Source organism: Ceratotherium simum, chromosome 10 (assembly GCF_057802395.1).
Source record: "Ceratotherium simum simum isolate JZ-2026a chromosome 10, ASM5780239v1, whole genome shotgun sequence".
NCBI lineage: Eukaryota > Metazoa > Chordata > Mammalia > Perissodactyla > Rhinocerotidae > Ceratotherium > Ceratotherium simum.
In genome coordinates, this window is record NC_141909.1 from 9,650,201 (window position 1) to 9,779,847 (window position 129,647).

The 129,647-nt window shown below is 39.0% G+C and overlaps 5 protein-coding genes across 17 annotated transcripts; 2 read left to right on the plus strand and 3 right to left on the minus strand.

The window, feature by feature from the left end:
* Nucleotides 1-2,655: 2,655 nt before the first annotated feature.
* On the minus strand, nucleotides 2,656-22,397 carry LOC101400504 (methyltransferase-like protein 21E). The gene is made up of 5 exons (XM_087435758.1): nucleotides 22,322-22,397; nucleotides 21,466-21,489; nucleotides 6,836-7,002; nucleotides 5,677-5,794; nucleotides 2,656-3,116 (listed from the first exon to the last, which is right to left on the minus strand). Exons 1-5 carry the CDS (start codon nucleotides 22,389-22,391, stop codon nucleotides 2,656-2,658), a joined length of 840 nt encoding a protein of 279 aa, XP_087291884.1. The 5' UTR covers nucleotides 22,392-22,397.
* A 5,468-nt stretch (nucleotides 22,398-27,865) lies between these two features.
* ERCC5 (ERCC excision repair 5, endonuclease) lies at nucleotides 27,866-57,633 on the minus strand. 2 transcript variants are annotated; one of them, XM_087435866.1, is made up of 15 exons: nucleotides 57,490-57,633; nucleotides 52,011-52,186; nucleotides 50,151-50,266; nucleotides 49,576-49,662; nucleotides 48,184-48,244; nucleotides 45,855-45,998; nucleotides 43,598-43,805; nucleotides 42,229-43,347; nucleotides 39,208-39,455; nucleotides 38,728-38,847; nucleotides 38,345-38,558; nucleotides 36,458-36,602; nucleotides 31,436-31,636; nucleotides 30,245-30,329; nucleotides 27,866-28,540 (listed from the first exon to the last, which is right to left on the minus strand). In XM_087435866.1, exons 1-15 carry the CDS (start codon nucleotides 57,575-57,577, stop codon nucleotides 27,950-27,952), a joined length of 3,603 nt encoding a protein of 1,200 aa, XP_087291992.1. In that variant the 5' UTR covers nucleotides 57,578-57,633; the 3' UTR covers nucleotides 27,866-27,949. The 2 variants fall into 2 exon arrangements, 1 of the variants encoding a protein (XP_087291992.1); XR_015553374.1 differs by lacking the exon at nucleotides 27,866-28,540 and having other exon boundaries at nucleotides 30,245-30,319; nucleotides 30,538-31,636.
* Nucleotides 57,634-61,008: 3,375 nt separating this feature from the next.
* On the minus strand, nucleotides 61,009-94,068 carry BIVM (basic, immunoglobulin-like variable motif containing). Of its 10 annotated transcripts, XR_015553375.1 has the most exons (12): nucleotides 93,730-94,063; nucleotides 88,465-88,549; nucleotides 86,194-86,789; nucleotides 81,920-82,046; nucleotides 78,489-78,584; nucleotides 77,856-77,960; nucleotides 77,543-77,637; nucleotides 66,222-66,354; nucleotides 64,507-64,593; nucleotides 63,615-63,711; nucleotides 62,336-62,741; nucleotides 61,009-61,342 (listed from the first exon to the last, which is right to left on the minus strand). XR_015553375.1 is itself a non-coding variant. In XM_014781863.2 (11 exons), exons 3-11 carry the CDS (start codon nucleotides 86,669-86,671, stop codon nucleotides 62,448-62,450), a joined length of 1,509 nt encoding a protein of 502 aa, XP_014637349.1. In that variant the 5' UTR covers nucleotides 86,672-86,789; nucleotides 88,465-88,549; nucleotides 93,730-94,068; the 3' UTR covers nucleotides 61,009-62,447. The 10 variants fall into 10 exon arrangements, 9 of the variants coding, with proteins under 9 accessions (XP_014637349.1, XP_087291994.1, XP_004423215.1 ...); XM_014781863.2 differs by having other exon boundaries at nucleotides 61,009-62,741; nucleotides 64,507-64,590; nucleotides 93,730-94,068; XM_087435868.1 differs by having other exon boundaries at nucleotides 61,009-62,741; nucleotides 93,954-94,065.
* Nucleotides 94,069-94,262: 194 nt separating this feature from the next.
* On the plus strand, nucleotides 94,263-108,049 carry POGLUT2 (protein O-glucosyltransferase 2). 2 transcript variants are annotated; one of them, XM_087435867.1, is made up of 10 exons: nucleotides 94,263-94,766; nucleotides 96,032-96,237; nucleotides 97,789-97,994; nucleotides 98,387-98,464; nucleotides 100,620-100,792; nucleotides 100,914-101,151; nucleotides 102,519-102,728; nucleotides 104,776-104,865; nucleotides 106,054-106,194; nucleotides 107,814-108,049. In XM_087435867.1, the coding sequence occupies exons 1-10, from the start codon at nucleotides 94,585-94,587 to the stop codon at nucleotides 107,829-107,831; spliced, it is 1,542 nt and encodes a 513-aa protein (XP_087291993.1). In that variant the 5' UTR covers nucleotides 94,263-94,584; the 3' UTR covers nucleotides 107,832-108,049. The 2 variants fall into 2 exon arrangements, with proteins under 2 accessions (XP_087291993.1, XP_004423214.1); XM_004423157.2 differs by having other exon boundaries at nucleotides 106,054-106,161.
* Nucleotides 108,050-118,976: 10,927 nt separating this feature from the next.
* Nucleotides 118,977-128,064, plus strand: TEX30 (testis expressed 30). 2 transcript variants are annotated; one of them, XM_004423156.3, is made up of 6 exons: nucleotides 118,977-119,063; nucleotides 122,306-122,379; nucleotides 122,868-123,098; nucleotides 123,893-123,944; nucleotides 124,514-124,719; nucleotides 125,402-128,064. In XM_004423156.3, exons 2-6 carry the CDS (start codon nucleotides 122,365-122,367, stop codon nucleotides 125,573-125,575), a joined length of 678 nt encoding a protein of 225 aa, XP_004423213.1. In that variant the 5' UTR covers nucleotides 118,977-119,063; nucleotides 122,306-122,364; the 3' UTR covers nucleotides 125,576-128,064. The 2 variants fall into 2 exon arrangements, with proteins under 2 accessions (XP_004423213.1, XP_087292000.1); XM_087435874.1 differs by lacking the exon at nucleotides 118,977-119,063 and adding an exon at nucleotides 119,447-120,715.
* Nucleotides 128,065-129,647: the final 1,583 nt, after the last annotated feature.

The following is a 129,647-nucleotide window of genomic DNA, read 5'->3' on the forward strand; positions in this document are numbered from 1 at the left end:
TCTACTTCAAATCATCCAGTGATTCTCCATTTCACCCAAGGAAAAGCCAAAGTTCTTTCAATGGCCCTAAAGGTTGTGGTGGACACTGTGATGTGCTGCCCAGATCCCCTTCAGAATGACTTACCACCTCGCTGCTAGGAGTGCTGCTGGCATACAGCCCTCAGCTGTCAACATCTTCGGGGATTGCCTCAGCCGAAGAGAGTCACCTCACCCAAGGTCACAGAGCCTTCTCAGGGCAGCCCACATCCAGTGACTGAGTGACATGGGGTTATCAAGGCCCAGACTTCTCGCCCCAACCACTCTGAAAGGCCACTCTGAAAGATGACTCTGAAAGGCGACTCCAGGTCCAGCGCTACATGGGGAGGTCAGCTGAGGCCGTGGTTGGGCCTGCGTTGCAGCTTGACCTCTACTTCTGTCCTACTTCCTTCCACTCTTTTCCACAGGTCTTGATCCCAACGCACTCCCTAATAAACGACCTGCACGCCAAATTCCACCTCAGAGTCTGCTTCCAGAGAACCCTGCCTGCAACATGGTCCCACATGATCTAGTCCCCCTACAGCCTCTCTGATGCTGTGTCTGAGCAGTCTCCCCTGTCCACCCTGCTCCAAGCACACTGGCTTTGGTGTTTCTTCCAGAGGACTGGCACGCCTCTGCCTTAAGGTCCTTGCAGGTCTGTTCCTTCTGCCTGGAACACAGTTCCCCAGATGTCTACACTGCTACTTCTCTCACCTCTTTCAAAATTTGCTTAAATGTCACCTTCTAAAGGAGCCTGCCCTGGGCTGGCCCTGTGGCTTAGCTGTTAAGTGCGCGCGCTCCGCTGCTGGCGGCCGGGTTCAGCTCGGGCATGCGCCTACGCGCCGCTTCTCCGGCCATGCTGGGGCCGCCTCCCACATGCAGCGACTGAAAGGATGTGCAACTATGACATACAACTGTCTACTGGGGCTTTGGGGGAAAAAAAAGGAGGAGGATTGGCAATAGATGTTAGCTCAAAGCCGGTCTTCCTCAGCAAAAAGAGAAGGATTAACATGGATGTTAGCTCAGGGCTGATCTTCCTCACAATAAAATAAAATAAAACAAAATAAAGGAGCCTGCCCTGACCACCTGGTTAAGGCAGGAAACAAGAGGAAAAGATTTAAAGGAGGAACATTTCTCATCTTTTCCTAATGTGTTTGCTTACTTTTCTGGGTATAGATTCCATTTTGAAGAAATGACTTCACTCGTTTAAAAACGAGTTTGGAAATTACTGTTTTAAATAAATGAAGGCAGTGCAATGGTAAAGAACAGGCTCTGGACTCAAATGGACCTGGACTGACTGCCCCAGGGCTGCCACTCTGCAGCTACAGGGCCTGAGGCAAGCAACTCCGCCCCTCTCCACCTCAGCCTATCTGTGAAGTAGGGATAATGATATTCGGTATACTTCTTAGAATGGTTGTGAGGATTAAATGACTTTAAATATCTAACGGGTTGTGAAAAGTATAAGGGGCCATGTAAATACTGGGAATTATTGAGAGATGGTCCTATGAACCACACATAGCAAAAAATCCACTGGAAGCATATTTGCATCCTGGCTTACAGGTCAAGGTGATAGGAAATAATCTTTTCAGCTCTGCTCACCCCTCAGTAGACTGAAAAATTCCAGCAAAGCAGAAAGAACTGGGCTTAAGAGAGCAAGCATCACCCTGAGGGCAGAGGGACAGCCTCCCTGGGGACACTGAAGTACAGTTACCACCCAAAACAGTCCCGTTACATGGTATAAAATCCTAATTTTTTGCTCTCCTCACACTCACTTTAATTACTTCAGACTTTATTCTAATCTCTAAGGCCCATGTGAAAAAATCACATAGGATTTCAAATATCTGGGTCTATATATGTTCATCAGAAGAGCTTTAAACTTTAAAACCAGCCGTGTCTGGTTATTTGAGATTAGAAGCCTAAGTCTTTTCATGTATATTTTCAACCCAAAGTTTTTATATTTATTTCTGTTTCTGTGATACAAAATAACTGTACTTGGCTTAAAAATAAAACAATAACTCCTCCAAAATCTCAACTGTTTTTACGTTTACTTCCATTCATTTTTCATTTACTAGAGTGAAATGTCCTTGCCCATAACCTCAAATCCACAAGCTTGATTGCTTTCAGAGGCTGTGCTGGAGACCCACCCTGCCAAGCAGAGATGATAGACCACCTATAAGCTGGCGCTAACAGAAACTGTAACCATCTAACATTTATCATCACATTATGTATCTGCCCTTTCAGATTTATTTGTAAATTCCACTATAGTCCATTTCTTTATTTCTAGGAAGAGAATCTTATAAGCTTATGTTAAAAACAATAAGCATGTTCATTTTAGAGATATCATTATTTAAAACCACCATTCTACAGTTATACATTAAAAATAACAATAATTGTACCATTTATTAAAATGATCATAATAATAAATGGTGCTATAGAGGGATAAGGAGAGCAGACATTGTCCTAATCAAAGACCACATAGTATGACTTTGCCATCCTCCAGACTCATGTGCTATATCTGGGAAAATCCCTGTCTGGGGTGTGGCAAGTGTGTGTGTGTGTGTGTGTGTGTGTGTGTGTGTGTGTGTGTGTGTGTTTCCCCTGTGGAAAGTCAGTGCTATGTCAGATTATCCAGAGTCTTCCTTAAAGGGATAATCTACTAGAAACTGCCTTAGTTTTCCAAGCCTCCCTTTGAGGATATCCTGCACTCCTCTGATTTTTCTTCATAGCTTTATACAACTTAATATTCAGACTAGGGAAACTAGAAATCTCCTCCAGGTCAAACAACTCCTTAAATCTATCTACAAATTTATTTTCTTTCTCCAACCTGAATTTCATGACCCAGAAGATGACGGTAGTTTCTTTGCACAGATGGTCAAAGGTAATGAGGAGTTCCTCCAGGAAAGGATGAGCATAGACAACATCGGCTGCCAGGATATAGTCGAAATTGTTGGAAGACCTGGGGAAGTTCTTGTCTAAAGCTACACCCCAGGAGAGTTCTTTAACTTGAGGCAAATGCCTACATTTCATTTTGGTGTTTCGGGAAATATTATATTGCAGGTTTCCAAGTAATTCAGGTAAATCTGTGGCAGTCACATGTGCACCTGTGAAACAAAGGACAGTAGGAAAAATAACCCTCATGGAATTAGGTAAAGCAATTAGGTTTTAAGCCAACATGCATTTGCAATTCTGCACAATTGCTAGCCCTAAGGAAAAGACCGGTCAGTACACACAGGACAGAAATCCCCTTCAAACTGGACGCTAAGGCAGCTTTATACCACCCCTTAAAAATAATTAGATTCCCATGTACTTTTGTACTCTGTTGCATTTTTCTTTTCTCTTGGTTTTTTGTTTTGTTATTGTTGCTGTTGTTATTTTCTATTTACCCAGTTATGCTAGGAGAAAAATAATCAAGAGAAAAGGAAATTCAAAATATTTGGTACCCTTGTTGTAACAACCAGAAGTCATGGTTGAAAGATGAACAAGTTCTTCCCTAAAAGAATTCTGAGCCCCAGTCATGTAAGGCTGAATGAGTATATATAACATTGGGCATCTTATCATTGAACAGGAAGTGCTTAAGTGTGAGAAGTGGAGGGAGGAAAAAAAAACCTTTTCAATGGCATTATGTTGGAAGTATCGTGACATCCATGTTTATGCCCAAGTTTTCAGCTTGACCCCATAATAAGTATAAATCTTCTCATCAAAAGCTGTTTAAAACCTATTCACAACATGTATACAGTACTCATCCAGCCAAAGATCTTAGATGCAGGACAGAATGCCCAGATAAAAAAGATATAAATAATTTCTGAATTAAAAATGAATAGTGATGGTCATTTTCAGGAAGAAATTGGAAGGGGCAAAATTGTAGAAACCAATAACCAGTGAAATTTGCCCCTTAAAGTGAATTTTGAGCAGTAGCAGAGCCTGAAGATAATGTGTAAATAAATTTAGGACTGGCCAATTCCACATCATCAGACAGGAACAGACTCGGGTAAGGAATGGGAAAACAGAACTGGAAGAGAAGTCTAGTTCAGCCCACATCACTTTAGAACCCATTCCTTAGCCATGATGGCAAGTTTCTCTGGCCATTGATTGTATTTTGTGGGAAATATTAAAATAGGAGGAAAATATGCATGTCATTGGTAGAATCACAGAAATATGACTCTTTACATGCTAGTGTGGGTGGGTCTATCATTTTCAACAAATCTTTTTAAAATCCCAAGATAAAGAATACCCCACGCCCATAGTGAATATAAACTATCTGACTATTAAGATTTTTGCATCTAGAGAAGCACACACCACCACTTTTAGAATACCGACCAAACAAAGCTTCCATGTCTTGACATTTGTGTCAAGTTATGCAAGCAGACTGAAAAGATCAATTTTTTTTTTTTGTGAGGAAGATCAGCCCTGAGCTAACATCCATGCCAATCATCCTCTTTTTGCTGAGGAAGACTGGCCCTGAGCTAACATCTATTGCCAATCCTCCTCCTTTTTTTCCCCTTTTTCTCCCCAAAGCCCCAGTAGATAGTTGTATGTCATGGCTGCACATCCTTCTAGTTGCTGTACATGTGATGCCCACTCAGCATGGCCAGACAAGCGGTGTGTCGGTGCGCGCCCGGGATCCGAACTCAGGCTGTCAGTAGCGGAGTGCTCGCACTTAACCGCTAAGCCACGGGGCTCGCCCCAAGATGAATTCTTTTTAATGAAACAAATGATTTCCCAAAGCACAAACTCTGCTCCTAGATCAAGAAGCCTTCAGGTATAAATCCAATAGTGCCTGACTCTCTCCACACTAAATGGAATGGTGACTTTGGAAAGTAATATCAGGACAACCAATTTCTTTAAAAACTATTTAGGGAGGACGTCAGGGGTCCTACATTTCTCCAGCATTTAGAAAGTTGTAAATTGCTAAACCTTGCATTCCTTTCAAGATTTTACAGTGGCAGGTGTGCACTTCTGAAGATCAAGGAAATCAAGACAGATTTGGGTAGCACACATCAGAGAAGGCAGCTAAATTAAGGCAATGAAAGAGATAACAACAACAAAAGATTGAACTGGAGCAGGCTTAGGCATACATAGAGATCATCACACATTTAGTTGGAAAAGAAGATGCTAGTGAGAGAACAAGGGTTTGCAAAAGAAGAAAGGAAATGAACTAAAAAAAATAAATTCAAAGGCAAACACCTAAAATTAGAAGCAGACGTGGTTTCTATGTGATTTCTAATACTCCTTCTGTATTCTAAGAATGCTTTTTCATAAAAGCATAGGACTTCAAAACCCAAAAGGAATATACCGCTACACGGGAACATTGCAGTAGGGCTAAAATTTAAATAAAGAACATCAGAGTCAGCAGCAGTAGATTATGCCTATGCCTAGGTTTTCACACATCTGCTCTAGCAGCCAGGATGCTTAAGTGCACTTCCCAGTTAGAATACATGGTGACTTAGCACTCTCTGAGAAGAATTCATACACCTTCACAGAAAATTCTGAAAGAAATCAGTAAGGTGACTTTAAAATTGGTAGAGTTTCTTGATGAAGCCCATTCAAACAATTAAGGAGTTAAAAATAGGCCCAGGTCATAGTAAACTGGATAGTAAAAGCAATTAATGATATTGGATCATTAAATTCTCTGACCCCATTCAATCAAAAATACCTACTTACCAAGTAAACTTGCCACGATAGAGACCAGTCCTGTTCCAGCTCCAATTTCAATCACATTTTTGTCAACCATATTATACTGCTTTACATTTGTTTCCAGAAAATAGCATAGAACAAGGGCCTATGAAAGTTTAAAAAAAGAAAAACGTGGTGCTTGGCAAATACTAACAGAAGGCAAAATTAAGCTCTATTAGATAAACATTTCACTAATGCTGTGACATGCATGGGTGCCCCAAGAGTATATGTGTGTATACATACAAATCACTACAGAAAATTATCAACACAAGTACATCCTCTGATAGGTTCGACATTTAGGCTAGAAAAAGTCGTTGGGGGGCCAGCCCAGTAGCTTAGTGGTTAACTGCACGTGGTCCGCTACTGGCAGCCCAGGTTCGGATCCCAGGTGCACACTGACGCACGGCTTGTCCGGCTATGCTGAGGCCGTGTTCCATGTATAGCAACTAGAAGGATGTGCAATTATGACATACAACTATCTACCGGGGCTTTGGGGGGGAAAAAAAGGAGAAGGATTGGCAACAGATGTTAGCTCAGAGCCGGTCTTCCTCAGCAAAAAGAGGAGGATTAGCATGCATGTTAGCTCAGGGCTGATCTTCCTCACAAAAAAAAAAAAAAAAAGTCCTTGGGGCTCGTTGGAAAGAAAACATAACTAAAAATATGGAGTTCAGTTGCTTAGGTTTGATTATCTTTAAAGAAAGCAAGTCTTAACAGTAATAGTCATTTCAAAGAAGTGTGTGGAATTGGGGCTGACTGTGGTGAGGGATCTGCACCCTTCATGGGACAATCGTAAAGGAGTGGTGGCCTTTCAGAATATTCTGCATGTTGAGACTGATACAGATTTTATTATAATTGTTTAACTCAAATGGAGTCAGCTAAATGGGAAATAAAAATGTTCCCTATTCTAAACTCTTACAGTCACAAAAAACTGAAGGTGTAAACAACACTCTTTATTAACCCTACGAGTCAGAAATAGAATTAATAGGTGGAAGCATTTTCCCAATTTCATGATTTCTAAATTTTAGTGTTGTTTGAGGTCGCAAAATAGAACTATGGAACCTATTTTCTTCCTCCAAATAGTACATAATAATAAGCAAAACCAGCTGAAAAATCATTGAGATGTAGCAAATTTTGTATGAAATTATACCGATGGCCAAACAACGGCACCATAACAATCCGTGGCTTCAGTAATCCGAATCTCTTGACCCACAAAATGAAATCCCTCCCAGGAGGCGGTTGTTATTAAAGTTGGAACAAAACATCTTGCCATGATCTGTGCAACCACTTCCTTGTCATCATCATCTTCTCTGTTCTCTGGAAGGAAAAGAAAAAGGCAATGGTTGTGGTTGTGTTAGTAAAACCATGACAAAGGAGAAGAACCTGATGCAAATGTAGCATTCCTACCTAGCATAGGTTACTTTTCAATGTTCATTGACTTTAGGGGAAATGCAATAGCGAGGTAAACTATTTGAAAATAACTCACAATATAAGCTAACATTTCATATATCGGGGTGGCAACATCCCTCCGATTTTCACTGAAGTTGACATCACCACTATTCATTTCTGCAAGGCTACGCGAAACAAATACTAATTGATATACTTTTTTAAAAGCAGTATATTTGAAGGGCTACCAATCTATTCATCTAGAACAAGAGCAAGGATTGGTGATGGAATATAAGATGTCAACTATTCATATTGCCTACACAGTGCAATTCCAGTTATTTCAATAACATATAGTAGTACATCCTTTATGACCTGCCTTTATTCAGATAAAAGGTATTTAATACCACCCAACAATATGCCCTTGTATTATTTTATTATCACTTATTTTTATATTATTATTTTGGGGCAAATCATGCATCTTAACATCTGCAACATTGCATAAGGTTAATAAGCAACATTAACTATCTATTACTGAGCATATATTTAACATGCCAGACCATGTTAAATACATTGTATATGATATTTCATGTAATTACTGCAACAAATCTTGTGAGTGAGGCATTATTATTTGCACTTTTACAGATAACAAAACTAAGATTCAGAGGGCTTTATTAACTTGACCAAGCTCATGCAACCTGTAAGTAATGGAACCAAAATTTGAGCTCCTTTTTCAGTTGCTCCAAAGCCCCATCTCTAAACTCTTAAAAAGCTATGAGTAATTTTTAAAAAACTAATTGTCTCTAAGAATTTACAAACTAGTTATGGAGGAAGATATACATCTCTTTCTAAGGCTCCATTTCCTTATTTGTAAAATATGAAACATAAAAGAACATACATCAAATAGTGGTGGGAGATTTAAAAAAGATAATGTATGTAAAGTGTTTAGCACCTTGTCTACAATTACATACAGCTCAATAAATGATAATAATAATTACAATCATTATTACAATAATTACAATTATTATTATTATTATTATAGCTGGTATTATATTTTGGTCATGAAACTGAATGATAAAACAAGCTGACAATGTAATTGAAATGTTGGATTGTGTGGTACAGACTTGAAAGTTCTTGAATTAAATAAAAAAGGGGAAATCACTGTGGCAGAGGTTACCAGAGACAGCTTCATAAAGTAAGTGTCTTAAGGTTTAACCTTTAATCTAAAATACAATTTGCACTGCTAGAGAAATTTTATTTCTTACACCCATCCTTCAAACCCATGGATCCATCAATTCTTGTCTCTGCTCTTTGCCACTTCCCCAACCCCAGCACTAATGAATGCAGCTTAGTTCTCTTCAGAAGAGAAGACAGAGAACAAAGATTGAACTTCAAGTATAAGGAAGGAATAGGGTTACAAAAGCCAAGAAAAGGAAAAACAGTTTGTAATTCATTAAAGAGGAAGAGATGAGACAGCAAAGATTCATTTTTAAAAGTTAAGCCAGAAGAACCTTTGTTCCTTGGTTATTCCATTTACCTACTCGACAAAACTGTACTGAGGTCCTGCTCTGTGCCAGGCTCAGTGCCAGATGATGGGAAGACTGCAGTTGGCCAGACATGGTTCTGCCCCCATGGTTCCTGCCCTCAGGAAAACCAGAAATGCATAGACACAATTTATCTGAACTTCAGTAATACAGGTGGTATCTCATGACATCCCCATGAGGAAACTCTGGATTGGATGCAAGTTAGTTTCCATAGTGCCCCCAAAGCACTTGGCTTTGATGCCCACCTGTATAGACCTTCTAATAAATGGTATATTCTCAGCTTTGCCCTGATCAACACTTTGTTACTGGTTTTTTCGATTATATTAAGAGTGTGATCAAATTCTCATATGATATGAATGTGATGGGGAATTATGCTAGATAACTGTGATACAAAATATCTTGATGGGCTATACCAGTGGATTGGACTTAACGATATGACAGTTAATAAAGACAAATGTAAAGACCACATTGAGGCTGCACTATTTTTGGAGAGGGAAAGATACATAGATGTAATTGGCCAAAAGCTGAATATGAGTCAAAAGTATAAATAACTATCAAAAAAGCTATTACACCCAGGTCATATTAACAATATAATTTCCAAAAGGAAGAAGGTAAAGGCTCTCTTCTATTTGATACTAGTCAGGCCACAATTGTAGCCCTGTGCTCAGTGTGGAAAGCCCCACTGTAGAAGGTGATTGAGAAACTGGAGCAACAGGGAGGTGAGAAATCTTGAAACTCAGCCATACAAGGACAGTTTGGGGAGATCAGCATTTTCATCATAACAAAGAAACGACCTGAGGGAACACAAGAATTTTCACAAATTTGAAGGACTGGCCAATAGAAGAGATAAAAATATGAGTGTGTGTGTGTGTGTGTGTGTTCCCAGAAAGCAGAATCTGAAACCATGGGGAAAAGTTACAATAAGGCAGATTTTTTATATTTTTCTAAAAGTCACACCTTTTCAAAAATGGAATGGCTTGCCTCAGAAAGCAGTAAGCAATTAATCCCCAGAAGTTATCAAACAGAAACCAAATGACTACTCTTTCAGGATATTAAGGATACATCAGATTGATGTTTGGTCTAACTGGACTAGGACCACTGTACAACTGAATTTCTATGAATCAATGAAATAACTATATGCCATCATATGAAGAAGAGCTGTCAGAGAGATACAGTGTGCAAAGGAAATGTAGGAGAGAAAGTACGTGTAGCAGACGAAAGGAAGCCAGTGGCAAGAGAGAGATATCAGACTTTGGAAGGGAAGTGAATGAATGGGGGTAAGATTTCTCAGTAAGCAGAAAAGACATGCTCCAAATGACAGGCTAGGGGATTCATTCATTTATTCAACAAAGAGTCACTGAGTACTTACTATAGTCTACACACTGTCTAATGACTGGGAATAAAAAAATTCAAATATACAGTCCTTGTGCTGGTGAAGCTTACAGATATGCAGAGAGAGACAGGCCAACGGAAAATTACAGTGTTATACAACAATTGCTAAAATGGAGGTGAAAGGAATGCTCAATGAAACACAGAAAAAGGAACCCCAGGTCAGCCTGTGGAAATCATAGAAAAGTTCACAGAGAGGGTATCTTTAAGCAGAGATTTGAAAGATAACAAGGGTATAACGGAGGAAAACAAAGTCCAGGAGAAGGAGGAGCACTTGCATAGGTGTAGGTCCATGAAAGAATGTGACATCAGGGATATTCTGTATTATTATTTATTATATTGTGTGTGCTTTTGTTATATATAATGGTATATAATATATACTAGTATAATATACAATACATAATATAGATAATGCTAAATAGTTCAATTGTGGGAAGTGAGTGACAGATGAGACGAAGCAGGCAAATATGAACTAAGCATCACTTACACATAATGCCGTGGAGTTTTGGTTTCCTGTTGTAGGTAATGGAGGTGTCAGTGAAGAACTCTAAGCAGGAAAGTGATATGAGTGGATTTGGTAATGATGTGGAGAACTGACTGAAGGAAATATCGTGTAGTAATTAAGGGTAAGTCATTCATTTATTCAATAAATACTGACTAAGGGCTACTATGCCATCATTGGCCTGGGTGCTTGAGGTACAGCAATGAACAAGACAGACAGTATCTTCACTGTTATGTAGCTTATATTCTAGCAAACAAAAATGATTTCAGAGAGTGGTCAAGGCCATGAAGGAATTAAATAGTGATGTAATGGAGAGTGACTGATGAGGGCTTGGTCTGGTAAGATCTCTCTGAAAAGGTGGTGCTGAACTGAGATATACATGATAAGGAAGAGAAAATTATGCAAAAAGACTCCAAAAGGAGGAACAATGACAACAAAGGCTTTCTCTCTAACAAGTCTGGATTCAAATCCCAACTCTGCCCCTTAAGGGGCAAGATGCTTAACCTCTCTGAGCTTCAGTTTCCTTAACTTTAAATCAATGATAATAATATTACCCAGACCTCATAGAGTTATTATAAGGATTAAATGACATAATCATAAAAAGCAGTGACTCAATGTTTACTACAAAGTAAGGGCTCAATGACAATTAGTAGCGATAGTCATGATCATTATTGCTGTTGTTGCCATCATTGTCATCATCATCGTCATCATCACCATTGTCATCATCATCATTCAGACCAGAAACTAGAATTCCATTTATAAAATTTACCAGTCATAATCCAGGTGAGTACAAAGGTACCTGACTCAATACAGTAGAGATGGAGAAAAGGAGACAAAACCAAAGATATTAGGAGGCAAAACCAATAGGACTTGATGAGTAATAGAACAAAAGAGAGAATTTAGATAATTATGGAGTCCATGTGTCTATACACTGAGGTGACAGCTAAATTGTAGATTAGAGATATGTACTACAGAAAGGTGACATCATTGTGAACTAAGCAAGTAAGATTGTCACTCCAAAAAAAGGACTGGGAGCTGAGGATGAAGAAGGCATCTTTGAATAGCCCCAGTTGGGGAGTGATCAGAGAATAGATGAAATCATTTATTACAACATTCTGGCCCCTTTTCCCATGTTCTCCTCCTTTTCTAGTCCCCTTACTAGCTCCTCCTTATAAGAGAGGAGAAGCTGCTCTTCTGATTAGCAGCCTAATGCATTGATCGGGCCACATTGTTTCCTAGAGGAGGGGTAGCTGTGCCTTAATAGGTCAGCCCGCCTATGGCAGCTGAGCTGGGCAAAGTCCTGCCTCGGAGAAAACTTGACCAATAAAAGCATGTAGGCCTGCAATTCTTGATTTCTCATGTAGAACAGAATCTTGGCTTACATCCAGAGCACATAACGTTAAATGTCTGCCATCCTAAGCATGTATTTCTCTTGTACACACTTGTACAAGAGAAATACTCTTGTACACACCTCAAGGCTGTAATTACATTCAGCAATCTCAGCTTCATACTTACTAGTTTGAAAGTATTTGAAATACTTTTCAGTATAAGATATAAACGACGATATGAATAAATGGAGAGAGATTCTATACACTTAAATGGGGTAACAATACTATCAAGATGTCATATATTCAATACAATATCAACCATAACTCCAATTAGGTTTTTTGAGAAACTTGATCTACTCGCTCCAAAATTTATAGGGAAGAGTAAACATCCATGAAAAGTCAACTTTGCAAAAGAAGAACAAGGTGGGAAGGGATTTGCTCTATTAGATATTTAGATACACCCACAAAGCCATGGTAACAAAAACAGTATGGTGTTGGTGCAAGAGATAAATGGACCAATAGGCAAAACAGGGATCTCAGAGACAGACCCGTGTACATAGAGGGGATGGGTAAGCTGGCACATTATATGGAGAAAAATAAAACTGGACCTCTATGTAATATTTTTTATAAAGGTGGATTCCAGATGGATTAAAGACCTAAATGAGAAAAGCAAACAAAAATAAATGTAATAGTAAATAGTATAGGAGGATATTTTGTGAAATTGAGGAGGAGAAAAATTTCTTAAAACCTGCAAAACACAAAAGTGATGAAGATCCTTATATCAAAAGCGAAGATTTCTATTCGATGAAGGACATAATGGACAAGATTAAAAGATGAGAAATGAGAGAAGATACTCTATAATGTCTGCGACTGAAAAGGCACTAATTTCTAGAATATATAAGAAATTTGTATAATCTCCAAATTAACAAGGAAAAGGATAGCAACCACATTTAAAAACAAGCAAAGGATATAAACTGGCAGATTACAGAAGAAACCAAAAAAGCCACAAAGCAATATAAGGACATTCAAACTCAGATATACACAAATTAAAACAACAAGGTGTCCCTCTACACCCATTCACCTGACAAAAATCAGAAAGCTGGACAATGCTGAGTGATGGTGGGCTTGTGAGGACAGCAGAACCTCAGGGACCACTGGTGAGAATATAGAATGCTGCATTCATTTTGCAAAGTAATCTTATGGTATTTTGTTAAACTAAATATACAAATATCCTATGACCCAGCAATCCTGCTCCTGTGTATACAGCCCCTCCAAAAATTTCCACACAAGTCCTTAAGTGGATATGTATGAAAATATGTATCACAACATTGGTAGTGGTGGTAATGGTGGTAGGGAGAAGCAATCTGATGTCCATCACTAGGGCGATGTGGTAGCTACATACCTTGGAGCACCATGCTATAGTTCGAAGCCCAGACTAGATCAATGCCTAGCAACATGGATACTACAGGGTAGAAAAAACTATACAGTCATGCACCACACAACGATGTTTCGATCAACAACAGAATGCATATACAACAGTGGTCCCATATGATTAATACCATTTAGCCTAGGTGTGTAGTAGGCTATACCATCTAGGTTTGTGTAAGTACACTCTACGATGTTCACACAATGGCAAAATCGCCTAAAGATACATTTCTCAGAATGTATCCCTGTCGTTAAGCGACACTTGACTGTATAATGATATCTACAACATGATATCAATTATTTAAATTAAAACACTGCACACAAAACTGTACGTGCTTTATGAAAACACATATAAACAGAAAGATAAACATCAAACACACTAAAATGGTTGCCAAGAGGAAGCGGGGAAAGGAAAAGGAAGTAGGAAAAGGGTAAAAGAGGAATGAATGAATGAAACAGACAGATATACATACAAGAGCTGTGTCTTGCATGATGAGAGTGCACCATGACCTGATAGGTATGATTCACTCACACCTATGTCCTGAGATCCAAAAATAAGTAAGTAAATAAACAACAAATAAACGTATTTCCAGGAAATCTGGGGGAAGTACAAAAATTTCTCATTCCTGTCTTCATAGAAGACAAGTTCCTCTTAGGAAATTTATTTCCCAAATCTCAAAAGTTAAAAACTTTAACATTTTCCAAATTTGCAGTTATTCAGACTTTTAAAACAGATATAACACTCAAAAATAAAATGTCGAGCCGGCCTGGTGGTGCAGTAGTTAAGTTCATGCATTCCGCTTCAGCGCCCCAGGATTCACCGGTTTGGATCCTGGGCGTGGACCTACTCACCGCTTATCAAGCCATGCTGAGGCAGCATCCCACATAGAAGAACTAGAAGGACCTACAACTAGCATATACAACTATGTACTGGGGGCTTCAGGGAGAAAAAAGAAGAAAAGAGGAAGATTGGCAACAGATGTTAGCTCAGGGCCAATCTTCCCCAAAACTAAATTAATTAATTAATTAAATAAAATAAAATGTCATAGAATCCTAGAAAGTCAAGATGGAAAACACCTTAGATGCCTTCTAGCCTAACCTTGCACTTAGTTTGGGAACCTCAAGTTCACGTTGGGCATAAACTACATGCCTGACTTGTTCAACCTCTTTCCAATGAGGGTAAATGTGCTACTACACAAGGTGCCCATTCTGCAATTAGAAAATTCGATTATTGAAAATTCTTCTTAATACTAAGCCAAAATCTGACACCAGCAATTTTTTAAATCTATTCTTCCTAAAAGTAAGATGAGCAACCTTTCATTTTTAAAATGTGTCCTAAAATTTTAAGGAAGGGGAAAATATGTAAAGAAAAAAAATTAAGAGTCCAGTACCAGTCTTAAAAATTCTGGACTCAGGAGTAAGTGAAGGCCTCAGACTTTAAAATTTCTCCATGGTATTGTGGCAAGAATGAGCGCAAGAGGGTCTTGAGTCCAGTCCTAAGGGAAGATGTTGCCGAACTCTGTCCTATGAGCTCCGGTAACATCATTCCCTAGTATTCAGGGAGTACAATAGCAAGACAGAGGTAGATTAAGTTTGCCACTGTTGAAACTTCCCTCGGAGGCCACAATCCCAGCAGGGACTTTCAGCCAAGATGATTTCCTGTGCTAAATTCTGTGATCCCTCAATAGAGTCCTGCTCAGGATCCAGAGAGAACCAAGTATTCCCCAGAAGTCCAACTTCACTACATGCCATGGGAAGGGCCCAATCTACCAACCCACTCTACCCCCACCACAAACATTGACCCTTGGCAGAGATGCAGAGAAAACAGAGATGAAAAACTGATATTCTTCACCAAGAGCCACCTCTTCTAATATTTTTCACTGTATTTCTCCTTAAACAATGGCATGCATGCATATTCAGGAAGAGCTCTGAGAACCAAATAATATTGGTAATATGTTTTACTTGAACTTTAACTTTCATTTCACTATATTCACTTACCTTACTAAGATGGGGGTGGGGGTTGCGTTTGCTATGGAAGTTCTTAAGAGAAAAGCAGGGAACCTTAATTGCTTCCTTGACCTTTAGCAGAATGTGCTCTCTTGGGCCTCCTCACATACCCCTTGTAAATGTGGTACTTCTTTGACAAGCCACCTAAGGTGTCAGGGATTAATAGATGTTCCAGTACACTAAATCCCAGGAGCATCTCCTAAAGTTCCAGTCTTTGACATAAAAACTTTGCCAGTGAATATTTACTGCTACAAACTGACATCTCTGACTTTGCACTCTCTTTTAAAGGTTAGTTGACCAGGTAGTGCTGTGGTCCTAATAACTGCAGTGTAATAACAAGTGATTCCTGCTTTTTTAACTGTCTTTCTAAATGAACAGAGCTAGTCATTGTTTTAAGAATGACCACATCTTTACCTTTATAAGGAAATAAGATTTAAAAATATATATGTGAGTATATTATTATAATTGAAAATTACACCTCCTCCAAAATAAAGTATCTTCAAAGAGATTTCATGAAACAACAATAACCACTATAAATTGCAAATACACTCTAAAAATGCACAACTCTACCCATCATATATGGTAATTCAAAATTAGTTATATACTTAGGATAACCATGTATCATATAGAAAACATTATCAGGTTGAATAAAAGTTGATTGACAATGTTTTACATTAATATTCTCTTTTGCATATAAATACATATGAATATCACAGTCATTCCATAAGCAGTAACACTCATGAAAATTAGCATAATTTATACAAGGAAGCCAAAATATACGAACATGGCTGCTTAAAATAACTTATCGAGATGTAATATGTGGGATTTTAAAAGCAAATATGCACGCACAAGCAATAATTTCCATCTTAAAACTTTGACTGCTATTTTTCAGCATTAACTTCCATATAAATATTTTGAACTAACAATTTTAATACTAGTTATTTATTTAAATCAAAAGCCATGTTTAATATTAAGTTTAGCACTATCACCACCCATTTCATGGTTGATGACAAGAATCTCTTAACTGGACTCTAATGGAAGGGGCTGCACGATTGTAAGGGCATCCGTAACGTAGCCTTGCTGTAACAAAAGGGAGAAGTCTATGCTCCAAACATAATGTACAAAGAACGTGTCCCTCAGAGTGCATGTTCATTATTTGTTGAATATGGCATTGAATCTTGAGAAGACTAATGAATTAGTAGACGTTCTTCAGTTTTTAGCTAAGATTTGAAGAACAATTTCCTCCAAAAATTAATAGCATTATCATACAACGGAATTCTAATTTACATTTCTGAAGAATAATTTTTCCACACATATTCTCTTCTTGTTATCTAGCACTTAGGCCCCAAGACAAATAACTAAAACCAGGTAATGTTTCCCAAAATGTTGAATCTTGGTGTCCCTATATGAAAGCAGAAAACTTCCAATATCTGTACCTTTAGATAAAAGCTATCTACTATAATCTTAGAGTATTATTTTATTAATGAACTTAATATTGAAACATAAATATTAAAACAGATTGTAAATAAAACATAATCAAGACAGTATTACAATTATGTTGCTATCTTGAGCTTATCTATTTTAATGCTTTTTGATGCAAAAAAGTCTTAGCACCATTTTCCTACTATTAAATCTTTGCTGATGGTGAATAAAACCTACCAGAAGAATCTCTTGTTCTCCTGAGAATTAAAGGGGTTTCAAGTATGAAGTGAAAATTAGCAAGATTCTGTCACATTATGATGATGATTTTCGTTAAGAGAAGAATTCAACAGTGAATTGACTTCTGAGGCTGGATTGCAGTAAGGCTTCAAAAATAGAGCCTCTGTCCATATACTTCTCTTTTATACTTTTAAGGTCAATAACAACAATAATAAATAGAAGGGTCAGAGCACAGAGATACACCAAAAAAAAAAATTCTTTAATAGCTATCACAAGTGAATTTAAGCTTCCATTTGAGGGCTGTCATGAAAACCCATCAGCAAAATTTAAAGTGAAAACCCCTCTACTAAATGAAAGAGCCTGTCATTCAACTGAATCTTCTATTCAAAGAAGAATGTCATGTGCTTCTCAGAAATACCTAGAGATTAAAAAAAAAGAGATGTCAAGATATTTTCAGATTAGTAAATGGTCACAGGCTAACCTAAAAGATAGAATTCCTAACGCTTCAGCAATGCCAAGGTCTTGGGCCCTTATGTTGAACCTAATTCCTGAAAAGATTTCACAAATATTTTTTGTGTAGAGGTCTGCTTAGTTTCAAGAATATACAGAGGCTGTAACTTTAATCAAGTGGATCAAATGATTCTACACTTAAGAAGAAAGAACATTCATCTTTTACTGAGACTGCTCAGGATACAAGTGGGAAAAAAAAAGAACCAAAATTAGTTGTACTTGGGCTGGCCCCGTGGCTTAGCGGTTAAGTGCGTGTGCTCCGATGCTGGCGGCCCGGGGTTCGAATCCTGGGCGCGCACCGACGCACTGCTTCTCTGGCCATGCTGAGGCTGCGTCCCACATACAGCAACTAGAAGAATGTGCAACTATGACATACAACTATCTACTGGGGCTTTGGGGGGAAAATAAATAAATAAAAATTATAAAAAAAAAACAAAATTAGTTGTACTCAAAATATGCTACTAGGATCATAGTGGGGACAGATAACTAAACAAATGCCAATGAAGTGTGATAAGTGCAATAAAAGAAATATTTCTTAAGGGCTATGGGAAGCACCACTGGTTGGTCAAACCAAGAAAAGCATTCTCAAGGAGGAGACATTTAAGCTGAGCTGGAGGGATAAGGAAGGCTGCCAGGCAGGGAAGGGAGGAACTAATGTCAAGGGAGATGAAACACCTGCCAAGGTGGGGAGGCAAGCTCTCAGAAGCCATCAGAAGATCCGGGAAGCTGGTGTATGAGGTGCATGTTGGGGTGCTGGAGAAAACAGGCCTGAAGAAGCAGGTTGGGATCAGACCTGCGGGCAATGCTGACCTTTGTTGTACAAGGTGAGGAGGAGCCAATCAAGATCCTTAGGACAAGAACTGACGTGGGCAGATTTGATATTTAAGAACTTACCCCGGGCAGCAGCAGCTGAAGGCTATGGTAGAAGCTAATTAGAAGACTGTTGCAATAATCTAGACAAAAGATGCCAGGGTCTGAACTAAGGCAGCAGTACTGGGTCTAGGAGCCAAGCATGAATTTGTGAGCTTTTGAAGTAATGGTAGACCTCCCCTCAAAGGCAACAATTGACTTTCAAACGACCCTCAAACCTGAGTTTTGAAGACATCTGAGGCAGATTGTTATATTTACGAGGTTATTTTTATTCAATATGTGGAAATATATCAGTCTTATTTAGCAGATATTACTTTTTAAACATGTAAAATGGGTTGTAAATGATTCTCACATTAATAATTATATGCTCTATAGCATTGCAACTAGTATATTAAATATATTGACTCACTATAGTTTGATATGTTTCTTCAACAACAATAGAATTACTCAAACTTTCTTCTTCACATATTAAGGCAATATTGCTTATAAAAGCCATATTACCCATTAATCCAACTCTGTAAAGATTTATGAAAATCCTCGTGAAAGATTTTCATGGACCTAAGTAATACATTAGACTTGGTCCTGAAAAGAGTCAACTGAATGGTGACCAGAAATACAAGATCATCATTAATGAGCAAATTTTAAGTCCAGCCAACAGGCCTCAGTTATAGCTAATTCATTCATTCACTCAGTTATTGAAGACCTGAGCACTATGACTATAAATATAAATACTATAATAGAGACTCAACTAGTTAACTCAAAAATAGAAAGAGAAAGCTCCCCGTCTCAGAGAGCTTTGGAAAGAGTGACCTGAGCCTTGATGATTATGAGTTTGTCAGTCAAATAAGAGAGGGCAAGACACGCCACACATAGGAAATGAGATGTTCAAAAGCCCACTGGCAAAAAGTCTCTTGAATAGGGCTGGCCCTGTGGCATAGCAGTTAAGTGCATGCACTCCGCTGCTGGCAGCCCGGGTTCGGATCCCGGGTGTGCACCGAGGCGCCACTCGTCAGGCCATGCTGTGGCTGCATCCCATATAAAGTGGAGGAAGATGGGCACAGATTGTTAGCCCAGGGCCAGTCTTCCCTAGCAAAAAGAGGAGGATTGCCATGGATATTAGCTCAGGGCTGATCTTCCTCACAAAAAAAAAAAAAAAAAGTCAACTTGGGAAACTCTGAGGACTAGGATATAGGGTAAATGGGGGTCATAGCATGAGATAAAACACAAAACACTTTATGCTAAGAAGTCTTCTTTTTATCCCGAGAAGAAATAATAAAGACCTGAATCAAGGCAACTGATGCTGCAAATGGGGTGGGAGATTGGGAAACACAGTAGGAGGTAAAACCAAAGGGATGTAATGATGAAGGGTATGAGGAGAAAGGAAAGACTAGGATGATTCCAGGTTTCTGGTAGCCAGGGAAATGGTGTTGCCATAACCTGAGATAGAAAATATAGGTGGAGGGGCAAATCTGCCAGGGAAAATTATTATTATTATTATTATTATTATTTGCTTGGAAAGATTCACCCTGAGCTAACACTGTTACCAATCTTCCTCTCTTTTTTTCTTCTTTCCCTCCCCAAAGCCCTAGTACATAGCTGTATATTCTAGTTGTAGGTCTTTCTATGTGAGCTGCCGCCACAGCATGGCTACTGACAGACAAGTGGTGTGGTTCCACGCCCAGGAACCAAACCCAGGCCACTAAAGTGGAGCATGCCAAACTTTAACCACTAGGCCATCAGAACTGGTCTGAAAAATTAGTTTTTAATGCATATTAATCTGTGGTATGACATGCTGGCCACAGGTGTACGCTGCTCAGATTAAGAGAATCTACTGCAGAGAGCATAGCTGCCCAACAGTGCCAGCTGCTGTCCCTTTGGCTTCTCAGAGGCCATGCTTCTTCCCTCGGGCTGCCTACTAAAGCTAGCCCATTCCCATTCCATAGAGGACACTCCTCTAGTGGGCAGGTTTTGCTCGAGGACTCCCTATCGGCCTGCCCAAGACTTTCTCAGAACTGTGTTGCAGTCTGAGGCTCTTCCTTCCCAACCTGTCCTGCTCTCTCTCCTCTCACAAGTGTCAGACCTGCATCATGATCTGAAGGCTCTCCCTGCCTACTTCTGTTCCTTCCTTTTTGTCCTCCACAAACATTTCTCCCAATAAATCTCTTGCATGTCTAGTACCATTTTGGCATCTGCTTCTTGAAGGAGCGGACCTAACACAAGGCACTATGAAGGACATCAAGTAAGCAGTTGGAGGGACAAATTTGGGAGTCGTGCTCAGGAATCACTGACCCCTGAGTTAGGATGAACCTACTACAAGGCTGTAGATCCTGAGGCATACCCCACTATTTTATAACACATTGTTACCAGTGCAAACAGCTGGAGAGTGGCTGTTGGAAAGACGTAAGCAACATAAAATATTTGGAATAGTTAATGAGGATGAGGTTTTAGACAACTTAGATTATAACGTAGCATTAGAAAGCATAGACAGAGCAATTTTTAGTATCTACCATAGTCCTAACTTTAATCTGTGTATAACAAAGTGACATCCCATAATTCTTGGATCTTCAGGCCAGTGTTGAAATAGAAGAACTGGGCTATAGGTTTGCTCCATCCTTTTCTAGCACAAGATACTAAGTATAAAACAGTTAGGACAGGAAAAGTCAGTATCCTTCAGTACTTGAGAACTGAGTGTTCTTCTGGTTAGTGGAAGTCTTTCCAACAAAATGCCATCTGACTCTGCCCCAATAGCACACACTTAATCCCCTTAGCACTGTGCCTGTGAACATATTTTTAAAGCTTTTATTGGCTACATAGATGATTATAGGGTGTGTTTGTTCATTTTATAAAATATTTTAATACTAGTTCTGTCTCAACCTTACCTTGAACTTCTTCTATTTCCTTTGTAATTTGCCAAATTATTGTACACACAGTTGAAACCAAGCATTGTTACTAATGGTAATGATAATGATGAAACCTTATTCATAAACTGCACCGAAATTGCTTCTTCATTCAAATCATCTAAATGGCTGGATTCTCTAAGTGATTACAACTTTAAATGTTTAGGTTTGCAAAAATCGCTACAGTAAAACCGTGTGTGTTTAAGCCTCATAGCCTGCCAACACTGGGCATACACCCAGCTCTCTTGGCCTAAAGACATGCTCACCTAGGTAGAAGCCACCTGGTATGCCTAAAAAAGGAAAAAAAACAGGACTATAGTCCTTAGAAAACATCCACAGTGTGTAGATAAAGGAGAAAGAGAAAGAAAGCAGCCAAGATAATTAAATTTGTACTACACCTGTTCTACAAAAACATAGTAATAATTCTAGTGTATATCAGAGTTTATGTCTGCACTTTTTATCTCAAGACAATGAGGATAGTTATATTACGTAATCTATGCAAAGTCACACTTGATATTTAAGACGATGTAAAAACAGTGGGTCAATTTCAAAAAACTACATTAGTAGTAGAATTCAAACTTAAATTCTCCTTACACCAAGAGGTCAAATTGCATTATTTATTTGTCTCTAATTAATACATCAGAGGGACCATAAAAACGGGCTTGAAATGCTTTTATAGTTTAAAAATAATCTTTCATACAAGCATGCATAAAAACTTGTAGTTTTACATAAAACGATTTTTATCTCTCTTGCAATCTTCCTACCTGAAAAGAAATAACTTAGAAATCACAATCATGTATTTAGTATATAGCACTTGGGAAAAAAATTTATTCCACTTTTGCAGATTAAAAAAAACCTCTAAATATTTAGCAAGTCTATATATTTAACTTATTGCTGTCAAAATTATCTCTTACATATCAGGACAGTAGGTATAGAGCAGTAACATTATTAGAAATATCTACAAGTTAGCAAACATAAGCCAAAATAGAATATGCAATTGATGAAAGTCCTAGCTCTCTTTAAGACATGGGTGAACACTGCAAAGGTAAGCATTTATATTCTATTAGTTGTTTCTCTTCTTAGAATTGGCCAAATTACATAAAGAAACATAAAGTAATTTACCTTTTTGAGCTTCTTGATCCATTAAGCGATGAAATAATGGATGGCTATATATTGATGTTTTCTTGATCATTTCTTGAGAACTAGGCAAATAACACATTAAAATATCAAATGGTAATAATTAATTCAAAATGGGTGTTAAGTCGTTTTATCTTTACCGAATAAAGCTTAACATAAAATATAGCAGAGAAAGTTATATTAAAATAGCATATATTACTAAACCATGATTTAAGAATGACCATCAAAACATAATCTATCTAGTACCAATCAAAATTCAAACAAAGCCTTCAGAGTCAAAAATTTTAGAAGTTACTGGAGAAAGAAAACACGTTCTTCACCAGAGACTACCTCAGCTATCACTAAGAAAGCATCACCTTTATATTGACTAGTCAGATAGCAACCCTAACATTTAAGAGGCAATTAAAACTCTGGAGAAACTGGGTTTTGTTCAATGTAGTGAAAATCATAGTATTAATCTGAAATAAAGCTTCCCATAGCAATAGATGTGAAGTTCACTTGTTCCAGTCAATGCATCATTCACACGTCCCCAGTGTCAAATCGTCCAGCTACCAAATGGTCTTTTGAGTAGCTTCCACTTTAAAGAATCCATACCATCTTGGCAAACATATTTAAAATTGAAGAAATTAAAGTATTTTATGCCTCTCAAATAGAACACATTATGCGAATAAGCTTAAACAAGCTGCTATTCCAACTCTGGAAAACAACGATTTGATGTTTTACATTTCAGTTTGGGGTCATATAATAAATAATCACTATACTACCATGAATTTATATAGCACTCCTTTATTCCAAGGATCCCAAAACACTTTCCACAACCACATTTTTCTTTACAGTATGCCTCAGTAAGTTAGAAGACAAATCATTTCCCCTACAGTTTACAAACAAGGAAAATCAAAGGTTAAATTATGCCCTGAGGTCACACGGCTAAGCAATAGCAAAAGTGGTCACATGTTATGTTCCCAATTTAGCTTCTCTTCCATTAAAGAAAGCAATCTTTATTATACACGTCTGCCTGAAGGTCAACATTTATTAAATGTTAAGTCTGGACATACCTAAATGAGTTAGCTGAGTTTCTAGAAGGTTAAAAAGTATCATCCACAACTTTTGTTCTGCTGCTGAGACCTCTGATAGCGCCCGAAAGGTGAGCACCAAAGCACGCAGTTGACTACTGTACACACTGGCAGCAAGTCCTCGCAGAGGATTAGGATCCTAACAGCTGCAGCTCCGGAGCCCCTGGTTATATTTCATTGGAACGCCCGTAAATGAGGGGGCTGAAGAACAGCAGACTATTCCATGTGAGTGTCTCACGAACAGAGACGGAGGCGATGGGTGAACCTAAACCACTCCTGCAAGTGAGTGAAGACTATTTGGGCAAAGCGATTCATTTTTTAACTTCAATGCCAAGAGTTATTTAAGACTCCACAGCTAGGACGTCCCACGACACGGGGGTCATGTATTTTTTCATGTCACCTGTCTGGGTGTGAAACATCATTTTTAGAATCAGACAACCACACCAGCATGTTTGTGAATGTGTGCAGCAGTGCTGTGGAAGCAGGAATCAAATTACCAGGATTCCTTCCTACTCAGACTGAACAGGAAGGCTGAGGGTAACTGTCACCTGCACACACGCATGCCGGGCTGCATTTCAGAGAACGTATAAACTCCGCTGGTCACTGAAAATATCCTTAACAAGAAGTTATTATAGGTAACAAAATCAAGCTATATTGTCAAGTTAAATAAACTTAGGAGTGTGGGTACTGCTTCTAAGAAATACTTTATATACCATGATGTATACAAATAGTTTATATACTTGATGAATCGAGGTCACGTTAATATATTGGACAGGACTAGGGTCTGGAAGCCTGATTTTAGTTACTCCTGTCAATAATCAGCTTGAGATTTTAGACATTTACTTGGTGTTTCTTGGCTTCCTCATCTAGAAAACGGGGAAATAAAAGGCACACAATATATATTTGTTGAATGAATATGGTAGGTAAAAATTCTGGAAACTGCAAAATCCTAAACAATGAAAACTATTCTTCACAGGCAGTTATTTCTGGGAAGAGGACACTCTTTTTTGGCTTTTTAAAAACAAGAATAAAAAATCATTTGGTGAATAAAAATTACCTTTCTCAAGGAGTTATTTTAAAAATTCTGAAACCTCAAGGCTGGGTTTCTTAAGAGGCAGAATCCCTAAATTAATCATCTAAACCAACATGATGACAATGATTATTTCAAGTATATTGAACTGACTAAAAAGTACATAAAGACTTCCGCCTCTAGCTGTATGTAGCTTAGAGCCGACCTCTGCTTCTGAGAACTAGAAAAGCAGATTTTAAACATACACAAACACACCTGTTAGAAGGCATCAAAGAGCTGCCAAGGCAGCCAAGAATTCATGCTTTTGCTGATTACTGGTGTAAAGAGGCTGAGAAGCCAAAGAGAGGACAAGAAAGGCTCCCAGCAGAACTTTAGGCAATCTCACAGAACTGGGGAGATAGAAAAATAGTGTTTGGAGCTGGCCAAGCAGCTAGGAATTGGGAGCCCAGGATCCCAGAAAGAAGGGACAGAGAAGTAAGCCTGACACTCAGCACTGACTTTTCACTCAGGGTATTTGCTAAGTAAGATGTTTAGGGCAAGGGCTAATTTTCCAAGCATAAAGTAGCTAAAAGCAGAGCAAACTTCAAAAGAAGAAACATCCCAGCTGTCAGATGCACTCATGGAAAACTACTTTTTAGGAATTAGGGGAAACTAGAAGTTGGAGTCTTACCAAGACTGCAAACCAGCCTTGAAGCCACTTGGTCCTGATTAGAGTGAGATGATCTTCCCCTCTGCTGCCTACCAGAACACCTTCTGAAATCCCCTCTAGAGGTAGATCCACATCCACAATTTTTTATACACAATGTCCAGCATTCACTCAAGTTTACTAGTCATACCAAGAACAGACAATAGAAACAAACCCACAGGTATTGTGGTTGTTTGACACAGACTTTAAAGTAACTGTGACAAGATGTTCCAAATATAGACAAGAATTACACCAGAGAACTGGAATCTACAAAAATGAGTCAAATAGAATATAACTGAAAATACAATAAATAAAGAACTCAGATGAATTTAACAGCAAATGTAGACAGAGCTAAAGAAAAGATTAATGAGCTGAAAGATAATTTTACAGAAAAAGTACATGATGGTCATCATCCTGAATAAGTATACCAACTTGTTTGGAATAATGATAAATTTGCTTTGCTGCTGTTTGTTTTAAACAGCAACCTATTTTATAGGTAAAATAGCACCCTGAATTTCAAGTTAGGATTTGGGTTCAGGTCATGACCTTTTCCTATTAGATAAGAGAATTCGGTAAAGCTAGTTCTCTCTCTAAACTTATTTCTTCCCTTGTAAAAGGATACAGGTTGGTCACAGGATTAAGAGAAAAAAAGCTATAACATCAAACTGTTCTATAAATACTGCACCTATGGCATAAGCTACTAATGGTCCTGAATATCCATTTTTTCCCCACTTCCTGCGCACATAGCCCGAGTAGAGATTACATTTCTGAGTATGTCAAGTATGCTCTGAAGAATATGCCTCAGTTCAAGTCAACAGGAGGGAAGCAGAAGTGACTTTATTCTAATCTCCTTTAACATATGACATTCAGCTTGTCCTGGACTTTGGTTCTTCCCTCTTTCAGCAGTTGAAATGCAGATGTAGCAGCAACCCAGTACAGACCATTCAAGCAAGTCAGCACCTAGAGGATGGCTGAACCTGGGACTGTGGATGACCTCATGGTGCACACCTGCCTTACCAGCTCAGATTGGCTGGAGTGTTGAGTAAGGGGAATAATGTTCCAGCTTATTCAGGCCACTGTGTATGAACATCTCTTTGTTACAGCAGCTGGGCCTTCACCCTGCTATTGCAGCGCAAAACAAATGTAAATTACCTATTAAAGGCAACAAAATTAAATTTTAGCAAAACTATTATCCTACCTGCAAACATACATGTGGAAAACTCCCAATTATAAGTAGCTTAGAGAAATGAGAATAACAGGAAAAAGTTACTGTCCCCCTTTCCCACTCCCTCCACAAAAGTGTTCTACTTCAAATACCTCCGGAGAAAAGAAGCATTAAAAAAAGATCTGAGTTCACTTATGTGGAAGTCATCGTTGACTTTAGAAGAAAGCTGCTAGAGAAGACAGATAGAAGCAGAAGACATATTTCAAATTAGGAAGGAACAAATAATGAGCAAAGAAAAGCAGCAGCTGTAGTCCAAGTATTTGACAAGTTAGGCTGCAAAGTAAATTTAATGAAACCCTTAGAAAGCATCCAGGAGTATGCTCAACGACTGTTGAAAGGTACTGTTTGTATTTGGTTTCCATTGGTGAGGATTCTCAACCATTTGAAAGCTGAGGCAAGGAAATCAGTAAAGATGGAAATATCAAAGATTCCAGAAAAGACACAGACTTGGGAAGACAGTATCTCGGAAGACAGAGGAACCCAAGCTCAAAGTGATTGGTAACACTGTCCTCAGACTGTTCTTGACCCTAAGCAACCAGAACTTCGGGAGTTGTTACTGTGCGGAGTCTCAGCAGGAGCACTCATAAACTAACCATGGCTGGACCCCTCCGAAGAAACATCTCTTAACAGTAATCAACCTCTGGAAGCCACTCCTAAAGCTGACCCACCTGCACCGGTTCAACTACAGCCCTGGGCCCCTGCATCCGTTTACACAGAAGTCAGCTTCTGACGACTGAAGTATTTTAAAAGCCAAACCTTACGGTACAGGGCTTCCCACACAGTTAATGCTCACAGGTGGAATCCTGCACCCCATTTAGGTTTTCTAATTATTTTGCTATCACCACAGCAGACATACTCTTTAAGTATGTTGCAGCAGTGAGGTTCCCTCCTGCCATCCTTTTAAGTGGACCCTGAGGGAAAATGGGAAGCAGTTGGGGGCAGAAATTTATGTAGTTGGGTGGAACTGCTGCTGCTGTGGAATGAGGAATAAGAATATCTTTCTTGTCGGGCCAGCCCAGTGGCGTAGTGGTTAAGTTAGTGCGCTTCGCTACGGTGGCCCGGGGTTCACGGGCCCGGATCCCGGGCATGGACCTACGCACCACTCATCAAGCTATGCTGTGGTGGCCTCCCACATAGAAAATAGAGGAAGATGGGCACAGATGTTAGCTCAGAGACAATCTTCCTCAAGCACAAAGAGGAAGATTGGCAACAGATGTTAGCTCAGGGCCAATCTTCCTTACCAAAAAAAAAAAAATCTTTCTTCTCGTCTAGGTTGAAAAGTCAGAGGGATGCTATTGAGTAAGTACTGATCAATATAAATCCTTTTTCCTTTTTTTGTTGTTAGAAAGCATCAGACATTGTACGATAATAGAAACATGAATAGACAAAGCCTGTGAATACAAGGAAATATTCAATGAAGTAGAAAACACTAGAAAAATGTAACATATTGAAAAATAAACACACATAGAGTTTAGCATCCATATTTTTTAAAACCACACCCTAAATACAAAGACTGTACAGATACATTTAATTTTATTATTTCCTCACAACAAATTCATTACGAAATGTTAAGTTGTACCCAATTATAAAGAATACACGTTTAAATTAGGTTTTGCTTTCTTCTTGTACTTCTCAGTTTCCTCTTTTTCTTCCCAAATACCGATCTGGCCGTCACCAGGGCTTGTTTTGTTTCCTCTCCATCGTCGTCACTGGAGCTGCTCGTGGTTGCACCTTCGCCCCTCCCAGGAACAGGTTTCGCTGTGTTCTGCAAACCTGAAGAACTGATTTTTGACTCTTGAGCTGCTCTTCCCCTCTGCATATCCATTAAAGATAAACCTTCAGCATCCTCACTTGAAGATGCCTCAGACGACTGTGAGAGGTAGGCCTCCCCCAAAAACCCACCACATTCATCCTCTTGTTTAGAATCTGAAAGCCTCTTTCTTTTCAGGCTTGACGATTCTTTCCATTTATTTGCTATGCTTCTCTTCTGGGTTCCTCCTTTTGCCTTATCAAGGAACTCAGATTCTTTCTCCACGGCAACAGAAACTGCTTCTATTTCACTGGCTGCTGCTTCTCTTTCTTTCCTCAGCATACACGTCACAGCTCTGTTAAGTCTCTGGCTCTTAACACCCTTAGCATCTTGTTTCTCGTGTTGAGCTAATCTAAAGAAAGAATCAATTCGGAGCTGTGTCTAGAAAATGAAATGAAATAATAATAAATCAGACAGGCACGTAAAGTTTCTATAGCAAATCAAAGAGCTCCACCTTGACCCACTGGCACTGGATTACTCTTTTGGAGAATACTAACTCATTGTCTCTCAAACGCCAATCTCTCCCAAATGAATTACTGACCGTAGATTTTACTTTCTAGATCATACTTAAAGCAGTTCTTGCACCACTTCTGTCAACTAAGTGCTCTGTCCACATCTCAAATAAGAAGTCCCTTCCTAGGTACTCAAACAGTTAAATATTTTTCAGTAACCAAATATATCATCATCTTTTGGTGCAACATAATTTCATGGGGTTCGTTTCTAAATTCCACTCCTTCCTTCTTTTAGAAACATTATCATCATGAGATACCTACAGGAGGCAACTTCACGGTATTATATATTAGGAGTCATAAGAAACAGTCAAGCCTTTTGTTCAGCAAATCTACTTTTAGGAAGACATTCTTAAAAAATATTTACATTTGGGAAGAGTTTTATGCCTAATGTTCATCACAGCATTATTTATGAAAACCTGAAAATTAAAGATTCACTAAGTGAACAGAACCAATTAAGTTAAACCTCTTTGATAAAATGTAATCTGGTTATTTGAAATTATGAAAACTATGCAATACACAGAAAAAAAACCTGGGCTGGACTTTGGTGGGAGGGGGGAGGGGAGTTAGACATATCAGGTTGCATTTATGTATGATAACAAATATATATGGGAAGGAGGGAGAAAATAAACCTAAATGTTAACATCTGTGTTCGAGAAAGTAGATAACAGGTAGTTTCAAATCATTTTTTTCACTTTACACTTTTGGGGAAACAAACATATATTAACTTCTACAATGAAAAAAGGGAAAAGTATTACAAGAAAATTGATCTGAAATTAAGGAGTCGTCAGTCACTAAGCCAACTAGCCTTCCTTGTCTGTTTGTGTCCGTTTCCAGTACAGAAAGTCAGCAAACAAACAAAGGGAAACTTGCTGGAAATGTCATCTACCTCACTTTTACTTACATTTTTTCAAAATTAACCAACCTAATGGAAATAGATTGAATTTAAATATATATCTTACAGGATATGGTCTCATTCCTGCTAAACAGTTTATTTGTATGTATGTTTTATGGGTTGTCTCTGGGGTACGAGGTTTCTGTGTGGTTAGGAACATACTCATGGATAAAGCAAGATGCGGTTACCTACACAGGGGAGCTAAGGGCCATACAAAGGCCTCTATATATAAAGGCCTCACTATAATGACTGAATTTCTACCTTTGATGCTTCATCTATAGAATTAAAGAGCGTTAGCACTTGAAGAGATTTTAATGATCAGAATTGCTTTGGATCGGACACTTCCTAGACGCGTTAAAAACGAAAATAACTCTGAAAGGGTAAAATATTTAACCAAAAACACCTTAGTGTGCAATCAATTATTAGATTGGTTTTTTCAAAGCCAGAATGAATCTAAATGACACCAAAGTCCAGCCCTAAGGGTGACGTTAGAAAATAAAGACAAAATCAAATTTTTCTCTTTTTCTGTTTTCCTCTGTTCTCTTACCTACAGTATAATAATTTTAAAATGCATGTATATGCCCTAAAATAAAAAAGTAATTAGTCTTTAATAGCCGCCACTCGCAGCCTTCCTAAGTTTACTCTTTATCCCGAACTGAGGAAAAGATCCGCCATGATTACCTGCTGGGCATTCAGTTGCTTTAGTACTGGAAATAGAGTCTCATCAGTCTTCATCCTGTTCCAGCCGAAATACCGCTGACAAAATATGCAGGTAGTTAAGACTTATACATGTTTTTAAAGACATTTAAACAAGTGATAAATAAAAAGGCCCCAAGAACCACCTTTGATTCCATTCCCCGTATCTCCAAAGATTTTCATATTATGTGGTAAAAGAAAAGAATAACAAAACAAATTACTCCAACATAATCATCTGGCACTATGTTCTTTTCAATATCCTTTAAGATAAAACATACCCAACTCTCATTTAGGACATCAAAGATTCGTGACTATGAAGAAAGGTGAACCTAGAAGAAGAACTAGTTTCAGATATCGTACATATTTGAGAGAAAAAAAAACTGCAGTTAGATTAATTCTATTGCGAACTTTTAAAGATCTACGCAAATGATTATTTAAATATACACAAATAAACATCAGTAATAAAAAGAACAAAACTAATAATCTTTTCTATTCTTTCAGAATAAGTAATACTTAAATATGTGATTGTATCTAAGAATGCTTTTCACTACTTATTTCAAATAAAGATCTTCTTTAAAACTAAGGAGATTACTCACAATAGCTAAAACATGGAAGCAACCCAAGTGTCTGTTGACAGATGAATGAATAAGCAAAATGTGGTATATGCATACAATGGAATATTATTCAGCCTTAAAAAGGAAGGGGATTCTGACACATGCTACAACATGGATGAACCTTGAGGAGTTTATGCTCAGTGAACTAAGCCAGTTACAAAATGACAAATATTGTATGATTTCATTTATATGCCGTACTTAGAATGCTGATGGCCAGGGGCTGGGATGAGTGGGAATGGGGAGTTATTGTTTAATGGATATAGAATTTCAGTTCTACAAGTTGAAAAGGGCTATGGGGATGGATGGTGGTAATGGCTGCATAACAATGTGTATGTATTTAATACTACTGAATTGTACACTTAAAATGGTTAAGAAGGTAAATTTCATGTATATTCTACCACAAAAAAAAAATCTAAGAAGAAAGAGAAGAGAACTAAAAAGGCACATCTTAGATAAATGGAATATTAAGAAAAAACTGATCCAAGATCATGTTCCATAAGTTTTAAACCAAATCACATATTTGGCTCAATGTTCCTTTATGTTTTAAGAAGTAAAAGGATATTCTCTAATTTTGTCAAGATCAGGTTTCCCCCAGAGAAATGATCCTTTGGAGTCATCCACCACAGGTTTGAGGTAAGCTTCTGCAACAGCCGGGTTAGGAAAGCCAGGTGTGAGCTGCAACTTGCGTAACTTTTTTTTCACTTTGGTGTCATAAGGATTAGGTCTTATCTTCTTATTTTTTTGAGCTTCATTCCACCACTCTCTATAAGGCAAAGCAAATAATTCTTTATAAAGCAATAAGACATAGTAGATGCACTGCAGACGAAGAGCTAAACTTAAGTAAGGAGACATAAACTCAAGTCCTAACTCCAAAACAAATTCTATGACCTAATACCAATTTTATATTTTTAGTATAGATACAATATTATAGATACATAGATATAACATTAACCACAATATTTAATGACGGCAAACAGGGAAAGCTTACCTTGCTGTGCTTGGCATTGCACTAGCTGTTCTACATGCCCAATCGTCACTTGAGCACAGTCCCATCACTGTCCTCACCTCACAGACGAGGAAACTGAACCCCAAGAGAGATCACTCGAGCAAGATTTCACAGCTGGGACAGAAAGTCAGAGCCTGATGACCTCCCTCCAGAGCCCACACTCAGAAAAATGCCACAACTTGTCTGGGTCTCTTTCTCAGTGGTAAAATGAAAGTAATATACCTGCATTATTTAACTCAAATCAAAAACAATAACGGACCCGAGAATATTTAATAGAACGTAAAAATGCCAAGAACATGTTAAATTTTTAAAAGGCAGGACATAACTCTATATCAAGTATAATCCCAATTTTGTAAAAAATGTATATAAATGGAGAAAGAGGAAAAGTAAACAGAGATATTTAAAATAATAAAAAAAAATAACAACTATTATTTTACTGTGTGCTGGGCAATGTTCCAAGTGAGAATACAACTGTTTATTTTCCTCTTTATATTTTTTTTCATTTTTCAATTTTTACATTATGAACATAAACTGTTATGGCAAGTTAAAGATAGCCACACATTAATTGACACTCCTCCCATCAAGAAGTCGGGTCCGTGTCCCCTGCCCGTGAGCTGCGTGGGCTCTGTGACTGAGGAAGTGACCCTGTGCCAGCCTTCAAGACTGCAGTTCCCACATCCTGTCTCTTGGCACATTTGCTTGGAAGCAGCCGACACGCGGTGAGGAAGCTCTAGTCGTGAAGAGGGTCCAAGGCCCACAGATGGAGAGGGTCCAAGGCCCCCGGCCCACAGTTCTGGCTGAGCTCCCGGCTGACTTGCCGGCCACGTGTGTGAGCCATCTCCAGTGGATCCTCTAGCTGCCCCTCTGACACACGCAGAACAAAGACGACACATCTCCACATGGTCTGACCAAACAGCAGATTCATGAACAAAATCAATGACTGTTGCTGTTTGAAGTCACTGAGGTTCAAGGTGGTTTGTAATGTGGCAAGAGATAACCAGAAAAATTTACACAATTAAGAAAAATGAATGGCATAAAAGTTAAAATCATAAATGTACCCCTCACCAATCAATGCATTCAACGGAACCTAAAAAAACCCTACGTGTCACGTTCGCTGCTTCACATACCTACTAGTATTAGGAACTGACTCAGATTTCCCGGCTCGGGCAGTGTCTCACTTCGTCGATGCTGGAGTGCCATCTAGCGTTAGAGAAGACTAACTGCAGTCTTCACCGTGGGACGAAAATGCAAAAAGGAAGAAAAGATCTTTCTTCATCAGTTTTACAATACTGTTTCCTAGAGTGCACTGGAAGAGTACCTCCCTACTCTCTTTTGAATTTTCATCTTGGAAATAGTAATCATGATTGCCAGCTGGGAGGACTGGCACAAAGCACTGTGAGTTCATCAAACCAAAAGGAGCACTCCTCCTTAAAGCAAGAGGGCCCAGCTCTTAATATAAAGATGAAAGATGACATCTGCCAATCAGCTTAGCTGTGGGGGACACAGTAGGGAGCGGTAGCGACTATGACAAAATTGAAGGCTTTGTGTCCTGGCCAAGTCAGTGGGGTAGAACTGCTGTTCTCCGCCTCATCTATTGTTGGGCTATTTGGGCATTTGGGCCCAATATTTTCAGATCTCATTTTCCCCCAAGAGAATCCAACATTTTCTGTGGAATAGCCCCAGTTTAAATGTTGGCAGCCAGTTCAAAATTAAAGCTCCACAGAAGAGGACAGTGTGTAGGCCAGACCACACACAGCTAGGTTGAACTCAGCCTGCAGGCCCAGAGTGGCTCCACCTTAAACGGGGGTAGCCAGCCAGAGTCTGCTTGGGAGGAGGAGGCACAGAAGAAGGCAAGGCGACAGTCGCAGTTTTACCACTCTCCTTGCTCTTTAGCCTGCTTTTGTCCTAACCCTCCCAAGCCAGGCAAGGCTGATCTCCTCCCACCTGCCGTCAACAAGCTGGAAGACCAAAGCAGAAATTGCTAACGCTGACTCTAAAAATGTAAACCATTCAACTGGCAAAAAACAAGCAAAAACTGTTAAAAGAAAAGAAAAATGGCATGAACAGGCCACTCACTAAATCATTAATGCAAATTGTCAACAAACATGGAAAAAAATTCACTCTCACTAATGATTAGGAAACCAAATTGAAAAGTTAGATACCATTTTCATTAATCCCAAAATAATAACAACCCAAAGATATAAATATATATGTATATGGACACTCAAATCAATGTTTGTTTATACTTTTAAAAAATAAAAATAACATTAGGCATTTAGTTAAATTAATTAATCATGATAAATTCAGAAAACTACTAGGAGGCATTAAAAACAATGATATAAATCTATACATTGCTGATAATATGCCTTGTTCTATCACCAAACTGATCACAGGTAACATAAAAAGTATATAGCATCATCCCACTCTTGTAAAAAAAAAAAATACACACACTTTTGAGTATACATGTGTATATATAATGTATATGAATATATATGTACATAGAAAAGTCTAAAATCACATAAACCAAAATGTTAACTGTAATCATCTTTTTTAATTCATATTTTATATTTCTATTATGTATTTACCTTATTACATGTATAATAAAGTCATTTGTAGTTTTTCAAGTTATTTACATACCATGATCAATGAGCTACCTAATAACTTACCTATAGTAAATAAATTTCCTCAACAATAAAAAAATTATGAAGAGAGATTAAAAAAGCATAAAATAAAATACATTAGTATGTATGCTAAGGCTGGAGGAGAGAAATCATTAAAACAATTTCACCCATGAATCAATGCAGCATTATTCACAACAGACAACATACTAAAACAACCTAAATGTCCATCAACAAATGAATAAAGAAAATGTGGTACAGTCATGCATCGCTTAACAACAGGGACATGTTCTAAGAAACGCATCATGAGGCGATTTTGTCGTCATGTGAACATCACAGAGTGCACTTACACAAACCTAGATGCTACAGACTACCACACACCTACGCTATATGGTACTAGTCTTATAGGACCACCGTCATATATCTGGTCCGTCCTTGACCAAAACATTGTTATTTGGTGCATGACTGTGTGTGTGTGTGTGTGTGGGTGTATACATAAAAGAATAACAACAGAATATTATTTTTAAAAAAGAAAGAAATCCTGCCATTTGCAACAACATGGATGAAGCTGGAGGACATTAGGCAAAGTAAAATAAGCCAGACACAGAAAGACAAATACTGCATGACTTCACTTATATGTGGAATCTGAAATAGTCAAACTCATAAAAGCAGAGAGTAGAACAGTGGTTGCCAGGGGCTAGAAGGTGGGGGACATGGGGAGATATTGGTCAAAGGGCATAAAGTTTCAGTTATGCAGTATGAATAAGTTCTGGAGATCTAATGTACAGTGACTATAATTAACATTATTGTATTACATACTTGAAATTTGCTAAGAGGGTAGATCTTAAGTGTTCTTACCACACACACAAAAATGCAACTATGTGAGGTGATGGATATGTTAACTAGCTTGACTGTGGTGATCATTTCACAATGTATACATATATCAAATCATCACATCGTACAGCTTAAATGTATATAATTTCTATTTGTCAATTATACCCCAATGAAGCTGAAAAAAAATTTTCATATTTAAGTTTTAATTCTAATCCCTGATTCTTCAGATCAGAACATCCCAGAATTTTTCAAACATATGAGATATAACTGGAGAGAACACTACAGAATCATTAAACCAACTGCTGCCAAATAGTATCTCATGACAAACTGATGGTTAAAAGATGCCATCACAACCCTGTGAATAGACTAAAAACCACTGAATTGTGCACTTTAAAAGTAAAATTTATGGTTTGTGAATTATATTTCAATTTAAAAAAAAAGATGCCATCAAGGGACAACCTTAAGAAAGAACTACTTGCACAGACGTACTCGCAACCATCACCATCTCAGAATCTCCAGAATTGAAAAGTGTACCCCAAGGATAGCACAGAGTATAGTACCCCACCAGGTTCTGGACGGAATGAGACCCCACTGCTGAATACACAACAGTATACACATAGTGAAGAAGAGGACGGGGAGCCTGATATAAAATTACTGGCATTATACTTCCATGACCCTCTCCGGCCAACCTCTTTCAGAACACTCGGCACACAGAAGCACAAGTGTGTGTTTGCTGCTCTGTCTCCCCCAACAGTGTGGGAGCTCATGGAGGGCATGGCCTACGACTTAGTCAACTCTCCTGTCCCAGCCTAGCACGTGTCTGACACAGAGCAGCTACTCAATAAATATCTGAATGAATGAAAAGGCAACTTCTACACTCCTGTGAAATCCCACAGGACTGGCTTTGTACCTCTGAACTAGGATAAGCCCGGTACCACCGGAAAAAAATTGTCTCTGATTTCATCAGCACTCTAGAAAAAAGAAAAAAAACTTCAGTAACCCCAACCAATACCTCCTCTTGCCTTCTCAACAAACAGTGATTTGTGACAGTTCATGATGTAAATAATAGTTCTGTTGTTAAATTGGGTATTTAGATCTGAATTAAAGAAATTAAGACAGAACTTACGAGAATTTTAGGAGAGGTTCCAGGCCATGTCCAGGGAATTCATTGAGAATTTCCATGGCTGTAACACAACCTACAGTTGGTATTCCTTCTGTATAATCACTTCCAAGCAAATAGGCCAAATTTATTAATTTGTTCCGGTCCAATCCTATAAGAGTAAAAATTACTACATATTTTTAAAATTTTTATTTTATTTTATAAACATTTACATCTACAAACATTTTATTATACTAAATTATATATATATGTACATATATCTTCTTCCAACATCCAAAGACATCTCTCTTTTACTATTTGAAATAGATTATTTTTTTTAAATGGCATTATGTTAGGATTTTTAAAGTTTCATCCATCCTCACAGCTTTAAATATCATCTAAACTCTGACCCTCAAATTTAGCTATCTAGCCCAGATCTCTCCTCTGAACCACAGTCACACATATTCAACTGTCACCTTAACATCTCCACTTGGATGCCTAATGCAGCTCAGACGTAACACATCCAAACCTAGATGTTCATTTCTCTCCTGCTCCACCGGCTCCTTCCCCAGTCTCCCTCATCTCATTAATGGCGAGTCCATTCTACCAGCTGCTCAGGACAAGGCATCATCCTTGATGTTCTCCTCCCTCACGTCACACACCCCGTCCACCCGCAAAGCCTTTCCACAGCACACCAGCCCTATTTGATTTTGGTCTCCTCCTTCCTCTCTGATGTTAACTCTGGCTGTTCTCCTCCTCATTCACACACCAGCCTCTGTATTCATTTTCTGGGGCTGCCATTACAAAGTACTCAGAGTAAGCAGCTTAGATAACACAGGAATTTATTTCCTCACAGTTCTGGAAGCTAAAAGTCTGAAATCAAGATGCTGGCAGCGTTGGTTTCTTCTGAGGCCTCTCTCTCTAGTTCTCGGATGGCCGTCTTCTGTGTCTTTACATGGTCTTCCCTCTTCCTTCTATGTCCTAATCTCCTCTTCTTGTGAAGACATCAAATTGGATTAGGGCCCACTCTAATGACCTCATTTAACCTTAGTCACCTCTTTAAAGATCCTATCCCCAAATACAGTCACATTCTGAGGTACTGGGTGTTAAGACTACAACATACGAATTTGGGAGAGACACAATTCAGCCCATAACCAACTCTTGCTTCCCTAGAACACACCAAGCTACTGCCTCAGGGCCTTTGCACTCTCTAGTCCCTTTGTCCAACATGCTCATCCCCAAGATATCTACAACACTTGCTTCCTCCTTTCTTTAGGCCCCAGCCCAAAAGTTACCTATTAGTACAGCCTTTCCTGACCACAGCTCTATGTAAAACACATACGCACGTCCTGTGACTGCAGGTTGCTCTCTCCTCTTTTACTGCTTTATTTTACTACATGGCACATACCACTAACTGTTGAATTATGATTTATGCATTTTTTACCATCTGTTTCTCCTACTAGACTGTTTTATTCCCTGCAGTTTCCCCACTGCCAAGATCAACTGGCTACAGGAATCACTCAGTATATATTTGTTGGATGAACGGGAGAACAAAGGATCACTGCCAGAAACACCAACACGGAGCCATGTGGCTCACGATTCCAGCAGGAGTGACTCCCACCTGCTCCCCGCTCAGCCACCTTTGGTTCACTCTGGAGATCCAGGCAACCTGTCAAAGTCTAACCAGGTCGATGATTAAACTGTAGAGAACATCTAAACATTACTAGGATTTTAATGACTTAATTCTAATTTAAAAATCCTATTCCTCTATATAAGCAAAAGATCACTTATATAAAAACTTGTATAGACCTACCATTTCCATTAATGCATCAAATTAGCTCCCTGGAAAGACAAAATTCAAGATACAAATTCCAAAGGTAAATTCCAGCAAGTATTCATACCCTGAAGTCTTACCTAACTGGTTGTGAAAATCCACATACTGGTAATATTCTACAAACTTGTTTTTATTAAAAAAGTTTTTATAGACATGCCGTGCTCCGAACAGCCAAATATCACTATCATCAGTGATTGTTCCAGAAGTTTGATCCGTCAGATCCAGAATGGCACACTGAGCCTCCGCTTCCATGGGAGCCTCGATGTAGGGAACGCCAAACAGGCGGAGAAGTTCCTGCAGAGTCACAGATACACAATGACGCCTACTGAATGCAGCACCAGGCCTTGACGGGGAAATGGGGGCAATGCTGAAACATTTCCCGTAACCCGTTGCCTCGGGGAATCTGAGTCAGTAAAAGTATCGGCAGGTATTGTCGACAGAGTCCCACGTTGGAAACACTTACCTGGCTCTCCAGGAACATCTGTCCTGTCACAGTCGCAGCAATCCGCTCTTGCTGCTCTTTCTGGGCTTTCAGTGAATTCTGTTGGACTAAAAGGTTGCTCTCCAGAGTTTCCAGTTCCTCCTATAAAATAATTTCATTCGTAGATAATTACATTAATAATCCAATTAAGTTCATTTGTTACAAAAAGCCTGCATTTAGTCTGGCTGAAATTACCAATAAGTTTTTTCTCCTTATGAAGTTTTCCACTTGGATTTCTGAGCAAGTCTGCAATATCTTTAGATTTAGTGAGTTAGCTCACTAAATCACATGGAAAGTGAAGACTAGCCCAGACAGCAACCTACATAAAAAAGGAGCCACCAGCAAGAACAACAAGATGCACGCAAACAGCTGATAAATATTCACCCGGTACCTCCTTAAAACTCAGAAGCTACTTAACGTAGCTTCCTTAGCAATAAATTAAAACACATATCACATCATTACCAAATTAATATCTTGCCATTCATTGAATGAATCCTCTGTATCTTTTTCGGTTTCTTCACGTGGCTCAATATCCAAGGCCTCGCTTTCAGAGTCATCTCTTGGGAGGTCCTCAGAGTCACCAGTGGCTTCTTCCTTCCTAGTTTCTATCAGTTCCTCTTCTCCTTGTCCAGAGGGAGGTTTGGAAGCTTCGTGTAACTCATCTTGAAGTTCATCATCACTAATTACACTCCGCACTTCAATGAAACTTCCTGTACCAAAATAATAAGGTCACTTTATCTACAACTGAGACATTAAAATTATCCTGAAATCATCAAGAGCTTTCGAAAGTATCCCGAAAAACATTTTACCCTATAAAGAAAAGATTTGAATGTAATAGAAAACATGTAACAGTAACATATTACTATTAAATAAATTTAATAACAAATGCCTATACCTTCAAAATAAGCCTTTCAATTAGATAAACTGGCACTGTCTTTGAAATTAGGAACCAAGCTTTTGAAGATTTGCAAGTTAGCTTTATACAAATATGTTCTCTAAGTTAACTAATATTGTTTTACAATTCAAAACAGAGAATTATCAGAGTATGAAAACAATCATGGAGGTTGTTAAATATGTTTTTATGCTATTTCACTATAAATATAGTGAAGAATAAAGCTATGACTTAGTGGAAAGAATTCTGGATAAGCACTCAGGAGAAACAGCTCTAAGAATCTTCCACTTTCCTTCTCTCCTCTCCTATGTTTCTTTTTTCTTTAAAAATTATTTATTGATTCCCTTCCTTCCCTCCAGATGGAGGGGGCTGGGTCTGAGGACACAATCAGGATGGAGGGGGCTAGGGAACTCAGGGCCCGGAGGCTGGGGCCAAGGAGACAGCTGGGGCCAAGGAGACCAGTGGGATCAAGAGACAGTTACAAATAGATAGAGGATAAGCAAATAAGCAAACATATTAAAGATAATGGAAGGTTTCTCACTGTTAGAAAGGGAAATTATAAAAAAGGTGGAGGCGAGAATGAAATCTATGATGTTAGTTCACCATGTGAACTTACGGATACATATGTACACACACACACAGAGAAATAAATATAGGTGTGCCTGCACGTGTTTGTGTGTGGATACACAAACATATTTCCTGGCTCTGTCCCTGAGAGGCTCCAAAGCAATGACAGCCCAATAACAGGGAGCACACTCAGTGCCCTGATCTTGGTTTCTAAACACCAAGCTCCATTACAAGGAACCAGGGCTCCTTGGTGAAATGGCTGGATCCAGGGACATGGCAGGGAAAGTATAAGATAACCTGGAACATCTTGACCAGAAAGTAAAGAAATACTCAAAATATAATGGGGAATTGTCAAGTCATGGGAGCCAGTTTGATGGGAGTCCCACTGGCCAGAGCTGGGACTATTTGGACAACAAAGTAAATTATGATAGTAGCATAACTCACTAAATAAAACAGTAATCCATGAGTTCACACTGATTAAAAAACAATAAGTGGGGGAGAAGGGAAAGATCTTCCTTAGAGTAGGATGCCAACCAATAAATATATAAGGAATAATGGAGTTAGAAAACCACCATTTGCAACCATCATAGCAATAATTTATTCAGGTAAAAATCATCAATGGATGCCAAAACAAGTGGGTGAAGGTTTGTTCAGGAACAGCATATCTACAAAGCCTCAAAAATTCCTTTCCGTCAAATATTTATTAATTACAAAGGGGAAATAGTAACTTTAGATTTGAGAACGTTGGCAGACACCAGGAAAAAAAATTAGCGTGTGTGTGTGGGTGTATCTGTGTACAGTCGATTCTTGTTATTCACAGTTATGTTCTATAAAGTCACTGCTAATACTAAATACATGAATACTGAATCATTGCTCCTTTTAGGAAATAAATTTGTAATCTTAAATCCTAAAAACAACCCATCTTGATAGATTCTATTTTCTTTACTTTACAAACAAGGAAATGAGGTTCAGGAGTGTTAAGAGACTTGCCTGAGGCCACCCCATTAACCCGTGGCAGAGTTGGGATTCAAACAACCACCAACTGGCCTCAGAGCTGGAGCTTCTTAGTCTACACTGCACTGCTCTCTCCTGTCTCCACCCTCCGGTCATCCCTGTAGGAGAGCTGAAACAAGAGGGCAGGATGTCACCTTGTTCATCCTCGGTGTGGCAATGCAAGTTTTTAGCCACTCTACGCATGCCTGTGAACGACCAAAAGACACTACCATGAATACTGATTCTGGAGTTACAAATAAATTTTAGTGAGTAAGCAATTTTGCAGATATGCAATCTGCAAATAATGAGGATCGACTGTAGCTAAGTGTGTACAGATACAGATATATAATACACATGTGTACATAGAGAGACAGACAGAAAGACAGAGAGAGATGATAAAGCAAATGTGGTAAAATGCTAACCACTGAAGTACTGGGTGAAGGAACCAGAATATTTTGTAATAGTCTTTCAACTTTTTTAAGTTTGTAATAGTTTAAAAAATAAACACTTAAAAAAATTAAAGGGAAACTCACCTTTACCTTCTCCAACTGGGGCACTACCTTCCTTTAAAAACAACAAGAAAAAGAATAGTGGGGCCGGCCCAGCGGCGCAAGCAGTTAAGTGCGCGTGCTCCACTTTGGCAGCCTGGGATTCACAGGTTCGGATCCCGGGCGTGCACCGACGCACTGCATGGTAAGCCACGCTGTGGTGGCGTCCCATATCAAGTAGAGGAAAATGGGCATGGATGTTAGCTCAGGGCCAGTCTTCCTCAAGAAAAAAGGGGAGGATTGGCATCGGATGTTAGCTCAGGGCTAGTCCTCCTCACAAAAAAAAAAAACAGAACTAAAGAAAAAGAATAGCCAAACAGAAAAGGTCAAGAGTCCATCGCTAGCTGTGTGTCCTTGGGAAAGTCATTTCACCTTTCTGGGTCTCAGTTCATCATCCATACAAAGTGTGGACTAAAGGATCCCTGGGCTCCTGCACGTGTGCAATCCTATCTTTCTTTGTCTCTAGAAAGCACAAACACCTACCATCAGATTCACTTTCTTCAGAGTCAGTTTCCACTGGTTCCATGGATTCTGGAACTGAAATTAAATCCTGGCCTGCAGATTCCATTGCCTCATGTTCTTGGATGGCTTTCGGGAAACTTTCGTGCTCTTTCACATTAAACGATACCGCGTTTTCTAAGTTACCTACTGCCTCTGAAGGGACACTTGGTGTGTTACTTGCTTCTTGCAAACCGACAGCGCCAAAGACTTCAGAAGTAGGATTTTTTTTGCATTCTGTTTCATCATCACTTGAAAGAACAGAGGAATCAAATTTACTCTCAGATGGACGAAGATCTTGTTGTGGCTCAAGTGCTCTGGTACGTGTTTCATTCCTGGATACAGAACTTGCACTTGTCAGAGGTGTCAGTGTCAGTTCTCTTCCACTCTGGAGCCCAGGTACATTCCTGTGTATCACCTCTGTGCTTTCTAAAGGAACTGGATCTTTTCTATCCTTAACCATAGACTCATCACTTGTGTGAAAGGCTTCGTTCACTGTGGGAATAAATGACGTTTGTTCTTTTAGAACGTTAGATGCACTGCCTTGACAAAGGATAGTCCTTGATAAATGAGCCGAGTCTGTCGGCTCTTTTGCATTATTAGTGCTGGTTACACGCTCCTCTACAAAGTTCACACTGGTTGAATGAGGTACTGTTGTCAACAGCATTTCTTTTCCACCTCTCACGTTAAGTCCTTCATCAGTCTCCTCATCAGAACTGTTCATAAGCAGTTTATTCGCTTCCGAGCCCCCTGTCTGTAAATTGTTCCCAGAATGCACCTTCACGTCTTCATCATCCTCAAGAGCTTTCTGAATCACTAAGAGAGTCCGAGGTGATACGGAGCCTGGCTCTACAGTAGCAGGTGCATTCTTCTCCTTGTACTGCCTTTGAGTCTCACTCTCCAACTCCTCTTCTGAGCCACTTCCCAGCATGGCAGCTTGCATGGCCAGCACCGTTCTTGGAGAAGGAGGAGCAGCATCAGGCTCTTTCTCGGGCTTAGGTTTTTCACATGGAGACAACTTCATGTCAGAAGACATGCTATGCATTTTGCTGGAAGAAGGAAGAGACTCTGAGTCCACTTCTGCAACTGCCTTAACTTGAATACCTTAAGAAAAATTAAAACATTTCTCACTACACAGTTTTACAGTGTGGTAATATACTTTAGTAAGATGAATAAGAGAATACTGGTTCTCAGTGGGTTGGTATGATAGTAGTTAATCAATTAACACCGATATAAATTTATTATTACATAAGTAAGACTTCATTAACATTATCCAGGGGTGTTAGGTTACAGAATTCAGAGACACAATATATTTTTGGTTTTTAACCACCAAATAAGTGACGGTGCCCAATACCTTTTATCAAGATGTAATGTGAAGTGTCTTCAGAGACCACTCTCCTTGACTCTACCTCCTTCAAAAAGCCCCCTTCATCTTCATACTGCCTTTGAATTTGTCCTGAATGCTGCTGATTCATTTCCTTTTGGACATTTTCTATGCGTTGGTTTAGATAGTTTTTTTTAAGCAAACCTTTAAGCTGGTACTGTGAAAAGTCATTGGACTCCTAAAGCAAAATAAATAAATGATTTTTTTAATACTAAATACAGATAATATTCCCATATTTCCATCCCTTTCCCCAAAAGCGGACAAAGAGTAATTGTTTTTTTCCATTGGTGGTATTTTCATATTATAAAAGTAAAATTTGAATACTAAGAAAAAACTATAACTGCCTTGTTAAAGAATAATCTTTAAAACAAAAAGAATTGGGCAAAAGAAAAGAAATCATGGATACTATTTATGATTTAATCATTTACTCAAAAAACATTCATTGAGCATGTAATGCATGCCAGGCAGTGTGACCCTTTGATTACAGCTTAACAGATAGACAACCTTCCAGAATACAAATAAATATGAAAATAAAGTGCCTAGCACAGTCCTTGGCCCATAAAAGACACACAGGAAATCATATCAATCACAGTTATTAATAATAATAGTTAACATTTATAAAGCATTTCCTGTGTAAGGCATTCTTCTAAAGTGCTTTTATATATATTACCCCATTTTATTCTCAACCGTCCTATGAGACAGATGTCATTATCCCCATTCTACAGATGAAGAAACTGAGACTTAAACAGGTTAGGTAACTTCCCGAGAGTTGCATGGCTAGTAAGCAGTAGATCTGCAATCAAAAGCGGGTTGCTAACCTTTATAGTATATTGCTTCTATCACTATGATGATGATTATTACTATTGTGATTATTTACCATCACTACTATCAATATTGCATTTGCCCAATGTACAGATGATACAAAGAGCCAACCTGGATGACTTAGAACTTCCCTTCTCATCAGAGTCACAGATCCATGAGCTGCCATGCCATACCACCCTACTCTACTGATACCAGAGGTTCCATGGTGACAGAAAGAGAATAAAGTGGAGCAAACTATTAGGGACTATCTCTCTTCTGCCCATTCCTTCCTCCACTGTTGTTTACATATTCCAAATTCTATTTCCTAAATGACCAGCCAGAGATCTTTCCACACTTAAGAAATAAAATCCTTGAGAGATAGACTGAGCCTGGATTTTTCCCCTGAAATGAAAATAAATTTCATTCTGTCCTTTGTATATCATTCCTGTGCACCTTAGTATTTTCCTATGTTCACATTCTTTGTGGAAAAACAGAAAAGAGTGATGGGAAATGAAATATTTCCTGCCTTCTTCATATTTTTGGTACCAATTTAAGAAACAGTCAGAAGTCTGTAGAAAAAAAAATACTACATCCATTCATTAGGAATAATAACGCTGCAAAATTTATATTCCGTCCTACAGTGAATTAAGGAGAACAGTGTTGGAAATAATAGGTGGCAGCAGTAACACGGGAAATAAAAGTCATTCACCAACTAGAGACAGTAGTAACGGCATAGCATGGTCAGGAGACACGCTCGACAAAACCCAACCCAACTCCGCACACCTGCCGGCTCCGGCTTTCTGTGGCTGTGGGGCCACCACCAGATGCTCCACACTGAGGAGTTTACCATTAAATTCCCTATTACCACTATCCAGAAAGAGGGAGAGGGAGATGGAGATCCAACTGCATTTCTAGGCCTGCAGCAGAGGAAGAGATACCTGGAATTTCAAGTTAGAAGATACTTCTCCATTGTGATTAGATTCTATATTACTATTTGTATTCTACAGACAATGTATATTAGGGGTTAAATTAACTTTTATGAACTAAACTAAAAACTGAACCACTAAGCATACACAGGACACTTATTATGTGAAAGATACTGAGCCAAGTACTGAAAATACAGAGGTGAGCAAGTTGGCACATCTGGGTGCTAAGAACCATAAAGAGACATTACAGGTGCTATGAGAATACAGAACAGAAGACAAGACCTGGTCTTGGGTGGGAAACCAAGAAAGGCTTCTTTGAGTAAGTATTTATAAGTTCAAACATAAATATATGATGCTTCATAGGATCTCTGAAATACACAAATGCTGTTTACCGGAAACGGATATTGTGTAAGTAATGCTTATCAATTTTCTCTTTTTCTAATGAAAAATTTTGCTGAAGTTCTTAATTCTAAGCACTAAGGTGCTATTGTATATTTTACCTCTGGCATTGCTTCAAATAATGTTCTTCTTCGCTTGGTAAATTCTTTCATGTCAGTCAAGATTTCATGCTTTATTTCCAGGGGCAAGCTGTTGAAGTCTTCAGACTCAATATCTACTGCGTGAGGATTGTGAAAGAACTCTTCCTGGAACGAGCACAACGTAACACCATGAAATTTACATTTCATACACTTAATTCTATTTATCACGACAGATGTTTTTTGTGCCTATATCATAAACAGAGTTCTACATAATCTACAATAGGCTAAACACAGTTGTACACAATGTGCAATAGGCATCAAAGTGAACAGGCAGATTAGGGACTGTATCCATTCACTCACTCATTCATTCAAAAGACAAATTACTTACCAGGCACCCCTAACACGCCAGGCACTGTTCTAGGTGCTAGCGTACTGTGGAGATCATGCCAAATAAGGTCTTTACTCTTAGGAGTGGAGGAAGACATATGATAAACAAATAAATGAACAAGACAAGGATGAGAAAATAAAGCAGGTTAATCTGATAACAGAATTGATTAGGAGAATAGGAAGAAAAAAAAATTTTACTTGATAGATAGAGAAGACCCCACTAGAAAACTGACCTGTGAGACATGAAAGACACCAAAAAGCCTGATCAGGGACAAAGCATCCCAGGCTGTGGGAACAGCAAGAGCAAAGACCCTGAGGCAGGAATGAGCCATATGAATTTGAACAATATTTATAATTCCCTTATTATTATAGGTTAGTTTTATTTTGATCTTAACCTAAAATCAAAAGTGAAATTAAAAGTGAGAAATTTCACAGACATGGAAAAGTGTAAAACTTTTCTTTTAACTAATTACCAAAGAACTTTAACCTCTTCATCAATAAAGAAGATAAATAACACAATTTGCTTTCCTGTGTGTAGGTATGTATGTATGTTGCGTGCGTATGTGCAAACCAGCCAGCACTTAGAATAGGCCAGTCATGCTCAGAGCTTCCTATGCCTTCCCTCACTATGAGGAAGGCATTGATATTATTTTTGTTTTACAAAAAAAAGAAAAGAAAGCCTTGGAGAAGTTCATTTGTCTAAGATCACACAGCTAGTGAACAGTAGAGCCTGGACTTGAATGCAGCTCTTTCCGACCATGAGGTCCATAGTCTTCACAAAGACTGCTGTCACTTGCTGCATTAATAATGCAGAACCTCCAAGAGTTGAAGGATCCTGAGGTTTTAGCTCAAAGGTCTTCTACCAGATATACCCAAATAATATGAACATACAAGAAACACTGAACTTGGGAATAAAGGAATGTTATCTGCTATTCTAAGAAATTTGCAAAAAATTTTAAAAACTTGTATATACAGTACAACCCCAATTTGTAAAAATGTTATTCATTAAAATATGTGTGGTAGTAGTTTTATAATATGTCCACAGGTTCTCAGACCCTCTTCTTGTCTAATTCCCCTCCCCTTAAATAGGGGTTGGCCTTAATTAGCTTCTAACGAACAGAACATGGGGAAGGGAGGCTGCACAACTTCCAAAGCTCGCTAGAAAAGGCAACAAAGTTCTTGCCTGGCACTTCCTCTTGGAACACAGTGTCACACTGTGAATGAGTCCAGGCCACATAGAGAGGCCACAGGCAGGTGTTCTGGCAGACAGCCAGCATCAACTGCCAGATATATGAGTGAGGAAGCCCCTCAAAAGGGGACTCCAGCCCCAGCTACAGTCTTTCTGCTGACTGCATCTACATGGGAGACGCTGAGAGAGAACTGACTCTCTGAGCTCAACAACCCCCAGAACTGTAAAAGATGATGATAATAAGTGACCGACTGCACACCACTAAGTTACACAGCAATACATAACTGGAATATATGCACAGACATGCAACTACACATATATATGTAGATAGGTACATCTGATACATATACACATACCCAAACACACACACACACACGTATCCAACTATAAGGGGTTGGGGGAAGAATGGACTGATATATACCATGTTACTATTAGTTACTTATGGGTGGTATGTTTTCTATATTTTCACACAAGCTGTATTACTATTTATATTTACTTATTGGTTGGTTGATTGGTGGGTTGGAAAAGAAAGACGGCTTATTTTGGATATCTAGATATACGTAATTCCATATACACGTGTATGGGTACATGTGTATTTCATATATACATATAAATACGTGCACACGTATATAACAAACACAATAAGAAGACATCTGTCTTTGTTTTTTATCAGGAAATTCCAGAAATTCATACTACCTCATTTAAATTATTCATTGTCATGTCATTCACTTCAAATAATAGAATAAATTCTGAATTCAAATATTATTTAAATACCTGTAATGCTTGTTTTTGACTCATTCTTTCTTGCCATTCTTTTTCATCTTCCTCTTCTGAACTGCAAGTCAAGCACACATTTATAATGTCTGTGATTTAATGACTACTTACAAAATATTTCTTGAGTGCAAGATGCTGGTAGTTATAAGGGCTGCAATGGTGTATAAGACGGCAACATACGTGCCATCATTGTTCTTACAGTCTGGTGGGGACACGTGTAGTGAGCAGTTACAATATGATCTAATAGTTTCCATCACAAAGGAAGAGCAGGCTGCTAAAGGTGCAATAAGGAGAATTACCTCACCCCAATCTGGGGGGTCCTGAAAGCTTTCTGGAATCTCCTGCAGTTACACTGCTTGGACTTAGCCACAAATAAGTGAGAGGTCTAGGGTATGGGGAAAGTTCATCGAGAAAAGTGTTCCAGGCAGAAGAACTAAGTTCTACAAACATCTGGAAAGAAGGAAAAGAAAGCCTGCCAGTGGATGTTGTGAACAGGGCAAGTGATGAGGTTGGAGAAGCCTGTGGTTAAGGGGATGAAGTTTTATCCTAGAGAAACGAGAAGCTAGAAAGTGTTTCAAGCAAGGAAATGACAATCTCAGATTTGGGTTTTAATAGATTCTACACTACAAAGCAGAGATAGGGCTTGGCAGGGAGGGATTACTGCTAAAGGGTAAGATCACAGATGAGACAGAGAAAGAGCCTGGAAGCCATTACAGTAACCTAGAGACACGATGATGCAGGCAGCGATGAAGACAGAGAGAACTGCTGATTCAAAAGCTATTCAGTCTCTCAGGAGCCCCTGGAAAGGGAATGGGGGCAGGTGGGGGACAGAGACAAACTGTCTGACCCTCCACCTCCACTTCAATCACAGAAGCCACTGACGATTAACAGCCAGCCCGAGGAAGAGTGCACAGAGGAGCCTCAGAAAGAGTGGCCAGAGAGGTTCCAAGACAGCAGGACAGCCCAGGTGGACACTGTTGTTAAATGCGGCCAAGAAGTCCAGTAAGCTGAGGGCTGCCGACAACTGCAAAGCCTCTACTGGATTTAGCCAGGAGGAGTGGCGTGTGGTCTTTTAGTGTGCTGGTGTGAGAGCTGAGAAGTAGGCAGAGAAAGCATGTGTCAGAAAAACTAAAATTCATGTCGTCGTGAATTATAGATCAACAGTGCCAGCACAGGCTCTACAGAATGAAAAAGAAACAAACCATCACAAACCACCAAAACACAAGTTAGTAAATAAAAAGTTTAGTCTTTAAAAAATATTCTGAAAGGTGTCAAGAATACATATTTCAGATGTGTTAATTTCCACATGCCTTATCATGTAGATAAAACATAAAGGTTTAAATCTGTCTGAATACAGCAATAATTAATATCTTTAAATAGTTAAACATTTACCTATTTTTTTCTTGCTCTTGTAAAGGCGGCAAAACATAGATGTCATCCTCTCTTTGAACTTGAGTAAGACTGGGTAGCGCTTCATCTCTGAAAAGTACACATGGACTTAAACAGAGATGATAGGAAATAGTAGTCTGAACCAATAATACTCCCCCATTGCTTACACAAACCCTACTGAGCAGGTGAGAAGAGGGAAAACACAGGGGCAATGGATGTGCCCCTGCCGACCCGCCTGCCCAGGCCACTGCTGCGGGAAGTAAGTGCAGCCTCGAGAAATAGGAAACCCCTCAGAGCCTCGGCCACAGCCTCAACTGCAGGCACCCAGCAGGGAGTTATAAAAGTAAAACGCGCATGCAATGCAACTCTACAGCTTTTCTTCCCCATTCTTCTCACGGGACAGGATTTTCACAACTTTAAATTACTAGGTCAAATGGACATCCCACTTATTCCTCTCATTCCACCCTCTATCTTCTGCTGAGAGTTAGATTAGGGAAAGGGAACCACAGGAATACAAGGCAAAAATTAAAAACTTTTAAATTAATCTTTAAAATTTATGTAACTTCTTTCCCTCTTGCCTTTTGCTTTTTAAGGCACTTTTAATAGCTTGTCTTTTCAAAAATGTTTTCAAAAGCTTCTCTGTAGTCTTTTTGGAGTCACTGGTTGCCAAATCCTTTCTCTGCCTTCTCTTAGCCTGTGAAAAGAAAGGATGTAAGATTTTACTTCAGGGTGTTAGTATATTAAAAACACTTCTGTGATTTTTTTCCATAGAATTCGGTTTGTCTAAGCTTTCAGACCATGGCTGTTTTAGTATTTCCTCCTAATTGCTGTCTCATTGAGTATCTTCAGGTTTCTGCTATATAAAGGATACTCAGAGTTTCCATCTATTACCTAATAGGCTGGCTATTCTACAATATATTTGGGAAACTATTTATTTACTTTGTTTCTTTTAAATGTCTTTTAATGTCCCCAAGAAGCCTAAAGCTTAATGATATATAATTAAGTAAATGCTTCCCAATAGGGATTATTATATTAACTAATTTATTCTTTAAATGTCACTGTTATGCTAAAACCAATTTCTGATACCGGTTTTTATAAGAATACATTACTTATATGTAACTCTGTCCTTCAACATTCAAGAGTATGTCATAAGAAATCCTAAAATGTATAGAAATATCTTATAAGCAATGTCCAAGTAGGGAAAAGTGGAATAGTCTCTGTGTTTATGGTTGAATATAAGGCAGAAATACCAAAACATCTTCTTTTTCTTTCTAATCCTTCCCAAAAGGTACAGTACTTGATATACAGCACGCCTTGGATAATTAAAAACCGCAACATTCACGTCTAGACCTTTAACGAGGCTACGATGTCCCAGGCATTTACAAATCCTTACTTGTACCCTATGTCCTCACTTAATTAGACAGCTTCTGTCTGGTACAATGATAAAGTGAGGAGCTGGCATTTTCACATATAAAAGTCATCTATCCAAATGGGTGCTGTCATTCGGGGTGTACACAATTATTCCAAAGTTCACAACATTGTTCAAACATTGTTTTAAGCTACTTTCAGAATAAAGAAACTCATTCTCATTCTTTTGTATCCTGTCCTATTTCCTTCCTTGGTAATGCACTTTAGCCACGCTTGGCCCCTCATAACATTCTTACTCCTGAAATCCATTTCGCCTTTAAAAGAAGGCTTGCTATCCCTGGGGGTCCGTGAGCTCAGGCTCAGGGAGGCGTTTCCCCAGTAGGTTTTCTATGACGCTGAGCAGCACAGCTGGAATACACACATACCACCTGAGAAGCACAGCTGGAATACACACATACCACCTGAGCAGCACAGCTGGAATACACACATACCACCTGAGCAGCACAGCTGGAATACACACATACCACCTGAGCAGCACAGCTGGAATACACACATACCACCTGAGAAGCACAGCTGGAATACACACATACCACCTGAGCAGCACAGCTGGAATACACACATACCACCTGAGCAGCACAGCTGGAATACACACATACCACCTGAGCAGCACAGCTGGAATACACACATACCACCTGAGCAGCACAGCTGGAATACACACATACCACCTGAGAAGCACAGCTGGAATACACACATACCACCTGAGAAGCACAGCTGGAATACACACATACCACCTGAGAGGACTAAAGAGAAAACTCCAGACTGTAAGAATTTTACTAGTTTTATTAAAAGTTAAATTTTATCATTATAACCACAATATACTCTCACAAATAAACCTTTTTTAAAAGAAAAAGTGTTTATTTGTTCAAGATAAATTTTAAAAAGCTGAAATTAAATTGGATATATGTCAAAATAAGTCTTGATTTCCAAAATTCTAAAGAAAAAATTAAAATTGTATGTGAACTTTTCTTTCTTTCAAAGAATGCAGAAAGAAAAAAACAGATGACTCTTACCAAAGTCTGTTTCTTCAATAGTGGAGCGTCGCCATCAAACACAAAAATAGGACGAATTCGAAAAAATAAGAGTTTGCAGAGCCGATGAAACAAAGTGAGAAGATGAGCATTTTCTATCGAGTTCCCATGGCGATCCCGGACTCCTTTAAGGGCTTGGTTTAACCAAATGCTAATATCTGTAAGAATTGTTAAAGGAAAATATTCTGGAATTTCTTCCCTCACCGTCACAATTTCAATTTCTAATAACTGATATCATCCAAACATTGAAACTAAGTACTCATCACAATTCATTTGAAATTGAAAAATGTTTAACCCTGAGGGAATCTACTAAAATCAGTTAACTTTATTTGAGCCCTTGTTACTACTATTCACAGACTGAATTTTAAAATTGTACATAGACAGATGTATCCTTTAAAAGGTCTAACTGCAAGGAATTGCTTCTTTAAAAAAACTAATCATCTCTACAGATTTTTAGTAAATTAACACAACTCTTTTGGAGAACAATGTGGCAATTCATAGCAAACAACTTAAAAACTTGCATTCTGTTTTACCTAAGAATTCCACTACCAGACGTCTAGCCTCAGGAAATCACCACAGATGCACAATATGAATTACTCAAAAGAACGCCCGCTTATGATAATGAAAATATGAAAAAGTAACAACGTAAACAATGTTTACCGAAAAACGTAAAACAATGTTTAAGAATAATGTAAAAGTTTTCCAACAGGTCTTTTTTTAAAACCAAATTATGATATACTGATTTGCTGGAATACCAAGCAGTCTTTAAAAATGAAAGTTGCAGAAGCATATACAGTGATAAGGAAGACAATCACAAAGCATTATTAAAACAAGTAAAACAGGTTACAAAGTATGGAAAGTATAATTCCCTTTTGTAATACATGCAATATGTTAAATATAAAAAACTAGAAGTTCAGACATCAAAATATTAAGAATAGTTATCTCTGCTGTGATTACAAGTAACGTATGTTTTCTTCTTGGAGTTTTCTTATATTTTCAAGAATGCTTTTTAACAAATTACTTTCTACTTGTTCATAAAACAGAGGGACATGGCACTGCTGGTTTTCCTGCTCTCAATCTCTTTGCCGGCTCCTCTAACTCACCATTCAAGTGCTGACTTCAGCAGTGACCTCCCTCAGGCCCTCTTCTTTCCTCCTGTCTGCACCACCTGCCCAGCCTAGCTCAGCAGCCCCATACCACACCCTCTTCTTATGTGCATGCCTGCCCCAGAGCTCTCTCCTGACCCCCACATCGAATGGCCTAGCTGACAACTCCTGATGCCTCAGACATTTCAAACTTAACATGATCAAAACTGAACTCCGTGTCTTCTCACTAGACTGCTCATGCCCCCATTTCAGTGACGGTCACTTCCATTCACCAAGCCAGAATTCCCGAATACTCCCCTCATCCAGCCACTACCAGGTCCTATCAACTCTACCTTCTAATCTATCTTGAAGGTACGTATTAGATTTCACCAACATATCTTTAGTGAAAACCCTTCAAAAACTTCCCATTGCTTTGTGGATAATATCCACAACTTCTTCCCAGGGCCCATGAGCACTGAATGATCTGGCCTCTGCTCATTTCTCCTATCTCATTTCAAGCCACTGGGTTTTTCTCAAATCCTGGAAATCACTAAGCTCCTTCCTGCATCCAGGGTCTTCTGACATGCTCCTTCCTCTGCCTAAAGCAGTTTCTCCTTCTCTTGGCCTAGTAATCTCCTACTTTTAGGTCTCAGTCTATGGGTCACTGCCTCAGCCTAGATAAAGACCTCCAGTTACACACTCCTATTCAAACACATCTTGCTTACTATGTAGTAGAAATCTTTCTACGCACTGGGGGATACAGCACTGAACAAAACAAAGCACCTGCCCGTATGGAGTTTACAAACTAGTGAGGGAAGAGACCAGACTGTGAGCTCCACGACTTGTCTAGACCACACTCTGTGCACTGCTCTCCCTTTCACAGGGCAGGCGGGAGGCAACAAAGATCTGCTATTAAATAAGTTAAGCAGTTAAATATTAAAGTGAACGTACATTACCTAGCTTACTACCATAAAAAAATCAGGCCTATCAACAATTAATAAAAATTATGTAACAACATAACTAGTGGAAAGTTAGCTATTACTATGTTCATTCCTATAACACTTGAGTGCTACTATGTACCAGGTGTATCCAAGATCCTAGTGATAGAACAGCAAATAACATAGCTGTGAACAAAATAGATATAGTCCCTATCCCTAAGAAGCTTGCATTCTAATGGAGAGAGACAATTAAAAAATCAAGTAATAGCTATATAACATGTTAGGTTGTCACTAAGTGCCAAGAACAAAATAAATAGAGTAAAAGGAAGAGAGAATGATTGGGGTCAATGGCTCTTAGTGAGGGAAAGCCTATCCAAAGAAGCAACAGAGACCTGAATGAACAAGAGGAGTGACGGAATAAACTCTCAACAGGAACAGCAGGGGCAAGAGGAACAGCAAATTCAAACGCCCTGGGACAGAAACACACTTCCTCCGTTTAAGGACAATGTGGCAAGAGCACAGTGAGAGGAGAGATAGTAGAAGCTGATGTGTGCGTACAGCCACTGGAAGGTTTCTAGAACGTGACCTAAGGGTCACCCCGGTAGGCATGTGAAGAATAAACTATAAAGAAACCAGTTTTAAAACTAGTTACAATAGCCCATGTGAACACGGATGGCAATGGTGGAGATGATGAGAAGTGGTGGGATAAGGGATCCATCTTAGAAATAGGATTTGGTGTTGACTTAGCTCTGTATTGCACTGGATAAATGTTTCTGCTTGCTACAGTACTATATCAGATTAAACAAGTTTCTACCTAGCCCATTATTTTAGATTTTATAATCAAATGAGAAAATCTAATTTCAGATCTCAACTCTGCTATCCTTCAGAACTGGTTATGAAGCTTCTGAAACACAAATTACTAAATCTAGATATTCCTGAAACTCTAAATCATAGACACTGAGATGGGTCTTTTTTTTTTTAAATTAATCATAGGTAGTGCCAATTCTCAACTAGGGCTGAGAGTTCCAGCATGAGACTCTTAAAGAAGAAATATGTAAAATTAGGTAATCTGAAAATGTCTGCATAATTCGTCATGTCTAATTTCAATAAGTTTATCAAAGGCAACATTAAACTTATTCCAGGGCTCAAAAAGTTAAATCTGCAGCAAAGCCAAAAATCATTTTACAGATAAGACCCAAAGGACCAATAACATTTTGAAATAAAAAATAAATTACTTTAGTTCTATTGTTAGATGACTGAAAATTTAATTAATCCCAATTAGTATGCATAGCCTAGAGAGACTTAAAAGCATTTTACAAATGTTAAGGTCTATAAGAGACAAAAGTTAAAATGTTAATTTTTTATTATTTGACAAAGACATTTTGATTGTATAAATAAATAACACACTCAGCTATAGATGGTTAAAAGGCCAATAATTTATTATAGGGATCCAAGAGTAAAATACGAATTTGGTATAGTTATGGGTAATTTCTTCATCAACAAATAAAGTTAAAAAAAAAAAATCTGAATATATTTCAGATATTTGAATTTAAATTCCCAAGAAAATGAAACAAAGAAAAGTCAACTGTAGAACAAGCAATCAAATATTCTCCTTTAACATATATATACACACACACACATCTACATGAGGTTATCATTCTAAGTGGAATTATCTTTGACAGTCCTTTTTAAATGATTCCTTCTCTCAGAAAAGCCTAATAACCTCATTAAAATGACTTCAAGCCCCAAAACAGCCTCTGATCTAAAAATAGATAAACTAAATGCTTTACCTTTCCTTACCTTGGACAACCTACCAAAAAATTAGAATGCTGAATTTTATGTGTCATATCAATGATTTACAAATTATTAATTCTTCATACCAGCTGCAAAGTAAAATGACCTAAATCTTTGCTGAAGTTTTAAGGGTTCCTGTCACTGAAAACTGTCCTTTCTTTCACATATAGTTGTATGAAGAAAATCTTTACAAAGCAGTGATTTGAGGATCCAATAGAGGGCAGCAACAGCACATGTGCTTTAAAAAAAACCTTTTCCTTTCCCCGACCCCAGCAACTCTGCATACAAACTTTTAAGTAAGCCAAAATTCATTATAGATGTATGTCAAGATTACTCACTTTGCAAAAACCTATAATCATCATCTTACTTTATTTAAAAAATTATCAACGTTCCATTATGTATAAGTTGTCTACAAATTAAACAACAATGGCTCCTCAGTCAATGGCTCCTTTCACTGCATTCCAACTTACTCCTACATTGTATTTACCACTGGACAGCAATTATTAATATACGCCTCTCTTCCTCACCCAGCGTATGAGCTCCTAGGCTCACAGGTTCCCACTTAGGGAACTGGTGTAAGGTACCATCAGCTTCTCAAACAGAATACACACTCAAAAAAAAAAAGAAGAAAGCTTGAATAAAAAAACCAAAATTTTGGAAAAACCATTCATGTTTTTTGTTTGTTTTTTGTGAGGATGATCAGCCCTGAGCTAACATCTGCCAATCCTCCTTTTTGCTGAGGAAGACCGGCCCTGGGCTAACATCCCTGTCTGTCTTCCTCCACTTTATGTGGGACGCCGCCACAGCATGGCCTGACAAGTGGTGCGTCCCTGCGTGCCGGGATCCGAATCCCGGCCGCGGCCGCTAGGCCACTGGTCGGCCCCATTCACATGTTTTGATGATGAAGAAAATCATTTAATTCTAAAGACACACAAAAAAAACCCAGCCAAACACGCACACAAACAACAGTCCTTAAAAAGTCCATCACAGGGCTGGGAGGAAAATAATCCACTGCATGACTTCTGAAATCTTTTCAATGTTGTGCAAATGTTGTACAAATGTACAAATGTTGTTCCATGTTGAATTTCGTATTCCAAAAATCTTAATTAAAAATAATAAAAGTTATATACATATACAGTCAAACGCCTGTCTACAAACATACATGGAGCAAGACTCAGGACAGCAGGCAAAACTACCGGAAGTCCGCTTCGTTTTCTCCATGCTGACCTCCCAGCTAGGATAATACTGGGATTATTAATACTCGGATTAAGATTTACAATATTAACAGTGTCAGGCACTCTTCTTAGCTTCTTTCATTTAAATAATCCCTTTATTCCTCATACCAACCCTGTGTAGAGACTATCATTGCCTCCACTTTCCACATGAGTGAACTAAAGCATAAGAGGCGCAAAGCACCGCCCCTAAGTGAGAAAACCAGAACTCCGACCCAGAGCAGTACGACTGCAAAGCCGGAGGACAGTGGACATTTACAAAAAAGACGTCCTGAAGAAGAGTCTCGAGTTACCCCGGGGTGAGGCCGTCATCCCACCAACCCTGCTCTGCGCCCGCCCCAGAGAGACGAGAGGGGGGGCAATCCTGACGCGCATCACTGCATCCCCAGCACCGACGCTGCGTTAAGGATACCCACGGCGAGGATCTTCCCTTCCAGCGTCTCCGGGCTGACCTGCCGCCCTGAGCACTCGAGCAGCTTCCAGAGGCCCTGCACTCCCATGAGTGTCCTCGGAGCGCAACTCGGGGGTGGGGTCGCGGGAGACCTTTTATTCCAATTCTACAACCAGCTGCACCACCGCCCCGGACCCCGGGAAGAGCTCCCCCTGCTCCCAATCAGCAAAGATGGAAAACAATAAAGAGCCAGCAGTTTTCCAGGGAAAACCAGCACCAGCGGGAACGGCACTTTCCAGCGGCTGACACTGCCTCCCGGAAGCAGGACGGGACCAGAGAATGGCCGGCGGGGAGGAGAAGGAGCAGGTCTTCGTCTCGCGCAGCGCTTTGGCCCAAATGTTTACGCTCCAACGGAAGACCGGGCCGAGAGGACAGCTCCAGCAAGACAAACAGCCAAAAGACTTCACCACGCCACTGCCTAGCGTCTTCTCGAGTGAGTGCCTAAACCCTCTCGAAATGAGGCCTCTCAGCTTCCGTCTAGTACGACGCGCAGGGCGGAAGTCCTGCCTCACCGCGCTGACGTATATTTGCGGCGCCTTTGCACTCCGGAAGCGAGGGGGCGGTTCAGCAGCAGGGTCCGTGTGCTCTCAGTGCGGAGCTTCCTCCACTGGCGTCCTGTGGCGAGTCAACGTTGAAGCGACGCGCTGGGGGGCTACTTGCTGAGGTGACGGTTTCCTACGAGCTTCTTTAGGTATCAGTTTCTCGCCACTGGGCCGCCAGTTGTGAAAACTCTTAATACTAAGTGTTGTTTTACGTGTAAGGCGACAACAGAAAGGTAGATGCTTTGTTGGGGTTTTTAAATTAATAAGTATTTGTCCGGTAATTTGTAGTGACTGGATAGTAATACGATTTAAAGCCTTGACCCTTGAAATAGAATTTAGTTTTCTCTGGCATCTAAAATTTAGGATTCACGGCTTGTCGGTTTGAAATGACAAGAAACTAATACCAGAGTAGGTCCTGGAAAGGCGGTGGCTCTGGACGCCTCGGGCCAGCGCTCAGATCCCGACCGCCCACGTTATGTTGAGCATTGTCCAAGTAACATTTGTTCAGAACTTCTGTTTCTTCATCTGTAAACTGGGCATAAAACCAGTCTTGCAGGCCCTTAGCTAGGGTCACACGAGATATATGCGCAGTACTTACCACTAGTAGTTACTCAATAAATGAGTCTTATATTGGTTCAAATTTGAACTATTGAAACTAGATTCAAACTCAGTGGAAAGGCTGATTTAGATGAACAGGTAATTTTGTTAGAGGAATCCTTTATGACAAAACTATGAAAAATTAGTTTTTGGCAAAACCATTTCTACGCCCAAACAGATGGTTCACAGCAGCCGCGTTTAGTTGACCTAGTCACAACTGATAGTCTTATCAGGGGTAATCCTGACAACGTGCTTGTTTGCGTTAACTCCATGTGTGAAGTAATTCCCAGAAATTGTTCCCAGTTGTATTTTACAGAGATTGAGATAATTGCCTATTCAATTTTTGTCTCCCCCCACGGTAGAGTGTAAACTTTTTGAAGCCAAGAACGATTTTGTTGACTGGTATGTCCCCCGCTCCTGATGTTTAGCAGGGAGTCCCTAATTAGTCTAAATGACCTCTTTCAGCTTCTAGTCTCAGGCTCTCCAGTGCATCTTTGCACCCTGCTGAAAGAGAGTTTCCTCGGAAGTCAGGCAGATGTTAATCCAGATCCTGTCTGAGCCACATAGTAACCCTGTGTTAATGAGCTGAATTGTGTCCCCCTCCGAATTTCATACGTTGAAGCCCTAACCCTCAGTACCCCAGAGTGTGACCGTATTTGGAGCTAGGGCCTTTTAAAAGGTGATTAAGTTAAAAAGAGGCCCTAAGGGTGAGCCTAACAATCTGACGGGTGTCCTTATAAGAAGAGGAAATTTAGACACACAGACACCAGGCATGTGTGCATAGAGGAAAGAGCATGTGAGGACACGGTGAGAAGGCAGCCATCTGCAAGCCAAGGAGAGAGGCTCAGGAGAAACCAAACCTGTCAACACCTTGATCTTGGACTTCTAGGTTCAAGAACCATGAGGAAATAAATTTCTGTTGTTTAAGCCACCCAGTCTGGTATTTTGTTATGGTAGCCCTAGCAAACTAAGACACTCTATGATCCTGAACAAGTTTCTTCACCAAGGAGAGTCTGTGAATAAAATGAAGATACCAGTGTCTTCCTGGGGTTGTTCTGAGATCAATGATTTAACATGAAACACCTAGCAGGTAATGGTGCTTAAATCAGTTTGTTGAGTGAATGAGGGAGAAAATACTGGGTAAAACTGAGATATACAATGTGATGGATCCTAGAGCACCTTGCCTGAGCCCCTGCAGTGTCTGGGAGAAGGCAAGTTAGGAAGTGTTACAGCTGCTGCACCAGCTTGGCCTAATGATAGAGCATAGTGATGGGAAAAGGAACAGTTTCAGGATATGATAGAAATGAACATGTTTCACTACCTGAGAACTGGGTAAAAACAAATAGCCAATGTGTGCATTTGAGTACTATGAGTGCTTTTAAAACCAGAGCAACATTTCTTGAGTACAAAATATTTTTTTGAAAGAACAGCAACTAACAGGTGTATATTTGATCTATAAGGAATTGGCTCCTTTAGATGCTGTTTAAAGGGCTCTCTATCAAGATTCAGAATAGTAAAATACACATCTTTTGGAATAATAATAATAGCAAGCACTTAAATAGCAATTCCTATCTGCAAAGCACTGTTCTAAACACTTTACATGTATTAACTTATTTAACAATTTATAAAATAGATAGTGTTATCCCCATTTTACTAATGAGGAAATAAGCACAAAAAAATTAATCTTAGCTTGCCCGAGGTGATACACCTAGTAAGTGCACAGCCAGTATTCAAACTTTCAGTGCTTCTACAGAGACTCCTAAGAGTTGACCAAGAAATTAAATATGACAGGAATGTTACTAATCTTGAAAGAGAAGTATACAGTAACTTGCTTATAGTTTCTGGAAGAGTAGTCTTTAGTTGTTCTTAATAATTGCCAGACTTGTAACCCAAGTTATTAAGTGATCATATATATGAAGACTTTTATAAAATAGTTTATGGCCAGTAAGTAAACTGTATAAACTCATCCTCTCTTCTTAGGTGTCACTGTATTCTTTATTTTATGCTGCAGTTGTCTCCTTTTCTTCTGGCTCTTCCTGCCTACCTCTTCTCTGAAATATTTGGTCAAACTGTGAAATTGCTGATATTTAACTATGTTTAACATATTAAAATGAAGCTTCATTTGGTTCCAGCTAATATAAGAACTAAATTTTCTACTTCCTATTATAAAGTCTTATAGAAATCTAAAGTTATAGTCATCATAATGCATATTGTTTCATTGATTATAAAAGATACAAGATGGTTTCTTATAACACACTACTTAGGCAGAACTGTCATGTACTTCAAACAGAATTATAAGGGTACTCCCTACCTAAAACAAAGGTTCAAAACATTCACATGATTAAAAGTAGAAAACAAAACTTTATTTGATGAAAACTTATTACAAGTTCCAGTGTGAAGTAACAAAATCAACAACCTACAAATCTCTTTCAGTCCTTTGCGTTTCAAGCAAAATATTCTCTTCAGAAAAATGACCATTTCATAATATATATCCCCTTCTGGAGGCTAGGCATGTCTGAGTGGATAAATGGATATAAAATTCAAAAGAGAAGAAAATGAATATATTTTAAAAATAAAAATCTGAACCCTCTCCTTGAGGTGTATTGCAGTATGGTTACCAACATATTCAGCACCTTGTAATAATCAAGTTACTGATTTGAGTCCTGGAACAGCCCCTGAAATGAAAGAACAAGAGATCCTAGTCCTTCGTGAGTCAGGTTGACAGCAGAAGAAAATTTGACAGCAACAAGACAGAAGCTCAAATATATGAAATCCACAGTTTCTGAACTATTCAACACTCACTTCAAACAGCTAATTGTCTATATGGTTTTAAAAAGGAAACAGCTCAGAGTTTGGAATATGGATAGTTGCCCTCTGAGTGACGTGGCATTCTAATGCATCTTTACTGCTGTTATCAACAGATGACCCACACTGAGGGGCCAATCAAATAGCGAAGATCTCATTCACAGATTACCTTGGGTATAGAAACTTTGGATGCCACTTCTTCTTTTAATCTATCCCTAAAACAAGGTTTATTGTAGACTTACAGAAGTCTTTCAAGACCTAAAGTTCTTGTCAATATTGGATAGTAACACACCAAGTCAAGAAAATCAAGAATATCCTGAATCAATGCACTAAGTCACCCATTTGCACCAATAGAAAAGATCAGTTTCTTGTATCTTTTCTCTTTTGCCTCTTTATTGAGAATCCTGAGAAAGTTAACCAGGAAAGAAATGAGGCAGGCAAGATACTGTTACAAGTAAAAGAATTACTAGACTCACTAAATAATTTGAAATGAGCTTTAACCATGAGAAAAAACTAGAAATCAACAGCCCCAATTAAAAAAAAAAAAGGCAGAAGGTGCCTTACATTTTGAGCTTAGGAATAAAACTAGCAGCAACAAATGTCTGGGGATCAAGTCATAAGAAATCATTTCATGCTTAAGTATTTCAAATCCTGATTGAACTGGAACTAGGCTATTAAGTGAATTTGTGTTTGATTTGTTTATATGTAATTTTATTGGATTTTGTGAAATTGTTCAGAATGTTTATATACTTTTAAATTTAAAAGGACAATAATCTGTGCTTATCTGCTTGTATATCTGAAATCACCCATCATAATCATATACAAGCTTATTTACTGGAGAACTACAAGGTTATGTTTCGTACCACAAGATCTGTTCCTATTTAATGTAGACTTAATAAAATCTTCTACTGTCTTGATGCAGTCCTGTATAGACTGGTTGTGTGTGTAACACGAGTTTTTCAGTACCCAGCATAGTCAATCATTCCCATGATAATCACTGTAACGCTGGTAGCCACTGTTCCTTCTCTCATGGATACTGGACATCTTTTTCCATGCCGAATCCTGATGGAAACTAGCACTGAAAGACCGGCCCAGATGCCCATGCTGCTTCTTGGAGATATTGTCTTCACTCTCAGATTTGGCAATTCCCTGGCCACGTGTTGGAGGTTGTGATTCTTGTCTAATGGTTCCAAATGGAAAGTTCCAAAGGCCAAACCTTTGCCAGTTAAGTCTCTGGAATGCTATAATGCAATGCAAATTTCCCCCAACCTGAGAAGAAGAAAAAGTTGGGTTAAGAAAATGATGGGAAATGAATTCTACTAATATGTGGGTTCCTATGAATTCTCTTATTTTTTGCCTCTTCTCAGTACTTACCATTTTAGACATCATCATACCACATTATCCTGCATCTTTCCTGACCAGCTGACTTTACAAAAATAACAATGCCCACAGGAGCCAAAACACCTTCCCTTATAAGCCTTCCTACCGCTCTTCACACTCTCACCTCCTCATCTGCCTAATCCAAACAGCAAGATCATTCCTCTTCCTCTCTCTCTGATACCGTCTTCATATGGCAGTAGGATTATGTCAGTGGGATGTCTCCTCAGTCCACAGAATCTACCTTTCCCTGAGAACTGCCCCCAGCAACCTTGTGGGCACACATGGCTCTGCCACACACATGGCTCTGCCCCGTGGGTACAGTTAATTTGTCTCAGGAGTGAACACCTGACCCAAGCTGGGCCAAGACTGGAACTAGGCCTAAGGCAGGCCAGTCTCAGTCTGGACTGTTCATCTGGAAGAGAGACATAAAGATGATAATGATCTTTAGGAAGTAAGTAATCAGACAAAAAGAGAAAGACAAAAAAGAGAGAAGAGAAGACATAAAACTCCCAGAAGAATGAGTCAGACTAGCTACTTGGACCCTGCTAACATTCTTTTAGCTGGTACCAGTCCCCTCTGACTCCAAGCTATACACCTTGCCCTTCCGTTTTAAAGATACCCCTGTGTCCTTAATTTTCACTTTTCTGTCTAAGAAAGTCTGAACTGGGTTTCTGTTATTTACAAACCAGAACCTACAGTGCTGAGTAAAATACTGCATTGTGGCCACTTGGGAAATACCTTCACATACAATGGTGTTCTTACCTTCTTTGTTTTTCGATACTGCAGCCCCCTCTCTAAGTGCCGGATATCTAGATATTCTGGATTTTGAGTGTTTAGATCAGTAACGATATCTGCCCATCTGTAGTTAAGGGGGAAGAATAAAGCACAATTTTCTTTAAGTATGAAATACCACTGTAATGGAAGTTTTCACATGAGCAGTTTGCTACAATATTACTGTGGCAGTAATTCTCTTAGGATTGTTCCACCAACTAAGCTTTAATAAATTCTTATTTTTATGACAATTCTGTTTATCCAACTATTGCCAAGGTTCTCAGTTTAAAAATGATTCCTCTCCCTATGAAGTAAATAGATATCAACCTGTTAGGTGACATCCTGCAGGCTAAAATAGAAACTTTCCATATTTCCTTTTTAATTAGAGTGGAGTATATTTTCAAAAGATTTAAAAGTTAACATGTCTTTCTTTACAGACAACATGATTGATTGTGTATGAAACCCAAAGCAATTACAAATTTCTTTGTATTGCAAAACTGTTACTAGAACTAATAAGTGCATTTGGTAAAGATGCAAGGTTTAAGGCCTATATAGAAAAATCAATTGTATCTTTGTACACTACCAAAAAACAATTGGGAAATGAATTTTTAAAAAAATCAATTTATAATACCATCGAAAAAAATAACAGGTAAAATTTTAATGAAATACATATAAAATTCTATATTGAAAAATACAAAACATTTCTGAGAAAAATAAAAGCTTTAATTAAGTGGAGACACAGTCTGTGTTCGTAGATTGGAAGATTCCATATTGTGAAGATGTAATTCTCCCCAAACTGAACTATGGATTCTATGGATTCTATCCTAATCAAAATTCCAACAGGCTTTTTAGCAGACATTGAAAAAAAAGGAAGTTAACATACTTTTTACAATGAATAGCAGGATGTTTTCTACTTGATTCTCCAATTAAGATCCAGTATTCTACTTCTTGTGGTGAGAGGGGCCCCCTGCTAAATATGAAATACATTCACAGTAAGCTTAGTAAAGGTCACTTGTTCCCTTGAAAATATTGCTTCAACTATATATTAATAAAAGATAAACTAAAGTTCATTCAAAGGTGGCATTTGTTAATGCTAGAATAGATATTGGAGTTCAGGCTTGAGCAAATGTCTGAAGGCCATTAAAGAGAAAGCATAAATTTAGGCCTTGATCCCCTATTACTAAATCTAGGGCTAAATAAGTTGAAATATACCACCTCTCAGCATCTAGGAGGGGAAAAAAAAAATCCTAGCATGCTACCAGCATGTTTCAGCTACTCGTCTTTCACTATGCATTCAAAAAGTTTCAAAAGGCATCCTAAAAATAAAACCTTAAAGCAGCAGTTCACCTGTGGAACTTTTAAATCTACTGATGCCCTAATCCCACCCCTAGAAATTCTAATTCAAGTAGGTCTGGAGCGGAGCACAGGCAGGGTTTACACAGATTTAAAAGCATCTCAGGTGATTCTTAGGTACAGGCAGAGGTGAGGAACTCTCGTCTAGAGGGTACAAAGTAGGAATACCTACTTTTTCTTGTTTTACATTTGACAGATGCCTGGAGTAAGGTGAAGTTGCAGAATGAAACCATAGAAGAAAAGCAATATACCTCACCTCCAGAGAGACAAATAAAGCATTTCAAGATTTGGAGACACCAAGTAGTTTCTCTCTTGCTCCTCATTGACAAAAATAAAATGTGCAGCTTCCCAGTTCTGCCAGCTTGCTCCTGCCTGTCTCAGGATTCCCTGCCTGACCACCCCACCTCCCAAAGTGCCTTGACTCAAAGGCCATACAGCCTCCAGCGTCAAAGAACCTATCCTATCCCCGAGATGACGAAGCCATGTTCTCCCAGCCTGACCTTCGGCCCTCACTAAGAGAACAGCACTGCGTTGTCCTCTTCCTCAATTACCAATGCCATGGACCCAGGTGTGAACAAACCAGAACCTTAGCTGGGTGAGAATAACTGTGCCTACTGATACTTGAAGGCAAAGTATTCATGGCTTCTATTCTCCCATTCTCAAATAGGAGACTGTTCCTTTGCTTTTAACTGCCCGGGCATTATCTCAACCCATGATGAAGAAAACTGGCTAAGGAGGAAACAAGTATTAAAATTCAGTCACCCTCTCTTATTCATGCACTGTCTCTTCTAAAAAGGTACAAGTTTACTTGTATGTAAACATACAGATAATTTAAAATACATTAAAATATTTAATTTAAAACATTTAGGAAATGCTTTTTAATGTACTCAGTTGTGACAGTCTTCTTGACACCAGATTCCATAGTACATTTTCCACATGAGACGCTGGATGAGGACGTAATGTAAAGTCCTTTGCGATCGTTTTATAATAAACATACAAGTGATTTTTCAAATGACTTTCTCTTGTCATGATTCTGAACAACAGTATCTAAGTGGATAATGTAAAAGCACAAGTAACCAAATGCAACTCTGCAAAAGAATAAGCTCAGTTTAAAGAATAGTCTTACTTGATGTAAGGAAAGCAAAGCACCAAGTCTTCCAATTTCTAAGCACTAAATATTTCTTAAACGCTTTCTACAACACATTTTCCTGGTGAAGTAGCCACATAAAGTTTGGAAATGCTTACCTGAAGGCTTTATTAGCTTTAACAGGGGTTGCTTCAAAGCCAATTGGACAAAAATAATGATTTTGGCAATGATAGATATAAGCCAGCGATTCATCTTTCAATCCATGAGTTAACTTTGACAACGCCCCTGAAGCTACAAAAAGCAAAAACAGAGGGGCCATAAAGCACTTTTTATTCTTCATACAAACAACTAGTTAAGAACTGAAAGACAAAAAAGACATGACTCAGGACACACTGACATTACTGGGGAAAATGAGAAGCTATTGATGATGCAAAATTAATGAATTTATTTTCAGTTTTACCCTGTAGACTGAAATTCAGATAAATTGAATCGCAAACTGAAGAACTGAAATATGTCCTTGCTTACCAAAACCTAATAATACACATACTTGTCTATGAAATTTAATTACCATATAAAACCAAATACCTAGTGTATACAGCAATGGTCTCAGCTTTTCTGGTTGTGCACATCTGTCACTAGAAATTTCTGAATAAGCATGCCCATTATAAGCATTTTTGTTTATAAACTATGTGCATATACTACTGTACTAATATGCCTTTATAAAAGATACACAAAAAGTAGGAGTTTTAAATTAGATTAAAATATAGACATTCCAATATGTTCTTCCCACACCACGGTGATCACCTTGTACAGCTCCTGTAGTGGGTACATCCCAATTTGAAGACCACTGAGGTATGTGGATAAATATAAATTCCAGATAATAAAGTTATAAAAATGGAAACTTTCCCCCACTAACACACAATTGAATCTTTCTACAAAAGTTACACAGACTAAAGGAAAAGCTTTCACAAGCCAAGTGATGAGATAAGAACATCTCTGGAGACAGACTGATAGTACCACCGCATCCTCTTATAACTGCTCCTCCTTGTATATTTCCCCATAGCTATATTAGTTGTGAAGTAATTTCAAAAGTATTACCATAAGAAAGAAGTTTTTACCAGCATTCAATACTTAAAGCCATTAACTGAGGTTTCATTAACTTACATCTCCTGGAAGAAACTAAATTATTCATGAACAAATAGCCCATTAAAACTGAAAATCCTAAAAATAGTTGAAGCAGGTGAAAGCTTGCAAGTCATGGTTTCTCTGATTGACTTTCTGACCACTGAAATAGTTGATGACCACTAAGAACAGCAGGTCAATGGCTATAGCAGAGCCAAGGAGGCGGCACCCCACCCCCACCCCTGCAGACACACACACTTTGTGAGTTTAATGGAGACAATAACATTTCTGTCTTAAACTCTTTCTCCAAAGTTTCATCTTGACCTTTCCCATAGATTTTTCCTTCATGGCCTCATGGCCTACCTTCAGAGCATACCTGCACGGCAAGGCAATATTTTCTACTAAAATCTCTATTTCATAGTGATAAATAAGTCTGTCTGCAGTTTTTGGTTGAGTTCCCCTGACAAATTAAAAATTTAACACCCAAGAGCAGCTCTAAATTAAGAATTATAAGAACTAAAATTCAGAAGGCCAATATTTCATTTTCAGAGCTGAACTTGATTGTAGATAGGTTCTAGGATAGTAAGCAAATGTAAATATATGGATTTATACTCTTCCTAAAATTCAATAAATACAAAAGATGTTTATACACAAAATTGGATTAGAAAAAGCTCTTCAAATCTTTTAAAAATTATGAAAATGCCAAATAAGTTTTCCCAAATAACTAAAACTTTTAATAAAAACTTTTTGTTATAACTTTTTAATGGAAATCTTTAAGTATTTCACACTGTCCTCCTTTCTTAAGTTAAATGTAATACAGAACAGCTGACTTCTTTAGTGTGACAATGAATAGTAATTACTTAAATGTCGTGGAATATATTCAGGATTTCAGGGGCAAATGAGAGAGGTAAGGAAGTTTGCTCTTATTAATTCTCACATAATTTTATCTGCCGCAAATAACTCTGACCATGTCCTAGTTTTTAGAAGACATGAGGTGGTTTTTCTTCTATGGAGTAATGGTGTTTATGGGCTTAGTGCTACTCAGGATGTTTTTTCGCCTTACTTCAAAGTACATAACATTCTGATTGATTTAGATGAGAGATCAGCAAACTTTTTCTTAAAGGGCCAGAGACAGTAAATATTTGAGGCTTGTGGGTTGCAGGCACTACTCAACTCTGCCATTATAGTAGGAAAGCACCCAGAGACAAAGGTAGCCATAGGCAACCTGTAAGCAAATGGATATGATTGTGTTTCAATAAAACTTTATTTACAAAACAGGCCACTGGCTTATGGGCTGTAGTTTGCCAACCTGTGATTTAGAGCAATAATTTTCAAACTTTTTTTGACATGGAACCCCTTCTGCAAGGAAAGTTTACATGGCAGGCTAGTCCATGAAAAGGATCAAAGCATAGTTGCTGTGGAGAAAAAGGAGGTAGGGAATCTAGGTACCCATTCCTCTTCCCCACCAGCCCTGAGGCACCACCATAGAATTACTAGGGGTCAACCAAGTGCAATTTGAAAACTTTTAATAAAAAGAATTCTTATTATACCTTTTTAATGGAAATTTTCAGTATTTCACACTTTCCTCCTTTCTTAAGTCAAATGTAATACAAAACAGTTGACTTCTTTAGTGTGACTATGTATAGTAATTACTTTAATGTCCTGGAATATATTCAGGATTTCCTATCAATTTAAGACCAAGCTTTTGATAAAGAGGTGGATAGCACCTCTTTAGAAAGACTACAGCTGTAGCTCTCAAACTTGTTAAACAACAGATCACCGGTACCCAGAGTGTCTCACCCAGTAGGTCCGGGATGGGGACCAGAAATTTACATGTCTAACAAGTTAGCAGGTGATGCTGACATTGGTCCAGGGACCACATTTTGAGAACCACTGGTCTATAGTTGAGGAAAATTTCATTTAACTCCATTCAGTAGGCAATTTATGACTACCTACTAACTATATCAGAAACTGCAGGGAGACAAAAGTGATGCACAGTACCTCCACCTGCCCTTGTAGGGAAGATAAAATAAGTAACTTTGAAATAGGGTGGAGTAAGACAGTGCCACAAAAAAGGGACATAATTCAAAGGAGAAAGAGCCCATCAGGCTTGAGGAATCAGGAAGGGGTGGCATTCAAGACAGAACTTAATGAAGTCGCAGGATTTCAACAATCCAGACAGGAAAGAGCACGAGGAGAAAACAAATTACTAGGGGGAAGGGATATAATCAGGGAACTGCAAGTAGTCTGGTTTAGAATACGGGCTATGGTAGTCAGTAGAGAGAGGCCTCCCATAGGGAACCCCCAGAATTTCAGGACAAGGTCAGAAAAAGATCACCCTCTGAAATAAAAGATAGTAAATACAGTCAGTATTTAAATACCTTAAGATAGTCATCCAAGAAAGTAATTCTGTTCAGGAAAGACAAATAAATGTGTTACAGATGGAAACTAAATTCAGAACGATGTTCAGTCTAGACCAGAGTATATCTAAAAAATCTGAAACTTAAGCAACAAGCAACCACTACTAAACGCAGCGCCGTGATCTGTATGTATAGAGAAAGGAGAACAAACCTACTAGAATTAGCTGGCCTGCTGTACTGTGAGGAGGAGTATATGTCCTGAGCAGCCAACAAGAGAATTCTGGTGCCTTTGGTATTAATATTTCTCACTCTAATATATCAACATATTGATGTTCTTTGAGTTTGTTTAGTATGAGTTTGTTCTGTAAAGGCTGATCATCTAAACAAGAACTATAGAGAATTCTAGAAGAACTTATTAGAGTGTATTTTTACACCTTCAAAGACATGAACTAGATTCTCTAATCTAGCAACATAATATCTTGCAAGGCTGTTACTCCCTTGACATCTTTTAAATACAACTGGTACATGTAGGACAGCAGTGGAAGGTCAATCTGTATTCACTTTGAATGATGCTAAGGAGTTGATGCTTTAAGCAAACACCAGAGAGCTCCTAAAGAAGAAAGGGATCTATTAGCGCTGCACGTTAAAAAGATTCATCTGGCCTTGTGTCTAATTTGAATTAGAGAAAACCAGTGGATGAGGAATACATAGTCCACCTGAGATGCACTAAGGAACATAGTAAGCTGGTAGCTGGCCACGGTGAGGGTATATATGAGTTATGTCCAGATAGGACAGAGGTAGCTATTCTCTGTTAAGCAAAAATGATGAGTTACAATACCTACTAGAAGAATAAAAATGAAATACATGAACATTAGTATAATTTTCAAGCTGGCTGATAAAAAAAAAGTGAATCTGGACTTCCCTGACACAAATGTTGAGAGCTAAATGAACCAATAGTTTGAAGTTACCTGAATAATAATGTGAATAATAATAATATAATAAGTGAACCAATAGTATGAAGCTAATATTGACAACTTCTAGCAGAGTATTTACATCTCTCTGTTAACTTGTATCAAAATCTCTAGATTTTGTTGTTATTCCAGGAATGAGCTCAGTTTACTTTTACTGAGGGCCCACTGGAAATGAGCATGTCAGCAAGCACTGGGGAGTTACAAAGTCAAAGAAGCATAGTTCCCAGGAAAACTTAAAGCCTATTGAGGAAACAGGCCTAAGAGTCCTTAAAAAATAATTTAAACAAAAAGAGAAGATACATTGCAAAGGTTTTTTAAACAAACAGCAACAACTGGCAATGGTTTTCACTACTGAACATCCCAGAGACAAATCAGAAAAGCCTATCTCTGCAACTCTTTCTTCCACAATGAGAGAGAACAGAGACTTTTGCTTGACACATGTATGCCTCCTCCCTCTGAATACAATCAGAAGTTCTGGGGTAACGTGTGAGGTCCTGGGGCACCATATATGGAATCAAAGCGCTACTAAGAGCAGTCCGTATAGTCAAGGAGATGGACAGGCACATTACAAAGATGCAACGTATATAAGGTAGCATATGCCAAAGGCCAAACAACAGATGCAAATAGCACTATAGGAAGTAAGAGGAATCCGTGCCCAACGCGGCAGGCAAAGCTTCAGTGATAAAGCAGGCCTTGCGCAGGACCACTGATCACTGAAGAGGAAGACAAGAAAATTCCAAGGGGGTGGCAGATCAATTATCCTTCAGGAAATACACACAGAAAAGGAAACAGTAAGGAGTCAAGTATTGTAATAGGGAAAATAAACACAGAAATATACCTGGGAAAATATATTAAAATTTATTTGAAGAAATTGCAGCAACCACCCCTCTCCCCCCACCAAAAAAAAAGGGAGTGGGAGAGAAATAGGTAGTTTATTCCATTCCTCAAATGAAAAAGATCTGATGTATGTTGGAGGAAGTTTAAACATACAGATAAAAAAGTCAATAGGGCCCAGTGCCACACATCCTAGATTATTAGGGGACTAGTTAACCTACACATCAAATCATTAAGTTAAAAAAGTCATGAAGGGGGCCATTCTGGTGGCGTAGTGAAGTTTGTGTGCTCCGCTTCGGTCGCCCAGGGTTCGCAGGTTCAGATCCTAGGCACAGACCTACACACCACTGTCCCACATATAAAGTAGAGGAAGATGGGCACGGATGTTAGCCCAGGGCCAGTCTTCCGCAGAAAAAAGACGATGATTGGCAACAGATGTTAGCTCTAGGACTGATCTTCCTCACAGGGAAAAAAAAAAGTCATGAAGAACTCAGGAGGTACTAGACTATGGGAAATAAATAAAGTACAGATCTTCAAAAGATCCGCAAATGAGAATTTCTAATAAAATTATGGTATAAAATCTTAAAGTTGTTCAGGACATTTGGACAAAAATTTTTTTAAATTCCAGAATAGTGTTCCTAAATCAACTCTCTTCAGAGCCCTTTTAGTATTTTATTACATCCCATTAATACATAATTACATGTTCTTACTTTGAGAATTTGATTAAATTTATATAGCTGATGTTTCCTCTGTACTCAAGAGTTTCTTTGATATCATGTTTTCTTTCATGTTATAATTTCTCTGGGTCTTCATGGTTCCCCTAATTTCCTTTCATTTCACTCACCCTTCTCTGCATAGATCCCGCCACTCTATCTAGATGCTGCTGATATTAATATAACAAAAAACCATGAGCTTCTCTGATGAAATCCTCTTATGATTGGTAGGCAATAAGATAAGCAAGTAAAAGGAACTGTAAGTCTTGGGCTGGTGCCTGCCAGGGCCCTAATCATAATGCAGTCTTGGGACACAAGCCTGAGAACTGTTTTATAGTAGCTTTCCATTGTATCCAACACACGTGTGACATTTTCTCCACTGATCATTTCATTGATTATTTATAGAAAAGGGTTGCAGACCACTGCTCTAGGTTAATGATTTTCAGTGTGGACATATCCAAGTGGTTATACAAGATGACCTCTTGGGGAGTGGAACAAAATATTAGAACATTTACTTACGTTTATTGTCATATTTTAAAAAGAAATTAAGCTTTATTACTGTCATTCTGTGGATTGAGCATGGATGCCACAAAAAGTCACATGTCACACATGTGCTGTCCCAAGAGAAGGACAGGAGTTCCACGATGGTGGTGCTGGCTCACAGTGTTAATTACTATGTATGCCATGACACCCTTACTCATTCAGTTGCTTCCAGTCAACTGCTATGTATTCAGTTTACAGGGTACAAAATGCCATCGGTATAAATTTTTTTTTGTTTTTTTGTGAGAAGATCAGCCCTGAGCTAACATCCATGCCAATCCTCCTCTTTTTGCTGAGGAAGACTGGCCCTAGGCTAACATCCGTGCCCATCTTCCTCCACTTTTTTTTATATGGGACGCCACCACAGCATGGCCTGACAAGCGGTGCATCGGTGCGCGCCCGGGATCCAAACCCAGGCCACCAGCAGTGGAGTGTGCACACCCAACCGCTACGCCACGGGGCCAGCCCCAATCAGTATAAATTTTATAAGACGTTTAATGAATAGAATCATTATTATACATACTTCATAATAAACTGGAGAATGACTATGAAAATCTTTTAGACCAGAAAAATGTTCCACTTATCTTGTGAAAATAAACATAAAGGTCTTATCATAAAACAAAGGTCTTATAAAAGATAGAGCCAAATTATGCATTTTCTTTCACAAAAAGTCAAGTGTCCCAAACCCACTGACTTGATGATAATGACATTCCAATAAGATTGACGCCAATAAAGTCATCCTGGGAGATACTTTTAAAACAAGAAAAAAATGTAACAACCTAAAAAACAAACAAACAAAAACCTTGTGCTAAGAAGAGAGAGAGCATTTGGAAAAAAAATAGTTTAGTAATGTTTCTATCAGTATATGATTTTGTCGCTGAAAATGATGTATGTTAATTATAAAAAATATTAACCGTATAACAGCTTTAAAATGCAATAGGACTGTTGAAAGAAGCCAACACCAGGACCAGGAGAATAGCAAATGGTTAGGTTTGAGATCTGAAATCAGACAGACTTGGTTTGACACTTGAATTCACCACTTACTAGCTGTGTAACTCTGCTCGGTTTACTGAACCTCTCCATGTCTCAATTTCCTCATCAATAAAGGGGAATAAAAAATTTTTTACAAGATTGTTATAGAATTAAAGCAGGTAAGTCGGCACAGTGCCTACACACATTAAGCTCCCACTAAAGGGTGGCTGTTACTACTACAAAATTAATGAAAAAAAAGAGACATAGAAATGTATAGTAAAATATGTCAAAAATGCCTTTACATTTGAGTGAAATTATCCTCAAAAGTTAATATCATATGAGCAAGATGAGAGTGGTAAATGTGATATGTGATATGAAAATGGCAATGAGAAGCATCTTGTTTTATGGACTGTTATTATAAGCTGGCATCACCGTAAACTAAAGTACAGACCTGGCAATGATGATAAATCTGAGACCAACATAACTAATACTATTTTCCTTTAATTTGAAGAAATAAGTTATATGTCTTTCATAAAATAAAAAATATATACATTCTTAGGAAATGTGTCACCTAGCTATCAGACAGGTATTATTAAATATTAGTAAAAAGTACCTTAGGGATCACCAGGGATACCAAAACTGCTCCCTGCTTGATTATCAATGCTGATTTTAAAAAATAGACCAAAGATCTTAAGAACCCAAAATTGTAGAAAACATTCAATATTAAAGCAGGAATAATTAATAGATCAAAATTAAAGTCAAGCCAATAATCTAAATTACAAACTTTATGGAAGTCTAGGCTCTCTAGATATCCATAACCAGTACTACTGCTAGTTAAAATGTGCTTGGTTTAGTTACTACTATGTATATCTAGGAATAAATCTGGTTTGAGGAAATAGACATTGATCATAATATAATCACAGAAATATGCTTTTGTTAATATTAATAGTATATTGTTATCTAAAGAATTCTAAGTTTAGGACTATTTCATACAATGGAACATAAATGTGAAAATAAACATAATTACATAAAATATAAAGTTTTTAAAATTATACATGTACTTCCTCAGGCAGTATGATGAATCAGATACACTAAATAACACTGCCAATGACATAACAAAAAGACTGGATTGAATATAAAAAGATCTCTTAAAATACATAACTGAAGAACTTCCAGAGATTAAAAAAGGAATGAAAGAGGGATTCTGTGAAATAAGTGAGCTTTAAAAATGGCTTTTGTTCTGAGGGTTTCTGCTAAACCCTAGAAAATTTAAAATTCCACTTTGATGGCTGCAGGAAGTATGTAGGAAATTAGCCTGGGGTTGTCCAGGATGGAGAGGAAAGGAAACGAGAATATGTCGCCCAAAATACCCAAAATTATTTGAGCTAAAGGCAATTAAGCAGCAAATGCAGGAAAAGCTCTGTCGATCCCTCTCTTTTCTGCCAATGGTGGGATATAAATCCTCCTTTTACTGGAGGCAAACTCTTTGCCCAGAGATGGCAACAGAGACATCGACAAAACTCACTCCCACAGTTTGCCCGCCTTGGAAGCCTGAAACTGCTTTCCTTTGTCCTGTTATTTATCTACAAAGTTATTGTTCTTTGTTGAAGATGCTTTTTAGGCCAAAATTCTAAGCCACCGCACTGAATTACTTTTCCTTGAGATTTCTCCTGCCTGATGTGCACTGCACATGTTAATAAGCTGTTTGTTTTTTTCTTGTTAATCTATCTTTTTGTTAAAGGGCCCAGCTGAAAACCTAAGATGGGTAGAGGTAAAATTTTGCCACCTCTACAAGAGTCTAAGAGGAGAACCCATACAAAGCTTGGATACTATGAAGCTACATACCTTCAGTGTCAAGGGAAACAAGAAACAAATTGACCACACAGAATGGGGACCAAGGAGATCTGCCTGTGTGAATTTTGGATTAATAGAGGAGGAAAAAATATTCCCTAAGAATTCATAATTATAAACCAGTACAAATTTTGCTACCTGTGTGGTCAAGAAATCCTCAATTAGAGAATTTAAATAAAAATTATCCCAGTTCTCCAGGAAACAGGCAAAATTAAATGCAGATCTTCTCTGAAGATTCTTAATATTCCTAAATTCAATCCAAGCCTCAAAGCCTTGCCACAGAAATAGATCCAATTAAACACATTAAAGTTCTTAAAAAAATTAAACACATAGGAAACAAGGCACCTCAAATGAAATCCAAAAGAAATAAGAGACAGTAGAATCAGATGCACACAAATTTCAGATATTAGATTAAATATAGAAAAAAAAAGTTTTAATGTATTAAAGTTTGAAAATATGAGTAAAGAACAAGAGACTTTAAAACAGATTTGAAAAAGAACTAGATATTTATGGAATGAAAAACATGATTGAATGTTTTGGAAAACTCAAACTCAATGGACAATACAAAAAGCAAACTAAACACAGCTGAAGAAAAAATTTAGCAACCTGGAAAGTATATCCTTTCTTAGTTTTTAATTGCCTGATCAATTACTGAGAGAAGTGCATTGACAGTCTCACTAGAAACAGAAAAAAATACTAATATACCATTTAAAGCTACCCTTTCCAAAGGGACAGGCCCCCTGCAGATGCACAGAATTCAATCAGTTATAATAAAAGCTAACATTTATTGAGTCCTCTGTGTCAAACAAGGGACTAGGTCTACTACAAATATGTCTCTTTTTATCCTCACAGTGACCTTATGGTGTGGGTACAAATAAGGAAAGACAAAAGTCTACACTGGGCTCAGTAAGTATCTAAGTGCCCTGTTCAAGGTCACAAAACCAGTGTGTGTAGAAACTAGCACGTGACCTCCAAGTTTGCCTGACTCCTAACCAACTTGATATACCTAATATAGGTCAACAGAAATATATCCTACTCTATATTCAATCCTTGACCTTGTGTAAACCATATACCCTTTCTCCTTGACCAAACTTTACTTAGGCTCCTCTGAGCCCTCTACTCAACTAGGCCTCAAACTTGCGCTTCTGTGTCCATCCTTGCCAAGTCCAGTTTTAGCAAGAATCCTGCTGTCAGTTTAGAGAGACTCACCCACCCTTGATATCTGATCAAGTTCCTCATGCCCCACCCTTGACATTTAAGCCCTTGGCCTGCCTGTCATAAGAATCCTGTTAGACCATTTTAGCAAGAATCTCTCTACCCTTGATGCCTCCTCTTAGTAATTTTCCATCCATTGACTCCTCACTTTGCTAGCTAGCTCTAAATTCCCAGCTGCCTTTGTTGTATTCAGGGTTGAGCCCAATCTCTCTCCCTATTGCAATATCCCTATTACAATAGTCTTGAGTAAAGTCTTATTTTAACAGGTGTCAAAATAATTTTGTCTTCAATACTGTATTACCGTTTTCTAATTTATAAAGTCAAAAGATTATTGTACAATTTAAAAAAAGGAAGTTGTCAAATAATGCAAATTATTTAATTAGCACATAACTAAAACAATCCTTAAGATCAACCAAGACTGTTCTTCAATAGAACTTTGTCACTTTCACAGTCCATTGTCCTGTTGTTATATGTTATTATGCAAGTCCAATACCAAATATTCTAAAATCCTTGTATTCCTTTTTAGGAGGAGGAACTGCAAATTCCATGCTGCTTCCTGAAAGAGTTTTGCCAGCATGCACACACAAACACATACACCCCGTGGGCCCAAACCATACAAACAACGTATGAAAGTAGTATTTATGACATACCTTAAAGTTCCAAAAGTTCTACATGCAAAGATGAGAAGAGCTAAAAATATTAAACTGTTTATTGAAAAGTGCCATACAGATTACTACTATGATTTCCTCCTTGGACAAAGAGATATAAAAGTAACAGACTGTGTTAGGGTTTACATAATGTCCTACGAATCAAAACAGCCAATCTTTGAGATGGATCCTAAAGCATATATGGGTGTATGTGCTCACAGACGTGTGTGTAAATCTTCTATATGTTTACCTACCAGTTTCTCCAGCTGTTTTATTCTTCCCATGAGGCTTATATAGAACGTATGAGCATCCTTTTACATGGAAATGGTCATTAATTTGTCTAAACCATCTGAAAAATAACAAGAAGATTTGCTCATAGCAACAGTTCCATAACAAAGAGGGCACTATTCCAGTTCCAGGGAAATTCAGACAGAGCCCAAGTTTGGCATATCTACTAGAGGTTGGGGCCCAGCGCTGGATACATGGTTTACTACCAACACATATCCACAGTATTAGTATTTTGCAGAACTAAAAATAAGGTATTGCCTCTAAGCAAGGGCTTCGTACCTCATAAGTGTTGTATTTCCAGTGAAAGGGCCAAACCTAATATCTTCAAACGGGGGTTGAAAGCCCAAAATATGTAAAGCTTCTTCTTGGGTAATAGGTGGAAGACTACAAAAGAAACATCGCCTTTCATTTTACAATTCCAATCATATGCAAATATAACCTGTCTGAATGTTCATATGTCTGACTGGCAAACAATTTTAGTAATATTTTTAATTTTTATTTTATCGAAAAATAATACATGTATATATTTTTAGCTAAAAGGCTTATAACAAAATACAGAAGCTTTTTCTCAATTTATGAAAAATCTATTCTTAAAAATCTTCCATTATAAGGGCCAGACCGGTGGCGTAGCGGTTAAGTATGCGCGCTCTGCTTCGGGGGCCCGGGGTTCGGACCCCGGGCGCACACCAATGCACCGCTTGTCAAGCCATGCTGTGGCTGCGTCCCATATAAAGTGGAGGAAGATGGGCATGGATGTTAGCCCAGGGCCAGTCTTCCTCAGCAAAAAGAGGAGGATTGGCAGATGTTAGCTCAGGGCTGATCTTCCTCACAAAAAAAAAAAAAAAAATCTTCCAAAGCAACACCAAATAACTTTTGAATTTGGGGTTTAGGAATACCAAGAAATTAACATACCTTCCAGCTCCCATTGTGCTATATAAGAAATTCCAACAAGAAATTAATGAGGAGATACCACAAGAAGTCTTATATTGTGGTCGGCTTATGCAGTACCTGAGAAAACAAAAGACTTTTCTTTGCTTAAATGAACACAAAATATGCAAAATAGAAATATAATACTCATGGTAACTAAAAGTGTTAACTTAATGAAACTTTGATCATTTAAGCCAATGTAAAATCTTTATTGACTTAAAATATTTTTATCATAAATATCATAAATGCGTAACAATAAATCATCCATTTTAATAAAGATGGCTAAGTATGACTAACTACTAGTTAAAGTGAATGTTATCCAAACCAATGGAAGTTGACCTTCACTTGAAGGAATGAAAAAAAATTGATAAATAAATTTAGATACCAACTACTAAAATTTCAATGTAAACTAGTTGCATTGCATATATGTTTATCTGTAACTTCAGTTGTAGGAGTTCTTTATGTATTCTGGATATTAACCCCTTATCAGATATATGATCTGCAAATATTTTCTCCCATTCCATAGGTTGCCTTTTCACTTTGTTGATTGTTTCCATTGATGCACAAAAGTTAAGTTTGGTATAGTCCCATTTGTCTATTTTTCCTTTTGTTACCTCTGTTTGTGGTATCATATTCCAGAAATCATTGCCAAATCCAATATCATGAAGAATTTCCCCTATGTTTTCTTCTAGGAGTTTTATAGTTTTAGGTCTTACGCTTATGTCTTTAATCCATTCTGAGTTGATTTTTGTGTACGGTGTAAAGTGAAGGTCAACTTTGTTCTTTAGCATGTGGATATCCACTTTTTCCCAGCACCATTTGCTGAAGAGACTGTCCTTTCCCCATTCTGTGATCTTGGCACCCTTGCTGAAGATTATTTGCCCATTTACATGAGGGTTTACATCTGGGCTTTCTATTCTGTTCCATTGGTCTATGTGTCTGTCTTTATGCCTATACCACACTATTTTGATTATTGCAGCTTCATAATATATTTTGAAATCAGGAAGAGTGTGGCCTGTATTCCACTTCTGCAATCACCACCTTCCCAGCAATTCACTAGAGGCAGTGTCATCAGCTGGAAGTTAGGGGTAAGATAATAAAGTGACAATCAGCACGATGTCTCCTTCTGCAAACCTCTCTTCATTCCTTGAGTGCTGAACTGGATCTCCATGAAGAACGCAGATACTTCTCCACTGATGTGACTGTTCACATCTAACCAAAGGGTCACTGAATGGTTTCAGGACCATCACGTGAACTTTAAGGAAACCTGCATCGTTTGAGGCCAGCAGTGGTCTGTGCAGCTCTTAGGGTCTTCTCTCTGCTGGTCCAAAGTACACAGGATTTGATAAGTGTGCTTCAGAGCCTGTGGTTTGGGGATGTTGCTATTTCTTTGTTTCAGGGAAGATGGAGTTTTTGCCTGTTTTTCATCTTGTTGTTGGTTATTGTTGTAATGGGTTTGAGGGAAGGAGGAGAGTAAAAAGACCTTACTCTGTCATATTTAAATCTCCCCCTTCCATCTCAAACACTTCACAAATCCTTGGGATCAACCCTAGGCACCCCTAAGATTTTTCATACTTCTTCATCAATCCAAACTTGTTTACTGATCTTGTTCATGACAGGCTTAAAACTTTTACTGATATTCTACTGTCTTCTGCGGGTCTTTCCATTCCAACCTTGATCTTGTAATATTCTCAGTGGGAAATAAGCTTGTCATTCTGGTGGTCTTTCCCCTCAGGGTATTTCTTCATCTATCCTTCCTCAGCCAAGCCTTTATGGCCTCACATGTTATACTATTAAAATATAATTTCTCATATTTCTTGTTAAAAAAAAAAAAAACCTTAAGTCTAAGATTTAAAAGCAAAAAATGGGCAAAGCCTTACTCCAAAGAAACTAAAATTAATGTTTTTGATTCTAGTTTCTCCAATATACCCTACATACTAACTACCAATTTATCTTTGTAAAAGACCCTTTTCTTAAGAAATCATCAGTGCCTCATCTCTACCCTGGAAAAGAAAAATCTAAGTCCTTAGCCTGATGTCCAGGAAATGGATCATGACATGTATTATAAAGAAAGAGCATGGACTTGGGAGTCTGGCTCTCTCCAGTATCAATACAAGATCTACTTATTTGCCATGTGATGTTGGGCAGGTTTCTTAGCTTCTCTGAGCCTCTCTCCAGACAAGCTGGTGTACTCTTCGTTACCAACATGCCAGACACTTCCTACCATCTTTTCAAAGACCTTTAGACCATCCCCTCAGATTTTCTCTCTTAAGACCCAGCTCCTCAGTGAAGCCTTTTGGTGATCATTACCTCCTCTCATGTTGGTTGTTTATTCATACACATCACCTGACAAATGGCCTGAGATACTTTATATTTTTATGCTTAGTCTTTTCTTCTCAGATTTTAAACCTTGTGAGAACGAAGACCATGTTTTGTGTATCTCAGTATTCTCAGAGTAACTGTCAGACAGTAAAGGGTCCAATATTTATTAAGTGATAAAAATCTAATATTTCTAAAACTTCACACAAAAGAATTTTAAAAACCAGAGATTAGTAATATTTAAAAGCATCATGAATTAAACCTTTTTTTCTTTAGAATAGGAACTGTATTTTAAGGTAACCAAATAGCCCCAGTTAGTAAGTGAAAGCTCTCCTTATTAGAAGAATGCCAGCTAATAAAGGCAGAAGAAATGCTAGAATTTTGAAATATCACCATTTCACAGCAAGGATTCAGGCAGAGATTGTCAATGGGTTTAGCTAAAACCACTACATGAAAAGTCAATGGGAACCTGGATATTAGCCTGATGCCACTGTCACCCTACAGATTACTTGATGGCTGTAGAGGGGGAAAAAAATGACAATGTAGGCTAAGGCTGTCACCACCCTAATCCAGTAATCACGTTTAGAATCTCTAATACTGGATGACTAGACACTATTTACCTCCTGACATGATGCAGTATGGAGGACACAGCATCACTTGGGCAGTATTCTTGTCCAAAATGTGACTCTAATCAAATCTTTATATCCAACTTCCAGTTTACAGGAAATACTGAGGTTATATGAGTAATTTAGACAACTAATAGGAAAAAAATCAGATCCAGAAGGTAAGACATTCCACAAGATATCTGGCCAAGTCTTTCAATAAGTCAATATCCTAGAATTTGGGGGAAAAAAAGGGAAGAGTAGGGTGGAGACTATTCTAGATTAAGAGAGATTTATGGGCTACAACAAGCAAATACAATGTGTGGTTCATGGTGGGTCCCACTTCGAACAACCAAGTGTGAAGATATTTCCAGAAAACTCTGGGAAATCTGAATTTAGCCTGAGAATTAGATTCTAAGGAAACAGTATTAACTTTATTAGGCATGACAATGGTATTGTGGCTAAGTAAAAAAAAGGTCAATTTTTAGAGATTACCATCGTCTGAGGTCTAATACTTTCCGCTGTTTAATATCTTCAAGAGAAGAATACTGAGGCCACTCCCTTTGATGTCTTCCTTTTTTATCTGAAGTTTTTTTCTTGCAAATTTGTTTCTTTACATTGCCTAGAATATAAGAGTATAAAATAGCAAAATGCCTAAGATGAAGTAAACTGCCATGCAATACAATTATGTAACAAAATTAAACAGTAATTTCCACTAGTTCTAAAAATGATATTTGCAAACATATTGAAGAAGTAAATGTATCTTCAAGAATACTCCTCTATCTTAAAGAGAGAGAGAGAGAGAATAAAAATTTAAACAACCATGAATGTTATGTCCTATCAGGTTCTTATATTCCAGTTCCTGAGCTAGTCACTTAGCTAGTAAAAGAATCAATCACAAAAATCTTTAGCCACACCTAGAAAATAAAATTACCAACAGTAAAATATTTAACTAGACCACTTTCCAGAAAATGAATCCTTTCTATAAAACAATAAAACCACACTAATGTAATTCTGTTAAGAAAGTAAAGGCAGTAGATCCAATAATACGATGATGTGATGTTTAAAAATATCCCTAGGCCTACAGAGACCACAAAATGGATTAAGAATGATGCACACATTTACACTATTAAAATGCAATTTTAGCACCAGGGACTGGAATGGAAAACAAAGTCTCCTTTCTGTGTGTGTGTATGTATGTACGTATATACACATACACCCACAACAAACACACACATTCTCCCAAAGACCCATAAGACAAATAACAATGGTTACCTGTGGGGGGACAACAAAAGAGAGACAAAAGTGAGAGTGAGACTTTACACTGTTTAGTTTTTACACTTTTTATTTCTGAACCATGCTAATGGATTACCCAGTCAAAAAAATTACATCAATTAAAATATTAATAACATCCAAGCTTCATTTCACTGAAATACTATTAACATTTCAGAGTTATGCTCAAATACTTTTGTATCTTTCACACATATTATATTTTAAATGTAATAATAAAATCTGTAAATAAAAGCTAATATTTCATTTTTATGAGTTATTCATAAGTTATAAAACATAGATTATATAGATATATGCCAAGAAAACAAACACGGAAAGGGATCCATTTTATTCATTCAGGATGCTTGTTAATGAAACCATTTGGCACCCACAACCAGCTGGAACTCAGAAACCATTGTTACACAGGGAATTTCTCTAATTTTTGTAAAATGTCATAATCATGAACACTATAGTATCCAGAAACAAGTTTTTTTCCCCTTCCTTCTAGTTATTCTTCCTAAGTCTTCACAGAGAACACAAAATTTCTCACAGAGCTGAACAACCACTGGCAAATATGAGCGAAATCTCATTCCAAGAAATTTCTTTTACTAATAAAATAAATCTCAGAGAGTGAGGAGATGGAAAAATTACTTTCCAACATGTCTTGAGATGTCTTCACTGCCCAATAATGACTTGATTCCCTATGTAGTCTTCTCAGCCACTTAAAATTTTAGAGGCTAATGAAGCATGGTAATCTGTGACCTCAGTGGCCCTCAGAGTGGTGTGTACCCTCATACTTTCCTCTGTGGTATACAAGAGCCTGCCCTCTGTTCTCTTCTAGCTTACTACCCTGAGCCCCTAGGATAAATAAGCATCTATGTTCCAAATAAGCATCCTTTATAACATCCCCACACTGCCACGCAGAGAGCTGGTCCCACAGGCAAACTTGCACTCAATATGAGAAGGAAGCTCTTTGGAAGTGGAAGCGGAGTTTGAGAGGGAACAGAAGAGAGCCTGCCTGAACACTGCTATCTCCCCATCACGTCAACACCAGGAACCTTTGCCCCCTGCCCCGTGTCACTGCTATACTCCTTTCATTCGTCACCCTACCCACAACACACGCATACAGCCCCAACACCAAAATTACATATATAGATATACACACACTTCTATTTACCACACTGGCTTTCAGAGAGAGGTATGCGGATAGCAAATAAAAGTACAAAATCCACCATCTTTTTGACCTAAAGAACCACAGGACAGAGTTCAGGACAATCACTGTCACTGAAAAGTGAGGTGCGGGGGAGCCCAGAAAGACAAGAGCCAGAGAATTTGGGAGGCCCAAATTCTGTGTACAAATTTGGAGGAAATCTTGAGCTGACTCCTGGACCGTGCATGCACAGAGCAGACCCCAAACAGCACAGCTCAGGCTAAAAGAATTGAACTGAGATTGAGATATCCTCAAGAGGCAGAATGTGCGATTTTAGTCCAACCAAATTAATTGCTGCTAAAATTAAAACAAAACACTCTTTAGAGGAATATACTAGACTCCAAAATCACCATAACATAATATTTCCAATATCTAAGATACAATCCAAAAGTATTGAACATGTGAGGAAACTGAAAAATGTGACACATTCTCAAGAAAAAAGATAAGACCAACTCGGAGATGACCCAGATCTTAAAATTGGGAGATAAGGATTTTAAACTGAGTATTATAACTATGCTTTATAAGATAGATAATGAATGAAAAAGTAGCAAATCGAAGATAAAAAACAGAAACTATTTTAAAAATGTAAATTCTAGAACTAAAATAAATAACATCTGAAATAAACAATTCATTGAACAGACTAACAACTGTCTTTAAGAGATGCACTTTAAATATAAAAAACACAGGTTGAAAATAAATTGATGGAAAAAAGATAGACCCTACAAACACTGGTCAGAAGAAAGCTGGAGTACCTATATTAACATCAAACTCAAAGTAAGCAGGTGGAGGGATATAATAAAGAGCAGAAATCAATGAAATAGAAAACAAACAATTGATATAACTAACAAAGCTAAAATCTGGTTATTTGAAAAGTTGAACAACACTGATAAATTCCTTGCTAGATTAAAAAAAGAAAAAAGAAAAAAGAACCTACATTACCGGCATCAGGAACGAAAGAGTTATCACTAAAAACCCCATAGGCATTAGAGGGTACAAGGGACTTAGAAACAACTTCATGCCAACAAACTTGACAGCTTAGATGAAATGGACAAACTAAAATTTTACAGAATTAATGGGAATTGAGATAGCACCATAATCATAGAGATTTTTTAATACCCCTCTGAAAACCCCTCAGAAAACACGAGGAGAAAACACTTCCCAACTTCCCTTAGGAGACCTGCATAGCCCTAATTCCAACACCTGAAAAAGACATTACAAAAAACTTTATAGACCAATCACATAAATATACACACAGAATGAAAATTCCCCTGACACTCCTGAAAATTGCAAATTTACATAACGTTCTGTGAAACAAGTTGATTTTGCAAATGGACAAGAGTATGGAGATTTTACAAAATGATCAAAGAAGCCTCGAAGTAAAATACAAAGCCTAGTTCTACGTCTTACTAGCTGTGCAGCTCTGCATAAGCAATTTATCCCCTGCAAGCCTCCATTTTTTTTTTTTGCTGAGGAAGATTGGCCCTGGGCTAACATCCATGCCCATCTTTCTCCACTTTATATGTGGGACGCCTGCCACAGCATGGTTTGATAGGCAGTGTGTACGTCTGCATCCGGGATCCAAACCTGCCAAGCCGAGGCCAACAAAGCGGAGCGCGAGAACTTAACCACTACGCCACCAGTGCGGCCCCAAGCTTCAATTTTTTTAATCTATAAAATGGGGATAAGAGTACCTACCACATAAAATTCCTGTATTACTGTGAGTTCAAAACAAAGAAGTGAAAAGCATTAGTATCTGCCACAGGACCACCACATTGCAATTGTGAAGGCTGTGCACCATAGGTGAACAACACCGTCTTAAGTTGTGCAGTACACAACCTACTCAGTGGTATCTGGAGGCCCTGCTCAGTGCTCAAGACATTTTAACAAGAACAAAAAACCCACCATGTTATACAGTGGAAAAGAAAACTAGAGGTTTAATCAGGAAATATGAATTCATGTTCCTGCCAAACTACGAAATAGTTGTTATTCTAGCCATGTCATTAACCTTTTCTAAGCTACCATGTACTTATCTGTAATACTAGTATTTTACAGCATTCTTAGATTTGTCAAAACTCTCAAAATGCAAAGGTTATGTCTGAAATTTCCAGTGGCAACCCATTAATGAACTAAACGTCCTTTGTCCAAGGTTATTTTTTTAACCACAATGACAGACAACATTGTTCAGTATTATAAAAGGAAAATGTGTTTAATGGCAAATTTAAACAAGATATATCGTTTGTTTTCTTATTATTTTCACATGTAAAATAGTATTTCATGCCTCCCTCCTTACCTGATTTGTGTTTCATATTTGTGGTCACGCCATCAAATTCAGATTTATCAATTTCCCATGCAAGAGGTAGCTTGCCTAGGCTATTGGATAAGTTTTCCAGGCTATTTTCTTCATTGTAGATGATGTCTGATGTACTGGTTGGGATGCCAGAGTATACTGATGAACTGTTTCCAGCAGATAAAGAGGTACCATCAGGGAGGCAGGAAGAATGGGTTGGATTTGGAGTTTTATAGATTGAGGTTGCCTGGTTGAGAAAGGCATAGTCTGAACAAATGGCATAAATTTTCTCCCGAGTATGGGTCACTGGACAGCTCCACGGGTAATGACCATCTCCTTTGGGACCCAAGGGTGCTCCCGAAGCCCGAGTGCAGAAAGACTGTACAGCACTTTGTAGATTCTCTTCAGGAGACTTTCTCTCAGATCTGTGCTCACCATTTCCAGAATCACTTGCCCTTTCTGCTTCTGCAATGTTAGGCATTGAATGCAACTCTAAAAGTTCTGTTAGGAGGAAGAAGTTGCAACTCTGTTTCTTGAAAAACAACTGTGACAAGTGTTTACAGCATTCTACAAAAACTTGAGGGCTGCAAAATGGCCTCCTAAGAAAAGAGGAAGAAAGATCAACAATCCACCAGACACTACAAACAGCCCTAGAAAATATATTGTTTCATATGCCTTCATTCAATAAATATTTATTTTACCACTACTATATGCCTAGAGTCATGATCACTAACCATAGGTCTCGTTAAAAAAAATTATTTTAAAATAATGCCTTAGGGCCGGCCCCATGGCTTAGCAGTTGTGTGTGTGCGCTCCGCTGCTGGCAGCCCGGATTCGGATCCCGGGTGCACACCAACGCACTGCTTGTCCGGCCATGCTGAGGCCGCGTCCCACATACAGCAACTAGAAGGATGTGCAACTATGACATACAACTATCTATTGGGGCTTTGGGGGGAAAAAAATAAAATAAATTAAAATAATGCCTTAGAATAATAAAAAAGACAAATAATTTAAAAAATGGGCAAAGTAATTGAATCACGACTTCTCCAAAGATGATGTAGAAATGGCCAATAAGCACATGAAAAGATACTCAGCATCATTAGTCATCATAGAAATGCAAATCCAAACCACAATAAAATACTACCTCACACCCACTAGGATGGCTATAATCAAAAAGACAGATAATAATAACGATCATCAAGGATGTGGAGAAATTGGGGCCAGCCCGCTGGCTTAGCGCTTAAGTGCGCGCGCTCCGCTACTGGCGGCCCAGGTTCGGATCCGGGAACGCACCGATGCACCGCTTCTCCGGCCATGCTGAGGCCGCGTCCCACATACAGCAACTAGAAGGATGTGCAGCTATGACATACAACTATCTACTGGGGCTTTGGGGGGAAAAAAAAAAGGAGGAAGATTGGCAATAGATGTTAGCTCAGAGCCGGTCTTCCTCAGCAAAAAGAGGAGGATTAGCATGGATGTTAGCTCAGGGCTGATCTTCCTCATAAATAAATAAATAAATAAGGATGTGGAGAAATTGGATCCCTCATACACTGCTCGTGGAAATGCGAAATGGTCCAGGCACTTCAGAGAACAGTTCCTCAAATGTTTAAACATAGAGTTACCATATGATCCAGCAATTTCACTCCTAGGTATATACCTAAGAGAAATGAAGACAAATGTCCACACAAATGTTCACAGCAGCATTATTCATAATAGCCAAAAGTGTAAACAATCCAAATATCCATCAATTGGTGAATGCATAAATAAAATGTAGTATATCCATACTATGGAATATTATTGGGCAATGAAAATAAATGATGTACTAACCCATGCTACAACAAATAAACCTTGAAAACATTGTAGTAAGTGAAAGAAGCCAGTCACAAAGGACCAGACAGTGTATGATTCCATTTATATGAAATGTCCAAAATAGGCAAATTCATAGAGACAGAAAGTAGATTAGTGGTTACCTAGGGCCAGGGGATAGGAGGGGGTTGGGGCTGATGGAGTTTCTTTTTGAAGTAATGAAAATATTCTATAATTGATTGTGGTGATGAATGCACAACTTTGTGAATATACTAAAAGCCATTGAATTGTACATTTCAAATGGGTGAATTGTATGGTGTGTGAATTATATCTCAATAAAACTGCCGAGAAAAACATGCATTTGCAAGGTTATTTAAAAAGCATATAGGCATAAAGGGTACATGATGAATAATTATCACATTTAAATCCACAAAAAATACAGAATTTAAGTTTTTAAAATATTGTCACCTGACAAAAAGCAGTATCCAATCCAGGTAGTCACTAACTTCTGATCAGTCCCAGGAAAAACTGAATTTCGAGCCTAAACCGATTCCTTTGGAGAAGAAAACAGAAAAGTTTAAATAGCAATGGAGGACATTCAAGGAAGCTGAAAACCTTGTGAATCAAACCATTACAGGGGTGTAGGAGGCAACCTGGGGCAGGTGGCAGGGCAGAGCATGCTCAATCACAGGGTTCAGCGAGGGAGCAGCACTCAAGAGCTTCAACCCACCCTGGGTGACCAGTTTGACTTTTACCAGTTAATATCTCTGTCCATTTGCTTACTTAAAAAATTGGAAATGAGAATAAATTTCACAGGTTACAGGGAAATGCTGAAATAAAATCCATCATACAAATACCGAATGACCAACACCTGTGACTACGGTGATAAGCAATAACAGATAATGATTCACACAAGAGCCATTACCCTAAGGTGGTAAGGAGAAACTAGTGAAGGTACTGCAAGTCCTTCGTGTAATTTAAGGAAACAGAGCTCCATACAAGGAGGACTCCACATATGCTAGAAAAGATTCCTTTTTCTTTTTAAAGGAATGCTTTCTCTGTACTCGAACCTTCAGGTAGTGATTTTTTAGTAATTTGTGCAGAGTTACAGTTATTTGTAGGAGGGTCAGTTAGGCAGGAGTTCACCACCAAAGATGGAACTTCTAATGGTTTCACTTTGGAAACTTGCCTTCTCTTTTTGGTCAAGAAATCCTAGGAGTAAGTGTAGTGGCTCTCTAGACAGGAAGCTTTAATGCTTTCTCCTTTCTTATCTCCTGTTGTGATCTTGACAGTGGAGGAAGATGCAAAGAGAAGCTCACTACCTGAGGTTGTACAGACCAAACTCTGGGCTTTTCTAAGGAGTTGGTTTCTCTGATTCTTAGCAGATGTCCTAGCGGAGCATCTTCTACGTCTTCTCTGTTATCCTCGTGCCTTTCTCTAAAAACCAGTGTGGTGAATAGAGTGGGTATGGATGTGTGGCGTTGGGGTTGTGTGGGTGGGTGTGGTAGAGTAACCAGTGAAAGAGAGCGTATGGTCATGGCAAGGAGCAATGAGCAGAGGGTACCGAGGTCAGTCTGATGGGGGGGATAGGAATGTTCCAAGTGCTGCCCTTGTTATCTCTTCGTCTCCAGCTTAGCTTCCACTCTGCCAGAGCTTCCTTCCTCAGGTTGAATGGAATTTTGCCTGTGGGACCAGCTCTCTGTGTGGCAGTGTGGGGATGTTATGAAGGACACTCATTTGGAACATGTATAGGAGAATATTCTTAACAAAAACATAGGCAAAGGACATGAAAAGATGTTCAACATCACTAATCATCAGGGAAATGCAAATCAAAACAACACTAAGATATCACCTCACGCCCATTAGAATGACTATAATCACCAAGACAAAAAACAACAAATGTTGGAGAGGATGTAGAGAAACAGGAACCCTCATACACAGCTGGTGGGAATGCAAACTGGTGCAGCCTCTGTGGAAAACGGTATGGAGATTCTCAAAGAATTAAAAATAGAGATGCCCTATGATCCAGCCATCCCACTACTGGGAATCGATCCAACGAACCTGAAATCAACAATCCAAAGAGGCTTATGCACCCCTATGTTCATTGCAGCATTATTCACTATAGCCAAGAAGTGGAAGCAACCTAAGTGTCCCTCAACTGATGATTGGATCAAGAAAATGTGGTATATATATACAATGGAATACTAACTCAGCCATAAAAAAAGACAAAATCGTCCCATTTGCAACAACATGGATGGGCCTGGAGAGTATTATGTTAAGTGAAGTAAGCCAGAAAGAGAAAGACAAACACTGTATGATCTCACTCATATGTGGAATATGAACCAACACATGGACAGAGAAAACTATATTGTGGTTACCAGGGGCAATGGGGGTGGGGGGTGGGCACAAGGGGTGAAGGGAGACATATATACGGTGATGGACAAACAAAAATGTACAACCCAAAATTTCACAATGTTAAAATACTATTAAAACATCAATAAAAAATAAATAAATAAAAAGAACAACAACAACAAAAAAACATAGGCAAAGGGAAATTGTTGCATTTGCACACAAAAGGGAGGCCTGAGCTTCCTGGAAGCTAAAAACAAGAAAGAATATACCACTTGATTAATAAAAAGCTTAACAGTCTGGTTTTGATTATTTGTGTTTTGGGTTTGTTTGCTTTTAAATAGTAGTCACTGAACAAGAATGATCTCTTTGCTTGCACTTTTACCAAAAAAACAAAGCGAAGATCATCAACATAAGAGCATATTTTAACTGATTGTCAATAAAAGCCAAGAGTAACTTAGAGTGGTATGAAAACTTTCTCGGTTGAATCATTTTTTATAGACATTTCTCTTTGAAAAATTGTTTATAGATTTTATTACATAAGTAAACAAATTAGAGAAATATTGCAAAATACCAAAAGATATTACACAGAACATGAAAATTATCCAAATCCCATGACCCAAATACTGTTGGTGTTTATTTTCTTTCCTATTATCTGTCTGATCCTATTTTCTGTCAGTGAGAGCTTCTTGAGGTCAAAGGCACTTGTGTTATTGTGTCCTCAGGGTTTCTTACAAGTGATCTAAGCACAAGTTATTACTAATAACAGAATCATTATAGACGTCAATTATTGTATTATGTTGTAATTATAGCCTCAGGAAATACTAAGGTTACAGAGGGGCAGTTTGTCCCTCTACTAAATAGCCTGCAGCTGGCACAGTTTTGTCACAGCTTATATCTCCTTTTGTCCCTATTTTTATAACCCATTTCCATGCCTAGCTCCCCCCTCCACCCCCATGGAATTGCCATTTCTAATCTGACCTGTGCATAGATACTAGAAAATAAAGCTTGTGCATATGATCATACAACTCCCTTGCCTAAAACCCTTTGCTCTTAGAACAAAAAGCCAACTTCTGATCCAGCCCCATGATATCTCTCTTAGCTCCACGGCATCCCCTCTCCCCACTTCTTCTCTATGCCCTCTCCACACTCCCTCCAATGACCACTTCTCCATTCTCTGAATGCTGTCTCCACCCACTCACCCTCCTTTAGTTAGTTAATTCCCACTTCTCCTTCAGATGTCAGCTCAAATGGCACTTTCTGGGGAGTGCTTTCTTCGCTCCTCAAACTGGGCCAGGTCATCCTGTAAATACTCGGATACCTTTCCTTCACAGGTCTTACCAGGGTGCAATTTTACATTTGTATGTGTATATGTATGTGTGTGTGCGTGTGTGCGTGTGTGTGTGTGTGTGAATGTCTGCCTCCTGCAAGTGTGGTTTTCTTGACTATTGTATTGCCAGTGACCAGCATCTGTAGAAGTTTCATCAAGAAATAGCTATTTTTAAGTGCCTACGTCATGCCAGGCATTCCTGTTAAGTCCTGGATTAAGAGCCTACATTCCAGGAGGGCTTACCAAGAGTGGCTTATGAATCAAGAGCCGGAGTTTTAGCCAAAGGGCCTTTTTTTCTCCTCTCTGGTTCTCACCTGTGAGAATTGAGGTTCCCTAATCCAGCAAAGTGAGGCGGCTATACTAAGATTTACTAAGAAGAAGGATTGCAGGACCTAAGGCTCAAGTTAATGATTTATTCATAAAATCATGTCACAAGCAACAGAAGTATTGATTGTGTGCAAACAAATTTTTATAAAATGCCCAGCTTTAAATGCACCACTAGGGTAACGATTTTTAAAAGTTGCTGGAACGAACTGTTCTGTAAAATAAAAGTTCTATTTGTAAGGCCAATATTCATCGCCTAGGTTACATTCTTTTCCGGTCATATTTTCAATCCGTATTTTTAAGTATCAAGTTTACTTAAAGATTAAAACATCTTAAAAAGTCACTTCAGTAAAGGCCTCCACATATGACAACTATTATGATCTGTATTCTGTACAGAGGACCACAGAGACGCAGGGGCAGGTAAGTGACTTACTAAGGGTGGAATATGCGCCCGAGGGCCAGACCACAAGCGCTAAGCCCCAGCGAGTCTGGTCTCCGTCCTTCCCTTCCCTAGACCCCTCCCCACGCCCTCCAGGCCCCTTCCTCGGTCAGGCCTCCCCGGGCAGAGGCGGCCGGCCTACGAAGGATACCGGGGGTCCTCCCGCGCACGGGCCAGCGTCGAGCCCAAGCTCCGGGGGAGGCGAACGGAGGTCCCACCGCCCTCCTCTGTGAAGCTCGCTGCGCCGCCGGGCTCGGAAGCCGCCGAGACGGAGGCGACAGTGGCGCAGGCCGGTCCCCGCCGCACCGAGCCGTTGTGTGCGGAGGCGCCGCCAGCTGAGAGGAAAGAGCGCGGCTGCGCCCCCTGCCCGCGCCCCTCCGGCGGCCACCCCGGCCCGCGCGCCGCCCCCACCCCCGGGGGCCGGCGTCCCCCGGCGTCCCCCTCCGTCCCCGCAGCTGCCGAGAAGCCACCGAGGCCTCCTGGCCCCTCCTCCCGCCCTCCCTTGCCGGCCGGAAGCCGGAGTTCTCGGCGAGGGGGAGCGGACAGAGGCCGGCGGAGTGACCGCCTCCAGCCCGCCCGGGGAGCCGGGGAAGAGCTGGGTGCCCACGGCGCCTGGGGGAGTGGGACGCGGGCACTTACTGCCCACGGGCGAGGAGGGAGCCCCCGATTCGAGTTTTTGAATGCAGGAGTTGATATCGTTACTAATGACAATTGCAAAAAAAGAAAACCCCCGCCTTGGCCCGGAGCAGGCCTGCTTTGGCTGGCGGAGTCACCGGCCTGTCTTGTTTTCCCAGGCAGCTGGCAAGGTCGAGGGGGTGGGGGGAGGGAGAGGAGGAGGCTCTGGATTCGATTCCGGAGCTGACCGTGACACCTCCTGGTGACTGGTGACTTGGCCCCGGGGCAGGCGAGCAGGGGCGAGGGGACGGCCAACGCGTGGAGACAGGCGCCGCGCAGGAGCCGGCAGTATCCGCGTGGGCACCTCCAAATCAGGCTTTGTTCCCGAGAGGACTCGTCCCTTCTCTCCCTACCGCTTCCCTCCACCCTGCGGCTCAGCTCTTCACCCATCTTCTTCCCGGGAGGACTGGCACCGACACAGTGGCCTCCACTGGGACGGCCACAGGGCTTGGGAAAGAACATGGATCCTGGCAGCCCAGGCGGCAGTGACGGCGCCTAGAGCAGGCAGATGGCAGCAGGCCCGGCCCGAGGCGCCCGGGATGCCCGGCAGAGGGCCAGGCGCGCAGGGCGCACAGCGCGGGCCGCCACCTCCGCCCCTGCCCACAGCCCCCAGTACCTCTGGTCTGGCCGGTGGGGTCGGGTCGCTGCGGCCGTGGCGGAGCCCGGCACCGGACCCGGATCACAGCTTCTAGCGCGCGGCCCGCGACGCGCCTCCAGTTACCCTGGGGCTGGCGTCTCTCGTCCCATTGGAGCGCGCGGGGACAGCGTCCTGGACGGCTGTGCCCGGCGACCAGTCGTCAGATATCATTGACAACACCTTCCTTTCATCGTGTTTTATACCTGCCCTCTGCACGTGCGGAGGATATGGTGACAATTAAAAAAAAATCTTCTCTGTGCCTCCAGATCTGGTGCCCCTCTGTTGGACATCTAGTATTTTTCCATTTTCTGAAAGAGGTAATCGCAAAGTAAGTAAATGAGTGAGAGATGGTAAAACCTGGCAGGATTTCCGCTAGTCCTGTCGCGAACTACACGTCCCAGGAAGCCCTGGTGCCCGGACGCGAGTCCACTCAGCCATCCACTTGGAGAAGGCCTTACTCAGCACGGCCCGGCGCGCGGGCCAATCCCCTCGCCCTGCACCTTGGGCTGGAACCTGAGACGGATTCGCACCCAATGATGCTCCAGTTACAAGAGCAACGCAAGGTTATCATTGTCCGGAGAAAGAGGAGCGGCTTGGTTCTCACCGGTGTCAGCAGAACTGCTGGCATCCTTCCGCTGGACAAGCCGGCGCTCGGGTTGTGATTTTCCTGGGGAAAGCGGAGACCCGCGCGCCTGCCCGGCACAGCCAACGACACCTCTTGGAGCCGCGTTTGCTGCTGCAATTTGCCACCGTGCCCTGCCCAAACCGCGGCTGGTCCCGTCCACCTCTTACCGTTTATTTATCCGTGGATCATTTCGAGAGTCCGTCTTGTAAATGTTTAGCATTTTGCTGCTTTACTGTTTCTTTCTGGGGACAGTTCCAGCACTTGCCGAGACCGGCGGAGAGAGGCGGCTGAGCCCAGAGAAGAGCGAAATATGGGGACCCGGGCTAAAAGCAGCCGTCGTCCTTCCCGCGCGCTATTTCTATATTCAGGCGGTGGATACATCGGGAAATAAGTAAGTCGAGAAACGGCTCCCTGACTATTCTGGACTGCAGTTAAATCTTACTGTTTCTCCCTTCAAGTTTTATCCGCCCAAGAACTCATTTCTTGCAGCAGTTTAAATTCCAAGATATTTGGGTGCTATCCACATCTGGTTCTAACAGTCTTTCCACGTCCCAATTTTTCTCTGTAGCTTTAGGAATAATTCCGAATTAGCTCTTCTCCTAGCTGTTTTGATAGGAATTCCCGTACGACTAGGGAGGCAAAGCCCCTGCGCTTGGCTGGAAGTACTGTTTCTAACTACTTTAGCATAAGCTGTTATAAGGAATTTAAACCCAGTTGTTAGAAACTTGACTGGTTTCATCTTTCTCTGGTGCTGCCCTCTGTTTTCAGGTAGAGTTCTGCAGGTAAGCATGTTTTGAAACTCAAAAAGAAACATGAAGCAACTGTTTGAAACTTCAGAGTTTAGAGGGAAAGTATCAAAGTATGAATCTCTCATGTATTTGTAATAAACTTTTATTTCATTCCATTGAATTCAACAATTAAAATTATGCTTAAAACTTATTTTTAGAATTCACATACTTCTGAAATGATTGTCTTTTTTATTGGTGGATGCTGACTGTGTATATTTTGTGGGGGAAAAAAACATCTTGGGAATAAGAAACTTGCCAAAGCAAAAAAAAGGAAGCTTGTAAATTTTGTCACTTGGCTATAAATAGTACAATTAGGGAAACTAAATACCATCATAACAATCTTAATAGCAGGAGCACTCACTCAAAAGAAACTTTTATACAATGTCACTTAGATGATACACCACCTATGGGCTTTTGTCCCTGGCTGGGCATGATTTATAGTACTGATTTTTTAAAGAATCATTGAGAGAGATTTTTCAAAAGATCATTATCTTTAGAGGCACCATTTGATCACAAATTTCCAGATGTGATGGGCATGAAATAAATAGTAGGTTGATAAGAATATTTTTATATATGGAATGCATATGTAGGGTCTATGTTTACACAGATTAGTAGTCTTAACATATTCTCTTGCAATTTTCTAATGAAACTTTTATGTTATCTTGGCCATTGTCATCCTCCTCTTCTTTTGTTTAATCTCTGGTCCATCATATTCATTCTAGTACTAAAAGCATAAGAGAGAAGAAGCAAGCATATATTAGGGGGAGAATGTGGAGGAGAATAGTAAGGTTCACAGACTGAAGAGCATAATCCTTGTGCATTTGTTCCTTTAAAAAGTCTGTATATTTTATTGTTCTTCCTATCACAGGTTCACATCTTCTCCGGGTGAAAAGGTGTTCCAGATTAAAATCTCAGCCCCAGATGAACAGTTCACTAGAGTTGGAGTGCAGGTTTTAGACCGAAAGGATGGGTCCTTAATAGTAAGATACAGAATGTATGCAAGCTACAAAAGTCTGAAAGTAGAAGTTAAATTCCAAGGTCAACATGTAGCCAAATCTCCATATATTTTAAAAGGTAATTTGGAACGTAATTTTAAAAAAACAGTATTTGAGTACAATAATGTATGTCATTCGATCAACAAAAACAAGTTAGCATGATATTTTTTTCCCTGAAAGAAAAAAACAGACATTTCCTGCTTGAAAGCTAAATTGCGAGTCCTGGTAAGAGAGAAATGCAAGATTTGAATGAAAATTATAATTTGCTAAAGAGGAAAGAACATGTTCATAGAGAATTTGCTCCCTGAAGACACAACATTAGCAAGAATAATCAAGCCATATATATGTGGTCGTAGATGACACTTTCTTAATTGGAGATGTGTGACTTAAGTAACTGATAAGTGTTACTGAACTTTGGTCATCACTTCAGGAGGGGAGAGGGCTTGAACAAGAGGAAGGGATGTTGACTGTTGTTTTTTGTCTCCATTCCAATACTATTTTTGTAGAGAAATTCTCTCATATTTTATCATATAGGATGAGAGTACAGCTTTGTTACCTGGAGCCATATCCTTCCCTCAGAGGAGACAGTCCCATGAAACAGTGGGGAAGCAGTGTATAACAGAGACAGCGATCTTCCTTGTTTCCCCACTATCCGAAAGGCAAACGTTTTCAAAAATGTCTAGGTTTCTTTCCCACATCCACCAGGACCACATGGTACGATATAACCTGCTAAACCTTAAAAAGACGTTCTAGGGGCTGGCCCGGTGGCGCAAGCGGTTAAGTGCACCCTCCACTGCCGCGGCCCGGGCTTCAACGGTTCGGATCCCGGGCGCACACCAACACACCGCTTGGTAAGCCATGCTGTGGCGGCGTCCCATGTAAAGTGGAGGAAGATGGGCACGGGTATTACCCAGGGCCAGTCTTCCTCAGCAAAAAAAAAGGTGTTCTACTGTCCACGACTGCCTGGGTCAGCTGGGAATCTGAGAATTATAGAAAGGAATGACAGTGAAATCTCAATGCAGGTTCTGGTATGTTATGTTAGTATTATTTCTACAAACTTGTAATTAATTCATTGCAATATTAATGAAATGGACTGTTTTGAGGATTACCTTTACTTCTTTATAATACTTAAAAAAAAGTACCAGGCAGAGTAGGGGTTCTTTGTTTACTTGTGTTGCTATTGAGAAAAGTACCTTGGACACTTTAAGAACCTGTTTGTATGACAGACCATTGAAGTATTAATTTCATATCACTTCTGTCTTTCATTAAAATGGGTATACTTCTCTGATATCCTTTTACCAATGTTGGCTTATTCTTAAGTACACAAAACCTAAAGAATAATGGACTATAATAGCCACTGTAGAGCAAAAAATAGTACCCGTTGGTGTTCTTTTGAACTCACGCAAAGCGGGCCTGACTGAAAATATCACAGTGAAGAGCTGTCGGAACTGAATTACTAGCGATGCCCTAGCATAATAAAAATGTTTTTCTTTTAAAATACTTTTTCCATCAAAGTCGTCTTCTATCTAACTAGGCAAAATTTGTGAGGCCATATTATGAGTATTTGTTACATGTTTCAAATGCTGAGTGAAATTATTACTGTGATATTTTGTTACCTGTGTATAACTAGGGCCGGTTTACCATGAGAATTGTGACTGTCCTGTGGAAGACAGTGCAGCCTGGCTACAGGAGATGAACTGCCCAGAAACCATTACTCAGATTCAGAGAGATCTGGCACATTTCCCTACTGTTGATCCAGAAAAGATTGCAGCAGAAATCCCAAAAAGATTTGGACAAAGGCAGAGCTTGTGTCACTATACCCTGAAGGATAACAAGGTACGATTCTCATTGAGGTTTGCCTGTTTGTCATTGAGTCTTTTTGTTTTGACCATTCAGCTACAAGTAGCTACACAGTTTTATTAAAAATCATCCTGAGGATCACTGTGATAAGCTTTACCTGGGCCGGCCCCGTGGCTTAGCGGTTAAGTGCGGGCGCTCCGCTGCTGGCGGCGGGTTCGGATCTGGGCATGCACGGACGCACTGCTTCTCCGGCCATGCTGAGGCCGCGTCCCACATACAGCAACTAGAAGGATGTGCAACTATGACATACAACTATCTACTGGGGCTTTGGGGGAAAAAAATAAATAAATAAAAAATTATAAGCTTTACCTCAGTGAAGCCTGCCAGTACTTTTAGACTAACATAATACATGTTCAATTCTCTTTTAGGTTTATATCAAGACTCATGGTGAACATGTAGGTTTTAGAATTTTCATGGATGCCATTCTACTTTCTCTGACTCGAAAAGTAAGTGTTTCATTTCTCTTAGATGTAATAGACAATTTAAGCCCAGGTTTTACCATATTATTTTTCAAAATAAAAATAATAGTCAGGGGTATTCTAGTCTGGCACCTTATTATAATACTATTTGGAAGTTTTATGTCATGTAGGATACCTGTATTAATTTCCAAGGGCTGCTGTAACAAAGTACCACAAACTGGGTGGCTTAAAACAGCAGAAATTTATTCTGTCACAGTTCTGGAGGCTAGAAGTCCAAAATCAAGGTATCAGCAGGACCATGCTCCCTCTGAAACCTGCAAGGGAGAATCCTTCTTCGGCTCTTCCTGGCTTTTGGTGACGGCTGGCAATCCTTGGCATCCCGTGGTTTGCAGCTGCATCACTCCAGTCTCTCTGTGTTGTCACATGACATGCTCCCTGTGTGTTGCCGTGTCTTCACCTCTTCTCACAAGGTCATCAGTCATATTGGATTAAGGGCCCAAGATACTCCAGTATGACCTCATCTTGACTAATTACATCTGCAATGACCCTATTTCCAAAAAAGGTCATTCTGAGATACTGGGGTTTAAGACTTCAGCATATCTTTTTGGAGGACAGAATTCAACCCAGAGCAATACCTTATAGAGAAAAATGCCTTATAATAAAATTATTTTGGTACTAAACCTACTTTGAGCCCAAAGAAGACTTGCCGTATGCTGAATCCTGTTTCTTGGTAAAATGTGCTTTAGCAGGGTTCTAGTGGAATACTTTGGTAGTGATAATAAAATGGCTGATATGAAAAACAATACCAACATTTTTACCAATTGCTTAATAGCTATTTATTGAATAATCTGTGTGCATGTCTTGACTAAATTACTCATGGAGAATCATAGTAACTTTCTTCTCCAGATTGCAAAGCATTTACAGTGAGTTAATTCTGAACGTAGGTGATTATATACCATCAGTATTTTGCCTCCTTTAAGCTAAGACCTCAGAGTGCTAGCAATTTTTTCTTCCCCATCTGTGTCAATCCATGGAAAAATAATGTTCTTCAGGACTCTAGTTTCTCAAGATGCTTTTCAGACTGACCAAGGCAGTTCTTGCCTAAAAAATATGTCCCGTTTTACAAATATCCTAAATCTTTTCCCATGACTAGGTAAAACAGGTTCTTTCAATGTGTTTGTGCCACTTGCTGGTAGAGGTAGCCTAGCTTGGAAGTTACTAGTACTGACTTTAGTGTTGGGTTTCCTGAGTTCAAATCCTGATCCCACCACCTTGCTGGGGTATATTTTTTAAATGGAAGCATCTGGCTCCTTAATAAGGAGCTAGGGTTAGAGTCCCAAGTGCTATTTGTTGTCATTATTTTCCAGTAATTCTGTTTCTCTCTTTGATCCCCTTAGAGTCTCTCAGTATTAGAACAGAGATTTCCTTTGTCATTTCATCCCTTTGGAAGCAAGTTTATTGGCCAATTTGGGCACCATAGAAAGAAAATCTAGTATGCTTACACATATGACAATGTTCTGAAAAGTTACCCACTATTCAAATCAAAGTAATTATTATCACCTGAAGCTTTTAAAGTTGGCCTTTCATTTGGTACAATTTCCAATTTTTATTGTGTTTCACTGCTCACTGGGTGGTCTGGCTGTGCCACCAGATAGAATGTAACTCGTAAGTGTGGCCAAGGTTAAAAGGCAGGTACGTGCCACCAGGGAAGAGACTAGTGCAGGTTTTGAGGTTGCTGGGAACAGACAGCAGGCACACCAGGCTTAAGTGGTCCAGCGTTTACTTATAGCAGAGGAGAGAGAGTGCACAGGATCCAGCCGCTTGCCATGCAGTGGCGCCCCATGACCAGCAGCTGCATGCACCCCACTTCCTGCTGCAGTAGAAGCTTCCCACCCACTCCCTGTGGGGTCTGAAATCCAACAAGCTGGGGGTATGCCTGAGGGCCATTGATTCCCAGGCTTAAACAGAACGAAAAGAGTATATTCCCTCACAAGGCCGTAAGCCCAGCCCAGACTATGAGAGCTCCTTACCTCTGGTAAGGAAGTATGCCAGGCCCAAGGCCTGTTCTTATGTGGCCAAGAAAGACCGCATGCACGAGACTGCCTTTCCCAACACATTGATGAGTAGAAGGTATTATCCAATGCTAGAAATGTGAATAAGCTCTTTGCTTTCTTTTTCCTAGGTGAAGATGCCAGATGCAGAGTTTTTTGTTAATTTGGGAGACTGGCCTTTGGAAAAAAAGAAATCCAGTACACAGATCCATCCGATCTTTTCCTGGTGTGGCTCCACGGATTCCAAGGATATTGTGATGCCCACCTACGACTTGACTGACTCTGTTCTAGAAACCATGGGCCGGTGAGAGACGGGTCGCAGATGACCCAGGGTCTTGGTTTTCTCTCCTTGGTGAGTTCTTTCCCCGCAGCCTTTGCGAAGTGACGGTTTGGGAGGAAAATCTGTTGCACTTTCTGTCTTCCAGAGTAAGTCTGGATATGATGTCTGTGCAAGGAAACACAGGTCCTCCCTGGGAAAGCAAAAACTCCACAGCCGTCTGGAGAGGGCGAGATAGCCGCAAAGAGAGACTGGAGCTGGTTAAACTCAGCAGAAAACACCCGGAGCTCATCGATGCTGCCTTCACCAACTTCTTCTTCTTTAAACACGATGAAAGCCTGTATGGTCCCATTGTGAAACACATTTCATTTTTTGATTTCTTCAAGGTGTGACATCATCTGTGGCCAATTCTTTTTGTTTTTCCAGATACCTTCATTGGGGGAGGGGAAGTTGAGGCCTGTAAATTACAGGGGATGGGAGACGGGAGCACAAAACTTAGTGACTGTCAAGGGATGGGGCCCCGGGACTGGTTTGGCAACGTGCATTGTCCTCAGTCCCCAGCCCTGACATTAAGTATGCATCAAGGGAGCTTGGGGCCTGGGTAGAGCTGTAGTTGTTTCCCCCACTGAACCTCAAGATAAGCACATTTCAGCTCCAAATCCTTTCTTATTAATAAATACATGTAAGTGATTTTACAGATGCTTCTCCCTAGAGCCATAGCATTGCAACAGACTCAAGAAGATGCAAACCAGGTGTCTCTTAGCAGGCCTTCTGATGAGGAAACGTCTTGAAACCCATCCAAATGTTCTGCCTGGGAATTCTGGGAGTAGGAAGTGTTTTCTGTGTCTAGAATGTGGATTGCTCATGTTTCCCAGGAAAGGATCCTTTTTCTAACAACTCCTTTGTTCAGGCAGTGGGACACTGCCCTGTTCTCTGGACCAGTGAGTGGTTTTTGGAATCCCCCAGGTGATGGGGAGAAAGGTGGACAAAAGAGATCACTTGTGCTCTGGGTATGGAAAGGCGGCTGATCAGTGAGCTCTGTCTGTGCTGTAGATAGCCAGGTTTTCTTTTGATGGGTTACATGGCAGCAGGGGGACCTGAAGAACGCCATCAGTTGAATTGTTAGTGTTTCCTCCGTATGCATATTGCACAGGCTTTGGAACAAAATGGTTATAACCAGATTGCTGAAACCAGCCATCCCTCCTGAGAGGGTGTCCTGTCAGGCCTTTGCTTTGTTCCCACCTGTTTAATTTTCTGCAGCTAAAGACTATTGATTACCACAGTGCCAGGAATATTTTTATTCATAGATGTTCTTGCCCCAGAGCTTGTTAATTTCCTTAAGACTTATGTGTGGCCATCTGATGTTTAAATGGTATGGTTAACGTGGCATAGAGTGTGCCATTGTCTGGTGCTCACGTGCGATCAGTAAAGTGGTATAGGCATTACAAAGCCGCAATAAATCTGTCTTTCCTTAGGTTGTAGCCTTAGGACCACAGTTTCATTATTTTATTGGCTGCTTCAATGTTAGACTTGTGACTCCTTTATGAAGCCTGGGAGAGCGTCAAAATAAGCTGTTAGCTCCTGGTCAGTGTGTTATATAATAGCACGTACTAAATGGCAAAGGCAGAAGGCAAGATCTGGCCAATCTGGGTCAGAGGATGGTGAGGCTTTATGTCTGGAAAGAGGAGGAGAATAAAGCGAGTGGAAAAAGGAAATTTAATGGAGGTTCTTATACTTGACTGTTCTTTTGCAGCATAAGTACCAAATAAACATCGATGGCACTGTCGCAGCCTATCGCCTGCCCTATCTTCTGGTCGGCGACAGCGTTGTGCTGAAGCAGGACTCCATCTACTATGAACACTTCTACAATGAGCTGCAGCCCTGGAAACACTACATTCCAGTTAAAAGCAACCTGAGTGATCTCCTAGAAAAACTTAAATGGGCAAAAGATCACGATGAAGAGGTAAGGTCAGTCTCCTTGTACCCCAGTATCTTGGGTTCCTTTTAATTGTCTTGTGCCTGGAAAGTATTCAGGCTGCTCAGATGTAGACCCTTGCTGTACATGGGAAGCCACCTCCTGTGGCTAGCACAGTTCCCTTAAGGGTGAACACAGGCATTCCTTCTTGAATTAACTGTCCACTCTGCACATGAAACAAAAAGCTAAACTTTGGCCTTGATTCTGCCCTCTCTTTTAGTCAGGTTGATCTGAGCCCCAAGCACTACCTCACCTCTACTAGCAATATGAAAATTAAGATGGCCAGCCTGTCAGGAGGAAAAACTAACTGTGCTATGGATTAAAATGAGGGATTGCATGAAATAAACTTCAAACTAATTGTCTGCTGGAAATTGTTAAGGGAGTGCATTAAGCTTCATCTTGCGTTTACTGTACAAATTCATTGTTACTTCATTTAATGTATACCTTATCTCTCCAAGAGAGGCTTAATTCTAGGAGGTCCAATATGAATTCTCAAACTTTCAAGTATTTTTTTTTAATTGAAATATAGTTGACATACAATATTATGTTAGTTTCAGGTGTACAACATAGTGATTCGACATTTATATACATTACAAAGTGATCGCTACAATAAGGCTAGTAACCATCTGTCACCATATAAAGTTATTGCAATATTATTGACTATATTCCCTGTGCTGTGTATTACATCCCTGTGACTTATTTATTTTGTAACTAGAAGTTTGTACCTCTTAATCCCCTTCGCCTATTTGGGCCAAGCCCCTCTACTTCTCTTCCCTCTGGCAACCACCAATTTGTTCTCCATATCTGAGTCTGTTTCTGTTTTGTTTTCTTTGTTCATTTGTTTTGTTTTTTTAGATTCCACATATAAGTTAAATCATATGGTATTTGTCTCTCTCTGTCTGACATTTCACTTAGCATAATACCCCCAGGTCCCTTCATGTTGTCAAAAATAGCAAGATTTCATTCTTTTTTATGGCCGAGTGATATTCTGTTGTATGTATATAAACCACATCTTCTTTGTCCGTTCATCCATCAATGGACATTTAGCTGGCTTCCATATCTTGGCTATTGTAAATAATGCTGCAGTGAACAGAGGGGTACATAGATCTTTTTGAATTAGTGTTTTTGTTTTCTTTGGGTAAATACCCAGAAGTGGAATTTCTGGATTGTATGGTAGTAAAGAGCTTGTCTAACTCATTATCAAAAAAACAAACAATTCAATTGAAAAATGGCCAGAGGGCCTAAATAGAAATTTTTCCGAAGGGGCCGGCCCATGGCTTACCGGTTAAGTGCGTGCGCTCCGCTACTGGCGGCATGGGTTCAGAACCCCAGGCGCACAGCAACACACTGCTTGTCCAGCCATGCTGAGGCAGCGTCCCACATACAGCAACTAGAAGGATGTGCAACTATGACATACACCTATCTACTGGGGCTTTGGGGAGAAAAAGGGAAAAAAAGGAGGAGGATTGGCAATAGATGTTAGCTCAGGGCCAGTCTTCCTCAGCAAAAAGAGGAGGATTGGCATAGATGTTAGCTCAGGGCTGATCTTCCTCACAAAAAAAAAAACAGAAAAGGAATTTTTCCAAAGAAAATATACAGATGGCCAATGGACACATGAAAAGATGCTCAATGTCACTAATTATTGGGGAAAAATAAACAGATCAAAACGACAATGAGATATCACCTCACCCCTGTCAGAATGGCTATCATCAAAAAGACAACAAATAAGAAGTGTTGGCGAGGATGTGGAGAAAAAGGAACCCTCGTGCACTGTTGGTGGGAATGTAAATTGCTGCAGCCACTGTGGAAAACAGTATGGAGCTTCCTCAAAAAATCAAACTTTCAAGTCTTAAAAATCTCCCTTTAGTTTGGACAAACATACTCTGGTAAATGTTCCCTTTACCACGTAAGACTACCCTCAAAGATATTTTTCCCGCTATTGTCCCACTGTACATGTACTCTGAAGATCGGTTTGCATATGTCTGCATGGGAAAAAACGTTTCATTAAAGGATGTATTTATTTTTTTCCCCATAGGCAAAGAAGATAGCAAAAGCAGGACAAGAATTTGCAAGAAATAATCTCATGGGTGACGACATATTCTGTTATTATTTTAAACTTTTCCAGGTCAGTATTTTCTAAGAAAATAGAAATACAACTTGTAATTGGACATGTTAGGAGCAAATCATATTTCACTTAACAGTTTCTAAACGTATATTAATATAAGGAGATATATGTACACCTCTTTGGGCAAAAACCATGGACCAATATTAAATAATAATGAAAATAGTGTGAAACCAAAATTAGCTAATGGAGAATGCTACAGCGTTGAGGGAAAAGTATTAATGGCAGAACTGTATGCTACATGGTTAGGAAATTGGCATCTGATCCTGTAAAGTTACTGTGCACAGACTCATATTTTCTCTTTGTACCGTCTTGCTGCTGCCTTACCATTTCTTTGTCTAAACAGTGCGAGATATGTTTGGACCTGTCGTGCTGACCCCATATGAGCCGTGACTTCTCTTGGAAGCTGTTTTCATGGACCTAAGCATTTAGGGATTGTAATCAAAGCATATCTGACAATTTGAAAGATTCTTTAAAAAAAAAATGCAGTTGCAAACAAGTAATTTGTTAATAACAGTACTAGAGCTAAGCTAAGTTTTTTTATCTCAGAATTGCAGATATTGAGCCTCAGATCTTAGGCTCTGCTACAGAACAGAGTTGGTCTGTTTCTGGTCAGCACTGGTTTTAACCTTCCCAGGGGATGGTGAAAGGATAGAGAGGGTGAAGTGTGTCAACTGAAGGGAGGGGGAGGGGGATTTACGCTCTGAATTCCTAAAGATCCACAGGGTAGTGTTCATTCATTCAACTCACATACACTAGAGCATAAACACCTAGCCCAGAGCCTAGCCCAGAGAGAGCACATAATCAATGAAGATGGTGACTGATGCTGTGTAAGCCATGGTGGTTAAGGCAGAAATAGTCTTTGTCCTCAAATTCCCAGTGTAGGGAAGATCACGTGCACATTTCACTGCAAGGCAGAAGGTGGTAACAAAAATGAAAACCATACAAGTTGTACAAATGAGGGACAGAATAAGGAGAGATCCCTTAGCAATAGGCAGCCAGTGTCCAAAGGACAGCCACCTCTCAGAAGCTCTGCTGTTGGATGTTTAAGGGGGGTGTGGAAAACTTTGCATATCGCCACTTGACACATGAGTTAAATGGACCATATTCCAGCAAATTCCAGCGTATCTGATTTGGTAAATGTGCTTTAAGTGTTATATAAGGAATGCTTTTGTATTGTTGCCTGTACAGGAATATGCCAGTTTACAAGTGAGTGAGCCCCAAATCCGAGAGGGCATGAAGAGGGTAGAACCACAGACCGAGGAGGACCTCTTTCCTTGCACGTGCCATAGGAAAAAGGTAACCAGAACTGACCTTCCGGCCAATGTCAGAGTAAGAACTAACACTGATCCAAGTCCTCCTTCATTCCTTTAGTCTTTCAGTGGGGCAACAGCTATTTGGCTCCTCCTGGGGCCTCCAAGCAATTCAGTCTACCTGACAGGCAGATATAATAGATGACAACAAGGCGAAAGAAAGATAAGTGAGAAGACACAGGAGCTCCCGGCAAAGTGTGGAAAGCCTTTTAATGTGAGAATTCAGATAACGTGGCATTTGAATAGATGTTTCCAGTTTGAAAAGTGTTTTCCCACGCATCGTCTACTAGCCTCGTCTCCCTGTGAGATAGGTGTGGCAAAGGTCATCATCCCAATTTAGAGATGAAGAAATACACAGCCATGATTATTCATGTTAACAGATTATTCATCTAAAAACAATCTCGATTGATACCACTACATACTGTTTCATTTATAAAATGCAGGTTCACATATGGACTTGTCAAGCTAAAAAGACCTTAGAAGTCGTCCACTAAGTGCCTTCATTTTACCATTAACAAAACTGACCCCAAAGAAGAATTTAGCTCAGAATCTTCTAACTGGATTATAGCAAAGCAAGGACCAAAAACCAGTCTCTTATCTTCAAATTGTGTGCATGGTTGTATATAAACCATGTGATGTGGCAGGGAAGGATTATTTTGTTTTGTTTGAGGGAATATATATTGTATAAAATTGTGATTATAATATGGTGGCTTGACATAATTTTAAGCAACATCATCATGTTTCTGAATGCACAAACTTAAAATTGTGGTATTATAACCAAAGATGAGAAGACAGATTTGGCAATTATTATGTCTGCCTCTCAAGGGGGGTTAAAAGGAATAAGGTGACCACTAGCCCCGTTGATGTGATGGAACCAGATCATACAAGCTCACTGATTGTTAAAGCTTTAGGAATTTTGCACAGTGGTTAAATTTTGGTAGCTTGGAATCTGTTTGGTGGGAGTATTTACACCATGACAATGGTACATGCTATAAATCAGAGTTTTGGTTGTTTCGTTTTTTTGGAGAACTGATTTGCCACTAACTAACTAGACCTCAGAAGCGGTACTTCATCAGCATTAACCCTTGTCAGTGCTGGAAGGCCAAAAAATCAGTTAAAGCCAGTGACAAAACAGAAATTGCCAGAATTGAAAGGTACCCCCTCAAGAATTTTGTGATTTGGTATCAGAATGCTTCTGTTGGCTCCACATGAAACTGGGCAGCTTCCTTTCTCCACTCCTTTTTTTAACTTTTTATCTTTGTCTGAGTGATTTTGAAGGATGCCAAATCAGTATCTTCCACTGATTAGTGGAAGTTAGGGGCCAGAATGAAAGCTTTGTTTATTTCTTCCTCATCGACTACTCTAGCACTTCACTGACACCATTCCAAACACAAGGCCTTTTACAGTAATACAGACCCTTAGATGTTTGGGTTCCCCATCAGTAGCCCTAGAAAACACAATGTGACTTGACCTGTGGGTGATTCTAGTAATAGTCCTAGGCTCTACAATCCTCTCGCAGTAACTTGGCTTTTTTCCTTCTTTCCTCTTTAGGGGAAAATAATTAATAGACCAACATAAGTCTTCTTGATTCGTATAAGACTTCTTGCTGGCTCTAAATATTTTGCTTCTTAATTGCAGACCAAAGATGAACTCTGATATGTAAAATACCTTCCCTTCAAATAATGGTGCTCTGAAGACTCTTCTTAACTGAAAAGAAGAATGTTTTTTAAATATTAATTCCATGGACAATATAAAATCTGCTCCGTGATTGTCTGGATTGTGAAGATATGTTTCTTGTTATTATGCAGTATTCCCATGACTGTCCTTTACAGCACGTTTTTAGAATTTTATAATAAAACCACTTTTATTTTAAAGGCCTGTGTTGTGCTAATTATTAGCTGTGTTTGGACCATGGAGCAGTAAAAAGAAAGGGAGTCTGGGTCCTGGACTCAGTGACCAGCAGCCACCACCTACTCAGACATGTGGTCTACATGACAAAGCAATAAACCTCTGTCTTTAGGCCGTTATTATTTGGGTGTTAATTTGGATACTCACGGCCAAACCTAATTCTAACTAATACATTTTACAAGGCCTTTCATAATCTGGTCTTTGCCTGAATCTTGAATCCAGTCTCTCACCACTTCCTAGTATGTACTGTGGGAGATCAGAATTGGCCACCACAAAATATGTCTCTTTACCTTGATTATTTTCTGTGAAAGAAACTTTGACCTCCTCCCCGCCCCCTCCACTAACTGCCTAAAAGAATTTAACTCTGGGTGTGGATAGACTGGGAGGGTCCTTGGTAAGCCCATTCCAAGTAAAAGTAGAAGTTATCCTTTGTAAGAGACATTTACATTTGTAAGGGAAATCTCCATTTGTAAAGGTATCTCTCTCTTTGTACCGGGCAGAAGAGGGGATGACCTCATCTCTAGAAATTTATCAGTGTGGAAGATGAGGCTGCATAATAACCTTACTGTGCTTTTCTGGTAATCTCCCATAACTGACTCCCCCTATCCCCAACATCCTCCTTTGTCTTTACCTAAATCTATTTAAGAAGAGAACCTCTGCCATTTTGTCGAGATACTCAGTTACCCAGTAGGTCTCTCCCACGTATATGTGTTATAAAGCTTTGTTTGATTTTCTCCTGCTATTCGGTCTCTTGTCAATTTAATTTGTAGCCCAGCCAGAAAGGACCCAGAGTGGTTAGAGGATAGTCTTCTTCCCCTTCAGTACCCTGTCGTCCAGCAAAACCACTCCCTTCCTGTTCTTTCCCTGCCTTGTTTCTTACCTTGGTCTGGAATGCCAAGACTCTCTCTTCTTTTGGCTTAGATATCCTTCAGTGCTTGTTTCAGGAATCTCCTCTGAGTCTCCCCGTCTGCATACTTGTGTCATTGTATTTACCATGCTATGTGATATCTTCTAGTCGATTGTCTCTCTGGCTTACCAGATTTTAAGCATTTTGACTAGAGAGACCATGCTCTTCTTCTGTGTAATCTAATAGGGTACCTGCAACTAGAAAGGCTCAATAAATATGGAATAGATGAAGGAATGACTAAATGAATGAAAATCACTTGGAAATGTGATTAAGAGAATTAAAAAGGAACTAGAAATCCTAACACTGAACCATAATACAATGTCCTACAAATTTCTTTACCTAGAAGTTTCCCTTCCATCCATCTTCCATTTAAATAATCTGTTGTATATTTTTTTAAGTTGTGGAATGTATCGTGTACCCAGAAGACTATAAAACATATATCTGCAGTTTGAAAATAATTATAAGAAAACACCAATGTAAGTACTCACAAAGATTCTTTGCTTGACCAGACTGTAGTCAAGGTCCTGAACCCTAGGCCCATCTTTGCACTTCCTTATAAAATCTAGTTTTAGCAAGAACCCTGAGAAGTCAGTTTAGTAAGAGTCCCCATCCTCCATATCTGATCACTTTCCTTATCTAATCGGGTTCCTGGCCATCCACCATCCCCCAGGTGATCTCTAATCACTCTGGCCTGTTTTCAGGAAGAATCTTGTTGGGTCAGATTAGCCAGAATCCCCCTGAACCCCTGTTTCCTCTTAGCAATTTTCCATCCACTGACCCCACCTGCTCCTTGGCTATAAATTCCCATTCGCCCCTGCTCTATTCAGAACTGAGCCGGTTCTATACTGAGATCTCTTTTCCCCTATTGCAGTAGACCTGAATAACAATGGTTTTTACCACTTTAACTATTGTCCAGTCTGGTTTTGCTTTGACACTACTAATCAGGTTCAACACAAGTGTCCTCTGTGCCTCATCCTATCACCCTATAACCTGCTCCCAGGTAACCACTATTGTGATGGTTGTGATAATCGTTTCCTTGCATTTATTTATACTTTTATCACCTACATATACTTCCCTAAGAAATATCAATTTTTCAATTGATATATATGATATCATACTGAACATGTTGTTGAGACTTCCCTATTGTTGTTGTGACTTGCCTGTTGGTGCATACAGTGGCAGTACATTCATTTGTATATGTAGACAGTATTTCACCATATGAATAGGATTGCTTTTTTTTATCATTCTATTGTAGATGAACATTTGGGTTGTTCCCATGTTTTTGCAATTCTAATCAAAGTTACTGTGGACATGCTTATTCGTGTTTCTTGGCTACATTTGCTTAGGAGTGAAATTCCTGGCTTATAGAGTATGTACATAAGTCAAACAACTTTCCAACTTGATTGTCCCAATTTTCACTCACTCCAGCAGTATACAGGATTTCCAGTTGCTTGCCTTCCTTGCTAATATTTGATATTATCAGGCTTTTAAATTTTTTGCTCATCTAATTGGTGTGAATGGGAACTGTTTTAATTTTCATTTTTGTGATTACTAATGAGGCTGACCATCTTTTCAGATAGTCATGAGCCATTTGCATAGCTTTTCCTGTAAATTTTCTATTTATTTATTTATTTAGGCTCATTTTCCTGCTAAGTTGTTTGACTTCTTGGTGGATTCATAGAAGTATATCTTGCAGCTAGTACTTTGCTGATTGTATCTGCGGCATACCTCCTAATTTATGGCGTGTCTTAAATTCCACTGCAGGGTCTTTTAATGTTCAAAAGATCGTGATTTTAACATAGAGGGATATATCAATCTTTTCTTTTATGGCTAGTGCTTTTAGTATCTTATCTAAGAAATCCTTCCTTATCCCCAGGTCACTAAGCCAGTTTCCTATGTTATCTTCTCCTGTATGAGTTTTCTAGGGCTGACTCAGCAAATTACCACAAACTTGGTGACTAAAAACAAGAGAAATTTCTTCTCTCACAGTTCTGTAGGCCAGAAGTCTGGAATCAAAGTATCGGCAGAGTTGATTCCTTCTAGAGGCCCTCTCCTCCATGCCTCTCCTCCAGGCCTCTCTTCCAGCTTCTGGAGCTGCTGGTAATTCTTAGCATTCTTTGACTTGTAGACCCCTCACTCCAATCTCTGCCTCTGTCTTCACGTGGTCTTCCCCTCTGTGTGTCTCTCTATCTTCTCCTTTTCTCTCTTATAAAGTCGCTCATCATTGGATTTGGGGCCCACCGTAAATCCAGGATGATCTCATCTTGAGAGTTTTAATTATATGTGCAAAGACTCTATTTCTAAGTAAGGTCGCATTTCATATGTAAGCAGGTTAGGACTTGGACATAATCTTTTTGGGGCCACTATTCAACCCACTACATCTTCCAAAATCAATCCTTTTGAAATTGGGAACAAATAAGGATTCCCACCATCACATACTACTAGTTGACATAATGCTGGAGGTCTGAGCTAGCACGGTAAATCTAGAAAAGAAGTAGAATGCAGAAGCATTGAAAAATAATAAATAAAATTGTCATTAAAAGCAGGTTATAGGCTTCAGTACACAGAAAATCCAAACCAATCTACAGATAAATTGTTGGAATTAACAAGAAAATTTGATATTTTCTAAATAACAAACCAGCATATAAAATTCAGTTTCATTTCAATACACCAGCTAGTAACGGAAAATGAAATTAAAATGTTTAAGATAACACTTAGAATAGCTTTGAAAACTATGAAGTACTTAAGTGAGGAATTAATCTAAGAAAAATGGACAAGCTTTTACAGAGATAATTATGAAAACTTTAAAAAAGTAATTAAATTGAAAGATAATACATGTTCATGGATTGGCAAAATCAGGATTAACAATGTCAGTTCTCTTCCACATGGTATACAGAGTCAATATAATCCTTAACCAAGATATACCCTGCCCTTTTTTTGGTGAACATCACAAACTTTTTCTTAAATAAAGTATGGACCTACAAAGTCCAAGAAAAATTAAACACACTTGAGGAAGGATGAATTGTGAGAACTTTCCCCACTATATAGCAAGACTTTTTATAATGCTATATAATCTTTAAGACCATGTGATATTGGTGCAGGGATAGAAAATATAGGACAATAACAGAATATTGATGCATAAACATACCCAAGTTTATGTAAAAACTCAATCTGCAATCAAGAACTGCAGATAGTTGGAGAAAGGTTGCACATTTCAGTGAATGTAGCTGGTTCAATTGGGCATTAATGATTCCAGTTCCAGTTCCAATGTATGGGAGTTTTCGCCATACCATCAAGCAATTCTTGGACGCCAGCGGGGTGTCCTACACTTCAACTCAGTTCTGACACTATCCACCCAGAGATGGCATCCAGTTCCACAGGTTAAGGGCTCAGTCTCACAAGATTGCCCTGCACTATCAGACACCAATCCCAAATTCAGGTTGTTACCTGTGCCTCTGACTGACCAGCTATAAATCAGAGGTTCCCAAGACCCCCTCCTGGGGTTTGATTAATTTGCTAGAGTGGCTCACAGGAATCAGGAAATCATTCTACTCACTCAATTACCAGTTTGCTACAAAGGATATTAAATAATATGAATCAACAGTCAGATGAAGAGATGCATAGGACAGGGTCCTGAACAAAGGAGCTTCTGTCCTTGTGAAGTTTGGAGTCGGGCTCCAGGACCCATGGAAGCATCAGATTCACAGACCCGAAAGCTCTTCAAACTCTGTGCTTTTGGGTTTTTATGGAGGCTCTATTACATAGGCATGATTGATTAAATCATTGGCCACTGGCAAGTGACTTAACCTCCAGCCCTTCTCCCCTCTGTGGAATCACATGGTGGGTTCTCCTGGCAACTAGCCCCATTCCTTAGGTGCTTTCCAAAGGACACTTCCTTAACATAACAAAATACACCTTTATCACTCTCATTGATTAGGAAATTTCAAGGACTGTAGGAGCTCTGTGCCAAGAACTGGACAAAGACAAAATATATATTTGTTACTATAAATCACAATATCATAGATATTCATACATGGAAGAAAAACAGTTGGATCCCTAGCACACACTATATCCAAAGATGGATTCCAGGAGGATTAGTGACAAAAGGCAAAACATAATATTTTTAATCAGCAAAGAGGCTGTCTCTGCATTATACTAGCAGTATAATAGTAGTATACTAGCAGCTGTAGTGGCTGAAGAATTATTATTTCCTTCACTTTGTGGCTCTGATAAATTGAGTCTTATGACTTATTACCAAAAAATACCAACCCTAGAAGTTTCTGGAACATGCGTTTCTCGTTGTACAGATCTTTTTTCTTCACCCTGAGAGAGTTGCCATTTCAATCCATCACAGTGGCACTGCCACAAATGGCCCATACATTCCCTGGATCTCAAATGACACATTAGCATAGCAGGAATTCCTCCAATGAACACCACCTCTTGTTGTAAAAATAAGTGAAAAGTAGGTGCTGACAGGATGGCTTTCATACCTCATCCCTGCTTCTCTTATAAATCTTTTGTTTAAGTCTAAATGACGAGAGTTGAGCTTCCAAGAAGGAATTCAGGAAGACTGACTTTGGTTGTTGAACCTGGAATGTGTGACCTGTTGATGGAAGATAAACTTGGCAAGTCTTATCTGTCAGTGTCTTTCAAAGTCTGGTTTAGAGAACCAGATTTTCAGTTGGAACATTGAATTAGGGTATGAGAAATTGAACTGAAATCTTTATATGCTCATATAAATGTATATAAATTTTTCCCTCTCCAAAAAATCTTTTCTGTGACTTAATTTTTCACTCAACAATACCTCACAGATCTCTTTCCATAGTCCTACGTTACATCTTCCTTAAGAACAATATTTTGGATGTGGAGAGAGGATGTGGCTGTAAAGGTGTGGCATGAGGGATACTTGTGGTGACGGATCAGTCCTATATCTTCATTACAGAGCTGGTTACATGAATATACACATGTGATAAAGCTACACAGAACTGCACACACACACACACACACACACACAAATATATATATAATTGATGAAATCTGAATAAGCTCTGTGCATTGTATAATGTCTAGCTCCTGGTTTTGATACTACAGGTATGCAAGATGTTACCATTGGGCAAAACTGAGTGCCAGGTACAAAGGACCTTTCTGTGCATACTTTTGTATCTTCCCATGAATGTAATTATTTCAAAATAAAAAGTTAAAAAGTAATATTTTATTTTTAATAAAACTATAAAAGTAACATATGCTCATAATAACAAAAAATCAATTCCTTCCAATCCGTATCTTCTTCTCAGTAGAACCACTGTTAAAAAGTAGACATGGAGGATAAAAAGTAAACTTGGAGGATAGATCCCTCAGGGACTCAGATCATAGTAGCTCATCTTTTCCCTTCTTTCTGCTATAGAGGAACGATTGTTTCTAATTTTCAGCTCTCTGAAAAAGGCTGCCTGCTGGTAATACTGTGGGGCACATTTCTCAAAGTGAAATTACTGATGCAAAGGCTATGGATAACTTAAATTTTTATAAATAAAGCAAAATAGGAAGAGACTATACAAACTATGCTCCTATTGCTAAAATATTAAATCCCATTTTCCTAGCAACACCAGGTATTATTCATCTTTTACATTTTTGTCAATTTGAGTATAAAAATTGTTTTTTTAAATTTCCCTGATTATTTGTGAATTTGACTGTCTTTTGTTATTTACTGTCTTTGACTTTTCAGTGATTTTATCAATTTTTCGATTAAAAAAATTTTTTTTTACTGATTTAACTCTTTATATATATTATGGACATCAACCCTTTGCTATTACATTTGTTGCAAATGTTGTCTCCCAATCTTTTTGGTCCTTTGACTTTGCTCACAGTGCCAATGTCAGTATAGAAGTTCTTAATTTTTATGTGGTTGGATATGTCAATTATTATTCTATGATTTCTTGGTTTTGCACTTACATACAAAGACCTTCTCACCTTGAGATATAAAAAAAATCTCCAAAATTATCTTAAAGTATGGTCCTGTAAATTTTTAGTATCTTTTGATATCTCAGTATATATAGGTCCTTCCTTACTGTTCTTTTCTTAATTGTTCTTTTAAATTTTTTTCTCATCTATTCTTCAGTTGAACTTTAAAAATCATTTGTCAAGGACTATAAAAATTCCAAGTTATATTTCATTAATCTGATTAGTTGATGAAACTAAAATGTTTATAATATTCTGTTTTCCCAGGAAAGTGGTGTATATCTCCATTTATTCAGGTCTTCTTTGGGGTTCTAAAGTAAAATTTTATGTTTTTTCATATAAAATCTTGAATGTTCTACATTGTGTTTCTTCTTAGGTATTTTCTACATTTGTTTCTATTTTGTTTAGGCTGTTTTTTTAAATTATATTTTCTCTAGCTTGTTATTTAATGTGTTTAAGAAAACTATAGATTTTTCTATGTTCTGTACCCAACTTCTTACTGCATTATTTTATCAGATCTAATAAACTTCACTTGATTTTCTCAAATATAGTCATATTTGAAAATGACAGTATATCTTCTTTACTATATTTATAATCTTATTTATTTTCCATCCTTATTGCATTGACTGGGACTTCTAGCACAATGTTGAATAATTGTGATAACAAGCATTCTTATTTCAGATTTCAATGGTGTATTAGTCAGGATTCTCCAAAGAAACAGAACCAATGAGATGTGTGTATACAGAAAGAGAGATTTATTTTAAGGATTTCTCACACAATTATGGAGGATCCCAAGTCCAAAATCTGAGGTTCAAGTCTGAAGGGCATCAGGCTAGAAACCCAGGAAAGATCTATGTTGCAATTCAAGTCTGAAGGCTGTCTGCTGGCAGAATTCCCTCCTGCACAGGACAGGTCAGTCTTTTGTTCTGTTCAGGCCCTCAACTGATTGGATGAGTCCCACTCACATTATGGAGGGCAATCTGCTTTACTCAAAGTCCACTGATTTAAATGTTAATCTCATCCAACAACACCCTTACAGAAACATCCAGTGTAATGGTTGACCACATATCTGGACACCTTGGCCCAGCCAAGCTGACACATAAAATTAACCATCATGAATGGGAATTTATTCAACAAATATTTATCAAGTACCTAATATGTGCCAGGGAATAGGCTCTGGGAATATAGCAGTGAACAGTCACTGTCTCTTCTGGAAGAAGAATAAAAATAAACCAGTAAAAACATAAATAAACAAGATAATTATGGATTTGATAAATAAAAACAGTATTACAGAGAGAAAGTGGGGTGGGTGGTGGTGGCTACTTTTGATTGGGTGATCAGAGATGCTATTGATTTTTCACTGTTAAGCAAAATGTTCGTATAGTTTATGATAAACAACTACTATCAAGATACTAAATTTTCGAAAAAAAAATTTTAAAAACTAAAATTTCAAATACTAACTTATTAAGAAAGAAAAGCATTAAATTTTATTAAATGCTTTCTACACAGCTATTTAAATATTCATGTTTTATTTTGCTTTGTTTTTGTTGCATTAATCCATAATGAATTACAGTAATAGTATTATAATTTTGAAACATTATAAAAACTCCATGGTCATTATATATTATTACTTTAATCCATGGATGGATTAATTGTACTAATATTTAATTTAGGATATTTCAAACTATAGGCCACAGGCCAAATCTGGCCCACCACATGTTTTTGTACAGCCTGCAAGCTAGGAATGATTTTAACATTTTTTATATGGTTGAAACGATCAAGAATAATAATATTTCATGATGTGAAACATATAATATTCAAATTTTGGTATCCATAAATAAAGTTTTGTATTAGTTTCCTATTGCTGCTGTAACAGACTACCACAAATTTAGTGGTTTAAAACAACGTGAATTTATTCTCTTATGGTTCTGGAGGTTAGAGTCTGAAATCAGTGTTACTAGGGTAATAAAGTCCCAATAGGGCTAGTTTCTTCTGGAGCCTCTGTGGGGAGTATGCATTTATTTGCCTTTTCTGGCTTCTAGAGGTGCATTTCTTTTTCTTTTCTTTTTTTTTTGGTGAGGAAGATTGGCCATGAGCTAACATCCGTTGCCAATCTTGCTCTTTTTGCTGAGGAAGATTGGCTCTGAGCTAACATCTGTGCCCATCTTCCTCTATTTTGTATATGGGATGCCACCACAGCATGGCTTGATGAGCGGTGCATAGGTCTGCACTCAGGATCCAAACCTGTGAACCCCGGGCTGCCAGAGCGTGTGAACTTAACCACTACGGCACTGGGCTGGCCCCTAGAGGTGCATTTCTTACATTTCTTGTCCTGTGGCCCCTTCTTTCATCTTCCCAGCCAGGAGTTTAGCATCTTCAAATTTCTGTTTCATCACATTGCCTTCTGTCTCTCTGAATGTTATAGCAGTATTATTCATAAGTCAAAAAGCAAAAACAATCAAAATATTCACCAACTTGTGAATGGATAAACAAAATGTGGTTTATCCGTAAAATCTAATACTATTCAGCAATAAAAAGAAATGAGTTATAAGAAGGAACAAAGTACTATTACATGCTACAATATGGATGAATCTTGAAACCATTATTCTAAGTGAAAGAAACCAGACACAAAAGACCACATATTGTATAACTCCATTTGTATGAAACGCCCAGAAAAGGCAAATCTATAGAGATAGAAAGTAGGTTAGTGGTTGCCTAGAGTTAAGGGTAAGAACAGAGAGTAACTGCAAATAGTCACAGGTTTCTTTTTGGGGTGATAGAAATGTTCTTAAATTAGATGATGATGGTGGTTGCAAATGGTTGTAAATTTACTGAAAATCACTGAATTCTACTCTTAAAGTGAGTAGATTTTAAGGCATGTAAGTAAAGTTGTTCTACAAAGCACAGCTAGAAAATTAGGAGACAAGAAATGTTAATTAAGACTTTGTAATTCAGGAAAAAGCTTGAGATAAATGACAGTAAGTGGTTTTCTGGATTTTATTTCCTTAGATGTGCTATGACAGAAAAGATGGCAGTTACCAATTGCACTGGGCTTGGGGAAGATTCATTCATTCAAAAAATATTGATTTGCCAGGCATTATTCCATACACAGGAGATTCAGAGAAAAATAACAACAATGAAAAACCCCTGTCTTCATGAGGAGTTTACAGTTCAGAGAGGAGACAGATACGTTCATAGTATGTTAGTGACCAGAGTAGAAGAACAGGAAGTGTGGATGAGGTGATTAGGGAAGGCCTCGCTGAGAAAATGACATGTGAGTGAAGACGGCTAGCCACTGGCTTCTGTCCTAGTAGAGGGAACTGCCAGGACAAAAGCCCGGTAGTGGGGGCGTGTCTGGTGGGTTTGGGTGCGAGGATAGCAAAGACGCCCAGGTGCCTAGAGCTGAAGGAGCCAGGGAAAGGAGAACAGCAGCAAACAGAGAGCTAAGAGGTGAGGGACCGATCATATAAAACCTTGGTGGTCACTGTAAGGCCTTTGGCTTTGATTATGGGGAAACGGGAAGTCTTTGGAAGGTGGCGGGCGGGTGTGTTTCAGCAGGGTCCCACTGGCTGCGGTGTTGGTAACGTAGCGAAGAGGTGGGGGCAAGGGTGGGAACAAGCGACCATTTAGCTGACTATTTCAATAATTCAGGCAAAGATGATGGTGGGGCTTGGACCCATCTGGTAGAAGTATGAGAAGTGACTGGATTCCATATACATTACAAATAGAGCCCAAACGATTGACGGATTGATCGCGGGGTGTGAGATAAAGCGAACAGAGTTGACCCCAGTTTTTTGACCTGCGCAACTATTGGAACGGAGTGGCTGGGATGGGGAAGGGTCCAGAATGGAGTAAGTCGGGGTTGAGGCGGCGACTGGAAGTAGCTCCTTACCCACCGGTCGGTGGGCACACTCGGCCGGGTCACCGCGGGCAGAGGCGGGAAAACTCCCGCTCCCAGCGTGCCCCGCGCGCCGGCCCGCGCCCGGGGGCGGGGCCAGGGTGCGCATGCGCAGTCGCGGAACGCGCTGGCGGGTGCGGCGAGGCGGTCCCTTCGAGCGTGGTGGTTTGCTCCCTGAAGGGAGTGAGGGCGGTTAGGTCCCCGGCCACTCTCCTATCCGGTAAGTGCGGCGGCGGTTGGCGCCGCCACATGGGGGGACGGCTCCCCGAGAGAGTGCTGGCGGGAAGCGCGCCTCGCGGGCCCGCCTGAGGGGTTTGGGGCTCGCGGCCGTGACCCCTCAGGGGCTGTTGGTCGGCTCGTGAGGCGCTCGCTGGAAGTTCGGTGCCCGCGAGCACCGGCCGCTGGCGCGTCGTTCGGACGCCGGAGTGAGGGGCGTGCGGGCGGGGAGAGCCGGACGGGTCCAGCCTGGGTCGCACGAGCCGGTCCCGGCGGCTGGCCCGAAGCAGCCTCCGAGCTCCGAGGCGTGGCGGCGGGCCCTCGGGACGCGCCCGCCCGGCCCCGAGCCCGAGCGCCCGTGGAGCCGCTGAAACGATTCTCAGGGGCCGTTGAGTCCCAGGCTCCCGGAGACCTGCCCCGAATTTCTCCTGCGCCGTTCGGTGCGTGTCGTGGACCTGGCAGGTTTGCGACCCTCTGAAGACTTGAGCTCCTAACGTTTTGTTTGCCGCCGACCTCCAGCGTCCTGCTGCCGACGTAGCGGATAATCACAGGCGTCTCTCCGGTTGAGGGTTACGGAGCTTGTGGCGTTTTGACCCTTCGGCATAAGTGTGATCGCTGATTGCATTCTGAGTAGTAGCCTTGAAAGACCCTCTTGAAGGCTCACGGTGGGGACGCTGCCAAATGCAGCGCAGAGACGGTCGAGGAATCGCCGCGGCGTCTCTAGGAGGTCGGCCGTGGTGTCTCCACTGGCAGTTGAAGACGTGGAGGCCGAGCCCGGCCAACCCTGCCCTCTCTGACTCCGGAGCCAGAGATGACGACCTAGCCTGTCTAGAGCAGGTTGCGGTGGGAGTACATCCTGGAACGATTTCGGTGTTTCCTGTAGTCTAGAACATGTGCACCGGTTGTGAAGGACAGACTGTTCCTCATGAAGTCTGGGAGGGAGTAGAGTTTTCCTGAGAAAACACACAGAGAAACAAGTTGTTGAGGAATAGGACAGCATCCTAGGTTAAGACAGTGGGTTGAATACATGTGTCTCATTTTACTTCCTCCTGAAATCTCACTCAAATTGCAGGAAATGGATTTTTAAAAGACATAAGCCCACAAGGATGGAGGGAGTGGGAAAGGAAACAATAGCGATAAAATATTAGGCTCTAGAAAGCAAATGTCTTAGCAAGCCGCAGTGCAATTCTAAACCAGCAGCAGGGCGAACTGTGGAATAATTCTCTATAAACCACAGAACCTTCAAAATGCATAGAAACTGGCAGCACTGGACACCTTGGGCACTGGCGATGAAGGTAATGGTGCTGGGGATGGACGTGGAGGGCTTAAATAAAGATGACTGAGGGGAAGTCTGTTTGAGAAGCAGATGTCCAGCTCTCCTTCCCCGTTGCACACTGTGGGGTGACTGCCTTTCTCCTGTTAGAAGACTGAGGCTATTCTCTTGAGAAGATAAAACAGGATCTTTGAACCAGGGCACCCCAGGCACAGTTAATTATGGGGCAGTGTTTATGAAAACAGGGACACTGAAGGCTGAAGTCCTTCATCCTCCATCTCCCACTCGAATCCCAGAACTTTACAGCCAGACTAATAAGAGAATTCAGGCTCAAGCAAGAGAATTCTTCTACACACACGGTCACATATATGGAAAGATACACAGTAAGTTGATCACAGTGGTTGCTTCTGGGAAGAGAAAGGAACTCCATGGCTGGGGGAAAAGAATGTGAGGAGACTTAACTATTTACATTTTTGTTCTTTTAAAATTTTTACCATGTACATATATTACCTATTCAAAAAAATGTATTCCTTAAAAAAATTAATTGCAAATGAATATGCCCTTTGACACAGTAATTCCTCTCCCAGGAATTTATCTTATAGACATGTGAAAATAATGTAAGGATGGTGCCACTCATTGCAATATTGCTTTAGCAAATTTGGAAACAATGTTCATTAATAGATGGTTGGTGAAATAAATTATGTACCGCCCTTCCTTGGTATAATCTGCAGCCATAAAAAAAATGAAAGAAGCTAGTTGTATGAAGAAAAGAGTAATCAAGATATATGTTAAGTTGGGGGAGATGTTTCGGAAAAATATATCACCAGAGTATAAAAAGAAAAAGGAGATGTGTGTGTGTGTATATATATATATAAAATATCTGGAAAGATATGCAAGAAGTGGGTAATATTGGTTGCCTTTGGAGAGGGGATCTGGATGGCAAGGCAAAAGTGGAATGAGGGAGACTTTTCACTGTATATTTTTGGTGCTTTTTGAATTTTGAACCATATTGTTATCTATTCAATGAATGAATGAATAAGGGTTAATGGGAAAAAATGGATGAATAATGGAGATCCTGATGTTGGTAATATCCTGAACAATAAAAAATCTCTTACAATAGGAAGGAATGCTGCATAACAACCCCCAATCTCAGTGGCTTACAACATTTCATGCTCTTGGTTCCTCAGGTCAACATTTCATGGTTCTTCAGTGGTTTAGATCTTGGCTGGACTAAGCTGGACTCCAGACTTTAGTTTTGAGTTCAGATCTGCTCCATGTGTCTTCATTCTGGGACCTAGGTTGAAAAAACAAAAATACCTGGAGCATGCTTTTCTCATGGCTGAGGGTGAGAGTTGGAGAGGACTTCTGGAAATTTGCCATGCCTCAGCTGAGAAGTGGCACATTGAAACTTCTACATATATTTCACTAGTTAAAGTGAGTCACATAGCCAGGCCCAAAGCCAAGAGGGTGGAGACATACACTCTGCCTGCCTACTGGAAGGCTCTGCAAAGTCACATGACAGAGAGTGTGGATGTATACTTCTATTGCAGGGTGGCAAGAAGACTTGGGAATAAAAATCATGAAAGAAATGCGTTAATAGAAAGATGCTGTGAAATTAAGTTGAAGATGGTTGAGAATAAAGATGCTTAGGGAAAAAAAAAAAAAAATATATATATATATATATGCGCCAAGATACAGCATTCTACTTCGATAAGAATTTTCTTAAGGCTTCCATGTCAAGGTATCACATTGGCTTTATCTTACATAACATCTGCCAGCTCCACACCTCGCCCTATAGCCAATTCTGAGTGCCCATAGGAACCTTGAAAATAATGAAATAAAGCACATGTAAAGGTACCAGTTCTTAGAGAAGTCATTTTAAATGTGTGCAGCTACTGAATGTGTTCATTCATGGTTGTTGTGTCATATCCATGTCTGCCAACCCACCTTTCACAACAGAATCTTCTTTTCAGGGAGATGTCCTTTGCTTCTCAGATGTAATGCACTCTAAGTTTGTTATTCAACAGTGAAAATGAGTCATACAGAGGTAATACATATTTTCATATGTTTTGCATCTTCAGAGTTCCTTTTTTTTTGTTTGTAGTCCTATGGCTCCAGAGTAATTTTCTTATTTTCAACTTGTACTATGAAAGACAGTGTAATATTAGTGGTTAAGAGTAAGGACTTTGGAGCAGACTGCCTGAGTTGGAATCCTAGCTAGTGGCTGTACAACTTTGGGCATGTTACTTACCCTGCTGTGCCTCAGTTTTCTCATCTATAAAATGGAGATAATAATAGTACTTGCCTCATAGAATTATTAGGGAGGTTAAATGACTTAATACATATACAGCACTTATAATAGTACCTGACACACAATAAGAACTTTTTAAATATTAGCTCTTATTAATATCAGTGCTTTTTATTTGGAGGCCATGACTTGAATCATGGGTCTCACAACACAAACACATATAGTTATTCAGTTGTCTGAATAGGCAAGGAAGTAATTTTTGATCCCTTTATTCTCTTGAATTCCAGGTTAAATTAAAAATACCTTTTGGAAATAAATTACTAGATGCTGTTTGTTTGGTACCTAACAAGAACTTAACATATGGAATAATTCTTACACATGGAGCGTCAGGAGATATGAATCTTCCTCATTTGATGTCACTGGCATCCCATCTTGCATCTCATGGTTTTTTTTGCCTGAGATTTACCTGTAAAGGCCTTAATATTGTACATAGAATTAAGGCATATAAATCAGTTTTGGTAAGAAAATTTCTTTATTTTTACTTATAACAGGATTCTGTTTAAGATAAATTTTATTAGCAGTCATTTGGTTTAATTTAAAAATCTTTTAATGAGCATTCTTAGAAACTCAACAGTAGTGGTTTGTAGTTGAAGGCTGTGTAGTGGTCAGATTTCTCTTTTTTGCCATCAGTTAGTTTCCATGGAGATGAATGCTCATGTCATAAATGTTCCTCCACAATACTGCCAAGGAAGCTACTTATGATGTAATTTTCTTAATGAAATTATATAACTTTAGAATATAGTTCTGGATATTTTGCCCACTATACCATGAATGTACAGATACAGCATAGTTTTCTGTGTATGTCGTTTAGAAACTAAAATCCCTGGATAAAACAAATCTGAAATTTCTTTTAATCCAAATTATTTCAAGTTTGTTAAGTTTTTCAGAACTTTAAATTAGATATTAGTATTATTAGTATCATTTTATATTAGTTGGAAGCTTTTACTGGCTTTTTTTTTTTTAAACATAATTTGTTCTTTAAAAATATTTTAGTACTTGATTTTTTTTAGACAGGTAAAGTGATTTTTTGCTCACATATTTGCCTGTACTACCCAACATACGATTTGATAGTGAAGGCATGACCAGAAGAACAAAGAACTGGTTAGCTCTTTCAAGAAGAATCCCATAAGATTTTGTGGTTGTCTTTGCAAAGATTTTCATACGTTTCAGTAACGATGAGAAATAAATGTTGGTTTTCCAGTGGAATATTTTATGGGAGAAGAATTGATAATTTTTTGGTGGATTTTTCTAGAATTACCTAAGGACCTCAGGAGAATACAGACTTGCAGGTGTTTTCCTTGGAGGTAAGTTGCAATATTTGTGAATACTTGTTTTTAAATCTACTCATATTAATATAGGAATAGGTAATTGAGAATTAAAATTAATTGATGACAGGAAACTAATTTAGGATTTTTTTGTTTTGTTTTGGTATGTCACTTCCTTATATAACTTACATTCCTTATATAACTTGATATATAAGTATATCGAGGTACTTTATATATTTAAAGCAAATTTAAACCTCATACATATGTATTGTAACCTAAAGGTCTCTCCTTTTTGTTTATATCCCTGAATCACTCTCTCTCTCTCAAATGATTCCTTCACAAGAATTGTCCTCACCTCTTTTAAGTATTCTTTAGAAAAATAATTCCTTTTTTTTTTCATTTGATTGAGGATTAGTTTTTAGCTCTTCATAAGGATATAGGTGTGCATTATGTGTATTGCAACTTGTTAATTGCCATCTTTTGGAGTTAAGTGATTTGTTGATATACAAATATGATGAATGAACAGTAAATGAAGTCTAATTTGCCACATTATCACCACTACTTTATGTGAGTGTTTACATTTTAAACTGAATTTTAATTGTTTTTAGGTCGTTCAATGGGCTCACGAGCAGCTGCTTCTGTAATGTGTCATATTGAGCCAGATGATGCTGACGATTTTGTTCGAGGTCTCATTTGTATTTCTTATCCCCTGCACCATCCAAAGCAGCAGCATAAACTTAGAGATGAAGATCTCTTTCGTATAAAAGAACCTGTACTGTTTGTGTCAGGCTCAGCGGATGAAATGTGTGAAAAGGTGAATTATAACTTGCTGTTTGTGTGACTGAGAGAGAAAGAATGAGAGACAGAAATATCTTGGGAACAAGATGTTACCTGCAACATTCAGTCCCTTTAAAAGGATGCTAGTTTTGTGCCTTAATAACACTTTTGCTTTGGAGAACCTAAAAATATAAGCATACCAACAAAATTTATCTCCCTGGAAAGAGAGTTGGTAAATGGATTAACTCTTATTTGGGAAATGAAAGATGAATATCTGAATCTTGTGATTTTGTGATTACTAGACTGTACATTTGGTTTATCATTTCAACATTCAAGCAGATTCTTCAATTTGTTATAAAATTGACTCTTGAGAAAAAGTTGGTAACTTGTAAATATTATTGAATGTTAGTGTATTTCCCAGACCATATAATTTCCTTGTGAAAAAATTTTTAGAAGAATTTTTTTGCTTGAATTTACTTAACTTTTTATCATCAATAATGAATACTTGATCTGTTCTGTGGTATTGCTGTATCTGAGAGACGTGGCATGCCACTTCTGTGCACATTTCCTTACATATTCCATTGCCTCAGAAGTAGTCTGTGGAGTAGGTATTGAATGAATATTTAGCAAATGGATCACAGTATAGGTGGGGCGGGAGAGAATCTTTACTAAACACCAATAGACCATTAGTCTAGTATCCTCTTCTTTTTTCCCTTTAGAACTTGTTGGAAAAAGTGGCACAGAAAATGCAAGCTCCTAATAAAATCCACTGGATTGAGAAGGCAAATCATTCCATGGCAGTGAAAGGACGGTCAACAAATGATGTTTTCAAAGAAATAAATACACAGATTTTGTTTTGGATCCAGGAAATCACTGAAATGGACAAGAAATAACTGTCTTTAGTTAAAAGCCATGTTATTTTGAATACAAATACAGTTAATTTGACAAGGAATAGCATACCTCTCAGCATTATGAGATATATTTCAGACTAATGTTCTTATTGTTCAGCCATTTTTAAAACACGTTTTAATTGTGAAGTTAATGTCTTTTACAAAGTGTCTTTTGAAAGCACTGTTATAGTTGTATAAAGATGATGTACAAATATTGAAGGTGGTCTAAATATAATTTATTTTCATTAATATAGTTAAATTTTGAAAAAAAATTAAACATTTGAATTTTACAACGCAACTTTTGTCTTACTGCTGTGCAACTGAGAAAGTACTCTAATTTTGCAGAGCAGTGTCATCTTTGAAAAAGGAAAACTACTTGGGGCCAGCCTGCACTCATCAGCCATGCTTTGGCAGTGACCCACATACAAAATGGAAGATGGGCACAGATGTTAGTTCAGGGCTAATCTTCCTCAAGCAGAAAAAAAAAAAAAAAAAAAAGGAAGATTGGCAACAGATGTTAGCTCAGGGTGATTCTTCCTCAGCAAAAAAAAAAATGGAAAAGAACACTAACTTTACTATAGTAAATTTAGTCAGTTTTATAGAATGTACACATCTGTTCACCTAATCTTTTAATAAATCCCAAAGGATAGGAATGAGGATACATTTTCAAATATGGGGACTCTGAACATTGTTTTTAGAATGAAGTAACAACTTTCATTCAAGAAATAGTGAAGCCCTGTTATAGGCTAAGCCTCATTAGGTTTGAAAGATGAGTAAACACTTGGAGCTTAAATATGGTGGGGCAACTTAATGTCTAGACCTCTCTCTGATTAACGGGAGAATGAAATAAGGACTAAAGAGTGGGACTAACATCTGTGCTGTATCTAAGCAGGGTTAGAGCACTTAATTTTGCCTTGGAAAGTTCAGGTATCACCTGGACTGGACTTGAATGGTATCGAGTTATATATTAAAAATGTAGTTTATTTCCCATAAAGGCCACAACATGTGATGAGGCTGATATTTAGATATAGATAAGTTTGTAGTGAGGAGTGGTTTTCTATAATAAGAAATTAACTCCCTGATTTTTCTACTGCTCTAATGTTAGGCCCTTCAGACGGCCCCAGGGTAGCCTGGGCAGCTTGATTTTTGAGGTCCCTCATTCCTTCTGCTCTGTTGGAGCCAATGGATTTTAATTATTTGTTATTTTTTCTAAATAGTGCATAAAGAATGAAAATCCAGATAACAATGTCCAAATTGTTTATATTATAGAATGACATCGGGTATAGCTACAAAATCAAAATTCCTATGTCATTCAGTGTATGATAGTTACTTTTGGACTAAATATCTTGAACAAGGCCTAAATTTTTAAAAATAGCATATAATTAATACCTAACATTTGAAATTTTAAAATAAGACATAAAAATATAAACATAAAAAATATCCAGAGCTGACAAATATAGTCTATTAACAAGTAAAAATGAATTGGGAAATATTAATATTGTAAACCATAAGTAAAACTAATGAGCAAAAGGAAAATAAAAAGAAAACTTATTATAAGGCAGACCATAATATAAAAGTACAATGAAGAAATAGATTTAAAACTTTACTAACCAGGCTATGTAGTTATAATATTCAAGTTTTCAAATTAAACTATAGGCATAATATGGATGACCACTCAAAGGTACTACTTCAAATATAGAGATAATGTAGAAGCTCATTGGAAGTTGATTTTTCTGTGAGTTGTCTATAAGAAACTACTGTTCCTGATTGATGCAATGGCTTGTCATTTGAGAACTGTACACATCCGTGGTTGGGGAACATATAACTCCTAGAGAAAGATATGAGCGAGATCTCTAAGGCTGAAATGAATGTTCGTGAAAAGGTCCCATTTGCTCCACTGCACAGGTTTGCCACAATTTGCAGGGAGAATGTGCAACCCCTTCAAATTTGAGATTATGGTCAGAGCTATACTGGCGCCTCCTCTGGAGGCCCGCGTTAATGGCACGACTACTCACCTAGACCACTGGTTCTCAACTGCAAGTGGGTTTGCCCCCTAGGGGAGACTTGACAATGTCTGGAGACATTTTTGGTTCTTAGACTGGGGGTGCTACTTTGAGTGGTCATCCATATTATGCCTATAGTTAGTTGTTCAGTGCCTTATTCATTATTTAATAAATATTTGTTGTATTGAACTAAGATATTTACAGAAGGAGAATTTATAACCATTATGAGCAACCTCTGGTTTTATATTGCTATTTTATACACCTATTGGCACTTTTTTCTGATACATAAAGAACAAAAACCTAGTTCACAATGTCCAAATAGTTCAAAAAATGTGACATTGGTAGATAAAATAGATTTTTTAAAACTAATAGAATTGTTATCTGAGCGTTTTCTTGTAGTGTCTATATTACTGTTACTAATGGGATTTCTCTGGTGTTCCTTATTTTTTGTCTTCGTGATTTTAAAAAATAAATCTAGTTTAGCATTTATTTTTTATGCTGCACAGTTGAGATTGACATAGCAGGGTTTCTAGTGCAAAAGACGGAAGCGTCCAGGCTGAAAACTAGGTAATTATACTGTTATTAGTAGGCAAGTACATAAGTAACAAGCACGACAAAGCCCTGGAGGGGGATACTCTTTACCTCTATGCGAACTTAAGCCATCAGCAGGAGTGATACACAGAAGTCCCTTTTCAGTTCTTATAAGCTATTCTGTAGCGTACTAATTAGGGATTCAGTGCCATAAAGCTCTGAAAGATCTAAGGAACTAGAGAGTTATTAAAACATTGAGCCCCCTTTAAGGTAGTTAACATTAAATGAAGTAGAGAATGTCTGCCATCAGGCAAGAGAAATTGTGTATTTTGCCAGCTGCATTAAATTTTGTGGAAAAACCCAGCAGAATAAAATCATCCAGATTGTATATGTGGGTGGGGTCAGAGAAGAGAGTGTATTCATCCAAGAAAAATTCAGAGGAATTGCTAAAGTTTCTTTTAAAACTAATGAATTCCTACCATGCATTCTAGAGGGCTATCTTTTGCAAAGAAACCCCAAGATCACAGTTAAACCTAAATAAAGATTGTAAATACCTGTAGGCTATGGTCCAGTAGACTGGAAGACTGCAAACTCTGACACTTAGGATGTGTCATTGATCTCATTATCTCCATCCAATATTCAGGGAAAGTAAGAGCTCAATAAATCTTTCTTGCACTCAGTTAAACTTATGTGACAGAGGAGGCCTAAACAGTTAACTCTGGTATAAAGAATAATACTTCTTTCCTCAACCCACCTTGAATAAGTAAAGGCAAAGTATTAATTACGTCTTCAAAGGGAAAGTGCTGTAAATCCAAGGTAGTGTTAACATTTTCATTGATAGTCCAGACTTTCTTGTCTACTTGTGATTAAACTACTCTCTAGACTTTGAAGGAAAGTGAGCAGTACTTAGATCTGGCTCTGCCCCACCCTAATTCTGACATCAGGAAGGGTCACAAGTGGCTGGTCCGTGGAATTACTAGAGACAGGGTGAAAAGGAAATTCACCAGGAGACCATTCCAAAATCTAACTTTGGTTTTCAGCATAACATTAGGTTGTTGAAGAAGAACATTGCCAACAGGCCCTTCTGGCAAAAAGAAATATAAAATGAGGTGTTCTATTTTAAGAAAAAATAGGCCCATAAAAGACAAGCTATCGTGTGTCCTACATAGGGACAATGAGACATATTAAAAAAATTATTTGGTATTTATCTGAAATTCAAATTAAACTGGGACATCTAGTTTTTTTTCCTTTCTAAATCTGGCAACCCTATATTCATATGTTCCTGATCACCAAGAAGCGTAATATACACTATTCTGGTGGTAATAGAAAATGGTTATGTCTAATTCAAGTTTGTTCTACATTTTTTGAATTACAAGGCAGTGATAACCCAACTGTGCTAAGGGATTGTTTATAGAATTGTGAAATTAATACAGGATTATTGTAAAATTTTTAATTAAAAAACTACTCACAGCACCATATATGTCTCACCAAGGAACTTTCATTATTGCTGAAGTAAGTTGATATGAGCTCAGTTAAATACC

Coding starts and splice junctions, on each gene's coding strand:
- LOC101400504 (XM_087435758.1), bottom strand. CDS start 22,391: ATGATCAAGAAAACATCAATATATAGCCATCCATTATTTCATCGCTTA. Junction 21,490..22,321: donor GGATCAAGAAGCTCAAAAAG/GTAAATTACTTT, acceptor TTCCTTTTTTAG/GCATACCAGGTGGCTTCTAC. Junction 7,003..21,465: donor ACCAGGTGGCTTCTACCTAG/GTGAGCATGTCT, acceptor TTTTCCTTCCAG/AGAACAGAGAAGATGATGAT.
- ERCC5 (XM_087435866.1), bottom strand. CDS start 57,577: ATGGGAGTGCAGGGCCTCTGGAAGCTGCTCGAGTGCTCAGGGCGGCAG. Junction 49,663..50,150: donor AGTGCCTTAAAAAGCAAAAG/GCAAGAGGGAAA, acceptor TGTACTTTTCAG/AGATGAAGCGCTACCCAGTC. Junction 36,603..38,344: donor GGATTTTCACAACCAGTTAG/GTAAGACTTCAG, acceptor TTACTCTTATAG/GATTGGACCGGAACAAATTA.
- BIVM (XM_087435868.1), bottom strand. CDS start 86,671: ATGCCTAACATTGCAGAAGCAGAAAGGGCAAGTGATTCTGGAAATGGT. Junction 82,047..86,193: donor AAATATGAAACACAAATCAG/GTAAGGAGGGAG, acceptor CTTATATTCTAG/GCAATGTAAAGAAACAAATT. Junction 63,712..64,506: donor CCTGCTATTCATTGTAAAAA/GTATGTTAACTT, acceptor CCTTAACTACAG/ATGGGCAGATATCGTTACTG.
- POGLUT2 (XM_087435867.1), top strand. CDS start 94,585: ATGTTTAGCATTTTGCTGCTTTACTGTTTCTTTCTGGGGACAGTTCCA. Junction 97,995..98,386: donor ATACCCTGAAGGATAACAAG/GTACGATTCTCA, acceptor ATTCTCTTTTAG/GTTTATATCAAGACTCATGG. Junction 104,866..106,053: donor ATTATTTTAAACTTTTCCAG/GTCAGTATTTTC, acceptor TTGCCTGTACAG/GAATATGCCAGTTTACAAGT.
- TEX30 (XM_004423156.3), top strand. Junction 123,099..123,892: donor AGGCATATAAATCAGTTTTG/GTAAGAAAATTT, acceptor GGATTTTTCTAG/AATTACCTAAGGACCTCAGG. Junction 123,945..124,513: donor TGCAGGTGTTTTCCTTGGAG/GTAAGTTGCAAT, acceptor AATTGTTTTTAG/GTCGTTCAATGGGCTCACGA.